Consider the following 134,325-nt stretch of genomic DNA (forward strand, 5'->3'; position numbering starts at 1 on the left):
TCATCGACCTTTGCTGGAAGAAGAGGTGCAAAACCTCGAGTTTTACGGGTGAAGAAGAAGAAGTCCAACAATGGGCGAGTCAGGAGTAGTGTTTCTCATTGTTTATAGATGATTTTAGGAAAATTTAGTAGGGGTAGTTTTATGAATGAGCTTTAAGATCGTTTTTTTTTTTCCGAATGTCGTAGATGAAATTAGACTTTGCTAGGGCTGACTTAAGCTTCGTTTACCTCACAAAAGTAGATAATTATCAAATTAAGTCTATCATAGTAAGTGGACATACCGTTGAAATGCCTAAAGGCTAGATTGGAGAATATTTAATGCACAAATAACACGTAATATATGAATTAAAAGAAGATATTAATAAATTGAATGATTATGAGTATGTTATACAAGATACTACGAACTAGAAGTATTTAAAATGTATGATGGAAAGACCATGATTATGAATCACATCTCGAAAAAAGTTGAAATCGTGAAATATATGAAAACTCGAGTAGGAAAAAGTAGACAACGAGTGATTTAATTGTGCATCATATCATTGAACTCATGATTTAATTATGAGACCTAACATAAAAGCAAGTAAAGGAACTTGGAACGAGCATACAATCATAAGCAACATGCCCTGAACAAGCATGACCATGACATCTAATGTAACGGTCCAAGCCCAAGCCCATCGCTAATAGATATTGTCCTCTTTGACTTTCCCTTTTGACCCAAGTCCACCGTTATTGTCCTCCTTGGACTTTCCCTTTTGGCCCAAGCCCATCGCTGACAGATAGATATTATCCTCATACTGTCCTCCTTGGACTTTCCCTTTTGGCCCAAGCCATTATCCTCATATTGTCTTCTTGGGCTTTCCCTTTTGGCCCAAGCCCATCGCTAAGATATTATCCTCTTTGGGTTTTCCCTTTCGGGCATCCCCTCAAGGCTTTAAAACACGGGAAGGTTTCTTTGGGCTTTCCCTTTCGGGCTTCCCCTCAAGGCTTTAAAACACGGGAAGGTTTCCACACCCTTATAAAGGGTGTTTTGTTCTCCTCTCCAACCAATATGAGACATCACATCTCACATATTGTCACATGCAACATGTCCTAAAGGGGCATCTTTATAAATGTATTTATTTATTTTTAATTTTTAGGTTTATTTTTATTAGACAGTATTCAAATTTTCAAACGGGTAAAATTTATAAGCTTTATTTTTACGAACACCCCATTTAAAACAAAATCGATATCTAACATAACCAAATATATCAACAAGTTCACAAGCAAAATACATATTTATATTAAGAGTATTGTCTGCACAACAAGGTTAAACCACACACACCCCTAGCTAATTCCCATCCCATCCCATCCCAGTCCCTTCCCTAACTACCTCGACGACGATCATATGGATCCCGATTAAGTCATCTTCAAATCAGAGATTACGTAACATCGCTACCAACCCGAAAAACCCGTCTTTCAACATATGAATCCCTTATCATTGTCTAGTCTGATTTAACATCTTGGGCTGTGCTGTAGTATGATGCTTCACTGATCTTCGCTTCTTCCTTCAACTGATAACATGAACAAAAACAATTAGAACGCACGAGTCACCGACAGCATAGTAGACTTTATATCAATCAGGAACATGAGAAAAACAGTAGCAGTAACATATATGATCCTTAAGAAAAGGCTTACCTTCTTAAGGATCTTCTTTTGGTAGCGGTATCCCTGAGGAAGTAAACAAATGAGTAACTTTTATGAGGATGATTTTACTGGAAGAACAAGTGGGCGGTAAAATTGTAAGAAGAGCAGCATTGCATAACTACCTTGTCAGTTCCGTAAATATAATCACAGTAGGTAAATACTGAAGCAAAGTTGCTATGGCTTTGTCCTCCAACATAGTGATGGTAATCATGATGGTCCGCACCACCGTAAAATGGTATGAGTTTGGTTACACTCCAGGGGAAATCGTACCTGAATATAATAATATTCAATTAATGAAACCAGGGATGATCTCTACCCTCATTATAAAAGCACAATCCCAAGGAAAAGAAACAACACTTCATTCATATTCATATTTCCCTCCTGCTACCTTTATTCCGGTTTTAAAATGCATCTTCTAAGGAGAGGTTTCCACCCCTTGTAAGGAAATCTCACAATTACACACTCTTCTAAGTAAGGTTTCATTCCCCTCTTCAATGAATGTAAGATCACAAAATTCTAGCGGTAGACTTGGACTATTACAAATGGTATCAAAGCCAGACATGGGACGGTGTATCAATGAGGACGCTAGCCTCCAAGGGGGGTGGATTGTGAGATTTCCTTATAAGGGTGTAGAAACCTCTCCTTAGAAAACGTGTTTTTAAACTATGAAGCTGACAACGATAGGTAATGGGCCGAAGTGGACAATATCTACCCACGGTGGACTTGGGCCATTACATCTATGTTCTTGTTATTGGATGTTAGTGTTCTCTTGTCGTATGTTTTCGTGGACGTGGTAGAGATAGAAATAGTGACCTTCCCATATGCTTTTACACTAAATATCAGCTTATCACTCCTCTCTATCATGTCTATAGAAAACATGGCACGGAAGAAAGCTATGAACATCTAGTTATCTCAGTCATTGTGTGAAAGAGACAAACGAAAGACACTCCAGAAAATATGAAATATTAGTACATAAAGCTATTCGTGTTCAGCCAAAGGGTTGGGGAATGTTGAGCCACAGGAAACCCGCCCAGAGGGAAGCTATGTCCTACATGACCAAAGAAAATGATTATCTGACACCGCATTTATTCCCAGCCATAAGCCTTAGCATCAATTACTTTTCATTTCTATCCCGACTGAACAATTTGGAGGTCAAATCAAAGGATTCTTATTTGAGTAAGCTTGGCCCCTTTCAAATGTCAATTTACTTTTCTTTCCCTTCATTTCTCTAAATTTACCAACAGTTTCAAAACGAGGACAGTCAACATGAAAAACCGGGCTTCGTTGAAGTCCAAGCTCATCACTAGCAAATATTGTCCGTTTTGGCCTGTTACGTATCGTTTTCAGCCTCACGGTTTTAAAACACGTCTCCTAGAGAGAGAGTTTTCCCCACCCTTATAAGAAATGTTTCGTTCCCCTCTCCAATTGATGTGGGATCTCAAAATCCACCACCTTGATGTCCCAGCGTCCTTGCTGACACATCGCCCGGTGTCGGACTCAGATAAGGAATAACCTATTCCATTGTGCCAGATGCAGTTCTCTACGGATGTCTTTCTACAAATCAGCTCCTTGTTCCTTTTCCTCCCTTTTCCCAACAATCCCAAGGCTACAAAATTTGACATTAAGTTTGAAGAACACACTTCCACAAGGGGTAAACCTGAAGCTTCACAAACAACCACAATGGAGTGTGAGATCAGGAGGATTAAGAATGGGTGTGAGCTAAAAGTTCCCTTAAAGCAAATAATGTTTGAACCAATAAGGATCAATTATGATCTTGTTCATGATCTTTGCTCGTCGATATCCTCGCAGCATTCCTCCCTTCATTTCATTGTAATTACCTACCCTATATGCAATTACACTCATAAAACCACTTTTTGTTTTTCCTTTCCTCATACATTAACTTCATTCTTCTCTAACATCTATAGTCTATGTCCATAACCTTAAAGCATAAAGAGGTAGTGGGTCCTTATTAGTTTAGTAAATAAGAATCAAGCTTCATAGGCTGGGATTCTCATAGAAGATTTATACGTTCTCTTAAGCTAAGTAAGGAATCTCACACGATCCCACATCGTTGGAGAGGAGAAAAACCTTGAGGGAAAGCCCCAAAAATGACAATATCTACTAGGAGAAAAACCTTGAGGGAAAGCCCCAAAAATGACAATATCTACTAGCGGCGGTGGCTTGGCCTTTCCCTAACTTTATGAAGAATGTGAAAGCTAAGAAAGTTGAAACTAGAAAATTCAAAGAAGGGCAAATTCAATCTTTTCAATGTATCTCAACTTCAAACTTTCATTATATCAAGTTAGTAGGAGCAATGATTCAGTATGCAATAAGTTCATGCAGTAATGATAGGATAAACATATACCTATATCTATAGATAAATATATATAATAAGAAAAAGGGCAAGGAAGATTTAAAAAAAGAAGAAAGCAATAGAGCAGATCCCAGTCCTAGTCAACAAAAGGCAAGTTCATCATCCAAGATCCTTGAGATGAAAAGTACTTTAACACAAAGGGGCATTGGCAAAGAGATAAAAGAATGCAGAAAATTTAAAGGCGGCATCATTCTGTCGCAGTCGAATAAAAGCAGAACAGAGAGATAATAGGTTTAGCATTCATACCCACTATGCGTTTCAATTGCTTCAATCTGCCTTAAAGCAATCCATAACCAGAAGGTGATCATATGACCAGGAACCATAGCCGGACCAAGAAAAGAGGGAATTCCAAGGATCAAAACCTCAGCCCAATGAGCATAAGGAGCTGCAAATCCAATTGGAGCAGTGTATTCATGATGAACTCGATGGATTTTCTCATACCCCCATTCGCAATGGAGGAATCTATGAACCCAATAATTGGTATAATCCTCCACCATGAAATAAACTACCAACTGGGAAACGATTTCCCATCCAGAAGGCAATGGCAAGCCCGTCCTGATCCCAATCATCTAATGATCCAAAACAAAGAAGAAGAATCATCGTCAATCAAAATCTCAAATAAAATAAAAATAAAATAAAAGTGGGGGAAATCGCAAAATCGAAACCCAGGATTTACATTAATGGAAGGGTATGAAACGAGCTGAAGAGGGCCAACAACAAGGAAGAACATACGCATGACATCCTTGTAGCAGCGGAAGATCTCGGCGGAGGGTAATCGAACTTTGGGCTGAATTTTGTATTTATGAATCCCAGAGACATGGAAGAGCTCGAGGAAGATGAGGGGAAGGGGAATAAGAGAGAAAATCAAGAAGAGGAAGAGAATGTTGTGGCAATAGAGGAAGTAATTGGATTTGTCATGGGAGTAATTAAACCAGAGGGTTTCGAAGTAGGTGAGATTCCGGCCGAGGGCGGCCTGGGCGGCGGAGAGGGAGTGAAAAGGCAACATCGGGTGGAGGAATCCACCGAAGCGGCGAAAAGGGGTGAGAGAGGAGAGGAAGAAGAGAGAGAGGGAGTTAAATTAATGCGGGAATTTTGAAAAGAAGAAGAGGAAGAACATGAAATGGTAGGGAGAAGGAATGTTTGGTTATATATAAATGGTATCCACCATGGCCACGCCTTCCAAAGCTTTTTCACATGCCTCTACAAACTCTCACTCTCACTATCACTCCTCTTCCTAATATTTTTCTTCATTCATACAAATTCTAATTGTTTATAAATGGTTAAATTCTTATATATTTAAAAATTCCAATGATATTAGCTCTATAATTTAAGAACACGAAGAACACGAAGAACAACCTTTAATTGAGTGTGTCCATTGCTAGGAGTGGAATATTAATTACCATGTTAGATATGAATGTGCACCATTACAGGCACTTCTTTCTATACCCATAATTTTTGTTGAATTCTAACCTAGCAATTTGTACGGTGACAGTTCCATTGTAAAATCATGTAATGTCGATACATAACTGTGTTCTGTTAGATATTAAACTTGTTTCATATACTTCTAGATACATAAATTTGTGGATATATGAGGGATCTATGATGACATATATTAGATCATTCATGTATGATAACCGATAGATTCATTATTTAATATATAGTTTATATTTTATAGAAATAGTTGAAATTTTCTTTTATGTCAATAAATTTATAATTTAAGCATTTGATTTATAAAGAGGCCGGAAAATATTTCCGTCCGAAAGGATCGTTTGAAATTTGACTCGCTAACCGATCGGCGATGGCGTTCGGCAACGTCGAGTTCTTCCGGTCATCCTAACCCACTTTCCAGTTCAGCCCTGATCTCTTTCTACTGCATCTTCACTCACAGCTGCCATCTTGCTTGGAAATGGTGTTGCTTCAATCACTCTGTTCGCCTTTAACCAAAAATCACTGGTAATATAGCCTGAGACAGCGGAAGAGGAGAGGAGTAGCATGGGGGATCTATATGTGTGGCTCGTTTCATTCTTCTTTCTCATAGCTCTTCTGATTGTCCTTATATATCAGGTAAATTTGAAACCCTATCTCGTCTGTTTTTCTCGAATTATCTTCAGTTCAAGTTGGTAAAGTAGAATCTGTTTGAATCAAAGACGGTTTATGTCAAAATTTCGTAGGCGGATACATTGCTTACCATTTCTGATCGTTAATTTGAAGTAAATGAGTATTTCGATTCACGTTTTGTTCATCTCGGAGGGATTAGTGTTTTGCACAATTATGTTCACATATTCGTCTTCGCTTGTCAATTTGGAAGTACTTTTCTAGAAAGCTTAAATCTCGACTGCACCTTGGATTAGATTTGTACTGAGTGTTCAAGCAGCGGCTGGCGATCCTTGTTTTTTGTTTGTTTACTTGTTACTACTATTATTTTCTTTGGATTTCACGTCGAATTATTAATTTTTTGCCATGCTCTCTGGTGTTCTTGTTTTAGTAATTTGAACTTTTTATTGCTTTTCCCCAATTTCTTGAAGTTTTGATCTCATTTGTTATGAGAAGGACAATTAATGTTCAAATTTATGAACATATGGTCATCTCCCCTCTGGCTTAAGGATGTGATAGATATGGATACCGTGGGTCAATACAGCATGTTGGCTGATTCTTAGTTTGAGTGTTCTAATATTGCTCGTTAGAATATCTATTGGTAGAAGCTCAATTTGAAAGAAGCTGGTAGTGAGTATGAGCTTGTATTGAAACATATTCAAAGATTTTAAATTTATATTTAGAAGTTATTCAAATCGAGTTTTCGTTTTGTAACTAAATGTATCAATTGCCTCTCTTTGAACATTTGAAGTATGAAAGATCAAAATCAACTTCTTGTTTAGTAATTTACTATCATTATCTTTTGTGTAGCTCATGTGCTTGGCGGATCTCGAGTTCGATTATATCAACCCTTATGACTCTGCTTCTCGAATTAATAAAGTGATTTTTCCGGAGTTCATATCTATGGGAGTTTTGTGCCTCTTCTATCTTTTAACGGGGCATTGGGGTATGTCAATACTTTGTGGACCCTACATATATTACAATGTGAGAATGTAAGTGTTCTCATCCCTCATCTTTTATTGAACTTATTATCTAAATCAAGTAATATCTGTTACAATGTTTATGCACAAAGTTACAAATATGCCTAGAGATAAGCGTTTTTGCATGATTTGTAATGTACTATACTGTTTAACCAAAGAAACACATGATTATGAATATATAGGCTATTTGCTTCTGATTTTGAGCATTCAGAAAAACCATAGCCTCCCATTGATTTGACAGATGTTAAATTTGATGATTGTCCTCAAAGCTAGATCTACCTTGTAGGGTTGGGCTTACTGTCAGGGCATAGCTTAGATCTAAGAAACACAAATACGGACATGCAACACAGATACAAGACAACATGAACATGGCAATACGTTGATTTCCAAAAAAAGTAGGACATAACTCGTTGGTAACATGTTAATGTTATTTTTAATTTTAAAAAAATACATTTGTGTATATTTGGACATATTATGAATATCTAATACTTTTAATGTAAATTTCTATCTTTAAACATCAAAAGAACATTTATAGATAACGATAAGATAACAATTAACAAACAATGTCAACAATATCAAGTAAGTCTCCCACACACACAAAAAAAAAAAAAAAAAAAAAAAAAAAAAAAAAGACTACAACATCAACAATATGCAATATCCAATAAGTCTTGTAAAAAAAACTACAAGGTAGAATCAAACAAAACAATCCTTCTACAGATTACATATTTTCCCCATCTTTGTCCTCTACACTGGTGGTTGACAACAACTGACAATGGTTATTGGTTGTTGTCATTGATGAGCAGCTGTGAGTTTTTTTCCCCCTTCATGGATGCAATAGTGAATTGAAGGTTTGAAGATATTGAAAAGAAACCCTAGTATTTTGAGGTTTATATTTGTGGCTTCAATTGTTGGGTATTGTGCTTTCTTTTAAATGAGCTTAAAAGACTTAAAACTTGAAAATTTGTAACATTACGTGTCTCAGTCATGTCTTTGTGTGTCCCCAGCTGTGTCCAAGTGTGTTCCCATTGTGTCAGAAAATGAAAGGAAAAAAGAATGATAGACACGCAAAACAGCGTGTTGAACATGTGTTGACATGTCCGACACTTGGCTATTTTACAATTATTGGTGCTTGATAGGCTTAGATCATATTGATACATGGTTGTAAGTAGAGTACATTTGGAGTTTGGAGAATATGCAACGGTGCTAATTAAGTAGAATACATTTTACTGGACCAAGGAATATGACTTACCCTTGATGTGTTTACAAGGTATAGGGTTGGAGCTTGCTTGGCTTCCATCTCTGAAAATGCTTGTGGTAGCGTAGAATGGTGGCAGGATTTCATTGATTGAAAAACTAATATACTATGCCTTTCAATCATTTGCTTTTAAAAACATTAAGCTTATTAATACTGTTTCAACGTATGAGTTCCATTGTTTTGTTATCTACCTTTTATATATGTTTCCGAAAGCTAAGTCAAATGGGTCATCAAACAGGGTCTTAGAAAATAAAGTTAGTGATTATAGATTTCTAGAGTTTTGGAAGGTAAGAAAGAGAGAGCTCCTATTCCCTTTTTCTTTTTCCATCATATATAGAACATGTCCTCATTGTTCTCAAAGTGCCTTTGGTCACTAAAGCCCTTGGTCCACACTTTCTACCAAAAGAATCAGGATCTTGTTGGCCAGGACATGCCTTCTCTATGGCCATAAACATTTCTGTTTCCTGGAAAATAAGGATAAAGTTTTCTTATGGACTTTAGGTCTATTAGTTTGTATCCTCAAGTATAAAACTATAAAGTATTTTTTGAACAGTTGTTTTTGTTTTTGAAATATAACTAAGAATGAAAATGTTTACTCAATTTATGTTGTTTGGAATTGGACTATGACATGACTCTGTCGGATTGAGTGGTTAAGGCACCATTCAAAGGAAGAATCCTTCTTTGGCTCAAAGTTGAAGGAAAAGTAAGCATTATGACAATTATGATATTTTGGTGATTCACCTCCCAGCTATTGCGTTCGCAGTTACCTGTATAGTTGGGTGGTCGTGTTTGCAGCTCGTTGCAGCATTTTGATAGAAATAAAAGACTTTTAAGTTATATTATAAGATAGAAGGATAAAGGAATAGGAATACAATTAACTCTCCAAGTACCTCCAAGGTACTTGGAACATCCCTCTTGAGCATTTTCAAGCCTAAATCAACTGAACTATTCCCTACCTCCATCCCTTTTCACTTCTTTTAATTGTAACTCAACTCCGTTACTAATTGAGTATAATAAATGTGGGGTGAGGATTTGAATGGTGTGAGGATTTGAACTTTTGATCTCAAAGAACTAAGGAAGCACATGTGGGGTGAGGATTTGAATGGTGTGAGGATTTGAACTTTTGATCTCAAAGAACTAAGGAAGCACTAGTACACTCTTACTATCCTAATTATAACCCTGGAAGTTACCCCAAATGGCTTTCCTAAAATTACCGTCCCCCTAAAACACACCTTGATATGATATGCATATCACTATACTCAGCAGTTTTTACTTGTGATCAGGTATCTACGAAGACAGCACCTGGTAGATGTTACAGAGATATTCAATATGCTAAACTGGGAAAAGAAGCAACGGCTTTTCAAACTAGCCTATCTAGTTTTCCTCCTCTTCCTCTCTGTATTTTGGTACTTCAAGATGGGAAAGCCTTTTCATGTTATTGTTTTGATGCCTTTTCTAATCTTAAATGCCTCTGACCGAGTTTGCCTGATTTGTGATTGCAGGATGATATATTATGCTTTGGAAGATGATGAATAAGTAGAAACAATTGTTTGCATGCAGTTGATTGTATCTTAACGGCCTGTGAGTTGAATTTCTACCCTTCAGTATCTCTTTCTGAAGCTCCCGCACTTTGCAGATTTCAAGGACATTCTCGTTGGGCTAGGAACTTCAATCTATTTTGGAGAGAGATTTAGCGCTTGACTGCCTCTAATTTGCACCTTCTCCACTTCAAATCAGGCTTGTCAATACATTCTGTTAGGTACTTTTCATGGTTGAAATAACTATGATGATTGATGTCTCCCTCTCACACACAAGCTAGCACAGACATTTTAGGCAATGGCAATTCCTATGTGACTATGAACTCGATTTATAATTATGGAGAAATTTGAGTCTAAAGGGAACAAGTGTTTAAGACTCGCATTCTTTACTTATTATTTCTTGTGATTTTTTTTTTTTTTTTTTTTTTTGGTTTTTCTCTGTAGACAAGAAAAAGAGATTGATTCTTAATGAATATGTTTCATTTTCAACTGGAAATGAACACTCTGGTACGACGTTTAGTTATCTATAACAAAAAAAGAAAAATGCTCGAGCATTTGACTTGCGAGCATTATGTTTGTCCAAGCTAGGTTGTTTAGTTGATGAAATAACATATATATTGGACAAAATTTGATTCGCGAGAATTATGTTTGTCCAAGCTATGTTGTTTAGTCGATGAAATAACATATATTGGACAAAATTTGACTCGCATATATCATCGATCAAATGGTCTTCTAGTTTTTTTTTTACAACATAACAGGGTGCTTCATCATCGTATTTAAGTTATATATCATATTTATTATCATATATCAAAAAATTAAGAAATTGAATGGAATGATTGATTTTGTTTGTTGAGATTTAATCTATGATTTCATTTTTAACTCTCTTTTCAAAAACTATATACTTCCTCTTAATTTCTTTTTAAGTTCCTAAAACTCCGATTTGGATTGTTAGCCAAATTTTAAAATTTGACAAACATTTAACAGAACAAATGTTCATAGTTGGGAAAAATCATAAGGCAAAAATGAAAAACAAGACCGTAATTTATCAAAATATGTTGATTTTCATCTGTTAAAAGATCAATCAAATCAAACCAACCTGAAATTTATCAAAATATTGAACACTTTCTTTCACTAACTCTTGCTATGGACTCCAGAAAGTTCATTCAATCCTTCCACAAGAACAGCCCAAAAACTAATTTATCAGACCTAGTTAACAACATGTTGAACTCATTTTAAAAGAAAAACAAAGCAAAAACTAGCAACCAAATTTAGTGCCCCCTCTAGGATAACCTAATGACTTTATGGTGAATAATAGAAGACCCGAAGAAAATGAGTGCAAGTCATGATGATCATCTATCTATAATATAACATTACATATTTTCTTTATGACCAAATGTAGTATGCCAAGCAATTGTTATTTAAAAATAGTCGAAGTACGAACAAACTGATTAAATATTCACAAATATCTTACGAAAACAAAATCAGTCGTTTTTAGGTTGAGAATTACTGGCAGCTCATAGTCTCCACCATTCCAGATCTTCAAGTTTGTTGAGATATATTGCACTAATACAAGTGAAACAGTTGGGACGAAAGATAAGTTTTAGAAGTAAAATCTATAACTTCCAAGTCCTTCACTACCAACACAGTGAGGGGCAGAGGGGTTCAAGTAGGTTTCTCATACGAATTCTGATCTCGAAATTCAGACATGGCGCTTCGAATCATATCAGCTACATTGGGTTGCACAAACATGTGAGTATTATCCAAAATATGGATGATAAATCTATGGGATACAGGTAAGGAAGCATTGTAGTTGATGATAAATTGTCCCATAGGTATGTCACTGCACCAAGGAAGAAAATCATTTCTATGATCTAAGAAGAAAATAAAATTTATCTCAAGAACAGAAAGAAAAAAAAAAAATCCCTAGAATCTCAGTTTAAACTCCCTCAGTAAAACTAGGATAAAGTTGTACCCAAGGATCCCCAATTCAAGATGGGAAAGAAAGGTAATATCAGTTGCATAACAAACATATATCAAGCTTTGCAAACAATTGCAAATAACAAATTTTATGAACCAAGGAATCTGCCAAGGTCATAATTCTTCAAATCCTCTTTACATTCAATGAGAAACAAAAACTCATAGCAACATTCCAATGAATCTATCCCAGTGTTTATAAGAGATCATCAAGAAAACAGGGAGAAAAGAAAAGAAATGAACAAGATCCCAAGTAATCTACAATATCACAATGACAGTTTCTAGTCAATCAAAAGCGCTGTAGTTTCCAATGCCATACTAATTCTGAAGACTCTATGTAACAGCTCATGCCCCCCGCTAGCAGATATTGTCCTCTTTGGGCTTTCCCTTTCGAGCTTCCACTCAAAGCTTTAAAATGCGTGTACTAGGGAGAGGTTTCCACACCCTTCTAAGGAATGCTTCATCCCCCTCTCTACTCAACCTGGGATCTCACAATCCACCCAAGCCCAGCGTCCTTGTTGGTACACCGCTCGGTGTCTGGCTTTGATACCATTTGTAACAGCCCAAGCCCACCGCTAGCAGATATTGTCCTCTTTGGACTTTCCCTTCTGGGCTTCCCCTCAAGGTTTTAAAACGTGTCGGTTAGAGAGAGATTTCTACACCCTTGTAAGGAATACTTCGTTCCCCTCTCTAACCGATGTTGGATCTCACACTCTATCCCAGTGTCCAAAAGAGATCATCAAGTAAAAAGGGATGAAAGAAACGTAGAACATGACTCCAAAGTAGACAACATGACAGTAAAACTTTCTAGTCATTTAAAGAAGCTTTCTCAATTCAAATGTCAAAATGATCTCAAAGACTCTGTCCCAGTGTTTCAAGAGATCATCAAAGCAAATAGGGATTAAAAAAAGAAGAAGAAGAAGCGAACATGACCCCAAGTATTAGAAGACAACTTCACAGTCTGGTCTTTCTAAGCTCTGTCATTTCAAATGTCATAGCTATCACAAAGATTAATGGACAATATCACAATGACATGGCAGTTTCTAATCTCTAAGAAGCAGTGTTATTCAAATGTCAAAACAATTCCAAAGAGAAGATGAAACAACCAACGGAAGAAAACTAGATTTCACTCAATAATCAAACAAGAGAAAGTGCAGCCCAACAAAATCGATATCTATCTTTGAAGTATTACCAGGAGATGAATAGTCCTTTAATGGCATTAACCATGATGTCAAAACGTCCACGCTCAAAAGGAAGCAGCAAGCAACGAAAACTGAAAGCCCCTACATTCCGATTTCCAAGTGATTAATCAAGAATATTGAATTCTCAGAGGCTAATCGATTCGATTGTCATCGAGGAGTGGCCCAGAAGAACAAATTTGAACTTCCATAAGGGAATAAAACAAAATGATGCTGATTTCGAAGCACGTCAAAGCAAAATTTATCCAGGAAATCGATCAAAACGTAAAATTAAGTTAGGAGAAACGAATACATAGTAGAACATCGCAAAACCCTAGATCGAGACAAGGCATCGGCGTAATCAGTGGCATGAACTTACCGGCGTGTTTGTTCTTCAGCGGAGTAGAGAAGAAGGAAGAAGAAGATCCGTACGGGAACGCTCAAAGGACTGCAACTCGAAAACTAAGTAAAAAATAAGGTAAATTAATAAAAATATACCCTTTATTATTTTAATTTAAATAAAAATAAAATGAATTTAAATAGACATTTGAAAGTGATTTTAAATATTGTTATAATTTTATTTAACCAATAAACCAAATTAAACAACAAAAACATCATTTTTATTTTTTATTAAAACCAAAAAAACATAAATAATAAATCTTTATTATTTTAATTTAATTTCAAATATAAACATTTCTCGAACAAAATTGATTAAGCAAATTGTCTCGTAACTTCTCTTCTCTCCATCGCTTGTTCACTTTAGCTATGAATTCTTCTATCCTTTTCTCCAGTTCGTCGTCATCGTCTTCTTCGTCACATCGCTCGGTTTCATCCTCATCGTCGACGTCTTCATCTTCCTCATCACATTGCTCGGTTTCATCTTCATTTAATTGCTCGCTTTCGTCGTTGTCTCTATCGTCTTTCTCATTTTGACTGTCATCTTTATATTTATCGTCACTTTCATGTTCATCATTACGAGCACAAAATTCAATATGTTGACAAGAGGTATAGTACCCGTGATACGACCCTTTTCGTATATGATAGAGAGATTGATGAGGTGGTGGCGGATGGTACGTCACAATTATAATAAGAATTATAGAGTTGAAGATTGAGAACATGAAATGTGGATTCCCAAGAAGCTTAGTACTTAGAAAAAATTGAGATGATTTTGAAGTTACCAACAAAACCACCACCGTCGCCGCCGCCGCCGCCGCCATGACAGCCACCAATCCCACCATAATTCTCATTCCCATTTTGCCATTCACTCCCCTCCTCAAACCCCTCCTATTTCTATTTATACTTCCATAAATTTATAAATTGATCCCTAATATTTTTATTATTATTATTTTGTCCTCAATCATTAAAGAAGTTTTCATTTATTAAATTATGAATATTTTTTTAAGCAACGTAGTAGTAGTATTGAGGAAACGAATTCAAGTTCATAATTATAAGATCTCACGTTCGTTTCAGAGGAGAACGAAACATTTCTTATAAGGGTGTAGAAACATTCCCTAGCAGACGTGTTTTAAAAATTTGAAGAGAAGCCCAAAAGTGAAAACCTAAAAAGACTAGTAGTGGGTTTGGGCTATTACAAATGGTAATAGAGCTAGACATCGAGTGGTGTGTCAGCGAGGATACTAGCCCCCAAGGGGTGGATCTCCAACGAGGACACTAGGTCCCCAAGGGAGTGGATTGTAAGATCCCACATCAGTTGGAGAAGCGAACGAAACATTTGTTATTAGGGTGTGAAAATCTTTCCCTCATAGACCTGTTTTATGCATCAATTGATATTGTAATAGCTTATAACTTGATACAACTTGCTATAAAAAATTGATTATCATAAAGTTTAAAATTGAAAGTTGTAAAAAATGAAATGGACGTTTTATTCACGTAGCTATACTGGAATTTGTTAAATTGCACGGTCGAAAATAGAGGGTATTTTAGGAATAAATTATTAGGAGAGTTTGGGATGGGAATGGGAGGATTTGTTATTTAAAGTAAAATAGAAGCAAAAGCAAAGGCAAAAATCCATTGTTCTTGCATTAACATAAGGGATTAAGTGTTTTATATATAATCTTGGCCTTAAAGACTTTTCCTAAACAAACAACTTTCTTTTAATACCATGTGCCTTGCCTTACAAGAAACCCCTCTTAAAACCTTCCTGTTTTTTTGTGTTAAACATCATTATCCCTTTTCGTTTTTCAATCCGACCACAGTTTTACGTCGACTCAAAACGGGGGAGGTCTTAGCTTAAGACTATATTGTCGGTGATATAATATCTTCGGTGAGTTTCGGTTCAAAGTAGAGGCAACGAAACATTCTTTATAAAGGTGTGGAAACCTCTCCCTAGTTACACGCATTTTAAAACTATGAGGCTGAAGACGATACGTAACGGGTTAAAGCAAACAGTATCTATTAGCGATGGGTTTTGGCTGTTACATATGAAGGCTTGTTTTCTTTCATAAAGTTCGGGTGGATTTTGTCTGTATTAAACGTGTCCTTGCAAAAGAGATGTTTTTAAAGATGTTTTCTTGTCTCTCATTTCTTTTTCGAATAAATCGTGGGACCTAATGGATTGAACTCAGTATGCTGCTATGAAATATATTGGTCTTGCGGTATCTACACAGGAAGCAAAACCTCTTTGGTAAATTCTTTTAGATTTAAGTAGAGTCTCGCTCGTTAAAAGGAGTTGTAGCCTCGTAACTATTAGTTTAGCGTAGCAGTCTTGGATCGGAAAAAGGCTCTAAAACCCCTACTCCTAACACCAACATTAGAGAAACGTACACGCAATAGAAAAATAACGTACAAAATTATGTGATCCCGTATATCTATAATAACCCGAATTATATTATTAAAATTGTTGATCCAACGTAAGCAAAATGGATTGGTCTATTACCTTCGTCAGGGTCGATGTCCACTATTTTTAAGGTATAAAGTTAACAAAATGTTCACGGAGTATAACACAAAAAAATGAATTTAGGACATAGGAGCTTGAAATATCAAACAAGATGAACAAGAGGACGAAGAGAGATCTTGGTACTAAAAAAATAATTAACTTACGTTCATATCAGTTGGCTGACTTCTCAAATCTAGCCCTAAAGGTGACCAAGTTTCAGCACGGAATGATGACGTTGTTGTCGTTGTCGTTGTTGTCATGTATGACTTCAGTTCAACAGGGGATATCGGAAGAGCTGAAACCGGTAACACAATGTCTTGTTTCGGTTTCTTCGATTTTTGTTCATGTTGGTTCCCAGATATAAAGCTTCCTACTACCACCTACATTTTTCAAAGTTGTTAGGTTCAAGAAATTTACAAGTTTACGGACTAAATAAACATCATGCAAAAAGTTCATCATAAAACAAGCAGATAGAAAAGGAGATATTTATACTTGAATAGAACTTGCAGCTACTAACAAACCAACAACTCCGCCACCAAAAACACGTCCATCTGAACTCGCTAAGGAGACACTCATTCCACCAGTTCGACTCCTAGCTCCTGCGTTGTCACTTGGCATGAACGATCCTGACAACGACAATATCTCGAACCGACCCTGTGAAGGAAAGAGGAGTATTTTAACCTATGACCATATTTACACTTCCTAAGAGAGTTACAAATTCATATGTTACCTCATATGTTAATGTTCCTCCAGAAAAATTCGGTTGACGAAGAGTGACGCTCGAAATCACACCATTAGCGGAGAGAATGCATATGGCCCGAGGCCCTTGTTGAGAAAATGAGAGAATCTTCATCGTTATGTCCTAAAACGACATAGTAAACATCTGATCGTTACCTCGAGAAATATAGAAAAGTAACATTGACCTTTTAAACCCTAAAAAATTAACATAATTGAGTTACCTCACCAGAATTGACAGTGATGATATGAGGTGTAAAATTACCACCAACAGAGCAAGGTACCCATTCCGCTACCAAAGCAAAAATAATCAAAGTCAATAATTAATAACATCAAAATCATTTATTTATTTATTTATTTATTTTAATTTCATTGAAATTTTATTATCAGCCCTAATTACTAAATTTTTAAAAAATATCAAATAATTTCAATAATTTTCAATTTTATATATAAATTGAGTTTAACGGGTTGATTAGTAATAAACCAAATCGCAAACAACTATTCTGGAGTATAAACTTTTCCAAATCTTTATAAGAAATGTTTCATTCTCCTCTCCAATGGATGTGGGATCTCATAATCCACCTCTTTAGGAGTTCAGTTTCCTCCTTAGAACACTACTCAGTACATAGACTAATACAATATATACTTCTTTCCTTAAGATTAGAACGTACTTTAATTTATTTTAAACCCATTTCTGCCCTACATTCAAAATTAGGTGGGTTGGACGAAAGTTTAAGGAATAATCATGAGTTTATAATCAAAGAATACTATCTACACTGGTATAAGACCATCAAAGCTACTAGAGCTTATGTTCAAAGTGGACAATATCATGTGATTGTGGAGGGTAGTGCTCATCTAACATAGTAATATACCCTAGTCATGCCTTAAATTTAGTCAGTAATTAAATCAAGTTTCATTACCTAAACTCTCGGCTTCATATTTGGTTTTGCTCAACCAACTGGCGGGCCGCACTTTCCCCCGTTTCGCAGCCGAGAAATCAATCACCGCCGCCGGTGCCACTGCCAGTGCTAGTTCCGACCCTGATATTGCCTTCCGTGACAGCGCCGCCACATTCAACTTTCCATCCGGCCCATACTTCCTCGGCCTACCCCTCTTCTTCTTCGCCGCCACAGCCGCAGAACCTACAGGACCACCACCTTCCGGTACTGGAGCCGTCGTGTCGGGTCTTGAAGGATCTGACTCAGCCGCCACCGTAACCCCATTCCCACCATCCCCTTCTCGTACCTCCATACAGAATTTTCTGTAATCAAAACAAAACCCCATTTCCTTTCCAACCTCAATTCCTCCGAACACAATAAAAAAATTAAAAATAAATTAAAAATTAAAAGAAAAGAAATTAGAAGCTCCATTAATGGAGGGATTATGATTTCACCTGAAAAAAAAAAAAAAAAAAAAAAAAAAAAAAAAAAAAAAAAAAAAAAAACACTGAGACTGTTCCACTCAAACCTCTCCTCTGTGCTTTGCTATCACAATTTATGACCAAAAACAGAGAGACCTTATTTTTAATATAAAATCGTTTTATTATTTGCAATTAATTTTTAAATAAATTATTTCTAAGAGAACCTTAACTAGTTAAATTATAGAGCGTTATTTTTAAATGAATATAGATCTGGTTCAATAATTAATTAAAAAAAAAAGAATTATATGATTAAAATAACTTTATTGTAAAAACAAAATTTAATAATTAAAATAAATTTTTAATGGTTAGGGTTTAGGGTGTAAAGTAAGATTTAAAATTTTAATAATAGTTAAATAATGAAAGAGAGAGAGAGAGAGGAAGAAATTCAATTATTGTAATATTTAAAGTATAATATAATAATTTATTTGAATTAATATATAAAATAATTAGGGTTTTGTATGGAATCAGCTGTCTTTTTGTAATAAAAAAAATTATTTATTTATTAATTATTATGACCAATATTATATAATATATTTATTTATTTACTCAAAATATTTTTTTTACTCTATGGTCTTTTTGAATATTGAAATATTTTAATTATTATTTTTGTACCCACTTGTTTCCTCCACCATCATCTTCAAATACAAAATTATAAAAAAATTTATTATAAATATATAATAATAATAATTTATTGTGTATGGAATAAATATATATAATAAATATATATATAAATACAACCATTGACCAAGTAATTGCATAAAATACTTAGAAAGCATCTTGTTTTAAAAAATTAAATTTAATATTTTAGTCCAAAAAAGGCATTAAGATAAAACAAAGGAGAGATAAGAACCAAAGAGTTATTTTATTTTATTTATTTATTTATTTAATTTTTGAAAATTTTAATATCATTAGCATATGGGTGAGAATTTCAATGCACATTTGGACCATTTTCTTTTCTTTTTTTAATTGTTTTTTTTTTCCACAACTAATAATGGCTTACATTATAATATGTATTAAACTTTTCACTTTTTTTAATCTAATTTCTTGAAAATAATAAATGAGAATAAAATATTTGTAACATAATTTATGCATTGTTATCTTGACTAACTTTTTGTCATGAATCATCCTTTAAAAATGGGTATTTTGGTAACTTCACGCAATTTAAATTCTTTTTATTTTATTAACGGCTTATTATAATTTATAATGGTTGAAATTACTTTTTTTTTTTTTTTTTGCCAATTTTGCCCCTCGTGTGAATGTTTTTAAAATGTTTAGTTATTAATAGATGGGTGTTTATTTGTATTTTCAACTTAAATAAATTAAGGGTAAAACAAAATAAAAATGAAGGCAATTTCCACATTTTTTTTTTGGATAAATTATTTTAATTTTAGGTGATTAATTTGAATTTGAATGAGCTAATTAGGAGATTTAATGTGAGTAAATTACATTTAAGTGAATTATATTAAGATAATTAATTTTAAATTTTCATATCATTTGATACACCTATGATTAATTTAAGGTTGTTCAACTCCTCAAATCAAGGTGGGAGAAGTTTTTTATTATTTTTATTTTTATTTTTATTTTTGTCAATAATTGAAAATTTTGACTTGGTCCAAGTCAAAATTAGGTATTCTACAAATAAATTTGAATTTTTTATTGTGTTCACTTACAAATGGAAATAATTAATTACTAATTACTTCGTAGAATATATCTCAATTAATAACTTCAAAATAAGTTACTAATTACGAGCCTTCGTAAAATATATCTAAAAAATAAGTTTTATTCATCTTCTGCGCTACTAAACTTTATTTAACAATTTGATCATCAATTAAGTCTCTCTCGAGCTAGTGAGAAGATAGGGTCCCATTGTTCAAGTCTCGAAATTAACCCATAACATAAATTACTCATCTATTTACCTATATATGATTGGCGTATCATAGCTCAACTTAACATGTCTTCACGTAATTCAATATCACATGGCATAACGTAACATACGTAGCTTTACTTAGCATATGGTAGAATAACAAGGCAAAACATAGCTTAGCTTTGACATATCTTTACATAACACATCATTTGGCATAACACAACATATCATAGTATAACATAGCATATCATAGCATAACATTACATATGACACGTGCAAGGGTCAAGGGCACATGTCATCATACATAACATAATTCTTCCAACCAAGTCGATAGAGGAGAGCCACTTACTTGGTTGGTCTTGGCTAGAGTCTCAAATTATTCCTCAAGTTGGCTCGAATTAAGATGTAAGGGTTAAGTGTAATTGGACTAAGACTTTTTAAGCGAAGATAGAACTAATTTAAACTTCTAAACTCTTAATCAAAGGTATGTGTCTTAATCACTAATATGTGTCTTAATCACTAATATGAATACGTTCATATAAAGTTCATCCCCGACACGAGAAACACAAGAAGACATGTAGCCTAGGCTAAAACTTTTGAGTAGAACAACAAATGTTCACCACATGATGATTTGTTTATGAAGTTTGGAATTGTTAGAAGACTTCCTACCCTTGTCTTTGTAGGTGTTTCTGGAGGCACGACCCTTTCTTCCTCCACCGCCATTGGCTGATGCTATGGCCCGTTGTCTCTGCTTGTTCAACCGTCTGTTCAGTTCTGTGTCATCACTTTCATCCCTTCCCTCACCATCACTCTCCCTCTGCAATGGAAAAAACACAAACACATACCAACTGTTACCTTTGCTCACCAAACTATTACCGAACCTACAAGGTTAGAAACAATACATCTGAATCTGGGTCATGGTCGGATAAGTCGTTCCTCTGACAATCTACACTTTCATCACAGTTCAAGGTTTCCTGTGAATTACAATTAAAAGGGAAATAGAAGTATATCAGGCTACATTTTCAACAAACAGTGCCACCCATTATATAGAGATAAATTTGTTAATAGAGATGTGAGATCCCACCTCCTATGGGGAGGAACAAAGCTGTAACGGCCCAGATCCACTGCTAGCAAATATTATCTTCTTTGGGTCTTTCATTTCGGGCTTCCCCTCAAGGCTTTAAAACGCGTCTGCTAGGGAAGGTTTCCACACCCTTACAGAGGGTGTTTCGTTCTCCTCCCCAACCAATGTGGGATAAGGGGGTGGAAACCTCTCCATATCAGATGAATTTTAAAAACCTTGAGGGGAACCCCGGAAGGAAAAGCCCAAAGATGACAATATTTGTTAAGAGTGGGTTTGAGTTGTAACAAATAGTATCAGAGCCAAACACCGAGCAATGTGTCAATGAGGAGGCTGAGCTTCGAAGGAGGTGGACACAAGGCAGTGTGCCAGTAAGGACGTTGGGCTCCGAAGGGGTGGATTAGGGGGTCTCATATCGATTGGAGAAAGGAACCAGGGCTAACGAGGACGCTGGGCTTCGAAGTGGGTGGATTCTGAGATCTCACATCAGTTGGGGAGATGAACGAAGTTTTCTTTATAAGGGTGTGGAAACCTCTCCATAGCAGACACATTTTAAAAATTTTGAGAGGAAGCTCGGAAGGGAAAGCCCAAAAAAGACAATATGTACTAGCAATGGGCTTTGGCTATTACAAATGGTATTAAAGCCAAACACTGGGCGATGTGCCAGCAAGGAGGCTAAGCCCCGAAGGTGGGTGGACACAAGGTGGTGTGCCAGCAATGATGTTGGGCCCCGAAGGGAGTGGATTAGGAGGTCCCACATCAATTGGAGAAGGGAACAAGTGCCAACGAGGATGCTGGGCTCCGAAGGGGGTGGATTGTGAGATTCCACATCGGTTGAGGAGAATTAGCAAACACATTTTAAAAACCTTGAAGGGAAAGCTCAAAGAAGACAATACCTGCTACCAATGGATCGGTTCGAATCAGAATGATGATCGTCTGACATGTGTAGATGTTGTTCCACCACATTGGTGTCCATTTCATCAAACTTGAAGCTTTCAGCTTCTTCATCGCCTGAATCTGCATCTCCCTCAATTCCACCTTCAATAAACTGCATGTCGTACAATCGCCAGTAAGTTTAGAATGAACTGGTTAACCAATGAAGTCCAAATGGTTTTCTATACCTTTTCAATGTCTTCCTGATCCTTTCGTGTGAAACCACTGGCAGCAAGCTCCTTGCCTAGACTTCCAGCACCTTTCGATATCGAACAAAAGCAAGGCCTCACACCTTCATCATTGTCGATCTCTACATCATTTTCGTCATCCACGGTCTCATGGAATGACATGTTAAACCTGTAAGAGAAAGGAACTGAAAGTCTTTGGCATATCAATAATGTGCTCCACCTCAAGATAACATGCAAACCTACTAGTCGAGTTCTAACATGTCGTTCACATACTCGATTAAACTTGCTACGATTTAATCTAAACCTCACAAATCGTGTCGCTCGTGATGCTAACCAACTCCAGTTAAGAACGGAACGTAAAAAGTTGCAACAAGAACACAGAGACCGTAACTGCACGATCTCGAAAAGCAGTATTAAATTGTTCTTTAGAATTTTCAATCTTGCATGCAAATTAGCTGAAGAGAAATTCCATGAGAAGTATGTAACATGAAAGCTTCAACTTCTTGTAACATCAAATATTCTTATTGTTTCTTACAACATCACTGACCTTTTCCTAAAGAATTTGAAGATGCATTCAACATCACGATCAAAATACCTGAAATTGAAAAACGAAACTTAAAAAGATCGTCACGTAAAGCATAAGCTAATAGAAACATGAACTTTAGGATTTATATGATACGAGAAACATTGTAACCCGAAAAATCAATATTTGCACCGCTTACATTTGTGCATTACGATGCGAGACAGAAACCATTTGTGGAAAATCGATCATTGTGACCTTCTCATCATCATCAATCTATAAAACACAAGAAAAGAAAACTTGAACTACAATTAGATATTCGTAAGTTCAAAAAACGAACGATCATGAATACCCTTTTACGAGAAACAGCGATAATTCGTTTCATGGAATGAAGATGAGAAAGAGACATCATATATTAAGTTGAGGAAAAGACATCATCTTAAGCGAGGAAAAGGGACAATAATAGAACAGTAAATAGCATTGTTTCTTAGAATACCATAATGTTGAATTCGTTGAAGTCACAATGAATGAGTCCGTGTTCCGCTAGACGAACAACAAGACCAATGATTGTTTCAAAAACCACGTCTGGATTTTGTAATTGTTTTACCTGCACACTGCAATAAACCAAGAAGGAACGAATTGGTACGAAATAGAATCATAATATTCGTTAAAGCATACGTGCTCATCAAAATCTTTCATGACCCTACTAAACCAAGAAGGAAAGACGTACAGCGGATATCCTTCAACGAGAGACATAACGACACAATGCCTATTACAGTCTACTGCATTTGGAACAGGAAAACCATGTTCTTCCAAAGCCTATTATCACCAATGAAGCCTCCATCAATATCACGATTCACTAAAATACGTAAATACAATGCCAAAACAAAATCGATACAACAGAGCACCTTCATGAATGCATATTCTTTAAACGCCGCAAGCCGAGACAAGTAAAGCCAATTATAACTACTGCGATGCCTCAAATAATCACGCTTAGATTTAACCGACCTAAAAGAAATTCTACCAAGTCTATGCAACTTCATGGCAAGCACAGTGCCATCTTCTTTTGCAACCTCAAAAATATCTATAATCAACAATAGCAACCCAGCAAATGAATAATAACAGGACAAATAAAAACAACTTTTAAAGTTCTAACTAGCTAGAAATTTACCTGACTCTTTCCCAGCACCAATTTGTCGACCTACAGCCACAAACACTCCACGGTTGACCAAAGTTTTAATTGCGAGAAAATCATAGCCAAGGTATGTAAGTCGAAACCCGTCATCTAGAAGAACACAAGAAAGATAATGAGATAGATTGTTTAAAATTTAGAATCCTCATACCATAAGTTAATAGCTACTCACATTTAGAAGAGTCGTGGTGCAATAACTTATATTTGAGTAAATTCTTCAAAACTTTGTAAGTGCCTCCATGCCTACACACACCATAGTACGACGTGACATTTACTAGAAGCAAGGGAAAGAAATATTTCTTGACAATATCAGAATTGAAGTCATACTTAAGAGAAGCTATACGTTCCACGAGTTCTGAAGGAACAATTTCATGCTGAAACAACAAAAATTACATTAGAGTAAGGTTCAAGGAACAAAATAAACTTAAAATGATGAGTTAAAGTTCCCTCTAGAGAAGAGAATATCAGTACATACATTCCGCATCCCCATCTCAACAGCCATAAGAACCCTAAAATCATCTTTCGAGAGATAGCGCAACACGTTAACGTCAAGCTTCATCTTCTAATTTGGACCAAACCCAAAACAATGCTGAATAATCAACCTATAATATCATGCACAATAGGAAGTGGGCATCAGAAGAGCATAAATAAATCAATGAAATCGAAGTTGAAACAAGAGAATCAAAATGTACACCTTCAAACTTACAAAAGGAGAAAGAAAATAACGAACGATCAGCATTTTTCATCATGTTTTTCATTTATAACATAGCATTTCAGTCAGCTCACGAATTCCCATCTCAGCACTTGGCATAGCAGCAGTAAAGTCACTTAAATGGTTTTTAAGTCCAAACAAACAAGTTACAACTTACAATCTGTGAATCCTAGTCTCAAGAACAACTAGGACTTCAATTTAATAACTTAACTTACACCAAGAACGTAGAGGAAAGCTAAGGGTTTCTAACTCGAAGGTCGTCTTTGCATCCTAATTGATTAAATCAATCTGCACCTAAGAGAGGTCCAAAGCTTAGGGGCTTCCTTAAGACTTCTAAGTCGAGACCAAAAAGGCTCTATAACGCAATGGGTATTCTGAAACTGAGTCAAAAACATTATGGGTTAACTCAAATCTCACTCAAAATCAGCCAGAAACCTTACTGGAAATAAATACTCACCTATCGGGCGTCGAAAGTCGATCGGTTCAGCTTCTAAACGAGACAAAAGCGCCGTAATATCGCGCCGGAGATGACGCCACCACACACAGACGAAGAAGGAGGCTTGTTCGCGGCTAGGTCTGGTGTGCGAGGGAGGAACCGTCCGGCACTTGCAGCGAAAACGCGACGAAGAAGGAGAAAGAAGGCCTGACGAGCAGAGAAAGAGAGTCGACGCAGCCACTCACCGAACCTGAAGCTATTCGAGCTGGAAACGCCTACCCTCGCCGGAAAGAACAAAGAAAACTGCCGCTGGGTCGCCGCCTACCATAGATGAAGGAAATGCCGAACAGGGGTGGTCTCTGGTGTGTAGTGAAGAAGAAGACGATCGAAATTGGTGATGATTGGTTAGCCGCCGGCGTGCCTGGGAAGGAAAAAAAGACAGTTGAAGACGGTGAACGGAGTAGCGGCTGAATCACGAATAGGGAAGGAGAGGAAAGTGAGAAAAAAGAACAAAAAAAATTTAAATTTAGGGTTTATATGTTTGAGGAATTTAATTAGTCCAAACATATTCTAGAACTCGAGCATGTATGATTGTTAAACGTTTGTTCGGGCATGTTAGACATTTATATACGTACGAAATACTCGGAGGAGCATGTTCTGGGGTTAAAGACTCACGTATGCCCCGAATGAAATATGAATGAACATGAGTTGTTTCACATTTCTTTCGCCATAGAACCTACATTTAGGCTCCATAGGTATGTCCGGTTGACTGAGTATTAGGGATAATTGGGGAGTAACCCCTAATCGTGAACTTTCTTAGGGTGGTTAGGATCTACTTGGTATACAAAGTTTAGTGGTCACCCACAAAGGGTCCCAGGGGTCGTATTGGGTATGCTAATGGCGAGCATCTAGTAGACAGATACTTACGGGGGCCATGCGGTTGAAGTACTTGTCTATTCATAGATCATGGCGTACCTCATACATATGAGACTTACCCGATGACCCATTACAAAGGCAATTTGACTCACACATAATTAGCACAAAGTTGATGACAAACTTTGGAAAACGAAAACATAGAGATAAGTATATCTAGAAATTATATATTATGGCCTCGAGGGGCTAAGTATACACCCCTAGAGTAGGAGCGTATAGGGGTTTAGGTACGTATGAGCCTTCGTAGCTCGAGAGATCGTCACAATGATGAAGTACAACGAGAGCTCACAAGTAAGTTGTTTACTAAGTACTTTTGTATTCATTCCCGGTTATTCTTTGTTTTTACAGACAGATGGTGGATATAACGATCGCTCTTCGACATTTCAAACCACGGTTTGCCATGCAGACTCAAGGATAAAAAGGTGATAAAAAAATTTCTTTTATAAAGCGGAAGACACAAGTGAATTTAAAATTCTAAACATACATTTAAAACCAAAATGACATAAATTTTCAAATTAAACATTCAAAATGATATTAAAAGCGACATGGGTGGAAAGGACTCGATCTAAGTGCCCCTCTTGCAGTCACACGGCTGAGCACATCCCCGCCACAGACAATAGTCTACATTTCACCTAAAAAAAAATAGGATAATTCGAAATGAGTATAAAAATACTTAGTAAACAACTTACTTGTAGGCTCTTGTCGAACTTAACCCTACACACGGAAACTTAGGCTATGTGCTCATAACTGTCCCTAGTGATAACCAAACTGTGGCTTAATGTCGGCTTAATGTATGTACCGAACTTCTTTCAAGGTGTAATTAACTCTCAGCATACCTTGTTTCAAGGAGTTCACAATCCCTCTTAGGTTCACAGCCAAGGGGTTTTTTATTTTCTCTTGGCTCTAGGTTTCACGAATGTCTTAGGAACAATAACTACATGTTACTTCACATTTTCAGGCTAGAATAGTAAACTACCTATCACTACGTCACTCGGATTGGATCAGTAAAAAAATCATGGCTCTCCCCACTACACACCACCGATATGAACTGCAATAGTATACTCTTTATGACTACTGATATCCTCTATGGGTGACAACTAAGTCATGTGTAACAAGTAACCCTAATCTTTGTTGGTTAGTTCACGAGAAGGGGTAGGGCCTTATCCGCCCTTCAAAGTACCTGGCCAACCCAAGGAGACTATGGAACTCATGAATAGATGCTAGGACCAAAATACGTGATATCAACTCATAGCCTATGCAAAACCATAATTAAATCAATGTGAGTTCACAAAATCATGCATGCGAAAGCTATAAGACAATAAATATAATTAAGTGGTAAACTATTCACATTATCTAAGTACAATTCTTACACGCATTTCTTAGAAACTGGCTCCATAGAGTTATTTCCCGTTAATACAAAATTGAACTACTTCATCACTCTTTCTACCTAACTCCACGTGACGATATGTAATTCAAGACATCAAAAAACAAGTCGATACACATTTAACCCACTAATATATGAACGAAGGTTAATGGCTTTACGAGTTTGGATTAGATTCAAAGCAAAAATAATGAAGTGGGTACGATAATGCTTGCTTTATTCATATGATTCTATCATACCCACTTCATTATTTCAGCTTTGAATCTAATCCAAACCATTGTTTTTCTCATTTTTATTCATTGATTCTTTTTTTTCTTTAAAAATTATTTATCCAAAGTAAAAAAAGTGTATTATTTGAATTAAAGTTGGAATATATTTTAGTTATAAATGGCATGTTACTTTATTATTGCAATGTTGTTCTTTATTTAAAAAGGTAATTTAACTTGAAGGTATTAATTTTTTTTTTAAATAATATAATCATTTCCTCCAAAAAAAAAAAAAAAAAAAAAAAAAAAAAAAAAAGCATAGAATAAATGCTTAAAAGATAATTTATTTATTTATTTTTTAATATTCTTACTTAATTCTCCATTCCATTTGATTCATTCCAAATACCAAGGAAAGAATATGTTCTAAATATTATTGCCATGTGTTTTTATTGTTCATAACTTTTTACCAATATATTCTATAATTATTTAGCTTTTTTATATTCTTAATTTTTGTTTCAAATACCTGAATTATTACTTATAATATATTTTTTTAATTTGTTTTTGTATATTTTTAATCGTAGTAGCTAAATTTAGATTTAATTAATTATAAAAGGTAAATTGAAAATTAAATAAATAAAAAATTTCCAATGTATTATATAATCCTACCAAATTATCTCTACTAATATTTAAACATATCACAAAACATTGGATTCCTTTTCTTTATTATTATTTTAATTTATTAAAAGCCATTTATCGAACTTAATGCATAGAATGGAATTTTATAGAATTTTTCATTTTTAATTATTTTATGAAAAAAAGAAATATTTAGTAAATTAAATGATTATATATATATATATAGAGGGGTTGAAAAATGAAAAGTCAACTAGTAGGAGTTGACATTTGATGCAAAAATGTGAATTATTAAAACTTGAGCCTGCATGAGACATGCCAAGAAGAAAGTTTCTTAGCTAAGACCTTGTGTTTTTCAATGGAATAAATAAAAATATATAATTGAATATGTTCGATCTTTTTACGTGAAGGTTAAGTTAGTTCTTTTCCCTAAGTTAGTTCTTTTCCCTGTTTAGATTTGATAATTGGCGTTGTAGGACGGGGAATGGGTCACATTGATCTCATCTGAAGGGGAGGAAGAGTAACAATGGTTGGGCCCGATCCTATGGTTATAATCAAAGGACAGCTTGAATCGCGAGGTGACTAATGGAAATGGGTCGATTAAAAGACGTTTAATTTTTTTTCAATTCCATTAATATAAAATTTGGTATTTACATGACTATGATGAAATGTGTACTAAAAAATAATGTCTTTGTGATTGTGCATCAACAAACCCAATTTACATAACATTTCATATCTTCTAAGCTTTCAAAAAATATGTTCCTAAGAAACTAAAATAAACCAAACTATCCCTAAAACCAACCTTTTCTCCTTTCTTTGTCTAAATTCTTTGTATACACAGACTCGTATAATCAGAGGAAGCAAACAATACTTCTCAATCCTTCTCTCAATGGCTTTTCTTTTGAATCGAATCGAACCGAACCCAACTCTTTCACGAGCATGATTTGATCAGTCCTAGGTTGTATAGATTCCTCCTCACCATGCTTCCAAGAGTAAACAACACGGCCCCGCCGACTCCGTGCGTCTGTTCTTCCCTCTCTATTGTTTGATGATAACTCGAAGGGAGTTCCTTCACTATCAAGTTACTCAATCCGATCCTTTGTCTAACGGACTCGATGATTTTTGGATCAGCTGCACTTCCCATTGCATCGGTCACGTAGAATGTATTTAGAACCATGTCATCTGTCGTGGAGATCTCGGCCCTCGTTACGTTTAGACCGTTCTCTCGAAATGTCCTTGTCACATCGGCTAAAAGGCCTGGCCTGTCTGTTGTGCATAGTTCTAGCTTCACACCCTGCAGTAGACAATTGTTAATCAGCTTGGTGTTGGGAAGAATGATAAGAAAGAAAACAAAATCAATATTTACCTCAGATGCTCTTCTTTGAATTGCAGCTTTTAAGCATTGGATAACTCGATGTCGTTCGGCTTCGGAGCTAATCGGGGTTCCATCACTGTGCCTAATGTAGAATTCCTGTAAAAACCGAACGGAAAACGTTACCATAAGATACAAAAACCGAACCAAAAATGGTTAGTTTGAACTCTCAAGTGTGGAGAATGACATATACCAGATATGCTCTTTCTTCTGCAGTGTTGATTGTGGCATGAAACACCACATATTCCATGTCTGTCAAGGTGAATATCACATCGAACAACAGTTTCGTTCGATCCTTGCATTGAACATACACGACCGAGTAACCTCGCTCGGTGCAGTTCTGAACCGTTACAGCGGGGGAATTGTTGGCATTCGACTTGAAGATAGGCTTCCTCTCGTAATCACGGTCAGCAAACATCATTTGATGCAGTCTCCTTTCGGGGTGTGTGACTGCCATCGATACCGAAGTCTTGGCGCTACGAATGTCATTGTCTCCCTTAAGAACACTCCTCAACCGTGCAACAATGATATCGATTTTCTGTCGGTCTTCAATGGGAGAACCTGAGTTGCAGTCCTTGACATAGATCAAGGAAGCAATCCTGCCACTGTGAGTCCAAACCTTAGCCTCCACCACATCACATTGCAGATCAGCTAGAACAGCAAACACCTCCGAAAGAAGACCAACACGGTCGGTCCCAGTGAGCTCCAACGCCGTGGTGGCGCCGTTAAACCCTTCGCTACTCCGATAATTAGTCATCCCAAGCGACTGCCAAAAAAAACAAACACCCGAGATCCAAAAATGAGTTTCCATCACAAACAAACAAGCATCAGAATGTTAACAATTTCAGCTCACAATGAAACAACACCTAATGTTCATCGTGAGAATTCAATCAATAATGAATTAATCAACTACTAATCACCTGCTCGAGGTAGCTAATTACGCTCTCATCGGTTAATTTCTCACCGTTTTTATCAGTAACATGAAACACTGCAATGAAATCAGGACAAACAGCCATAAGAAAACATTCAAAAGGCAGAAGCAACAAGCATAATAAAGCTGTTCATGTTCTTAATCTTAATTCATACCATCCATGAACCATCTTCCATCTGAAGAAACATAAGCCTTCTTGATTGAAAGGTTCAAATCAGTAAGAATCTGTACAGCCTCCAAGAGATTTCCATATCTTCTAGCACTATCAACCTTCAAATCAAAAAACAAACCCACGAAAAGAGAAGTTTCAGCCACAGAATCAAACACAATTTCGCAAGAAAACAGAGCGTTTCAATGGAGATCTTCATACCTTAACCAAAGTGGCCGTAGAGCAAGCGCCATTGTCAATAACAACTCTGAATATAGAACAAACAAATAAGCCCCAATTCGGAGAGAACGCCGGGAATCATCAGGAATCACCGAAGAAATTCGAACAAAAAACAGGGGAATTAGAGAACAAACCTGGGAGTATTCATCCGAATAACAAGCTTCTCGTATTCATCAAGACAAGAAGGCCACTCCACCTCCATCATCATCTTCAAAAACTCAAATCAACACAGCGATTTTTCAACTTGAAACCGTTGCTTAAATAGCGAGGAAGAGAAATCAAAGAAACCAAGACAGATGAGGAGGATCTAAGGCCGAGTGAAACAAAGAATCAAATGAGAAAAAACAAAGTGGCGTTCAAAAATCTCCGCGAGGGAATTGAGAAAAAAGGCATAGACAAAATCGCCAAAAACAACGTCTGTGGAAGAAACAGTGGCTGTTTCAGTTCCGAAAAAGGCCTGCAAATCCCTTTCCCCTGCGCTTCGATCTTTATATCTCCACCCGTACTCTTGGGATGAACATTTATGATTATATAATATCGTATCAAATCTTCAAAATCTTTTTTTTTTTCTTTTTTTTTTTTTCCTTTTTGGGTCTCAGTTATTTTTTTCCTTTTTGGCGAATAACTGTTTACCGTCTGCGTGGAATTGTTTTTGGAGCTGAGAAGTCGCTCCGCGAAGTGAATAATAAATGGCCTTACCCTGCCCGGATTATGCTGCCCCTGTTTTCCTTTTTTGTACTACTAATTGCTACCCCATTTTCCTGTCCATTAATTTTAAATAATTTTAAATAATTTTAAATATTTTATTTTATTTTCCGGCACAACAAAAAAAGTTTTAACCTCTAGAATTAAAACAAATAATATATTCTATTAAAAAAATATAAAAAAATATCAATTAGATATTGGTCAACAAAAATTTGGACCAACTTGACCCTTGGTGATCCGAGTGACCCGAATAAAGCTCCAACCCAACCTTCTATAATTAGGTTGGATTGTCCGGATGTTTTTTTTTTATTATTATTTAAAATACATTCATATTAATAATTAAAATTTCATAAAATTCAAATATTAGATATTAAGATATTCCACACAAATGTTAAATATTTTTAATTTGTAACTTCATTTTTTAGTTGGTGTGGTTGGCTCGACCAGAAAAATGTCAATACATGAACTAATTTAAGTTTTTCAATTTCCAAAAATTTATTCCACTCGAAAATGACAAAAATCTAGCATAACCCAAATTTTATGGTTTGAGTTGGGTAATTAGGTTGGTCGAGTTCTCGGGACACATGAACACCCATAAAATCAATTTATATATATATATATTATTTATACATTTGGTTTATTAAATTTATTTTTTTATTTATTTGAAAATACATATTTAGAAATGGGTTAACCAACAAAGTTATATTAATTTACGTAATATAGTGTTAATATAATTAAATAAAGGTTACAGGTCAATAATTAAATTTTAGTGCAAGACAACATTGATTTTTGTTGGTGGGAGTTGGACTGTCCAGCAAGGATGCCACGTAAGTTCATGACGTGTACGTTTGCTTGCAATTGACTCGATAGTATTCCCGGAGCTACCACCAAGAGAAACGGGAGTTGTTCGGTCCAGCTGGCATGTGGTCCTACTCACCTGAAAACACAATGCCTCTCCGTTTTTGCCGACCAAAATTATGCCTCCGCACGTGCCACACACTCGCATCTTCCTTTTCCTTTTTTTTAAAAAAATTATAAATTTGGTTTTAAATTTATAAATTAATAAATTTAATTAAAAATAAATTTAAAAAAACCCCTAAAAAAAATATAATCCTCGTCTCGGGGCAAGATCTCGAGTAGGACGGAGAATACAATCTTCGTCTCTAACTCCATTCAGTTAATAGAAAGAAATCTCTTCAAATAGAAATTCTCCATCCCGTTCCAAGCAAGACCTCAGTTAAATGAACACGAACATTTCTAAACAAGAATTGGATGACATTTTGCACCAACATGGGAACAACCTTTTCCCCACATGTCAATGGTTGCCCCCCAATTAGTAGAAAGAGAAGGGTAAATAAGTAAATTCAAGTCCAAAAGTCCCATAAGGGCAAAATGGTAAATGAGTGATTAAAAATAATAATTAATAGGGGGAAGTAGAAGTGACGTGGGTAGTGGAAAGCACGCTTGGGTAAGGGAACAACCCATCTCCCCGGCCTGCCTCACAACAGCTCCTAATCAATTGAAATTTATATTAATAATTAATTCCCTTTTTCTCCCAATTATGCTGTCTTAATTCTTTATTAAACCCATTATTTCAAAATTAAAAATAAAAAAAAATTATTATTGTCGTTCCATTTACGATACCCCTTACACGACCCATCATGTTTCAAATTAATTGACTTGACTATTAAACTATTGCTCGTGCGGAATGAATTATGCTTATATTTCAAGTTGACTTGACGTAGAGCTGAAGTCGAACAAATAGAACACAACACTACGAGAGCATGCAAAAAAAATTATTTTAAACAATTTACTACAGAAATATTCATTTAAAGATATTTTTATGAATTTGGTTTATTTTAAACACAAACTTTATAAATTTTTTTTAAAGATTTTGTTGTCTTAAAATTTAAGATTATTGTTATTATTAGTTAAATATTATTTAAAAAGAGGAGGCAGTGGGGCCCACAGGGGGGTTGGAGTTGTCTGAAAAATCACGTGCAAGGTATGTCAGAAATCACGTTCCTAAGTTGGCGGCTAATTTTTCCCTCCACCGCCAATGACGTGGCATCACTGCAAAAAAAAAAAACTGCCCCCTCCACCCACCAGAGTAACTGTTTACAGTTAAAAACTGTTTCAAATATATAAATAAATAAATAAAATTAACTTTTTAACCAATATTATAATATATTAACCATGGTGTATATATATTTAAAATAAATAAATAAATAAAACTATATTAGAGCTACATTTTATTATTAAAAATTGAATTAATATAATAGCTGATAAGGAACAAATAATAGGCCAAAAGAGTACACTAACTTTGTTGTCACTTTGATTTTGTGTTTTTGTTTGTGTTGTATTGTAATCATTACATTTATATATACATATATATATAATATGATTCCTTTTGTTTTTGGAAATACGGATTAGGTTAGATCGGAGAAATCTTTAGTTAGATTGGTGTCTTGAACAACCCGAACAAAGTTCACAACTTAACTCAATCCAACCGTCTATTTTTATGTTGGATTGGATTGAGCTGTCCAATTGTAGGGTTGGATCGTAACTTTATTATTGTGGTTGACCAAAAAAATGTCAACCAACGATCCTAAACTAAAAAAAAAAATCTAACTCAGCTCAATCTTTTTGACTTGGCTTGGGTTGGATAGTCGGAGTTAATCGAGTTTTCAGGTCATATAAAATATCCCTATTTATTTTATAAACAATATTCTAAAAATGAAAATCATTAAGTCGGCTAGATTCATAAATAAAAATATAAATCGGTTAAGGTTTGATTAATCGCTAGCAAATGACACATAATAAGTTAAAACAAACTTTTTGGAAGGAATATTATTTGATGGTCTAATTTTATTCTTGTATTTTTCTTTGTAACTATTTGATGGGAGTGTAGCGATTCATTTTTTTAAGATCAAAATTATATTAAAACATTATCGAATATCGACGTATATATGTTATTGAGTTAATATAATAAAGGGAACAAAGTGTTTAATCGCCAATATGAACATAGCTCAACAAAAAATAAATTATTTAAAAAAAATTATGGGACGCAATATGAAGAATAAACATTTGACGGTTGTAATTTAATGGTGTGTTGTGTGAATATTTGATATCTGAACTTTAGAAGGTTCTATTTATTAACATAACATATGTTGTGAACAAATGTGATTTTTTTAAATAATAAAAAAGAAAACAACCTGACGGTTCAAGGTTGTATTGCGAACTCTATTTAAATTGCTCAAGTCACCAATCCAACCAACTCGAACTTTCAAGTTGGTCCAACAAGTTTCTCAAATCCGACTTGTGTACGCCTCTAGATCGTAGAAAAAACAAGTTCTTTAATCATTGAAGTAACCCAAATAATCTCAATTGCCACATCGACTAATCCTATATAAATTAAACTCGATACTGGGTTGAGACAAACAGTAGGAAGCAAATGTCCTAGACCATGGTTCAAGGTTTATTTTTGAGGCCAAGTGTCCTCAACGTTAGTGCTATACGAAAACATATATTAAAAATTTAATTTTATAAAGTATTTGATGAATTGAAATAAATAATTTTTAATCCAAAATTTGATTTTCCATCATTTATAAGCTTGTTGAGTAAACGAGGTTTCCAAATGTTTTGGTTTGACATTTAAAATTATAAATAAAAAAAAAAAAAAAAAAAAAAAAAAAAAAAAAAAAAAAACTAATATTATTTTAAGGATAATAATAAAATAAAAAAAGAAAGCCTTTGGACAGTGCCAAAAGCCAAGAAACATGGAATGATCCACAGCGTTGAATACGTGGGCCCCACTTTGATTTGATTTGATTTATTTATTTATTTTAGTAATTAATATTATAATTTATCCAAATTAGGGTGTAGCCGCCCTAATTATGTCGTTTTATTTTTATCCAAATTTCCTCTAACCAACCGCACTCATTTCATTCTGCTTTTAAAACTTCCAAAACAAAACAAGCTCATTTTATTTTCCGTCCCAATTTTTAGATCTAAAATATTTAACAAATAAGGGTTAGAATTGAGTGTAAATTTATTAATAGTTTGAATTAATTTCCATTAATATTTGAAGAATATATTAGTTATAAAATATATGTAATCGGTTGATATTTTTCATATTTAATTAATATATTATAATATTTTTTATTTTATTAAGATTTAATTAATTTTTATTTTTCATTTAATTAATAATATATTTTATTTTATTCCCCGGATTTAGTTTATATTTTTCATTTGATTATTTTTAAAATTTAGTATTGGTTGGTATCTTGTAATATATTTTATTTTATTATCAAGATTTAGTTGGTATCTTGTAATATATTTTATTTTATTATCAAGATTTAGTTATTTTATATTTTTCTTATTTGTAAGTATTAGTTGATATCTTAAAATTGTGATATAACCTTCGATCCCAATTCTATTTTTTTTTTCATTCTTAGATCTATTCACACTTTTGAGTGGTAATCTACGAGTAATAGTATTTTCAGATCTATTCACACTTTTGGGTGGTAGATATTGTGTCAGTAATGTCGAGAAAATAAGATCTAGATTATCTAATGGATCAAATATCTCAAGACAATTTAATTTATTTGAGATTTGAATCCCTTCACACTGCAATATTGATTAAGTCGAATTTCAATGATTTTGAATCTGCAACTTAAATTATATAGAAATACAAAGAAACTTAGCCACAGACAAATAATTAAAAATTAAATAAAAAGTATTGAAATGAAAAATAATTCATTAATGTAGCTATGATTTGATTGAGCGTAGTTTATATCACGAATTTTGTTAAATTGAAATTTGAACAACATTCTTCACATTGTCTTTGAAGCTCGTATGGCATGATTGAATGTCTTAGTTCATATCACGAATTTTGTTAAATTAATTTATTTTCGTCGTTAAAAAGTTAATTTCTTAATAAATTATTGAATGAAAATACAATAATGACGTTTATCAATTTTAGTAGTTATTTTGCACGAATAGAGTCGAGTATAATACAATGGCTAGCGTAATAATAATAATTTTTTTTTTTTTTTGTGCAAAATGCACATAAATATTTTAAAAAATATTAAATGAAATTTATTGAAATAAAAAAGAGATGGAGGGAAGTGGTTGGGTATAAATGTGAATAAAAATTGACCATTCACCAAAAAGGGTAAATGAAAATAGAAACCAAATTATTTGACTTTTCAACCCAATATGTGCTGTGACATTGACAGCAATGACCAAACATTGGTTTGTCCTTCACATTTCTAACCTCACCATTGGGGTTCACTATCAAATCCCTACTAGGTTGAGTTATTTTATATGGTTTGTTTACAACTTACTTGAACGTTCTTGTGATGCTTTGTATATGCGAAATGCAGCAATGCACATTGTGGCATTTCCTACAGCCGTCAGTATTGCCTGAAGGGCCACCAAAACCTGCACTCAAAACACCATTTCCATGTCATTTTGGCTCCTTTTCAACAAACAAACCCCACCCAATGTCAATTTCCCTCCAACCTTATCAACTTTGAGAGGGAGGGGGTTTGGTTTTTCCGTAACCTTTCCAAGGTGAGCCGAGCCCCAAATGGGATGGACATGAGGTGGTGACGCAAGGACGCTGGCCCCGACAAAGGGGGTGGATTGAGAGTTCCCATATTGATGGGAGAAGGGAATGAATGCCAGCGAAGATGTTGGACCTTGAAAGAGGATGGATTGTAAGATCCCATATTGGTTGGAGAGGAGAACGAAACATTTTCATAAGGGTGTGAAAACCTTTCCCTAACAGACACGTTTTAAAAACATTGAGAGGAAGCCCAAAAAAGACAATATTTGCTAGCGGTGGGCTTAGACGGTTACAGAAGCTGCCTTTTTCGTTTGAAGCTTGTTGAAAAGATTGAGAAAAATCAGTTATTCACGATAATGAAAGATCCAGGATTCCTCGGGGTACACCAATAGAATCTGAATCCTATGAACCAAAACCAAAAACAAGAAATCCAATTCACCAAACTCTCTGTTGGTGGAATAGAAATCAAACATTCCCAATTCTTAGCACTATTCTCACTATCATTGAACATAATATGAAAGGGACATCCATGCCAGCTTCAATACTTGATTGAAAGTGAAAGGGAACGAGGGAACCGAAGTATTGTAGTAAACCAAAAGAAAATGATCAGTTAACAAATTTTCAAGATATAAATGGGATCTCAGAGTCCTGACTGATAACAGAACAAGCATTAAGGAGTTGATTCTCTTATGATCTCAGAGTTCAAAGTTAGAATTAAAAACCTAAAATGGTGATGGACTTGAATGATAGGCCCCCAATTAAGAACAGTACAGATATACATGTAGGAAGGGAGGCATCCTTCAGCTATTTTGCTACGGTCTGGTTTTGAGAGAGATTCGGGAGCTCTTGAACTCTCACTTGGACCATTGTATTACCCCTCTAAATATCAGTACCAGAGCAGTGTTCATATGATTCAGTTGGACTAAATTGGGCAATCTGCAGAGTTTCCTAATCGATGGTTTGTTTTAGGACTACATTTGAAAAGATTAATCAGCTAAAAAGTGATGGTCTGAATTATCCATAATGAGAATAATTGAAAGAGGCTAATATAGTAATGACAGAAAACTATTTCGGCTAGGTGGATCTTTTAGTAGTTTCAGAACTTTGACAAATCACTATCATAAAGAACTAGAATAAAACTTTGTATGCATTATCTCACATCGGTTGGAGGGGGAACAAAACATTCTTTATAAGGGTGTGGAGATCTCTCCCTAGCAGGCACGTTTTAAAAACCTTGAGGGAAAGTCTGAACGAGAAAGCCCAAAGAGAACAATATTTGATAGCGGTGGGCTTGGGCTGTTACAAATGGTATCAGAGTCGGACATCGGTCAATATGCCAGCGAGGAGGCTGAACCCTGAAGGGGGGTGGACACCAGACGGTGTGCTAGCAAGAACGCTGGCCCTGAAGGGTGGTGTATTGGGGGGTCCCACATCGATTGGAGAGGGGAATGAGTGTCCGCGAGGACGTTGGGCCCCAAAGGGGGTGGATTGTGAGATCCTATATCGGTTGAAACGGGGAACAGAGTATTCTTTATAAGGGTGTGGAAACCTCTCCCTAATAGACAAGTTTCAAAATCCTTGTAGGGAAGCCCGGAAGGAGAGGCCCAAAAAAGACAAAAATTTACTCGCGGTGGACTTGGGCGGTTAACACTATTAGTTCTTTCATTATGTCCAGCAAAATCTTGCCAAAACTGAAACTTTGTGTACCTCGAGAGACTCAGAATTGTAGAAAAAATGCCATGTGCAAGCACAAAATGCTCCACCAAGCAATGGTACCTGCTCAAGTTAAGAAAGAAAACAGTGATGCAGTTGAACCATTCAAACGAAATCTAAAAGCTTTGAAGAACTTTGAAGCTCTACGCAGCCAAATTATGACTTTGTAGGAAACAGCCCACAAACATAAGTTAATACTTCTCTAATTGAATCATTCCAAGACAATGAGGATAAACAGAATCCAATTTTACATTTATTCTCTGTTTGGTTGTGATGGTTTACTTTAATATGTTATGAAATATCAGTTCAGGATTGCTTAAGCATTATTTCTTCTTATTCTTCTCTGTCTCTTTTCAAAGAAATACAATGAACTGAGAGTGACTAAAGAAATAATAATTTATTTAGTCACTTATCTTCGCTCTCTCTTCTCCCTCTAAAGCTGTGAGATCCTACATCGGTTGAGAAGGATAACGAAACATTCTTTATAAGGGTGTGGAAACCTCTCCCTAGCAGACGCGTTTTAACAACCTTGAGAGGAAGCCTGAAAGGGAAAACCCAAAGAGGATAATATTTGCTAGAGATGGGTTTGGGTTGCTACAAATGGTATCAGAGCCCGGCACCAGGCGAGTGAGGGGAGTGGACACGAGGCGGTGTGTCAACAAGGACGCATGGCCTCAAAGGGAGTGGATGGGGGGGGAGCCAAGCACCAGCGAGGAGGCTAAGCCCCAAAGGGGAGTGGACACGAGGCGGTGTGTCAACAAGGACACATGGCCTCAAAGGGAGTGGATTGGGGGGGGGGGGGTCCCACATCGATTGGAGAGGGGAACGAGTGTCAGCGAGAATGCTGGGCCTTGAGGGGGGCGGATAGTGAGATCCCACATTGGTTGGAGATGAGAACGAAACATTCTTTATAAGGGTATGGAAACCTCTCCCTAGAAGGTTCTAAAAACATTGAGGGGAAGTCCAAACGGAAAAGCCCAAAGAAGACAATATTTGGTAGTGGTGTGCTTGGGCCGTTGCAAAAGCATTCAATTTTCTGAATTACAATATAAATAAGTGCATGGGATTCATTCAAAAACAAAGAAAGAGAAACTCCTGGCTATAAGATAGATGAGAAAGTAATTATAAACAGAGAAAAAGAACATACCATTCCCCAAGAAAGTCCCTTCCAAGACTCATTGCCAGATTTCTCTCCATATTGCCACACCAAAGCCATTGCTGTAATCCTTACAAACAACACAAGACTTGAGATCAACAAAGTATACGCCAAGCTAGCCACAAGCAGGATATGAACTGTTTGGTTTATTCATCAAATGGGTAGCTAAAATCCAGAGCTAGTTTCAGTTTGAAAATGATCATAAAGCTCATATCTCCAACCTATCATTATAATCACGAGTTCATAATATCTTGAATTCAAACTTCTAAAACTTCTATAAGCTCATTTTCTTTTCAAGTAATACTGACTTGTTCATAATATCTTGTATTCAAACTTCTAAAAGCATCAAAGGATGTTCATGAAATCATTACAAACAAGAACAAGAATCATAAATCCTCACCATTCAACAACACTGGAAACATGTATAGCCCAGGTGGGCAAGGACAGAGCATTTTGGGGTTCATTAAACTGCAGCGAAGAAGCACCCAACGACTGCAATTCCGTTGCAGCAGCAGTAGCAGCAGCCGATTCAGGTCCCAGAAGAGCAAGAGTCAAGCCCGTGCCGATCAAAACCACCATAGTTTTCGAGTCCAAAGCCAGACCGGCGCCGATAGTCCTCGGAAATCGAATTCCAGTCAGAGCTTGAGAAGAAGCGGCGAAATCCGTCGCCGACCTCGGCAACGAGGAAGAAGAAGAAGAAGAAATGGGGCATTTGGGATTTGAAAAGGAATGGAACAAGGTGGAAGTGAGTGACATGATTTGGGGTTTTTTTTCTTTGTAGAAAACGAAAATTGAGTTCCCAAATGCTAAAAGAAAGCAGAGGAAACTGATAGATTCAGTAATCAATGGAAGAATTGGTCTGAAAACAGCGAATCATCTCTTCGATTCAGCGATTCCCCTAATTCACAGTCGCTTCTGGTTTGCTTTCAGTGGAGAAGGTGAAGATTCGGGAAGAAGGTAAATGGCGATAACAATCGAATTTGTGGACCAAATTTGGGTCCAATCTCTTTTCATGTTCCCAGAATGTTTGCTTCAACAAATTGATCAATAAAGTAAATTATTTGAGGGATTTAGTTAAATTAAGTTTACGTTTATTTAATCAGAGAAAATTACAAATTTAGTTCGTCAATTTTTTATTTTTTAAGTCTTAATTTCAACTCTATAGTTGGATTAACTTTTAAAAAATTGATTATAAGAATCTAAATTAATAAAAATACTTAAAATTATAAAAAAAAAAATTACCATTAAATTTTTTAAAAAGTCTAAAAAAAATAGTATTTTATTTCGTGTATAAAAAATTTATACCTCAATTTTAAAAAAATTCATTAATACCCTCTAACTTTTTTAAAGAGTTTTTAAAAAATACATTTATGTGTTTAAAAAATATCCAAATTTGAAAAGAAATATTGACACAATTTACCTTTATATAAAAAAAAGTTTTTTTAAAAAAATCTTACTGTCAATAGATGGATGAAAACTGTCTATTGACATCTCATGAATTATATCTAAACGTTTTAATGCTACATTTTTTTAGAGAAATGTTAACGATTTTTTTAAAAAAATTGGCTTTTTTTTTTAAAGAGTATTTTAAGAACAAAATCCAAAATTTAAGGAATTTTTTTTTATTAATTTAGCCATTTGGTCTCTCTAAGTCAAAAAATACTTAAAATTTTATGGAATAAAACTCAAATTTTTATTTTTATAATTGAATAAAAGTCTCATGATATTTAAAATTGGGATCAAATTTTAATTTACTTATTTTTAATTAGCCCTCGACTGAGTACAATCAACTCTCATGGTTAAAATGTTATTAAAGAACTAAGTAGATTAGTTAAAAAGTTATTAATACACTAAAAATGGGCCAACCATAGAAATTAATTATGATATTTATAATTATAACTAAACTATAACTTAGTACAATCATCTAATGGTTAAAAAGCTATTAAATAAATAGTTAAAAAGTTATTAATACACTAGAAATAGGCATTAATATAGTAATAAATACCAAATTTGTGAAGCTCAACCAAATTAAACCTAAAAACTTTTAAATCTATAAATATTAAATAAAACCTTTAAATTTAATTGTATGGATCAAATTTATAAATTTAACCCTTTTTTTTTTTTTTTTTTTTTTTTTTTTTTTTTTAATCCTAATGTAAACATAATTTAGTTTAAATCTTTTTGAAATATGTTTGAGAAAATCTATGCTCCAATCTTTAGTATTCTCTTATTTACTATCTCATTCTTACTAAGAAACGGAAAGAAATAGAGGGGACTAAACAGGAACAATAGGGATCCACCGAAGAAGATACTTCTCCTTCCCTTTTTTTTGGAAGAAAAGGAGGATCACGACAAAATCGATGAAACGGAAGAGGTCCAAATAAATGAAAAGAAAAAAACAAATGATGAATTCCACTTTGAAAGGACACGTTGTCAAAAGACTGAAAATTCTTAATGAAAATAAAGAAAATTGCACTTTTTGAAATATGTTATAAATTTCTATGTTACCCACTTGTTTTTATATCTTAAACATTTGCTCACAAGACCATCATAAGACCATCAATGTTAGGTTTGAGTTTGAGTTAGATGTACCGAATGATTTCTACTTTCTTTCTCATAATGTTAGGTTTGAGTTTGAGTTAGATGTACCGAATGATTTCTACTTTCTTTCTCATAATCATCAAATTTTTAATGGTGTTCAATATGAGATATCCAATAGATGAAAAAGTAAGTATTACCCATTCATTTTGATTGAGAATAATATAAAGAGAATCATTCAAATCACGGATTCATCGAGAGACATCACGTAAACACAATCCCACACCTTAAGATAATTATATTAATTAAGCATAATAATTCAAACATTCATTGGTAACAACTTAATAATGCACAAATTACCATTTCAAAGATCAATGATTCAATCTTTACCTATCAACAATTGTTGAGCTAAAAAACGGTGACGACAGATTCTTTCTAAGCTTTACTATCGATACCAATTCTATCAAGCCTTCGATTTTTTTTTTTTTTTTTTTTTCTTGTTATTCAAAATTTTTCATGAGTAAGTCACCGATCTGAACATGGGCCAATTCATTAAAGCATTGGCAATTTCTTTAAAGCTTGTTAAGTTTAAATAAAAGAAAGAGTTGGAACCTCAAGTCCAAGTGTCGGATGCAATTCTAGAAAAGCTGTTTCTATAGGTTGGTTCGTCTTCAACTGCCTCCACAACGCCTGTGCAATATATAAAAATTGGCCAACTTTGTTAGCTCTGCTTTATCAAATCCTGTTCTTTGTTCTTGCTCCATATCATAACCAGAGAGAACCCCATTAAGGACATCAGCACAGTCTGCAAATTATCACCCCCAAAAAAAGAAAAAAGAAACCTGTTACTTCTTTAATGTAGGAGGAATAGTGCAGATTAAGAAACTGGAACAATCTGATCGAGGAAATATGCTTTAAAGATTTATATCCTATTTTGCTCCTAAACTTTCGTGCTAATTCTACTTTGTTTCCTAATTTTATGTTTTAGTTTATAATAAGTGAGACCCCACATCGGTTGGAGATGAGAATGAAACATTCCGTATAAGGGTGAGAAAACCTCTCCCTAATAGATGCGTTTTAAAATCTTGAGGGGAAGCCCAGAAGGCAAAGCTCAAAGAGGACAGTATCGGCTAGCAGTGGACTTGGGCTGTTTCAAATGGTATCAGAGCCAGACATCGGGCCATGTGCCAGCGAGGATGCTGGGCTCCCAAGGGAAGTGGATTGTGAGATCCCACATCGGTTGGGGAGGGGAACAAAACATTCCTTGTAAAGGTGTGAAAACCTCTCCCTAATAGAGGCATTTTAAAATCTTGACCTCCCCAACAGACACGTTTGAAAGCCCAAACAGCCTAAAAAATATGAATAGATGTCTACATGGACAAGTTTTTGAAGGCAAGTGTGTAGGTTAGATGTCAAATGTATAAATGTATATGGGTTCTTGTTAAATGATTAATAAAAAATTAACAGCATTACTTTTTATGCTAAGTTTAAGGGCTAAAATGAATGATTGAAATAGACTATTCGAAGGTTTAGTACCAAATCAGAATGAGTATCAACTAATGGAAGTGTTAAGATAAATATAGAATCTCTTTTATAATTAGTATTCGAAATAAATAACGATGAATGATCCATTATTTAAAATCATAACAAGTGTAAGGAACAGAAAGAAAATAACTCACCGAAATTGCAGGGGGCACACTAACAAGGGGATCCTGGAAAAACCTGTTTGCCAGAGCAAGGGCAAGGAGACTGCTTTGCATTCCTACAGAAGGGGAAAGTCTATCAATTTACTGCAAGCAATGTAATGTAATCTTTTGGATATTCAACTGCTGAAAAATGGTCAAACCTGTCTCATAGGATAGTGTTCTCTGCAGTGCTTTCACATCGGGTGCCCGATGAAACGCAAGACCGGTCAAGAAATAACCAGCTACAAAGGCAGATAAATGAAAAGCTACAATGAGCAGTAATATGGAAAATCCAAATGGGGACATAACAGAGTTGATGTTAATAGCTAGTGGAGCTCCAACACAACAAGCTGTCACCAATACCGAAAGTGGAGGCAAAAAAGGCCGTATGGCATCACAGATCCTTGGAAAGAACCTGAAAGGATATTATATATAAGATAATGGCAAGCTCTCAGCAGATGGGATTTTGAATATAGTTATCTGGAAATATTTCATTACCGATTCAGAAGCAACCCTGCAGCAATTGGTACAACTACAATCTGTGTAATGCTAGATATCATCCCTTTAACATCAACTGGAAGTTTCTTTCCAATGAGCAATAAAGATAAAAATGGAGTGACAAAAACAGCAGTAGCAGTGGATAATGATGTCATAACAACGCTTAAGGGAGCGAGGGCTGGATCAGTTAAAAACGTAGCGTAACTTGAGAGTTGTGCCCCACTAACACAAGAGACCAGCATGATTCCAGCACCTGATCGATTTATTGACGAGAAGGTTAGAATTCTCCAAAGTCCAAACAGTTTGGTATTGATTGAGGAAGCTCATTCTCACCTATTGCAGTAGGAAGACCACACAAAGTCACTGCGATCGTCCCAAATAGATACCCGAGAAGCGGTTTGACAAAAAATTGGCCAACATAACCAGCAAAGATAGCTGCTGGTTGCTTGAGTGCTTCAAGAAAATCCTTTTCACTGGAATTAACCCCAACTGCAAACATCAAAAATCCTAATGCAGGGGCATAGTACCTGTAAAAGCACTGACATATATCAGAAGATAGTCAAACTTCTGGTAAGAATACAAATATAGTTCAATCAACCAAGCTTACTTCAATAACCTTTATCACCTGCTAGTAAACCAAGCAAAAGATGGTGGGAAAATAAGGGCAACCAGTGTGCTAGCAAGAACCACATGAGGCAGGAGAGAATTTGACTGTTTCAGTATCTTGACAAATGTAGCTTCCTTTTGCTCAAAGATCTGGTGAATATGAAAAGAAATTCCAACAGCTACATTAGAATTAATGTTGACTTTACTCTAAGATATTGGCAATCTTTCGTTTCACAAAGTAAGTACCCATCTAACGAAGATTCTAATGCTCGTATTACAAACAATTACTTTAAAGAAAATGTTTCAGAATTCAAGTCATGTTCTAAAATCTATAATAGGTTTCTGGTATTTCAACTTGGCCAAAATTTCAAACATGTTTTTTTGAAAATTAAGAACTAGATCTCATTTGACAGACTAATTCTACTATTATCCTATTTGATACATTATTGCAAATGAGGAAATATAGATTTGAAATATGCTGACGCCGAAATACAATAAAATTTGAACTTCCTCACTTTTAAACTCCTGCAGCTAAACCAGCAACCTAGGGAGGAACTAGAAATTCGTTCTATGTTTTCTGAAATTCCACTTCCTGTTGTAATCCAATCATGATTTGAACACATTTCCACAGATGTTCTTACTTTTAAGACTCAGAATGCCAAGAAAGAGGAAGGAAAATGCTTATTGCTGACTTCCTGTTGTTTAATCGATTATTTAATTGAATGCTTTTAGACAACATGCACCTTGATGACCCAGCTTATCTGTTTCTAAAGATCACTAAAACTCTTTATTCGGATACTCCATCTTCTATTTATTCCGCACTTGTTAAGGTCCTAAATCTCAACATATTAATATAATCAAGAAAAGACAAAAGCATGAATACTGCTGAGAAAGATATTTTAATTCAACAAAAACATCACCGGAGGTGAACTGTTGGAAGAATCTTGATCCGGCTCCAAAAATTCAGAAAACTTTTCCGGAACACATCTTGAGAAAATCGAGAATCGAGAGCTCCAATCAGAAGAAACTAGACAAAATTCAACTCAACTCAATCAGCTAACAAAACTCGAATTCAGTAAAACGAGACCAATAGCAGGAAAAGGAAGTGAAAACTCACACGAAGGATTCGAACAACGAACAGAACCTCCATCAATCCGCGGCGGTAAACGAGCAAACAGCCCCAAAGTTGACTGATGACGAGAAGAGATAGAAGTAGGGAACTCCAATCGAGAGCGATGAACCCGATGAAAGCGATGAATCTGCAAATTCTCCCCAGAAATGGTAGAACTCAAATTCATTCTCATTGTGAAATTCCTATTTTTTTTCCTTTAACCGACGAGAGATCGAGCGATGAACGGGTTAGAAACTTGCGATTATGACAATTGTTTTGAAGAAAATTACGGCGAGAGTTCACAGATTTAGTAATATTGTAACTGTTAAAAACATCTCCAAAATTTTCTCCTGTTTAAAATGGAACTTATTGTGAAACTCTTCTTTCAATAATCGTTTTTTTGTAAGTTCATTAAATTATTTATAGCCAGGGGTCCACACTTCTCAATAAGACTAATCTCAACATTTTTAGGTCAAACCCTTATTTTTTAAAAAATTAATAATATTTTAACCTCGGGTATGAAATTTTAGTTATTAATACAACAGCAAATAGAGCGTTGAAGTTGGGTAGGGTTGTGAACTTTGTTCGGGTTACGAACCAACCAACATTTTTGGATTGGTCAAAGATTTTTCCAACTCAACCTAACTCAATTTGTGTACACGCCTACTTATAACTCACAATCCACACACATGCTCGTGGGTCCACTAGGTAGGTTCGTTAGCGTGATATCTAACCCTGACTGTGGGCAAGCATGTGATCATATAGTCGAAACTAACGTAAAACAAAGGAGCACAGACAACCTTGCAAATGTATGTATTTGATTATAGTCAGTGAGATGATGCCCATAGCTTCAATTCATTGCGATACGAATACACGTTTTTATGGTATTTAAAATCGTACTTGCAACATATTTTATATCACGGTATCTTGCAAATTTTATTCATGGTCATAACAGTCATGAACGGATATATATATGGAAGCAAAACGGATATATATGGAAGCATATGCACCTAATAATTCTGGGCAATGAAAATATATTAATCCATATAAAATAGTAGTTGAACTAACATGTGTGTTAGGATCACACAACAACGCACACATTCGATCTAGATGAACACAAAGAACAAAATAGAGAAAATGCAACGAGAATATTGGCTAAAAGTTTTGTATTGTTACTTACCGTGGGAGAGAATACACATTTCAAAACTCTGCCGGAGAGATATATATAGTTTAGCTTACTGTATATAGTTTTATCATATATAATCATTTACTATATATAATTATCTACCATACATAACTTTACCATATATACCTCTACCAATATAACTTTTTACTATACATCCTATTTACTATTACAATTTACTATATATGTCATTTACTAAATATAGTTTTACTATGTATAATCGTTGACTAAGTTGAAGCAGCATAACATAACAATTCTCCCACTTTAGACGGGTCTAGTCAACTAAGAATTTCATTCTCAAACGACCATGAGCATCTTTATGGTACCATACCAATTGAGACTTTGCACAACCTCAATATTCCAACATCAACACATTTTGTCAACATGTTTGTTGGATTCTTTGCACCCTCTGTCTTCTCACAACACATCAACATCTTCCACTAACCTGCAAGTGAAATGGTATTGCCCTCCGTGTTTTATCTTTAAATGATAGATCAAGTTCCTCCAACTGTATGACACTCTGATTATCTCTATGTAGAATATTTTCGTGCTGCTTCTTGCCCAATTCTTCCAGATAGTCAGTCATTCATATCGTCTCCTTTCCAGCTTCAGCTATTGCCACGTACTCAGCCTCTGTACAACACATTTTTGAAGCCTAGGCATCCCATCATCCATGGCTTGCTCCCACTTGGTTGTATCCTCCAACTGTAGGGCCTCATCAAAGGGCTCTAGTTCCCTTCATCAGCAATAGTCTCAGAAGTTTCATGAGTAATGAAGGTACATAGTACTCTGATAGTATTGGATGATCTTCTCAACACCGGTTCAAGTGTCACTTGCTCTACCGCTAGTTCCTGTGCAACAGTCTTAGAAGTTTCTTGAGTATCTACTACAACATCACTAGGTGATTTTTTCCGCAACTCAACCTCAACTCTCACTTGCTTCGTTGTCTTGGAACCTTGCTTCACATCTAATTTCTCAACAGTAGTCTCAAGAGTTTCATGAGTATCTGCTACAACATCACTAGGTAAGTTTCCCTACAACTCAAACTCAACTCCCACTTGCTTCGTTGTCTTGGACCCTTGCTCCACATCTGGTTTCTTAGCAGTAGTCTCAGGAGTTTCATGAGTATCTGCTACAACATCACTAGGTGAGTTTCCTGCAACTCAAGCTCAACTCCCACTTGCTTAGTGGTTTTGGAACCTTGCTCCATATCTGTATGGACCATTTCCAACCGTACTTTCTTCAATTCTCTGGCATCCTTGGGAAGCTAACTCGTTTCTGCTTGCTCATAACACAATTCTCACAACAACCTACATCAACAGATTTCAGACCTTCTAAAACTCTTTTCGCAGTCGCATCTTCATTCCTTTCACGCTCATATGTCCAAGTCTATTGTGCCATAAACTTGAATTTGAAGCACTCTCAGCAACACTAGCTATGTTCAGACACCCTGCAGTGGTGTATAAGGTTCCAGATTTTGTGCCACATGCTACCATCATAGCACCCTTCATAATCTTCCATGAACTCTTCCCTAACTCTGTTGCATAACCTGTGCTGTCCAACTAACCAATAGAGATCAGGTTCTTCTTAAGACCAGGAATATATCTGACATCCTTTAATGTCCACTAATTTCCTGTCAGAGTTTTTATGCAGACATCTCCTTTTCCTTTAATCTCCAAATCTTTGTTGTCGGCAAGACACACCTTCTCGAAATTCCGAAACAACTCTTTATTTGGAGACGAATGAAAAGATGCACCTGAATCCAAAATCCAGGATTCAATCGAACTGTCCACGCTGAGGATTAGAGCATCCCCAATGTCTTCTGCTGAATTTATAGAATCATCATCATCTCCAGATTTGTGATTATGCTCCCTCTTTGGTCTTGTACAATCTGTCCGAAAGAGACCTTTTTCACCACAATTCCAACACGTTATGTTTGGTCTATTTGAAGATTTTTCTCGGTTCTTTGATTTTGATCGCCCTTTGTTTGAGCCCTTCGGTTTACTTCCTCCCCGTTGGTAAACACTGAGAGCACTACCAGATGAATTTCCAATTTCTTGTTTGCGAATACTTTCGCTGAGAACTACATCTCGAATTTCATCAAACTTCACTTTATCAAATCCTCGGGAATTGCTGATTGCGGCAACAACAGTATCCCACGACTCGGGTAAAAATAACATCAAAATCAATGCTTTAATTTCATGATTGAAATTAATTTCCACCGAACTCAGTTAACTTACGATCATATTGAATTCATTTATATGATCAACAACAGAACCACCTTCAGACATTTATAGATTGAACAATCTTCGCGTCAAATACACTTTATTTATAGCCGACGGTTTTTCGTACATATTCGACAGCGCCTTCAACAGATATGACGTTGTCTTCTCCTTGATGATGTTGAATGCCACGTTTCTGGATAGCGTCAACCGGATCAGCCCTAAGGCTTGTTGATGCTTGAGCTTCCACTGCTCCGTGGTCATGGTATCCGAATTCACCCCCAACAGGGGTTTGTGAAGATCTTTCTAGTACAAATAATTTTCAATCTGCATCTTCCAGAAACCGAAACAAAGTCGAGTCACTTAGGTCAAATGAGCCAACGAGGAGATGTCGAGTCGATGAAGTCGAGCAAAAGATAATCGACTAGGTGGAGACAACCCTGAGCTATCGTCCAGTGGATGACTCGAAGAAGTTGAACAGTGTGTTGTGTGAGAAGATGACTTAGAGGGTTAAGTCATATAGACATTGGACTGGCTCAAGAAGTGGGTCACATGCTTGAGGCCTGACTGGTGTTCGTGTTTAGCTGCCTCTTGTGGTATTGGTTGGCTTGTGCCAACATATCCATCGAAAGAAATAGATTATCGCTTGAAAGAAATTAAGTTTTGTCCATGGTCGCATGCCCAGTTCCAAACCTCTCTTACTTGCTTCCCTGTTAGATTGACATTTACTATTCTTGTTGTGTCAATACTAAAGTGCATATCACCAAAATCATCTCTACACCTAGCATGACTAAAATGCCCCCAAATGTATTAGAGCGGTGTGATTAGTTGTCAATTCTTCCTACCCAAATTATATGCTATCAAAACTATGGTGGTTGCTTATTCGCTTCTAGCTTATAACATTGATTTCTTTCAAATTGTTTTCAACGTACTTCCTCGTTCATATTTTCTAAAAACATTTCTATCAAACATGATCCGAGACTCGAGCATACGTCAATATTATCCGCGAAGTCCAAACTTCACACGATTGAGTTCTCTAGGTTAAGAACAAATGTTACCCAATCGCTATCCCATTGTTGTAAGAGTGCGATCGTGACACTATGCTCACGTTAGCACATTTGTTTAAGTTTTTAAATAAAACAAAACTTGATTTTTCTTCCTAAATTTAATATATATATATTTTTTAAAATAAAAAAAGGGTTCAAATTTCTTATTGTTGTTTCTGGTGTGGAGGAAGATACCTACGCGCTCATTGGTAACAATGTATTTTCCTTTCATCAATGGTTTCTCAATTTTGTAGAAGAAATGATAAGAATAAGATTTGCATAAACAAACAAATTCTATCTTCTTCTCTGCTAATTCCAATTCATTTGTTTGATTCTTGTAAGCTTTCTTTCATATGCTCCGCTCGCCATTTTTGTACCTCCAAATGATAAGATGGCAAAGCAGGCGAATTCTGTTTTCCTCGAAGAATGGTTGAAGAGCATCAGCGGTATAAGCAGTGGTTTTAACTCCAAAATCAGTTCCTCGTCTGCTCGAGAAATTATCCAAGCATGGGCTGAGCTTAGAAGCAGTTTGGAGCATCGATTGTTTGATGATCGCCACATTCAATCTCTCAAAACGCTCGTTAACTCTCAATCGTCACTCTATGTTGCTGACCCACAAGCTAAGCTGGTTATTTCTATACTATCTTCTCCGAACTTATCTCTTCCTGATGAATCGTATCCTCTTTTCCTGAGGATTCTTTATATCTGGGTTAGAAAATCTCTCCGGCCCTCTTTAGTTCTTGTCGATTCATCCGTTGAGATTCTCTCGCAAATTTTTTCTTCCAAAATTGGATTGAGGAAGAATCCTTTGTTCATCTCGGAAGGGGTTTTGATTCTTGGTGCTAATTCGTATGTAGTTTCAGCTTCTGAAAAATCCAAATTATGCTGTTTGGAGTTGCTTTGCAGGATCTTGGAAGAAGAAGAATGGCTACTGATTGGATCAGTTGGAGGTACAGTTCCAGAATTTTTTGCTGGGATTGGTTATGCTTTATCTTCATCAGTGAATGTTCATGTTGTTAGACTGTTAGATTCTTTATTAGGAATTTGGGGTAAGATAGGTAGCCCTACTGGTAATCTTTCTACTGGGCTAATGATTTTGCACTTGATTGAATGGGTGACTTCTGGTCTGATTAGTCTTCATTCATTCAAGAAATTAGATCTTTTAAGCCAAGCTGCTTTAGAATCTTCAAAGGAAAGCTATGCTTCATTTGCTGTTGTAATGGCTGCTGCTGGAATATTGAGGGCTTTTAATTCTTACAAAGCCTTGTTGAAGAGTTCAGAAAGAGAAACAATATCAAGAATAAGGATTTCAGCCGTGGATTGCTTAGAATCTATAGCTAAGAATTTGATTTCTACTATGGAAGGATCTTCAATTACAGGCAATGACCATGGAAGGAGCCTGCTTCTATTGTGTATTTCATTGGCAGTAGCACGTTGCGGTCCTGTGGCATCTCGCCCACCTGTGCTCATTTGTGTTACTTATGCTTTGTTGACTGAAATATTTCCTTTGCAGCGTTTATATGCCAAACTTCTCGAATTCTCGCTTGGTGAGTCGGGTGTGTTGGGGCATTCTCTAGTGAAAGAGCATCTGGATAGTGTTCCGTTTAAGGAAGCAGGGGTAATCGCTGGTGTTCTTTGTAGTCGGTATGCTTCAATTGATGAAGATGACAAAAAGTTTGTAGAGAATCTTGTCTGGGATTACTGTCAAGACATCTACTCAAGGCACCGACGAGTCGGTTTGGTGCTTCGTCATAGAGAGGATGAATTACTAGAGAATATAGAAAAAATTGCAGAGTCTGCTTTCCTCATGGTTGTAGTTTTTGCATTAGCTGTCACAAAAGAAAAGTTAAATTCCAAATATACACCGGAAACACAGTTCGATGTATCAGTAAGAATACTCGATTCATTCTCTTGTATGGAATACTTTCGTCGTATTCGCATGCCCGAATATATGGATACTATCCGAGGAGTTGTTGCAAGCGTTCAGGAGAATGAGTCTGCCTGTGTCTCTTTCATTGAATCAATGCCCTCATACCAAGATCAAACACATGGGCCAGGTATTGGTTTCAAATTATTTTACTTTGCCATGAAAGTTAATTATTTGGGTTCTTATGCTAATATTGTTCTATGCTTTAAGAGGATTTGAAAATTGAAATTCATTGTTTTTTAGATAGCTCTATTGGGCAGAAATTACAATATACATGGACCGAAGATGAGGTGCAAACTGCACGTATGTTGTTTTATATACGAGTCATTCCAACGTGCATTGAGCGTGTTCCTACCCAAGTATACAGGAAGGTGGTAGCTCCAACAATGTTTTTGTATCCTGTTCTAGTAAACGTATTCTCACGAATTCCACTTTCTTTATTCTTATTTTTTCTCGTGAACTATATTTTACTTCCTATTACCAAGTCGATTAGATATATGGGACATCCAAATGCAAAAGTAGCCCGAGCTTCACACTCGGTGTTTATAGCTTTCATATCAGGGAAGGACGACGACGAAGATGGAAATAGAGTGATGTTGAAAGAGGAGCTTGTTTTCTACTACATTGAGAGATCTTTATCAGTATCACTCTCAACTTGAGACTTTTTTCTTTATTTGTTCAACAAACTTTAGCTTTATAAATTGAGTTGATGTGGAGTTTTCAACTTCTATGATTTTAGGGATATCCTGGCATTACACCATTTGAAGGTATGGCTTCAGGAGTTGCAGCTTTGGTTCGATATCTTCCTGCTGGAAGTCCATCCATTTTTTATTGTATCGACAGTTTGACTGTAAAAGCTACAAGCCTTTGCAGTGAAAACTTCATGGATGATGCTGATCTGTGGAAGACATGGCAAGGAGACTTAGAGCCTTCCAAGAAAATTTTAGACATGCTTCTACGGCTCATTTCTCTTGTTGATATACAGGTAATATACTACTTTGTATAACTTAAGATGCTTGTTCTTCCATATTTAGTGTGAGATCCCACCTCGATTGGAGATAACTTAAGATGCTTGTTCTTCCATATTTAGTGTGAGATCCCACCTCGATTGGAGAGGGGAACGAAACATTTCTTATAAGCGTGTGGAAACCTCTCCCTAGTAGACGCCTTTTAAAACCGTTAGGCTGACGGCGATACGTAACGGGCCAAAGCGGACAATATCTGCTAACAGTGGGTTTAAGCTGTTACAAATGGTATCAGAGTCAGACACCGGCGGTGTGCCAGCAAGGACGTTGGGCCTCCAGGGGGGGGGGGTGGATTGTGAGATCCCACATCGGTTGGAGAGGGGAACGAAACATTCCTTATAAGGGTGTGGAAACCTCTCCCTGGTAGACGCATTTTAAAACCGTGAGGCTGATGATGATACGTAACGGGCCAAAACGGACAATATCTGTTAGCGGTGGGCTTGAGTGGTTACATTTAGTGCCGAATTCATTTTCTATTCTTTCTCTTTGAACAACATATTAAGATATCTTGTAAATGAAATGTTAATTTCACGAAATTAATTATGCAGGCAAGATATTATTCAATTAGATTTTGGTTGACTTACTAGCAAATTTACTTATTTGATGTACTTCAATTAGTAGTCACTGATGAACTAATTACTTATATACTTGAATTTCTATCTGATTTTCTTTTGTTTGGATTTTACATCTGCCATATTTTAGGTACTCCCAAGCTTGATGACGAATTTAGCACAACTGGTCATCAAGTTACCCTCAGAAGGCCAAAACATGGTTCTTGATCAGTTATACTCCCTGGTTTCAGAAGCTGATGATGTCACACGCAAACCCTTGTTAGTCTCATGGCTACAATCATTATCTTATCTTTGTTCACGATCGAGGAGTGCCGATGCTCACTCCAACGAGAAGCAAACTGCACGGCTTTCAAATTTTTCATGGATTGTTGACCCATTGAACCGTATTCGATCCTATGCACGACTTTGAGGTATGAGTTTTTAATTCTTGGTTTGATTTTCTTCTTCCATGTTAATAATGTTAAGTTTATTGCATATGCTGTACATATAAGATTTTCCTTATGCTTTTATCCTAGTTGTGTTTATCATTTGGAAGCTGTGTATTTTTGTTTAAAGAAGCAACAAATTATGGTTGAGATGCATGTATTTTGTTTATTTGGAAGCTGTGTACTGTGTGCGAAGTTTTCATAGACATATTAGAAGGCTTAGAAGACGGATGGTGTAAAATAAATATTAGTACTATAAACCTGAAGATTCTTATTGGATGACCCAAATTACTAATTTCAAGTCCAATAATCATAACCACAAAGGGGCTCAGCAAAGCCATATTAGAAACAGAAACATTTTCTTTAGACATTTTCTTTCCAGTTCTCCTGATGGTTCTCCTGATGGTTAGAGCCACATTGGAACAGTTTAAGCCCACCGTTAGAAGATATTGTCTTCCTTGGGCTTTTCCTTTCGGGTTTCCTCTCAAAGTTTTTAAAACGCATGTACTAGGGAGAGGTTTTCACATCTTGTTCTCCTTCTCAGCTGATGTGGGATCTCACAATCCACCCCCTTTGGGGTCCAGTGTCCTCGCTAATACTTGTTCTTCTCTCCAATCGATGTGGGACCCCCCCAATCCACCCTCCTTCGGGGTCCAGCATCCTCTTTAGGCTCTGATACCATTTGTAATAGCCCAAGCCCCACTGCTAGCAGATATTGTCCTCTTTAGATTTTCTCTTTCGGGCTTTCCCTCAAGGTTTTTAAAATGCGTCTACTAGGGAGAGATTTCCACATCCTTATAAAGAATGTTTTGTTCTCCTCCTCAACCGATGTGGGATCTGACACACACAGTTTATAAAACATGTTTTATATCATGTATAATACTGACGACACAACTATTTTCAGCCCAAATGATAAGGGCATGCTGGAAAATTAAATATTCTCTTAAACGCCTCTTAGTTATACATCAACCTCTTGGAAACAGGTACCTAAACACAAAAAATGAGGAAGTTTGTGGATGGGCTACCTTTTCTGGTGTATAATTTTTGCCTTTTAACAATCTCTGGCATTCATCCAGAGGATGATCCTAAAGGGAGCCCATTTTGGGACAAGTTCGAGGCTTAATTAGTTGAATGGAATGTTCATATCTAAAGGTGGAAGGCTTAGATTTGCTCAATCTACTCCATCAAGTAAGCCTAAAGAAACAAGGACAGCTGCCCTTTACCTAAAATTCCTAAATACGATGAGTAGTTTGGTCGTTTCCTCAGGTTTAAGCTAGAAAATAGGCTGTAAATCAGAATTTTAAAGGATTACTGGCTTTGTGTTAGAATTTGAGTTCTCTCCAACCAAAAAGACTACTTGCGAGTGACTGCTGGAACTCTGAACATGATAACTAGGATTTGGGACAGATTACAATAAAGAATCTCGTTGGACTCTCTCCTTTTGGTTGCTGTTTACATTTTGTAATCCCACGGCTAGGAAGAAGCTAGCGGGTATTGTCCTCTTTAGGCTTTCCCTTTTGGGCTTCCCCTCAAGATTTGTATAATATGTGTGCTAGGAAGAGATTTCCGCACCGTTATAAAGAATGTTTTGTTCTCCTCCCCAACCAATGTGGGATCTCACAATCCACCTCCTTTCGGGGTCAGCATCCTCGTTGGAACTCATTCCCTTCTCCAATCAATGTGGGACCCCCCCAATCCACCCTCCTTCGGGGCCCAGCGTCCTTACTGGCACACTGCCTCGTATCCACCTCCTTTCGGGGCTTAGCCTCCTCATTGACATATTGCCCGGTGTCTGGCTCTGATACCATTTGTAACAGCCTAAGCCCACTGCTGCTCTCCATTTCGGGTTTCCCTTCAAGGTTTTTAAAATGTGTTTGCTAGGAAGAGGTTTCCACACTCTTATAAAGAATATTTTGACTCTCCTCCCCAACCAACGTGGGATCTCACACATTCTAAGGATGAAGCAACTACAGATTACTTTTTCCCTATTTTTCTTCTGCGGCTAGGGAGTACTCCTTCCTTTTGGATAAGTTTAATCCATGAGTAGCTTCCAGAAGCTCTTCCAGGTTGCTGGCTGGACGGTATAGAAATTTGTGGAAAACTGTGACGGTTGTTCTTATGGATTGATAAAAATCAGACAATTACAAGCTGTTGGGAGCTTAAAAATGGTCATAACTCATAACTCTGTAGTCTGTTTCCATACAATGGCATGAACTGGTGATGAGAAACTTGTGCTGGACTTCCAACTAATTGATGGAACTCCTACTGAAATATCACTATGCTACTTTTGTATTTATTCATAGTCGGTAGAACTGAAACTAGAACTAAACCCCGTCCCCGCCCGTGTTTTGATGTCGTAACTTCACTCAATCTTACTGTGTGTGTTTGCATTTATTTACGTAGGTGTTGTCACCGAACGACCAACATATTTAAAAGAGAACGGTTTCGGTCGCTAGCCGTACTAGAAGGGCCAAGCCATGACAGACAAGAACCTCTTCGACTCAATTCCAACATAATTCCTCTCATGCTATCACATCATTTACTCGATTAAGTATCGGTAGCAATCATCGATACGAGAATGATGCATTGTAGTTGTAGCTGATCTTTTGTTACCATGATATGTACAATTAATTTCATAGCATCATTTTCTTTTATTTATTTGAGTTAACAATGCTTAAGCTTTGATTTTTATTATTTTAAATTTAATAATTCAATATTTCCACGTATATTTAATTAATCTACGTGGATAAAAATCGAAATGTAATTATTCCTTCTATTTGAAGCTTTTCCATTCAATATTAAATGCAGGAACATTGAATCACATGGCTGTTCATTATTATTATTGTTATTATTATTGTTTTCATTAAATTACATGTTTTTCAACCAATAATATAAATTACTATTTTTGTTTCTGTATTTCTTCAAATATTCAAATTTAATAATTAATCTTTAATTTATAATAAGTTGTCATATATATATATGAATAATTCATATACCTATAATATTTATTCACTATTTAAAGTGCCACATAGATTTTATGTAAATCAAATATTGAAATTGATGCTTAATTAATATTAACTATAAGGTTATTGAACATAATTGAATTATTTGTTTTTTAATCTTATTAATTGTCTAATTCTATTAAGGAAAATAATAATAATAATAATTTATAACTCAATTCAGGAATAATTAGTTTTATTATTATTCTAAATAATATTTATATATTTTTTTAAAAATTAAAAATATTTATTTGTTTATTAATTATTCTGAAATAATTTTAAAATATTTAAAATAAAATAAAAATGATTTATTAAGCGAAGTGTAGTAAGCGTGAGGCCGAAGTCTTCAAAATGGAGACTATACCGACACTCTAAATTTGTCATCTCCTTAATCCAACGGCTGATATCTATCTTCCTCCTAAATCTGAATATCCACCGTCCGATCATATCACCCTCCAAAATCCACGTTCCCTTGCGTTATCAATCGTCTTCCTCAGCTTCTCTTCTTCTTCTTCTTCTTCTTCTTCTTCTTCTTCCAGATCCGATCTCGCTCTTCCTTTCTCTCTCTAAAAACCTGCAACTCTCTGGAGAGAGAAATTTGTAGCTCCTTCTCTCTTTCTTTCTCTCTTCCTCTTTGGCCATGGTGGAGGCTCAGACATGGACCACTCGCCGAATGAGCAACCCTCGCCTCGATGCCTCCGCCGCCGCGGACCAGGCTATCGATATTCCAATGACGCCGCCCAGTGACGTCCGCAACAGTGCGGCTGGTTTTCCGATCGGATCCTACCTCTCGCCGAACGTCTTGACGGTGGTAACTATACTCTCATGGTACTTCTCCAACATTGGCGTTCTTCTTCTCAACAAATATCTTCTGAGCTTCTATGGTTACCGGTACCCTATCTTCCTCACGATGCTTCATATGCTTGCCTGTGCGGCTTATAGCTATATATCGATTAATTTTCTTGAGATTGTTCCGTTGCAGCACATTCTTTCTCGTAAACAGTTTTTTAAAATCTTTGCTCTCAGCGCCATTTTCTCCTTCTCTGTTGTTTGTGGGAATACGTCTCTTCGTTACCTTCCGGTTTCGTTTAACCAAGCCATTGGTGCTACGACACCGTTTTTCACTGCCATTTTTGCCTTTTTGATTACTTGTAAGAAGGAGTCTGCTGAGGTTTATCTTGCGCTCTTGCCTGTGGTGTTTGGGATTGTTTTGGCCAGTAATAGTGAGCCCTTGTTTCATTTCTTTGGGTTTTTGGTGTGTGTTGGCTCTACGGCTGGACGGGCGTTGAAATCTGTGGTTCAGGGGATTTTGTTGACCTCAGAGGCGGAGAAACTTCACTCTATGAATTTGTTGTTGTACATGGCTCCGATGGCTGCTATGATTTTGCTACCTTTTAGCCTTTATATTGAAGGGAATGTAGCTGCCATTACTGTCGAGAAAGCTCGAGGGAATTCGTATATTGTATTCTTGTTGCTTGGCAATGCTACGGTGGCTTATTTAGTGAATTTGACCAATTTCTTGGTGACCAAGCACACCAGTGCACTCACATTGCAGGTGCTTGGGAATGCAAAGGCTGCAGTGGCGGCTGTTGTCTCTGTTTTGATCTTCAGAAACCCAGTTACGGTGATGGGCATGGCAGGATTTGCTGTGACTATCATGGGTGTGGTGCTTTACAGTGAGGCGAAGAAGAGGTCCAAAGTGACAACCCATTGAAGATAAGATAAGATCTCGATTAACTTTATGCGGATCGATCTCTATGGAAATAAGGGTGCGTCCATTTTCTTTGATTTATTGCTTTTTTGGCTGAATCTTTCGAAGTAGAGAATGGAATGTATATGATTTAGGAAGAAAAGGAAAAGCTTATTGATCTCTTCCTTTCTTCTTTGAGTTCTTCTCGATTGGAGTGGTCATCAATGGGAGTGAATTTCCTCTCCTTTTGGCCTTGCTGTATCTTTGTGTACTTTTGCTGCATCCTGGGTTTCCCAGATGATTCAAATATATAATGTTCAATTTGATTCCGTGGGGAGGGAAATAAATTTCTTCTCCCTACCTCCATTTTGTTGAAAAAAATCTCTTGAAGGGTTACCTGAAAGGTCTCTAATTATTGTCACTTAGTTAAACTTGTGTAGTTTCAGAAAGGCTCAGTCAAAGAATGCCAAGTAAAGGCAAAATAGCACACACCAAATGACATATTGTCAATATTAATTACTTTGTTGCCATTATTTCAAATGACCATCTGTTTTCTGGTTGTCTACTTTATTGTCACATGCTGTGATTCTTCACCTTTCTATTTATTTCCTTGTTTCAGGGGAAGTGACTCCTTGTAAGTGTACCTTTTTCAACCAAATTTTGTTGCGTTTATACTTAATAGATGGTTTGGACAATCAAAATCTTGAGAAATTTCCAATGAAATGCTTTGGTTCTTGGGATTTTTCTGTAGCGTAGTGATATTATTGTACTAATAGTCTTGTTTACTCTGGTTGAACCCTTATGGCTGTTATGATCAGTTGGTTCCTACAAATGCATTCAGAGTATGGATAGATTTTTAAATATCAAAAGGGTTTTGTACATAATCTGATTATTCTGTCTCTTAGAACACATACTTATGTTATTTTGAGTCGAAGAGTCACGATGAGCAACATATTAGATGTATGATGAGAGAGATGCTACAAAAGTATTTCGAATTTGTATATTGTGGTTATTAGGGACATGCTGATTTTTCAATCCACGCCGTGACGGTCTACTCAATGTCATTGTTACTCTAAAGCTTATTATTATCCATCTTGAAGTCGTATATTGTAATTAAACTTCTCTGTATAGATCTTTGTTGAGAAAAATCATGAACTTGGCTTAATCTTTGGACTGAATGATTGATTTGGATAATGTGAATGATGTATTGGACTGAATTATTTGGATTCTGCATGGTTGCTTGAGATATGGAGATCTCTTTCATTCTCATCTTCTGTCATCATTTGTTGTATCCTATGGGTGAAAATGATTCAATGCCTAACCCCTACCTTCAACCTTGAACAAACCAAATCCACTGTGACCTAACCTTGTTGCTTTGTTCTTGGATTACTTCTTGATGACTCGGGAAATTCAAATCTTCTTATTCTGATCGTTAAGCAAACTATTTTATTCGTTATTGTTAATCTTTTTATACATCCCTCTTGACCGAGCTAGATTTATTATGGTCTCCAACTTTAAAAATCTTAATTTTAGTGGTATATATATATATATATATATACATGAACTTTGACTAAATTTATGGATCAAAATGTAAATTAAATTTTAATTTACAATAAAAGATTTGATTTTGTAAATGCATTGTCTACATCAATAAAGATAAATTGACATGTGGGTTTATGCCTTTTTATTTAAACAATAATAATAATAATGAAAAAATTGTGACTTTGATAAAGAAAGATTAATGTTTTATAGCCACGCATGTTTTAATAGTATCTCCTTTTTCTAAAAATAAGAAAAGAATTAAAATTAAAATTATTTTAAATTTAAAAAAATTATATAATCGTATTTCCTTAAATTATTATGTTATCAAAATAAATAAAATTAGTGTATTATAAATTTAAGGTTGTTCTTATGTACTACCCTTTAAATTTAAAACAAATTATAATTAATGAGTGAGATTTATGGTATTATTGACCAAATAAAATAAAAAGTTTAAACATTATGATGATGTATTAAAGAACAAATTAAACATTACGTAACCTCTTTTATAATTATAATGCTTTCATTTCCACTCTCAACTTAGAATATTATATTCGTAAGAAAATTATGTTCTTATGAATTTAGAATAATAGAAAGAGACTTTTCACGTTTTCTGAGGAAATGACATTATTTAAAAATTTTATTCTAGGAAAAATTAAAATTTGGTCGTGAATTTTGATTTAGGTTCATTTCGATGCTTAGATTTTTCAAATTTAATAAAATTTGCATTTGGTAGCATATTCTTAGTCTCTCTATCTTTCGTTTTACTAATTATTAAGATAAGTTGAGGTAGTATCTGTTAAAAAAAAATATTTGGGCCCAAAAGTCCGAGTCTAAAGTTAACAAGGCCCAAGTCCAATAGTTGGACTCGAAAGCTATTAAAGTACTTGCACACGTGCCCGTAAAAAATTATATAAATATAGAAGCTCTCTCTTTCATTTAAAAAGTTCAAAAGTTGAAAGGGATGATAAGACTCGTGACCTATTGACTTCGAAAATTAGAAATCTCTTTGAATATTTGAATATCTCAAGACAGTAATTAACTCTTTAATAAGTTAATGATCGATCTCAAGAATAAGCAAATTTACATTCGAGAACAAGTCACAAAACCCTCGAGACAAATTAACGTTCGAGAATAAGTTGCAAAACCCTCAAGCTAACTTTAGTACATTTGAGAACAAGTGGAAAGCCCTCAAGATAAATGGACGCTCAAGATAAGTTGCAAAACCTTTCAGATAATTATGAATTTGAGATAAGTAATAAAACGATCAAACATTTATGCAAAATCAATTCAACAACGATTATTTTTTAAATAATCCCGACCCATCCCGACGTACTTCCTTTGTAAATTATGGCCACAAACTTAACTAAGAAACTATAATTAATGGCTTCACCACTTTTCCCACGAGATATCCATCCTAAAAGCCTCACCAAAGTATTGGTCTCAATTTGATTTAACACATCAATCCTCACTTTTTCCAAGTTCTTGTGAACAATAAGAACAACCTCATCAATACCCAAAAACAAATATAATCAACAAAACAATCTTCCCCATTCCCAAATTTCTTCAAAAAAACCAGAAAAAATGGACATAAAACAAACCCCTCCTCCCATTTTTCATGTAAACCCTCGTCTCGTTGACATACGTGAAGTACCTTCAGAGGGCGAGGAGGAGGAGGAAGGAGAAGAACACGCTCCGCCAAAAATGGCATCGGCGTTGGCTGATGCCATTGAGAAGCGGATGAAGAAACACAACAATCGGTTATGGCCACCGCAACCTCCGACACAACAACGGAGTTTCGGACGACAAATGTCGTTGGAGACGGGTTTGAATAGGGAATCGAAAGGGAAGGGCATTGAGAGAATGGCTCTCCCAAGGAGTGGGAGAAGCTTTGGAGGGTTTGATTCTACCATTGGTGAAGGGAAGAAAGGAGATTTTAGTATCTTTAGAACAAAGTCAGGTCTGAGTAAGCAGAATTCTATAATGGCATCGAGAAAAGATGATAAAAATGAAATGGAATCTCAAAGAACTTATGAAAGATCTGAAGGAATGGATGAATGTGTGAATAAAAGTGTTCCGGTTGGAAGATATTTTGCTGCTCTTAGAGGTCCTGAGCTTGATCAAGTCAAGGTATGATAAGCTTCTATCAATAACTATATTAAACTAAGATCATCTTCAAATAATCTCTTTGATTTCAGGACTCTGAGGACATTCTTCTCCCAAAAGATGAGAAATGGCCATTCCTTCTTCGGTTCCCGATCGGATGCTTTGGTATCTGCCTCGGCCTCAGCAGCCAGGCCGTGCTATGGCGGGCACTGGCGACCAGCCCCGCTACTGAGTTCCTTCACGTCTCCCTGTTCATCAACCTCGCCATTTGGCTCCTTGCCATGGCTGCTCTTTTCGCTGTTTCAACGACCTACATTCTCAAATGCATCTTCTACTTTGAAGCTGTTAAGAGAGAGTACTTCCACCCTGTTCGTGTAAACTTCTTCTTTGCTCCTTGGGTTGTTTGCATGTTCCTTGTCATCGGCGCCCCGCCAGGGTGGGCGTCGGAGCCGCTCCACCCGGCTCTCTGGTTTGTGTTCATGGGACCTTACTTCCTACTCGAGCTCAAGATTTACGGGCAGTGGCTGTCCGGGGGGAAGCGTCGTCTGTGTAAGGTGCCTGAATAATTTAAGTTTGTATGCTATGCAATATTTAATCTAGTCTAACTCTATTTAAGTTCACAATCTTTTATTCATATTTCAGGTGGCGAACCCGTCAACACACCTGTCGGTGGTCGGGAACTTCGTCGGGGCAATACTGGCAGCAAAATGTGGGTGGTTGGAGGCAGCAAAGTTCTTATGGTCAGTGGGGTTCGCACACTATCTCGTAGTGTTTGTGACATTGTATCAGAGGCTGCCGACGAGTGAGGCGCTGCCGAAGGAGCTGCACCCTGTTTACTCCATGTTCATTGCAGCGCCCTCCGCCGCCAGCATCGCTTGGCAGACCATTTATCGAGACTTTGATGGCTTGTCAAGAACTTGCTTCTTCATTGCTTTGTTTCTCTATATTTCCCTTGTTGTAAGGATCAACTTCTTCACTGGATTCAGGTTCCACTTCTCTTCCCTTCTTTTCTTCTTTGATGGCTTGTCGCCAAAAGGTCCCCGTCTCCAACCCCGTTAGCTAAAACGGGGTTGTAGCTAACGAGGAGAAACTCCTCCCCCCTCCCTCCCTCATTTTATTAGCTTACATGGAGTTTTTTTTCACCGTGTTCGAGGCGAGACTCCAGTCCCATAGGTTAAATAGATATTCTACTAGCAAGCTCTAAATTTTTTAAAATTTCAAACTAAAATGCATCCAACACTTTCTAATCTTTTGAGTTTTCCCCATTTTTTCTTGATCTATATTATCCTTAATGTTGCACAAATTCCTAACTAAATACAAAATTTTCGATTAAAATTTTGAAACTTTATTTTATAAGTGGTTGTCATGATCATTTTATAAGTTTAGTTTGCTAGGAAACGAAGGCATTTATAGAATCTACTTTTTGAAATTTCATATGTATATTATATAAAATAAGCATCCATAGAGAATTCAGAGAATGTACTTTTTGTAGTTTTCCCCCATGTGAACAGCCGCTGTCCATCAAACCCAAGAGACTGCCTTGGATCACACCATCACTGAATGAAAAACAAAATAGACATCAGAATTTGCATTACAACAGATCAATACAATTATTATACCTGAAAACATGTGAACTTTTACAGGTTTTCAGTGGCTTGGTGGTCTTACACATTTTCAATGACAACTGCTTCAGTGGCGACCATAAAGTATGCAGAGCATGTCCCTACAGTTGTAAGTAAAGGACTGGCACTTGCCCTTTCTTTCATGTCCTCTACCATGGTGTCCCTTCTCTTTGTCTCTACTCTCCTTCATGCTTTTGTTTGGAAGACATTGTTCCCCAATGACCTGGCCATTGCTATCACAAAGAGGAGACTTATAAAGGACAGGAGACCCTTCAAAAAGGCCTATGATCTAAAGCGCTGGACAAAGCAAGCTCTTACCAAGCACAACAAGGATTTTGATGCACAGAATGAACAGCTTGAGACTCCTTATACAAATGTCTCAACCAGTCAGAAGAGTTCATAAATCCACATTAATTTCCCAGAAAAGTTGTGTAACATTCATAGTACCAGTATTGTAACATTCAGACTTTGATTCATTGCAGTGTTCATAATATAGAAGACATGAGTTTCTATAATGAAAACCTCCTCAGGATCATGAGTTTCTACACTTGCTCATTGAATGAATGAACTACCAGTAATATAAATGGTTAGCAATTCAAAGAGTCTAAAGTCTAGTAAGTTTTCTATGAGGGATGCAACTGTGAAGATGAAGCTGTGTATGTATATTCTTTGTGAGTAGCGAACAATACAATTACGTAGGGGGTACACAAAGAAGCTGAAGGGGGGCAGTGATGGCTGTACATATCCGGCGAACTTGCATGTTTATTTGGATTAGGATACAAGTTGGGGGAACACATAAAGAGCTGGTTAGATAAATCATAAATCTCGAAGACACCTGTTTGACAACCTTTCCTGTACTATATGGACAGACTTTAACTGATTTCTATGAAGAAAAAATAGCTCGAGAACCTTTCCTGTACTGTTGTTCTCAACTATCATGTAATGATTACTACTTAAAGGCTGAAACCAAAATCAGATGCCCCAGCAGAAAGAAACCAATCTTTCAGAACACTACATACTTAGCGAACTCCCAGATTCCTGTATGGATAAAAAAATTGTCTTAGATAATTTAAGTGGTAAGATGATTAGCAAAACTATCACAACTGATGCATACGGCATACCTCATGGTCAACGGGCTGTTGCAGGAATCAGATATGCATCCATTATTTCCCAAATAAATCTGGTTTCCCGCAAATGGAGGCGTTTCTTTCACCAATGGAGTTATCTACAACGGAATACTAATGTTTAAGACAATATAAAAACTTCATTTCTACCAGTGAAGCCATATACTGAATCTTATTGAACCCAGAAAAGAAACCTTATATTACAGTATAAAATCGATACTGTAGGATATTGAAATGAAATTGTACAAGAGAAAAAAAAAAAAAAAAAAAAAAAAAAAAAAAAAAAAGTACAGCATTTACCTTGTATTCTGGTTGAAATAACACCGAGTTATTTTCCTTCGAGCTCTTATTCCAAAAAGATCGAGAATAAAAAAATTTAAATGTTTAGAAAATTTTGATATTTCTCAGTAATTGCAAGTAAATATGCTGATAATTTTGAAGTCATGAAAATGAATTAATACCTTCAAAGGCATGGATAGATGGGACGGAACTTTAGCCAAGGGTCCATTTTTTGAATAGAGTTGAGATGTTAGGGAAAGCTAATATAAGAAGATTAAAACAATCACATTAATCATAGAACTAATGATATAGAAATATTAAAGAAGAAAAAAAACGAACTTAACCCAGATCTACCTTCTTGAAAAGTTCTGTTGGTGGTTGTAGAATTCTCTTCTCACTATGGAATTTAAATTCCTGAATGCAGTAAGTACGTCAGCTTAGAGACCTTAAGGAATAAGAAAGGAAAGAATGTACATTAATGAAATATGGGGGGAGGGGGGGGGGGGGGGGGGGGGGGGGGAAGGATTTTACCATTGGTATTGTGGTTTCTTGCTTGCTATTTCTAAAAACACCTATTTCACCTTTACTTGAAAACATCTGCACCAAATATGCCATAAATAAGTCTAATTGCACAACATTATTATACAAAGTACCAATTAAGTAATTATCTACCTTCCTATTAAGAGGACATGCCTTGAAATTTTGCATGACATGAAACTCATCGTTCTTTTTATCATCAATGGCATTTGATCTATAGACAAGATAAATGTCAATTATTAGTATTCTGACAAAAGAACGTCAGTATTTGCACTTTAATGGGAGCAGTACAAGATTCTTTTCCATTTGCATACCTTCTAGACTCCATATTTCTGGTGACTGTAATGTCAGAATAATCATGATGAAAGGCTGAGGATGAAACAGCAGAAGTATTTTGCATGGCCCTCTCCAACGTCCTCAAATGAAATTCCTTAAGAGGCAGGGAAACAAACACAAAAGACAACATGAGGAATAGTATAAAGCTTTCCTTTAAAAACACTGGTTATAATGAATCCTCGTTGAACAAGATAGGGAAATGTCTCTCACTTGAAACTCAGGCAATTTGGGAGTGCTTTTCTTTGGGAGCGGAAGTGATGGAGCCTCTAATATCTGCGATATGAAAAAGACATGCGTCGCCAATCAGCAAAAAGGACACGACAATCCACAACCAATTGTTATTGGATAGAAGTACCAACTTTTCTGTTTAGCGGACGGGCTCTAAACCTTCGAGTAGTTGTGACCTCGTTATCTTCTTCCATCTTACTTTTTAATCTGACATCAAAGCAAAAAGTAACTGTAACCCCTATGAAGGATGGGACCAAGATTTTTCTTACTACAGTTAATTAAAGTAGTATAAATTTCAAACCTTATTCTATGTGCCCTATGTGCTGTTTCAAGGTCAGGCTGCCTAGGAATTGTAATCTTCAGCTTGGCATTCGTAGTAGATTTATCAGCAACTCCATCCTGCCAATACATCAATATATTTATATTCTTGCATATAATTCACTAAGATTTCTAGTCCACATAATGATTAGAATCCAGACTCAGTTAAAATACCTCAAAATGACTTCAAAATAGTGCGGGGAAAGAAAAAAACAAAGAGCAAACTTCTAAGATTGGAAAATCCCAGCATATATGTCCATATAAGACTGAAGAACATATGCATTAGTATGGCCAACCTACAGAACTTACAGTACAAGATAGACACCAAAATTTGGAGATACGCACTGGAATTTCTTGCAAATTTGAAATCTATGCTACATTAGTATGGTTAACCCACGTAATGATCAACAAAAATAAAAAAAACAAACACACACCTTTTTAGGAAGCTTATGGACCAAACTAGTCTGCTGCTTTATTTCATTCACCTGTAATGCAAGGTTAAAATTAGAACTCATACTAAGTTAAGTGCATAGCAGAGTAGTTCAAAAGACTCCATAATCAGCTGAGTACTCAACTGCACACTAAGGCACAACTAGCCCTTTCAAGGTGAGATAAAAAAATACATGCAAAGAGAACATGGACAAATTATCTGCTAAAATCCCTATAAAAAAGAAGAGAGAAATAATAGATATATTATTGTTCATCAACAAATTATAAATTAAAGTGAAAAAAGGAAGAGTAGGAAAGAAAGAAATTGAAGAAAAGCACTTATGAACAAAAAACGGGGAAACCCCCATAGTGATATCACTAAGACACACGATTTGCTCATTTGAGTGAAATTATCTCAATTGACTCCCGACAACACCCAAAGGTGCACAACGCCTAGAGCCAAACATGCCTTTTATAACAGTGATTTGACAATATCGAGTAAAAACATTGATGATAACCAAAAAACAAAAAGAAAGAAAGAAAGAAAAAGGGTAGAAATGTAACACTTTCCAATGGACTTGAATATCAGAAAAATAATAAGAATGATGATTCAGAAACTGCACCATAAAAAAGACCTATAATTTATGGCGATTTAGAAATTATTAATAAGCTTTAGAGGAAGTTATCTGGACAAACTGACATAATCACAGATCATAGAGACAGGGATATATTGTACAACATATGTACCTTGCGTGAGTGACCTTCATCCAGCTTTTGCTTCTTGATAGCTTGACTTTCGGTCCCAGAACTACAGACACTTGTCTCATTGTTTTTAACAAGTACTCTCTGCAACCTAAAATATATAGGATATTAATTCATTATTTGAAGAATTGATTGAACAGAATCATTACTGGCCTCCATATAAGCAAATAGGCCTTTTACGAAAATTAGCCTCACTGGCTAAACTAAGAGGGCATTGTGATAATTATGCACGCAAGAAGAATCCCAAAGAAGTTAATGTATTTTTCATGATAGTTTGTGCAACAAAAAGGTTTGTGAAATTTTACAAACGACAATATCAAATAAAAAGCAATTTTGGCTTATATACAAACAAGAAAACGAAATGGAGCAGCATCACTAGCACTCACTTGATATCAGTATGTTGAGTTTGTCTCGCTAAGTGGCTCACTGTTGGTTTCATCAGAGTGGTGCCCCTGGGTCTAGATGGCTTGACACAAGATGGGGCTTTCACTTTGGGTATGTTCAGGGATGGACGATTGTATGATTTAGATCCTGGAAAACAGAATTAAAGAGAAATAACACATTAAAAAGGAAAAAAGGTTGTGAATTCAAATACCCATTTCATCCCATTCATTACTATTTGAGAAGTGATAAATTTTGACAGAAGCAAAATGCAGTTTATGAAATCCTTTAGTAACTCAATGTCAAAGAAGAATAAACTCTCCATCTTTTAACATCACAAGTTACTTCTTCAGAGACGGACTGACCACCTGATGTAAATTGAAGTTGTTGATTGTGAATTTTTTGTACGTTTCCATCCCGTGAGTTGGTGAAGAATCCTCTAGTTGCATCTTGGCAATCTACAAGATAATCTTGTAATTTGTCAATATCAGCCCCCGACCAGAACAGTGTATCAAAACAGAAATGGATAGAAGTCGGAAGATTCTTCAACCAGAAATGTACCTCCATCATTTTCACGTACTGAACCAATTTCCTGGTTGTCATCATTATGCGAATCAATTGTGCTGTCCCGGCCTTCAGATTTTTTCGACGCATTTTCAATGGCGAAAAGACACTCTTCCCTCAAGAACAGTTTGGCTACAAACGCTGACAGAAAGAAAAGAAAATGAAAATGAAAATTCAAAGGAACAAAATGAGCACAACGAAAGCGCCACACATTATTGCAAGAAAATCAAAAGTACCAGTTCCCTTGGCACACTCCCCGTGTCATACATTTCAAGAAAATCCCAAATCCCAGTCCCCTTCACACACTCCTCACTCGACGAAAAATCAAAGAAATAAACCCACAGCATAAACAACGAAAACGGATCATCTTTAAGATTAGTACAACCAAGCAAAACAGAAATTTCAATAGCGTATTGATGCGTAAAATCCCTCTAAAAACGATCATCAAAGTCCCCAAAACCAATGACGAAACCAAAAAAACACACAAAACCTCGAGATTACTCACGAGAAGGAGGGTAGCTTTCAGCAGACTGGAACCAAAGCTCAGCTTCACAAGCCTCAACAAAACTCTCCTCTCGAGTGAAATCAAAATACCTAGCCGCATCAAACTCATACTCAATATCGACTTCATAAGCATCAAAAACAACCGGCTCAATCTCCATTTCCTCATCCATTTCCTTCCTTCTTCAGAGTTCAGTTTCACCAACACTGAGAATGTAATGGCGATCGCCCTCTTGGTCGAAAAAGAAGGAGCAGCAATGGTTATTGTCGGAAAACTCGCCGAAAAAGCCCTAAGTCCAGAAATCGAAGAAGCGATTTGCAGCAGACTGAAGAAGACGGGGAGCGTGGTTTTGTCCGTTGCCTTGTTCACTGTAGCAAAAATGTGTGAACTCGAATCAAATCAAATATTTATTAACCCAAAAAATTAAAAATTAAAAAAATAACTTTTAAATCTCTTTTTTGAAAAATAACGGAAGGATGTTATTTTAGGTTTAAAATTCAACTTTTTCTAATATTTTAAATTTTAAAAAAAAATTAATTAAATGATTAAGACATAAATGATCGATAAAATAATATCTAATTTGATTTACAGAAGCTAAAACGATAGGTAAGTGTAGACCAATCCGTACGAGAAGAGTGGAGATTCAAATCTTCATAACTCCACGTTTATTTTTCCGTCATTAAATAAATTAAAGCGGAAGCATTTAAAAACACGAAATTAATTGAGTCGTCACATAATTGGTTTTCTCAATCCTACATGTCACTTTCGTAGTCATATCTTGCTTGACCTAAAAATTATTTTGAAAAAGGCACTCCTCTGTGACGTTGCAACAACGATCGTAGACTACAGGGATCTTAACCAGATAGCTGAGTTAAGTCGACGGGTAGGATTTTCTTTAAAACGATTAATTTTTTAAATATTTAGAAATAATACTCATATTATTTACCTCAAAAAATAAAATTAAACTAGTTGGATCCAAAAAAAAAATGAATTAAAAAATAATTCATAAAACTAAATAAATTAAAAATAAAAACACATCAAATTATTATTCCGATTACACCCCTGAACAATGTGGGAAATGGCGTGGAGACAGGTTGGAAATTCAAATGTCGGGAAGGGCAAAAGGGTAATTTCGAATACGTGTCGCTTGAAAATGAGGGAACAGAAACGTGGGGGTTCGAGCTTTTCTTCTGTTTTCGGGCGGCGATATTCTTCTGTGTCGAAGACTGAAAATTTCGGCTGCTCTATTAGTTTGCCCCTGAGAATTGGAATAATTTACAAGAATGCCACCAACGGTTTTAGCCGTTTTAATAAGGGAGGAGGTTTATAGTGGGGCCCGCAAGGAAATTCAAATGGAATTCGTTGCCCAAGGGTAGTTTCGGTAATACAATGGCTTTTTTTTTTCTTTTTTTTTTTTGTCAGTCTCTTTTATGCATGTGACACGTTAATTTTGAATAATAATTTTCTAAAATTTAATATAAAGAAATTAAAACTCTTTATTGTATTTATTATTATTATTATTATGACAACACCTTGTTTTGTTTTTTTTATATGATATGGTTTTTGTATTTATTTGAAAATAATTCAAATTTTTGCCAACAAAATCTCTTTATTTTCTTTCAAACTTACAGCTTGTCCTTCTATTTTTGTGAAATTATTTTTTTTAAATGTGTTTATGATATATTATGATAATTTTCTTAATGCGTTCAAATTTATTGTTAATTTTAATAAATATATTTAATTTTATAATTTTTTACTATTATTTATTATTGAATGACTCTAAAAAAATAATTTTTAACTATTTGAAAGATAATTTTTTTAATTATAAAATATTAATTAAAAATTTGATAATCGTATAATAAGTCAAAATTGAGGTTGGTTCGAGTCAATCCAATCTAAATTTATGAATAATTTCATTCATTTAAATTTAATCTAATTCGAATAAATTAATCCAAATAAGTAATCCGTATAGTTTTTCATTTATTTAAATTTAATTCAATTCAAATAAATTAATAACTCAACCTAAATCAAATTAGTTTGGATTGGATTTATCGGCCGTTAATAACTAAATTATTAGTTTAATAATTTGTAAAGAAAATATAGATTTTAGACATTGGTATCAAATTAAAACTATTTCAAATAAAAAACGTAGTAATCATGTTTACACCATCATGTTCACGACACAGAAAAAGTTTACTAAACCCGTTTTATAAAAAGTTTTAATTTATCTTTTTTATGCTTGAACGTTTTTCAATTTAGTCTTTCATTTCTTATAAACGTTAAAATGTTCGAGCAGAGGAAAGTTTCTAATCCATCTTCCAAATTTCTAAAAATTGAATAAAAAATTTCTTCTCCTCTTGAATTAAAATGTTATTTTTGTGATAAACACGATAGGTCTGGTCCAATCAAAGTCAACCAATCATATAGCTTAACGCTATAGACAATCCACAACGTTGAATTTTTACCAATTTTGATTGTGTGGTTGAGATTTGTTTGAAAAAAGATTCATATTTTGATGTGTTATAAATGATGATAGGTTGATTGATAGGGCCCAAAATCAAATAAATAACTCATGCTTTTCACTTGGCCTTTGACCTACTTCCTCTCTCTTTTATTTCCTTTCTATTTCTTTTTTTTTTCTTTTTAATTTCATTATTTTTGTGGTCAATCCAATCCATACGTAACATCGACTTCGTGTTTTATTGAAACATAAAATGTATATATTTAATCAATTGAAAATGGAACTGAAAAGTTCCTCTTTGAAATGGGGTGAAAGTAGGTTAGAGAACTAGGTAGGGACGAGAATAGGGAATATAATTCTGTTCCTAACCTCTTTTAGCTAAGGGTTCATTCCCCATTTAAACCGAAAATCTCCGCCTTGTTTGGAGTGGGTCTCTCCAATCCTTCCTTCATTCCCTATGTAAACGAGAAATCTCTACTTCGTTTGGAGTGGTCCCCACGAGACTCCATCTATGCGAATTAAGTGGACACCTTCGATATTAATGGATATTTAAAAAAACAAACTATAACTTTGTAAAAAGTATTTTGAGTTTAGATCGTTAATATTTGTATTATTTTTTTTTATCGGACATGAGACTATGAATATACGAAGATGTAAATGGGAGGAGTGCAAAGAGTTATGAAAGATGATCCATTTGAGTACAATAAATAAAGAATCTTATTGTTCGAAAATTACAAACAAATCACGAACGAACGACCCAATCGATGATGATGTTAATCGTAACATCGAATGAAGAAAGAATACAAAAGAATCCACAGGAAAATTGAAAAAACTTCAGCTGTCCTCTCTCTGCTAAAATCCTGACTGCTACCATCATTTCTTAGATCTATTCCTATCATCCTAATCCGTTTCTTATCGACTCGAGAACTTGAACAACCTCGGCCATGCTCGGTCTCTTTGAAGGGATCTCAGATGTACAGATCAATCCCAACTTCATCACTTCAATGAGCTCGCTTTCAGCAATCCCGCGTAAGTTTCGATCGAAACAGTCAGAAGCCGAACCACTTTCCAACAACTCCCTTACATATTCACACAAAATCACTACCTGGTTTGCTCTTGGACTCTCAACTGGCTTCCTCCCTGTTACCAACTCCAGTAGAATCACTCCGAAACTATAGACATCGCATTTTTCGCTAACTCTCAAACTTTGTGCCAACTCCGGTGCGACGTAGCCTACAGCGGTATGGTATTTGGTTAAGATGTAATTGTCCATAACAGGAAGCAACTTCTCCAACCCGTAATCCGATAACTTGGCTTCGTAGTTTTCGTCTAACAGAATGTTTGTTGATTTTATGTTGAGGTGAAGAATTGGAGGCTTACAATCATGGTGAAGATAAGCAAGAGCTCTAGCTGTTCCAAGTGCAATTTGATATCTCCTAGACCAATGTAACTCTGTATTGCCAATGCCTGTGCTGGTGCCTGGATAACTCAGACCGTGTAAATTGTCGTAAAGATTGCCATTTACGACGAATTCCGATAGAATCAACTGCATTGACGAAGACCAATAGTATCCCTGAAAGGCGACTAAGTTCGGGTGTTTAATGTTTCCCAAACGTCCAATTTCTGTCTCGAACTCGTCTTGGGTTCTGATCCTCCCAAGAGTCTCCAGCTTCTTTACAGCGATGGAGATTCCGACGTCGAAACTTGTCTTGTAGACAGTGCCGATAGAGCCACCCCCTATAAGACATTCCTTGTCGAGCAGCGCTTTGGTGCCAGCCTCCCAGTCTTCGTACTTCGATGGCAAAGATTTGCTGAAAAGAACCAGCTTCCCAATTATGATACCTGAATCGGTTGAACCGAGTGGCGTGCTCTCAATGATTTCAGTGCTCCTCGCCTTCCTTGTCCGAGCCATTAGGTTCAAAATCGAGATCACGCAAACCCCGACCAGGATCACAACTGCTGCTACAATTGCAATGATTGCAGATAGACTAAGAACTTTAGGCTTCTTTGATATGGAAGTCGTGCCAGTGGCGTTATTACCAGAGCAAGGATCCAAGGGAGCACCACAAAGAAAAGGATTGTTTAAGAATGCAGATGGCCCGAAACCTTGGATCGTCTTGGCGGGAGGTATAATGCCTGAAAGGTTATTGGACGAGACATTGAAATGGTGCAGCAATGTGAGATTTTCAAGAGTAGGAGGTATCGAACCAGACAGTAGATTTCGAGATAGATCCAGAAACTGTAGTTTCGAGAGGCTCCCGAGCGTCGACGGAATGAGTCCGTTCAGATGGTTATCATGAAGATCAAGAATTTCAAGGTATGTCATGTTATAAACAGATTGAGGAATTCCCCCTTCCAATTCATTACCAGAAATATCCCTGCAGCAGAAGAAACGACATTCAAGGTACAAATCGAGTCGAATTTACACATGGGATGAACCGAAAATAATGTCGTTTAAGGTTTTTATAGAACTTACAGCTCAAGAAGAAACCTGCAACTGGTTATATCAGCAGGTATCTCACCAACAAGTTTAAGACCGTGCAAATTCAAAACCTGAAGCAGCTCGATGTTCCCGAAAATGGCTGGAACTGTCCCGGTGATCGAGTTATAACCCAACCGAACCACCAAAAGCTTGTTCAAATCTGCAAGTTCAGCAGGGATCCTCCCAACCAGCTTGTTAGATTCCAAATCCAAGATTTTAAGGCTCCTACACTTTGTAATGCTCAATGGGATCTCCCCATCTAATTCATTCCATGAAACATCAAGAACTTCCAGATTATCACTACAACCTACAACCTCTGCAATTCCCCCACTAAACATGTTATATGAGACATTAAAATAAGTGATGTTTTTGAATCCGAGAACCTCGATCGGTGGCAACCCAGTGAACGAATTGCTACTAAGATCCACAAGTTTCAAGCTCTGGCAAGCAGAGAACTGCCCTTGAACACTCCCAGTAAGTGAATTGCTTCTCACAGAAACATATTCTAATCTTTGAATGTTACAAAGTTGCAAAGGAATACTCCCACTTAGATCATTGTTTGAGAAATCAAAGCCTTCAAGGTTCAAACAGTTCATAATTGTTGAAGGAATCATACCTGAAAATCTGTTATGAGAAAACGAAACAAATCTAGTTTTGAGACAATTCTTGAACACAGCTGAAGGAATCTTCCCTGTAAAGCCATTTCTAGACAAATCTAGAAACCGAATGTTTGGCAAATCGCCAATGAACTCCGGGACCGAACCCGACAAAGCATTCGAGCTCAAGTTCAGCTTCCACAGAGTAACAATGTTGCCATATTCAATTGGAATATTGCCAGTAAATCTATTTCCATACAATGTCAAAGTCCTCAAGAACTTCAATCCGGACAAGGCAGGCGATAAAGTTCCAGCCAAGCTGGAGTTCCATAGCACAATCTTCTCCACAAAACCATCGGGATTACACAACACGCCGCTGAAGTTCAGGCAATGATCCTCGCCGGCGACCCAAGTTTTCAAGAAATCAAACGGATCCTCTGTAACAGCATCTTTGAATTGAAGCAAAATGTCCTTCTCAGTGATGGCGGAACAAAATCCGACGAGAAATGTAATCAAGAACAGAAGAGCATGAGAAGAAAAACAAAGCCGAGGAACCCTTCTCATGCTCAAGGAGATTTAGAACAATTTCTGGGCCAATCTATCTATCCATAAGGCATTTTAGGAATCCGATTTAGATCGATTTACGATCTGGGTTTTGAAGATAATAAAAAACATCCCCAACATTTCTCCTAAAACCCGTACAGAAATTGCACAAAACCCTGAAGAGATAAACAAAAACACTCAGAAACCGCATAAACAGATCAAGAACAAGAAATGCAAGAAGAACCCAGAGTTCCAATCTACTTTAATCAGATTCTGATCCAACTACACTACCAGATTCCATCAGAAAATTGTTGAAATGAAGATCCAGAAACAGAGAGAACAAGAAGAACAAAAGGGAACAGTAAAATGAAAGAAAACTTGATTTCACAGCCTTGGAATCAAAGAAAGAGACTAAAAAATGAATGAATGAAGTGAATGGAAGAACCTGTAAAGAAGAGAATTGAAGAAGGGTTGGTTGAGCATCCAATCGGAGTGGCTGAAGCACGTGCAGGAGAGAGCAATGGCGAAAACTCTCTGGCTGTCTCTCTCTCTCTCTCTCTCTCTCTCTCTCTCTCTCTCTCTCTCTCTCTCTCTCTCTCTCTCTCTCTCTCTCTCTCTCTGTCTTGTTCTTTGTTTTAGTTGAGATTAGATTGAAATGGGGAATTAAGAAATGAAACCCAGAGTGTGAATGTAGGGCCTTGGCTTTAGAAGGCAACATTTATTCCTTCTCACCAACCAAACCACCAAAACCAGGGTCGCCATTAACGCGGCTGAGAAGGAAAATGAAGGAAAAATCAATGGAAGCAAATGATTTGTCTGTACTCTCTCGATCGCTAGAGAGAGAGAGGAAAAGGGGAAAAGGGAAAAGGGAATTATATGCCATTTTGCTTACAAATTAGAATCAGTTTTTGGGAGACCAACCCAAATTTCGTTGCCTTCTTTATTGTGTACACTTAATGAACTCCAGTGGACCGAGTCCAACCCCCTTAGACCTTTCCACTTGTTTTTTCTTTTTCCTTCTTAGAACCGACCCACTCGAACTACTTAACCCAGACCACAAAATTTGGGTTGAGCAAGATTTGGTTCGAGCTAAATTTTTGAATTTTGTCAGAAATTCGAAAATAGGGTTACAATTCTACCTTACATACCTTTAAAATTAGGATGAATATTAAAAATATTTGACGTCTGTAACCCTATTACTTATAAATATTTGATATTTTAGATTTATGAAATCTTAGTCAGTAAATAAGTAAAAAAAAAATTTAAATAAATAAAAAAAAATCTCAAGCAAAACCAATCTGAAGTTGAGTTGAATTATAAACTTTATTCCGCTACTTCGGTCACAAAATAATGAGTATTTTCTACGTATATAATATTTTTCTCATTAAAAGCGTGATGGGACACATAAGTATTTTAATTTGGCATATTGACCCTTTCAAATATATATTTATTTAATAAATGGTTTTAAATTTGAAAAAAAAAACTTTAAATTCCATTATTAAAATAAAAAATCTAAAAAGTGGTCGAAATATGTCAACCTAGCCTGGAAAGAAACTATAATAATAATAATAATAATAATAATAAATTTATAATAGGTAGTTCTTTTGTCACATTGATTGGCCGTTTTATGAAATAAATTATTTTGTAATTATAATTACTTTTAGGTTAAATTATGAAATGATTAGAATTTTATTTAATGTTTTTCCTTACAAAAAAAATATCTAATAATTTTTTTAATATAATAAAACTTAGATAGATTTAGGTTAATTTAAAATTGTAAATATTTTATATACGGGAAGGGATAGTGTCCCAGTATCAGAGGGGTGTCCCATTGGGCGCGTGTCGTTCAGAGGCGCGTTGTTCAGGCAACCTTTTTTTCTTTTTAATGCTTTTTTTTAATATGTCAAATAAATAAATTTATTTATTTTTGTGAAATCCAAGTCAAATAAATAAATAAATAAATAAATAAATAAAGGGACAGGACAGACAATTGCTTACAACTTTGTTCTGTTCATTTGTTTTTCTTTTTTGTTTTTCTAAAGATTCATTAATGTGTGCTTTGACTGGTTCACTACATTGGACAAGCCCATGGGCCTTTGACCTTTGGGCTTTGGCCCATTTTTGTTATTATTCCTTTGACTTTGGGCTTTGGCCCATTCTTGTTATTATTAACTTAATTAGATATATTTTTGAATTTTCAATTTATGGTTAATATGTCTCCCAAGCTTTTAAAATATATAAGCATAAAATTGAGAATAAAACATATAAAGAACAATCTATTTCTATTTTAAAATAAAATTTTAATAATTATATCGAGAACAATAAAGGAAATAAAATAATGTACAATAGAAAATGGCAGGTGCTCGATAGCAATCTGATCCACATTAACGACAAACATGGAACGATTAAAAAAATGAAATTGCAAATATGACACATATATTAATTTATAGCTCTAAAACTTACTCCCTATAATTTCATACTTCCAATTAATCTCATACTTGTTACTATTATTTTCTATCTTCCAATTAATCTCATACTTGTTACTATTATTTTCTATCGGTTCGTGTCACCCATACCCATACACATAATCTATGCTAATCTTCGATGCATTAAGATTGTTACAATTGTTGTACTCTCGTGAAGAGGTTAATAGGTCGCACTTCATAGCATATACAAAACCAATATGATCATATAGCCATTGGGACACTGTTCATCAATGGCTACCGTACCCATATGAGTTCCCTCACCCTGAAGATAAAGAGCTATATTGAACTATGCTCAAGTTGATGCTAAAGAAACTTATCTTAAAACGAACGGTCTAAAATTCAGTATTGAAGAATTGTACAACATTGAGGAACTCATCAGCAGAAGAATGAACATATTATATACCATCATCAGCAAACAACACTAAGATTTCATATACAGCCCCCCAGCATTTGCCTAAATCCAATCCAATACTTCATTACAATTGAGATTTGAAAGCAGACAAAGTGATAAAACACAACGTACTTGTTTCATTCCGTTTGATGCTTTTGGTGTGAGTTTTGTCGTTGATTTATGATGTTTAGTGTCGGATATTTGCACTGTTCTTTGTTTCTGTGAAACCGGACAGGGATATGAAGCTGTTCCATCGATGTCACCATTGCCCAGTGGCTCTATGTGCTTGAATGAGCTACTTCACTACTGCAATAATTGCTCATCTTCTGTCTGCAATTCCTTCAGTTTCCTTTTTGCATATACAGTGAAGTAAACTGTTGTAGCTGCCGTAACGCAGAACCCAACAACGGTAAACACAATCTGAGGGGCCGACAGGAACTGCTGAGATTGTGAAGCATCTGCCAATGTCTTGATTAAAATGCCACTGCAGTAGAAAGCTCAGCTAAATAAGTTTTTGAAGTATAAATAACTGTCTCAAATATGAAAAGGCATGCGAGATCCCCACATCGGTTAGAGAGGAGAACGAAACATTCTTTATAAAGATGTGAAAACCTCTCCCTAGCAAACGCGTTTTAAAAACTTTGAGGAAAGCCCGAAAGGGAAAGCCCAAAGAGGATAATATGTGCTAGTGGTGGGCTTGAGCCGTTACAAATGGTATCAGAACTAGACACTGAGCGGTGTGCTAGCGAGGACGCTAGGCCTCGAAGGAGGTGGATTGTGAGATCCCACATCGATTGGAGAGGAGAACGAGTGCCAGCGAGGACGCTGGGCCTTGAAGGGGGTGGATTTTGAGATCCCACATTAGTTGGAGATAGGAATGAAGTATTCTTTATAAGGGAATGAAAACCTCTCCCTAGCAGACGCGTTTTGGAAGTCCAAAAAGAAAAGTCCAAAGAGGACAATATCTGCTAGCGGTGAGTTTGGGCCGTTAGAGTGAACTTAACTAATAATGAAAAAGTTGTATTGATGTGGTTTCTTGCAGCAGTGATTCCCACATGTTTAAAAGCCAGAGACATTCTAAATGTAAATTTACAAGCAAGCATTCAAGAAGCATGGAAATCACCATGTGAAAGTATGAGTAACGTTCGAGGTAGGTAGAGTTCGGTATACGTACGTGTATATTGTAACAAATATTTCTGGCACCATTCCGACCAGCGACCCCAAGATGTAAGGACCGAATCTGACGTTGGTTGCTACAGCACAATAATTATATAAAATATAAGGAAACGGAGAAATCCGAATAAGCGCTACTGCCCGAAACTGATGAACGCAGTCTCCTTCGCCTGCTAATCTTAAAACAGAAGCTCTCTTAGGATATTTTTCTAACCATCCCTGTGAAAAGGGGAAACAAAGTTTAAGTATCAAGGGATAGAAACTATGATGAACATTTAACAAATAGGATATAAAGTTAGAACAAGTACTAACTTGAATTTTATGATAGAATAAGGAGCCAATGAAATATGGAAGTGATACACCAATAGTTATTGCTGATATAATTAGCAGGAACCCAAAGCCATAACCAAAAGTCATCCCTGCCAGCCACATAGATGGTGAAGATGGTAAAAGTAATGAAGGGAACAGTGCTACCGAGGCGAAAACGAAAACTGCCAGAACCGGAGGACTAAACGTTTCAGCTTCCCAGTTTATAACCGGTATTATTTCCTGTAGCAAACGAAATACCCGTCAGGCTAAAATGAAACGTTGTACAGGTCAGTTGAATTTTTGTATAAGCTAAAACGAATGCACGTGTCTTTACGTGTATATATACAATAGCGAATGCTTGGACCGTCTTGTGTGCACCTTAACTAATATGCCTATCACTACTACATTTGGTTGACATGGAAACATGTAAGATATTAAATCGACGAATCAAGGCCCTTAGGGTTAGTAGGCCAACCCATGAGGAATGCATATGTCCTTTAATGCCTTCAAATGTAAAAAACCCCAAATATCATACACGTAACACCCCAAGACCACCGTGAGCAAATAGTCCTCTTTGGGCTTTCCCTTCCGAACCTCCCCTCAAGGTTTTCAAACGCGTCTACTAGGGAGAGGTTTACACACCCTTATAAATAATGTTTCGTTCCCCTCTACAACCGATGTGGGATCTCACAATCCACCCCCTTGGGGCCCAGCGTCCTTGCTGACAAACCAACTGGTGTCTGGCTCTGATACCATTGGTAACAGTTCAAGTTCATCGCTATCAGATATTGTCCTCTTTGGGCTTTCCCTTCCAGGCTTTCCCTCAAGGTTTTAAAATGCATATGCTAAGGAGAGGTTTCCACAACCTTACAAAAAATGTTTCATTCCCCTCTCCAACCGAAGTGGGATCTCACAATCCACCCCTTCGGGGCCCAGCATCCTCGTTGGCACTCGTTCCCCTCTCCAATCAATGTGGGATCTTACAAGACATTGTTTTAGAGTGAATTATGGAATTAATGCATTGCATGGTCATTGTTCTTTTAACAGAAAGATAACATAATCAGAAGAAAACACATGATTAGCTTTAGAATAAAGCCTGATAACGTATATTGCAAGAAGAAGACTTGAGAAACACATTGAATGCCAATGACATTACCATACAAAGAACTTTCTTAAACAGGAATTTGATCCACGTAAATTGGAACACAATTATGGACAAGTTCTAAAAAGTAAAAACCAAAACCCAGAAACAAATAAACACGACAGAACATAGACACAATCGAGTAGAACAGCAACAGCACTTATTGAGATGAACTGGTACGAATTAGTACATATTCATTAAGCAGAGACAAGGTCATTACATGAAGAGTTCAACAAAAAAAACCCAATTAAACATAAACACTAACCTTATTCATGAAAAATGGTCCAACCCATGTGAAAAAAACAGCAGCTAATGAGACCAAGAAAATGAACACCACCACCGACCGAGCCCATAGCCACAAAGACCTTCCTAGAGAACGAGGCTGAGAATCACCCCCTTCACAATCACAAGGGCTCTGCCTCAACCCAACATAGTCGCCGTTGTCATCGTCACATCCAATCCCCACCGTGATACTCTCCGCCACCATTTCTCCTTTTCCGCCGTTATCCGTCTCATAATATGTCATCGGGGGCAAAACCCAGAAGCTCAAGAACAGAAATGGAAGCAAATTTGATGGGAAATTTCAGAAAACCCTAGAAAACGAATCAGAGAAAAGAAGCGTTGTTCTAATCACCCATGAGAGAGATTCAAACAGAGAGTTGAAGAGAATCAGGGAAAAGAAATTGATGAATAAAGGGGAAAATCCGAAACTGAAAAGCAAAGAAATTCCGTGAACAAATTTGCATTCCGAAAAGAGAAGAACAAGAACGAAAGAATTAGAAAAAATGGGAAACGGATTTGGGTTTTGTTGTAGAGCAATTGAAACTACGATTACGGCAGTGGGATCACAGATGGAGGAATTTGATTGGTTGGTCTTGTCGGATTGCTCTGTCGTTGGCCTGTCGTGGTTTTACCGTCACGGTCGGTGAGGTGAAAGATTTATCACGCGTTATGAGTTGCCGGAGTACACTGCTTTACGTTGTCCACCGAGCTTAACCGTCAGCAACCCCAACTATTTTTTATTTTTTATTTATTTATTCAAAATACATAGATATTTTTTTTTAAATACAATTTAGTAATTTAAAAAATCTTATAATTGACTTATAAGATTTTTAAAACATTTATTTTCAATTTTATGTCTACCTATGAATGTAAATAATTTTTTTAAAAAATCTTTCCAATATAAAATTAAAATTAAAATAGTATAATTTATTATTTTTATAGATTAAAAATATAATAATGGTTCAAATTTATTTTATGGATGTCCATTGATAATAAAATGGATAAATTATTTTTCTTTTATTAATTTATTATTCATATTTTAATAATAAAAATTATTTAATTTTTTAGAACAAGTTTAAAATACAAAATATATTTTAAGCCAATCTTATGGTTGCAACCATGTGAATTAATAATTACAATCATTCATATCATTAACAAATTATATTAAACACAATTAATATTATATGGTACCAACATTAATTAAATTTTCATTAGGTTTATTATTCATAATTAATTATATTAAATGTTAGGTCTCGTGGTAGATAATTAATTCATTGCTTTTTTAAACAAATTAACTTGAATAAGATTATTATTATATATTTTTTTTTTAATTTTACATCAAATACTATATTATAATTTTGTTAATATATGATATTGAGACAAAATTTGATAATATGAGATTAATTAACCAATCCACTTGTGAAATTTCCACTCTACTGACAGAAGATCGGTATCTTTTTATCTACGCCATTTTTTTTCTTTTAAAGATCTATTCATATTCTTTAAGTTTAACTCAATTAAGAAATCTACACGTTCAAGACTCGATATCGAAATTCATAATTTTGACCTATTTATCTTTATCGTCATCTCTTATTACTAAGTTGAGGCCAATAAGGCTTCAACTTGTCGTCAATCAAGTCGTCGTAAATATTAACCCATCTCATAACTTTCCAACTACGACCAGACCTGTCGAAGATTTATTCCGGTTCCGAATAGTAAACAAAGGTGAAATATAGGTTCCAAACACAAAATCTTACATGAGAATGATGGATCTTAGCTTCTTTCTAGATGCCCTTATTAGACTTTGCTGGTGACAAAATCCCTGTCACTTGATTCCCATATGGTAGTCCCATCACAGGTGCATAGCTTCTTGTAGTTCTCTCCGACACCCGCGCTTCGAGCTACTACTGCTGCTGCGATGCCCGGAACTGATTTATCTTCGGTCTCATACACCGCTATCGATCGTCCGATGAGATCACACACACGCAGGTTCTGTTTCACACCAGAGAAAAACGCTTCGCCATTTTCATCGGCCTCTAATGTTCCCAGGTCGCCCAATGGCTGAAAATACATTGTGACACTATATTAATCTTTCAGAGACTCATAACCACAGAGAAATCATGTCAAGTTACTTAGTTATGGTTTGATGGTTTAGGGTAGGATTAAACTAGAGGAAAGGGAAGAGGTTTTCAAATAGGTTCAAAACCGATTTCGAAAGATTCGTGAGGTTTAACCAAATTGTAGGACTAGATTGAAACTTTTAATATGAGCCGACACTAAACTCGAGACCCGACAACTAAATTATAATATGCTCATGAACTGACCTATTGCTGGTTACAAGTTTACACTAATCATCCCAGACACTAACAAAAAAACAACAGAAGAAGCATGGTCTCTAAGAACAGGCATATGAAGTTTATGGATGAACAGGAAAGGAATGACTTCAAAAGCTATAAGTTGAAAGTTAACCTCATTACTAGGGCCAGAATCTGCAGAATCAAACACTTTCCCTGTGCTAGCAGCACCTCTAGTCAGATCACCAAATTCATTGATTGACCAACCATGTTTTCCAGGTGACAATCCACTAAAGTTGGCTTCAACCCTGGCTAGTTCCATACTTACTTGAGCCAATCGAACAACGCCAAATATATTCGGGCCTTTAAATTCGGAGACAGCAGCAGAAACTAAGAAATCTGCAAAGAGAGGGCAGTGGTTTATCAGATTAATAACTTTCTCACTCCTATTCTTTCAACGGGTCAATCAGATTCCTCTTTTAAAAAAACCCAAACAATCTAACAAAAGGAATTACAAGAGAAAGGGGAGACTTGGCGTCCAGATCCAATCCAGAACTAGGGAGAACTAAGATGGGCCCTCAACTAGTTATTAACAAAAGAAACGGATCATTAAAGAATTGTTCGAATTAAAGTGCCAAAGAGATATGTTTCATCCAAACCACACCAGTTTCCCAACACGTGCATGTTTTATCGTATTCTCTGTTAGGCCCCTTTGACATACGTACACTAGGAGGGGTAGTAAGGGACATAAGCACCAGAAAATTAGCTCGTGGGGAAGTCGGGTGGTTGGTGTGGGCATGAGGACTAGATATTAGAGGGGAGTGCTTTGGGTAGGCAGGCTTTCTTTTGTATAGAACTATGTTTGTGGAGGAGAGGTTACCAGCCTTTTCGAAATAGACTGGATGCTTCTTAGTGTTTGTCATGTTCTTCATAATTCTCTATATTCAAACTCAGCAACTTAAAAAAGTACATATTCCTCGATGCTGAGGGCATCCCCAAAGGGCGGGCGATTTGGTGATATTTCTGATTGGCTGTCACGGACTGATTTTTCTTTCTAGGTCATGCGAAGGGGGCAGTCCAAGATCCTACTCTTGCTCAGCATACGCTCTCAACGCCTTCCTACCCCAGAAGGAAATTCCTTCCCTTTTTTGGCCGGTTGTGGGCGAGGAGGGATTCGAACCCCCGACACTGTGGTTTGTAGCCATGTGCTCTACTCCCAGTTTGGCCCAATAGGCTTAGAAAATGAACCAGAGATGAAACTGTCATATTTCTCCTGAGTCAAAAATGCCTACGTTTTCGATTTGTTAATGCAGTCATCAGATAGCACCGAATGATGGTCTAGGTCATAACAAATGGATTGAAAAGGAATAGACCTATACCATTTTCAATAACCCTAGCACCCCTTTCCGGCGAATAGGTTAAACAACGTTGTCATGTACTAATCTCCGAGACTCGAGATGATTTTCTATTGAGTAGACAAATACTCAACAAAGATTTGATTACAAATGATAGCACAGAGAATTATAGGGCTAGTAAAGTGGAGGGCTATCATCTTCAAATTGATTTCCAAAAATCATATAATCACGTTGAATGTGGACGGCTAAAATCTCGAATAGCCCCATTGAATCTATTCACATGTCCTCCTCACAATGGTGTATTATGTAAGGGCATACTTCAAAAAATTTAAATCCCATCCTTTGGACTTGTTTTTCCTCAAAAGATTCAGTGAAAGTTTCATCGGATTATTGTTGCCCACCAGTCCAAAAGTCGAGATTCATCATAACACGATGGAGGATGCTCTTAGCCAGAAAGGAACCAGAAGATTTGTGGATATAGAGAGGAATTAGCAGGAGATTTGGGGTTCGGCTCACTTTTAACCCACCCCTTAAACTATTTCAACCAAGTTCTATTTTGATCTTCTTTATTGATTCAGAACAAGATCAAGTTCTGATAATTTATATTCTACATTTCGATGGCTCTCCTTTGTCCACACCTTATGTAATACCTATAAGTTCAAATGGTTTCCAGAAGCAACATATAACTTGATAAAACATTCAGAAATCTACAGAACTCAAAGAAGCTTTAATCATCTTAACAGCTAAGGGTCAGATTCAGAGTAAGAGAGAGGGCGGGTTTAATTCAACGTACCCTCAGGAACCCCTTGCCCAATTAACCGGGTTTTTCGACCTGTCTGCTCGAAAGCTTCAGTCATTGTCTTCACAGGTGTTGTACCCAGTATCCTAACCACTTGATTGCTCAAGTCCACATCAACACTCTTCACGCCTGAAACAACAGTTTAAAGTTTTGGAACTAGTATACAAAACATGAATGAGGATGCTATTGGTAGAATTAGTTTAATTACAAGCACTTTAGTGAAAAGTGTTCAATGAGAAATCATTTTAAGACTTGGTTCATACTCTAAGAAAGCACTCACAATTGGGGGGAAGTGGTTTTAGCTATGAAAATGCCCAAAAAACTCCCAAACATAGGTTAACAAGAGGTTATAAACCAACCAAAAGGTGAAACAATTATCAATTGAAACATGAAACACGAACATCAAATAAGATAAATCTTCAACTAAAACACTTACCATCAACGCCCTGTAACTTGTTCTTGACGGCATTAACGCAGCCCTCACATTTCATATCCACCATAAACTCTGTCTGTCACTCAAACACAATCAACTAAGTAAATTCCAAACATAGACTCGAATTCTCATATTAAACCATAACAAAACAACAACCCCTTGAGCAATTTAACCAACAAAGATCCTCATTAGAAAACTACACCAATATGAACCAGAAAGCTTCAAGATAATACACAAATCAGGAGAAAAAGAATTCAAAAAACTAGACTCACCAAAAGTTCGGGCAAATCAACGGTGCTCTGCATCAATCGAAAGCAATTAAGGGGCATTAGAACTGATACACGATAGAAAACAGTAAAATTAGCTATGGGTTTAAGAAATCAGAGGAAACCTGATAGGAGGAGATTGGTTCCGAAGTGGGTTTCTCCATGGGAACAGCAGAGGGGGAATAGGCAGAGATTCGGGAAAATCCAGAGGAATTTCGAGACGAATGTAAAGAGAGGGAAATGGGTTTGAAGGATTGAGGGAGATGGAAATGAGGAGAAGAAGAAGAAGGGCTGGGGAAGATGAAAGCTGCAGATAAAGCAGACGCTGTTATGGCAAGGCTAGTGGTTGTTGCTGCGGACCTTAGAAACGCCATTAAGAACGATTCTCTTTGTTCCTGATTTCTCTTTCAACATTTGTCAACGAAACGGCAAAAAACAACACACCCAATATACCAAAATCTTTTTTCTTTTGCAAAATAATAATCTTTTCAAAATTTCTATAAATTTGAGCGGTGGGAATTTTTTAAAAATGTTCTTTTTAGTATAGTTAAATTTTTTATAATTATTATTTTCATCTGTATCTTTAGAATAAAGTCTTTTTTTTTTAAATTAAAATAATAAAAGAAAACATGATTGTTGGCTAATAATAAGTAAATATCATAGTTGTCATCTAAATATAAATTAGTCTTAAAATGGCTTAAAAATAAAGAAAATTTAAGAAAATTCCTATTCAGATATATGATTTCTCACCAAAAACAAACTTTTGCTATTAGTTTAAACTTTAAAGTTCAAGGAAAGCTCACACTAGCTTATAATAGCAGAACCATGTGTGCTTGGATATCTGGTCGAAGTTCTCTAAATTTGTGGCTTTCTACCAAATGGAACACAAACTGGATACATTGTAATCACATTATGAACCATGGCAGAAGAAATGATCAGTTGATTAGTCCCGACTTTCTTGTTGTGTCGCACAGGATTCGACCGAAGACTTGTTGCAAAATGCTTAGAAACTGGTAACTGCATAAATGTAGTTCTTCAACCGAAACCAGGGGGCACATCTGGGTCTTCGTCGCTATCATCATCTATACACATTTGGTTGTGCTTTGTGTTTGAAACAAAGCCTGGTGCTGGATCGACATTATCTGCATCAGACATGTCGTTTCGACTATCGTTGTCACGTTTAATAAACTGCAGCTCCTCTCCGTGTTGTTTTTCCTTGTTTGTATGATTACCAGCAAAAGAATAACCTGAAGGTTCTATAGGATTAGTCTCAGTGTGTTCAGATTGACTGGTGGAGGCCTTCATAGAACCATTGTTGTCAGCTTCCTTCCAAACTGGTATAGCATGGTGGGTCGATGCTTCGGCGTCTTCCTTCGCTTTCGGGTTCGCTAAGTTATCGTATATTGATTGTACAGTTTCTGTGATTTCATTTTTCATGCCATCGTCTGATCTGATTATCTCCCATAAGTTATCAGAAACCTTGCTCATTATTTCATCCCTGAAGACAAGGCAAATATATTATTACCTTATTATCTCTCAGTAGATACTTTAATTTTCTTCAAAAGAAAATTTTAGTATGGACAATAAAATAAGGAAACAACAAACATAGGCATCCAAGATATTTGATCTTAACATAGATAACTTAAGTCACTCATTCACTGAGTTTTTGAAAGTTCGCTAAGTCAAGAATTCGAGAAATCATCAAACTCAAGTGAGTGTATTTCTCTATCTTTTGAAACGATTTAATCAAACAAGAAAAGAAGTAGATGCGCTTTAGAAGAAGAAGGATTTGATGATAACTCTGATGTTAGTGTTAGTAGTCAAAACGATTTAATCAACAAGAAAAGAAGTAGATGCACTTTAGAAGAAGGATTTGATGATAACTTTGATGTTAGTGTTAGTAGTAGCGATGAGGAGTTGGCTTATTTCAAGAATTGGCATCAGAAGGGTTATATGAGAGTCATGTGAAGGAGTTTGTGGACTTGAAAATAGGTTTATGATGTTGGAAATATGTGAGATCCCACATTGGTTGGGGAGGAGAATGAAGCATTCTTTATAAGGGTGTGGAAACCTCTCCCTAACAGACGCGTTTTAAAAACCTTAAGGGGAAGCCCGAAAGGAAAAGCTCAAAGAGGACAATATCGGCCAGCAATGGGCTTGAGCCGTTACAAAGTTGCTTGGTGGGAGTAGTTTTGTATGCTTTCGCTCGTCGATTGGTCGAAATATTCCTGGGCATATTGTTCTATTTTTTATATAAGAGACAGATCTATAAACCAAGAAAAAGCAACAGTCTAAGAGCCTGGCGAGAAGCTCCCTCCCACACAAAAACTAATGAAGCACAACCTCTCAATTATGGAGGATTTGAGCTAGGCTATACTCACAAAAGAATTTCCTGTTTCTAAGACACTACAAAGAAGACATAATTTGTACAACATTGCAAGAAATATATCAAAAGTATTAGACGAATCCTCAAAGATCCTCCTATTTCTTTCCTTACAAATCCCCCAAACAAGCGCCCACGCTACATTTTGTTCTTTGATATTTTATTTTTTGTCTCTTATAATATCTAGAGATTTTTGCATTTTTCTGTTTGGTTTGGGGATTTTACAGAGTTTCAAAGTAGAAATTTCTTCATGTGAGTCAATCTAGATTAGATAACCCTTTCACCTCCCCTTATAAGAAGAGTTCATATGAACTCCACAGCCTACTTTAGCTAGAGAACTCGAGAAAGTACACTATAATGACAATATGACTATGTCAAGAGAAACAATGAAGAACATGGGACAGCAGAAATTTGGTCTTACCCAACCTCGTCAAATATTGCATCAGAAAGTTGCCGAGGTTTTACATTTTCAGCTCCTGCCCGATTAAGAGCTGCCGATTGCTTCACTATTGCAACTATATTATTGCGCAATTCTTCCTACAGTTAAAAACACATTTTCTATTAAACCCCAAAATCCAACAGAACGTCAATGTTTATAGAACTTCAAAAAATACTACCATCGATTTATCTCCCTTGATACCCTGAACAAATGTGCTTAATTTGGAACAGGAAGAACGAAAGAACTAATAGCTCAAACGAATCAACAAATTCCACAACAAAGAGATACGATTAGCTAAAAATTTTGACTATAGAATTAGAACTAACAAAAATACTAAGCAGAAATCAAATGAAGAACAAAAACCTAAGAAATAGAGGAAATCAAGATGGAAATGAAATATAAAAATGAACATACATTGTCTTTCAGCTTGCGAATGATCTTGAGACGGAGCTTATCGAAGTCGCCGTCATCCTTGAGCTTTTCGATAACATCTTCACCACTAATCTTGGGCCCGACCTCCATTAACGACGACCAGCGTGCTTCTTCTCAGCTTCAAAGGTATTGTTATGCTGCCATTCTCGTTTGCCCTACACGAATAGCATTATTATTATTATTATTATTATTATTATTATTATTATTATTATTTTCGATGAATAATAATAAATAAATAAATAATTAATTAAATTATTTGCATTATTTTTTAGTACAACAAACGAATAAATAAATGATATAAACATTCGACCTCGATGAAGGCCCGACCTCTATTAATATGTTTGAAAATTCTCAATTATGTTTTTTTCTAATGTTTATGGTTAAAATTTGTTAACAAAAAAAAGTATGTCTTCTTCGACACGAACATCGTTGAGCCGATAGAAGAAGAGGTGCTTATTTCTCGATTCATCAATGTTCCTTATTACGATTGTTACTTGAACATCCTCTTGTATGTCAAGTACATAACTGATCAAACATGCCATAATAACACTTAATCTTACACAATATTGTATAGTGTTATATATAATATAAACTAACAATTTTTTTTTTTAATTAATAAGTGAGAAAAATGTTCCATTATAAAAAACTACAATGGGCACAAATCTCAACGACATATAAGATTTCACGAACTATGAGCTCTTCAAGGTGGGTGGCTCACTTATGACCTATCTTCGATTAGAATCGTCTAGCTGCTCATCCTATACAGTGACCTTAATCACCTATTATGATGATTTTAGTGGTTAATTATCCGATAATGTGTAATTATCACAAAATAATTTTATCACATGTCTGTAAAAATAGGTCTGTAACAATTTTATAATACAATTCATCATGAAAGTGCCAAAACCGAACCGAATCAAGTCGGGTTCAGAAAAATTAAACCAATCTAACTCGAAATGTTAATCCAACCCCGCCCAACCCCTATAATTCGGGATGGGTCGGTCCAGTTTGTCGGATTTGTTGGGTTGAATGTATACCCCTAGCTACACCTAGAGCAAGACAGTCACAGTCTCCCACGTGGCCAACACCAAAGCGGCACGTGGACCAGAACAAAATGCGTTCAGGTAATGAAAGATTGAGGGACACCTCAGATCCTCACGTCCAATAAAAAATAAACATGAAGCTGACGTGGCAGATTTCGTGGATTTGAAAAACCTCTGCCAAATGAAAAACACAGAAAACCGTTGCAATTTCCCTCCACACATTTTCGCATTGCCTTATCTTTCTTTCCCTCCAAATCGAGCCACAGTCTTCCAACACTCATCAAATTCCTGTTTGTTTTCTCTTCTTCTTCTTCTTCTTCTTCTCCCTTTGGCCATGGCGACCAAATTGACGTTGTCGTTAGCGTCCTTGAGTTCGCTTACTGTTCCGATTCAGAATCAGAAACCGGCAGCTTCTCTGTTTTCGTCTTCTGCAAGGTCCCAATTGATTAGGGTTTCTAGCCGGCGTGTGCTTCTTCGACGGCGGGTGCGTCTTCCACCTCCCCGGGCAACTACTGATCAACCAGGTTAGGGTTTTCTCTTCTTGTTACCACGAGTAGTGCTGAGCTTAGTGCGATTTGTTGACTGTGAAGTTTACAGGGAGTGGGGCAGAGCTAGAAAGATTAGTGTGTTGTTCGTTATATCTTTTGAAGTGCTTGTGAAAAACTTAAGTGCCCATTCAATATTTTGCAGTGTTTGGTTTAAACCTTGTAGTAGTTTGAGAAAATTTAAAAACAGATAAAAAAAATATAACTCATTCAAAATGCTTTTGAATGAAACATTTAGTTGGTTTCTTTTTTCAAAGTCACTTAAAAAACACTTTAAAAGACATTAATTCACCCAAAAAGAATGGTGTTAATATGAACTAATGAAACGGTTTTGTTCTTTGATTTTCCTAGTGTTCAATGTAAAATCTGACCCATGAAGTGCTTTTTATCAAAACTAGAAGTACTTATTTGAAAACACTTTGTTATCTGGTTTTAATTGTTCGAGAGTATTTTCTTCCTAATTAGAAGTATGTTTTTGAATGTAACATTTTAACTAATATCTGTCAAACTGAAAAATCAAAATGACTAAGGGAAAAATAAAGTGAGAAAAAATATGTAGAAAGAGTTAGTGAGCGAAAATGTATTTGCAGAAAAATGGGTGTGAAGGGGTATGTATATCGAAAATTTAGTGTGGAAAAACATGTATGATGAATGAGATTCAAGAAAAAGCATATCTAGAGAGAGATTAGTGAGAGAAAATATATATAAGGAGAAGTCACTAGGTTTTAATATAAATATTAACAAAAACGTCAAGGTCTCAATTTAATGGAATTGTTGATGGAAATATCGATATGATGTTGATGTCAATGGATGTTTCTAGAAAAAATCCTAAGTATTTAAATTAGAAAATAAGCATTTCACCCTTTTAAATAAGTAATGTTAATGTTCACATTAGTGATATGTTGTTGCTATTTTTTTATATAGAGAACTTCACTTGTAATAAAATGGAAATGTTGATGCCCTCTGTTTGTCGATATGAAACTCATGGAATGAAAATCTTGATGAAAATGTCGACCGATGAAAACTCAATACCATTGAAAGATTAAAAATTAAGTTTTATGCGAAAAGTACTTGTAAAGACCTTATATTGCTTTGTTGAAAAAAAAAATGCGTCTAAATGCTTTTTTGAAGAAAAAAGGAAAAAAAAAAAAAAAAAAAAAGAAGAAGAAGAAAAGCTTCTACACTGTAGCTAAGTGTAAATATTTGAGCTGGAAAGTGTTTTGAATGATCTAAAACCACTTTGGCTAATAGTTAAAAAGAAGTCCAACAAACTTGGAAATATTTTTTGACACAGTTTTTCTTCCTATATCTCCTTAAGTAAAGATTATCTTGTAGTTTTCAGAACCATTATTGTATGAAATGTTTATTAGTACAATTCTGTACATCTTTCTAAAAGAAAGCACGGAGAACACAATCAGATAGTTAGCATACGAGGTTTAAACATTAATTTGCCTGCAGAGCCTAATGAAATTAATCCTATGAACTAGTTATTTGCCTGATGCCTGATTCTGTAAGTTTTATGAAAAGTTTGGTGTTGCAAATAGAACATAATATTGAGAACTTCTTGGCTTTCACCCCATCTTGTTTGCCTCTAGAGAAGCTTCAGAAAGGAAATTATCATTTAATCCTTGATTTCCAGAAGTAAATCCAATATGTTGAGTCGAGTCTAAATTTCTTTCAGGTCAGGTTGGGGAAGATGATGTTGTCGATAGTAATGTCCTTCAATATTGTAGTATAGACAAAAAGGAGAAGAAGTCCATTGGAGAACTTGAGCAAGAATTTCTCCAAGCTTTACAGGTAAAAACTTTCAACATTGAATTCTGAAGCTCTTCGTCATTGTATTCTTCTAAGTTCTAATTTATGCAAGATTTGATTTTGTAAAGAGACATTAAACATCAGGATTTGAAGTTCTGTTTCAGAATTGGTCCAGTTTAAACTCAGTAAAATTCTAATGTTTTTGTTCAGTTACAGTTTTTCCATGACCAAATGCACTCTCCACTCGATTTTTTTTTTTTTTTTTTTTTTTTTAAATATGTCAGAAGCAACTTACCTTGTAAGAAAACACTTATAGAATACTTTTGGCTCAAATGTTGGACAAGAAGCACTTCTAAAGTACTTTAAGATTAGAGAATTAAGTATCAAAATCATTTGAAAAGTACTTTTTGTTAAAAGCACTTATTCTAGAGGTACTCCCTAATGCACCCTAAAATAGTTTCTCTTCATGTTGTGCAGGCATTCTATTATGAGGGTAAAGCAATTATGTCAAACGAGGAATTTGATAATCTCAAGGAAGAATTAATGTGGGAAGGCAGCAGTGTTGTAATGCTAAGTACTTACTGATCAAACAATCAAATCTCTGCGTTTATGCCTAATTCAATTGAAGATTCTTCAGATACTTACAATTTGTGATACAGGTTCTGATGAACAAAAGTTTTTGGAGGCCTCAATGGCATATGTATCTGGAAATCCAATTTTGACGGATAAAGAATTTGACGAATTGAAGATGAGACTTAAGGTCTGTTTGAATTATTTACCGTTTTATATTTGCTTGGCTTATTTAATTGCAATTTTATCTTGACTGACGCCTACGTGGTTTTGAAGTTTCGATTTGTTTTCTTCCCCAATCATATGGGTATGTGACATGAAATCATTGAAAGAGGTTGACACGCTTACAGTTTTACTTCGTTAGGTGCATGAGAGGGAGATTATAATAGTACTTGGAATATGTATCTAGTAGTTATTAGAGGTAGACAATTTTTTCAATCCACGTCCAAGAACTATTAAAATATGATTATTGAATAATTTTCTCTATGTGCCTCTTCCTTCTCTTGATGATTTCTAGTGGGTGGGATCACTTTTATTTTTGGCTTGGATTAATATAGTTGCTAGGGGACGAATATAGTTTTACTCCCAAACTATGCCCAAGGGGTCTTAGCCATATAGCCCTGTTTTTCCTGATGTGCTTTTCAAACGCGTTTCACTTCACAATAACATTCCTCTAAAGCCTCAAGAATTTGTTTGGACCATGTCTCATTTTATAGTTAGACAAAACAAATGAGACCTTAAATGAAAGATCCTTTTATGAATATACAATGGAGAAATGAGTCGTCCTGCTCATTTGAAGGAATTATGGAAGTTTAAGAATAGACTCAGATGAGACTTGGACCTTTAAGTATACTTTTTCCCTAAGAAAGCTAGATGCCACCCTTTTCTACCTCATTCTTTAATATACTTGTTATTTTGACTAAAAAAGACAACTAAAGAACAGTGAGCCTTTCTTTATGAGTCCTCATGTGCAAGCAATATCAACAACCTGGACATACTTGAAGTTTGGCTTAAATATCTAACCTTATTCCAAGCTTTATGGTAAAGTAAAAAACTACGCGAACATAATAGTGGTTTACATCAAACCAATACATAAACCTATACATAACTTGAAACTATAGGAATCCTGATTTTGAATCGTCTAGTATTAGTTTGGTGGTTTGAGATTCATTACTCGATCGTTATTCCTTCCACAAATATAGGTGCCTCATCTCTAATTTCCCTTTCCTTTATGAACTTGGGTCCCAAAGCCAAAGTGGGAATACAAGCTACTTATTATATGCATGTCCTAAACATAGGATCCCATCCTACAATTATAATGCCATGCATGTCGTTCAACACATCCACACAAACTTCCATAGTCTTAAACATGGATATGACCATAGCTACACCTTACATTTCTATAATTGTGTGTTAACTTGCTAAAGGGGACCCAAGCCTAGAGAAAAGCTACTTACATTGAATGAATTCAGGAGTGAACTTCAAAGAATTCTTTAGATCTTTACAACTGGTGCCAGGTCAACGTCTCCATGATGTGAATGGTTGAAATAGTAAAAACTGACTTAGGCAAATGATCTCCCTCTAGGGTGAGCTTTAAAGTTCAAGTTGTGTACCCGCATTAGTGCATTGTTCGTAGGAGGCATGGAGAGAATCTAAATCATTTGTTGTGGGAGTGTCAGTTTGCTAACTACTTTGGGGTCGTTGGAGGAGTTCGTTCTGGGTTAGCAGGCTTTTCATAGGCATTTTTCATAGAGATGTGCCATCTTTGATGGAGGAGGTGCTTTTGAATCCTCCCTTTTGGGTACTTTTTGTTTGCCCTTGTATTCTTTCCTTTTTTGTTTCCTCATTGAATGTTCATCTTTCTTGCCCCTCAAAAAAGTTGAGCCTTGATAAGAAAAACTATATAATCTCGCCTTTAATCACCAAAAATCCCCTAAAATTCATTGATTAAGGTGCTACTCAACAACTTGCTTTTTGCTGCGGTGACTACTATTCTACTAGTAAAGCATAATACGGAACTAATAAAGTCGTGTGATATACTTGAAATTATTGTACTTTCAGATGGAAGGGAGTGAAATTGTGGCTGAGGGACCCCGTTGCAGTCTCCGAAGTCGAAAGGTATGTGTAATTGACTAATATGGTTTCAGCCCATTTTATAATTAGGGCTGAGTTTTGGATAATGAAAATTGTTTATGTTTTGGATAATGAAAGGCATGTGTATTTGGATGCTTTTTTGGATTTCTTGAAACAATTAAAAGCTATTAATGGTTTAAAAAGAAGTACTTAATCCATATTTCTTCCAAAAATACTTGTGGAAATAACATCAGTACAATACCATTTTGGCTCTTCTAATCTAAGTCTCATTTAATTTTGGCCAATGTACTCTATAATGTTTAAATATAATTCATGTGATTTCAATAAATCTTTACATTAATCTTTGCGATTAGTTTATTGTTAACTTTCTGAAACATATATACATGATCTTTAGCCAATCTTTTTATTAAAATTAACTTCAAACTAGCGATAAAAATTAATTTTAAGATTTATTGAAAGTTTGTGATGAGAAGTACTAAGCATATTCCGTACTTGATTCCACTAGAATTAAAATGCAATCCGATGGTCATTGTTTACATATTTGATTATGAAGTAACTGCATTGATTACCGTATATCAGAGCAAAACATATTTCTCCTTAAGTTGCAAAAGTATGAACCTGTATTTAAAATTTTAAAGATCTAGAATGGCTTTGTATGAACTTGTAATGATTACCTTTCTTCTTACAGGTTTATAGTGATCTCTCTGTGGACTACTTTAGGATGTTCCTCTTGAATGTTCCAGCCACTGTAGTTGCACTGGGACTGTAAGTTTGAAACCATCTATTTCAATTTACAAGAACCTTTTAACCAATGAATGGTGTCATAACATTTTTGTTTTTAGTTTTCTTCAAAAAAGTAAATTATAATCTACATTTTTAAGATTAATTATGAGCTTAGGTTTTAGAAGTAGAAAATCAAAAGTAAATTGTTATCGAATTATGTTAAGTTTCCTTTCTGATATTGTAATTTTGGTCGTGCGCTTCGGCCCTTGTTTGTTTGCATTTTCGTGTTTAAAACTTAGACACTCATTTGTTTATGGTTACTTTTAGGTTCTTCTTCCTGGATGATATCACTGGATTTGAAATTACATACTTGTTGGAGGTAAAATTTTCATCCTTTTCCTCTACTTTTTCATGACCAAGTATTGAAGATAAAAGTATTCTGCAGCATCTCCTAAACTGCATAATTCTTGTCACACAAGGAACTGAACTCTTTTTAAGCAAGCTACAGCCATGATTATCATGATCTTTCTCCTTTCTTTGGTATATATGCATTGTTGGTCAATTCTTTTGCAAGAGAAGCTCTATAGCTAAAGAATAAGCTAGCAGAGATCTTGCTTCAAACTTTTCAGTATTTGTCTAATTCTAAACTCTCCCTGATAATCATTACTTCATGCTCTTATAACTTGAAATTTGTTCATACTGCGTTGAATGCAGCTCCCAGAGCCATTCAGTTTCATCTTCACTTGGTTTGCTGCTGTGCCATTCCTAGTTTGGTTAGCTCTTACCCTTACAAATGCAGTTGTTAGAGACTCTTTGATCTTGAAGGTAGAGTAGAGTTCATTGTTACCCATTTTTGACAATATGAACCTTGTATGACCTGCTTGAAATGGCATATGAAGCTACCTTGACTGTACAAAATCTTTTTATAGGGCCCTTGTCCAAACTGTGGAACTGAGAATGTCTCCTTCTTTGGCACCATATTGTCAGTTTCAAGCGGGGGCAAAACAAACAATCTCAAGTGCTCAAAGTATGAAGCTCATTAAATTGCTACCATTCTTAACATCTTGCATATATGCTTCTTTTTTCAATGGTTTATCTCATAATTATTCACTGTAAAAACTATATATATTCTTCAGCTGTTCAACTGAGCTGGTGTACGACTCGAAAACCCGCTTGATCACATTACCAGAAGGAAGCAACGCCTAAGTTAGAGGTACACTTTGTGATCATCTTTAATCCCCTAGAGAAATTATTGTCTTTTAACATGCATCTACATTACATTATCATTCTCTAATTTCTCTGTACCAATATCATCCCATTTGGTAACCAAATATTATCCCATCTACATTCCATTAGAGAACTTCAAGGCAAAGACTCTCATGCTACTAACTATTACTATCTACTGATAAATCTAGGATTTGTAAGCTGTAATTCCAGGAGAAACAAGACCAAAGGGATCATCATATGGAAGCTACAAGAATTCTCCATGGTTGAATATGAAGGATATTATGATGCTTAAAACCCTGCCTTGTAGAGAGAAATTTTTAGCAGTTGTGCAACATTGTATCTTGATGTACAAATTTGTGAATACTCATCATGTACACACTATACCTAGAGAAGGGTGTGATGAAGTTTCACCAATAAAATATAATTAATGTATGTAAAATCAGAAACCAAGTCGAAAGTTCCGAAACTAAATCTTTATCTTCAGTTTAAGAGAAAGGTAAAGTAATTCCCTTGTGAAATAAAGTTTCTATAAAACATAGAGATCTAAAAGTACATATTTGGGGAAATATAAGAAGAGGTTATTAAATAATGGGATTCAAACTAGAACCAGATGACAGAATCAAAGTCACCAATCAATACAATCTGTTCTTCTACCTTCACAAGACATTTGAATATAGAAATTAAAAAATGCAGAAAACATTTGATAACACTCACTCTCCAACTAAATAGTAGCATCATCACTTCCATGTAACCCAGATTTCTACATGATTGCCACGTCCAAATAATCTCCAATCTACATTTTTCAAATTCAAAAACATATGCAGAAGAAACATCAGTTTCCTCAGAAACTTACAAGAAACTCAATTCAAGAGCCCTAATGTTAATTTTTACCTGGAAATCCAGTTCACCCAATGCCTTGCTGCCATCTAATCTCCTCCCATTTCCATAAGAATGTGTTGTCCCCACCTTAAGAATGATCAAAACGTCTTCATATTAAGAAATGACATCAATTTATCTATACAAGTAGTGCATTTAGGAAGTGAACAGCTAAACATTTAGTACAATTGTATATGAGATAAATGATTAGGTAAAATTTGAAGTCTGCAGGTGACATTTTTGTTAACGATCACTCACCGGTTTTAAAACGAATCGACCACGCTTGTCGGGATAAACAAAAGCAAAAGAAAGTTTGGCATTTCTTCTTCTTGCCTCTGGAGCAACCTCCTTAACCTGAAAGCAGACAGCCATTTATCAAATACAGAACAGCAGCAGCAAGAATAGATGGAGAAACGATAGAAAAGAAACAGAACAGTGTAGGTTTTCTGCATACTAGATCAGTTAGCTCCCGGAGTGTTGCATCTTTCCATGTATAAATCTGAACCTCATCTTTGGGTTCCTTACCTCTAATTGCAAAATCCTCATCGGTGTGGTGACTTCCAACCTGCAAAAATGTAAATGAAGCATATCCTGTATACCGTCTGCAGTAAGATGTAAATACATGAACTGAACCCCACGCCAATTCTGTTATCAAAGTGAAGTTTTTTCATTACTCCTCCCAAGTGCACCAATCAAGAAAAAAAATCATGTGGAAAAAGGACCCTTCAACACAATCTTCACACAACAAAAGAAATCGAATAATGGAACGAAGTATAAGAAATGCACAATCGCTAATAAACTCAGAAGTATCATAAAAGGTAGCAGGTCGACAATGTCAAACAGATACCAAGAACCGAAAACAGGACATTTTCCGCCATGACACATTTCACAATTATCTCAGATTTTAAAAGAACAAAGATAAATCGAACAAGAAGGCTACTCAAAGAATTCAAACGCACCTTAGTAAAAACGCGAAGCAGCAAAGGGCAAGTCTTGAAATCACCATCACGGAAGGAAGCGAAAATTGCAACAAAACGAAAAGCAGATAAGTTTCAGTTGAATAACAAACAAAAATTCAAGAAACCGTGAACTTATCTCAGCGGTGTGAAGAAAAGAAAAAAAAAAAAAAACGAGAGGAAGAAGCAAGCCCTAAGAGACCTTTTCGCGGTCGACGGGTTCGAAACGAGCGCGAGGAGGAGGCGGCGGAGCTTTGGCCTGAGATGGCGGAGGGAGTGGCCGCGCAGACGGTCTCCCTTGGGGCGGAGCAGTTGCAGCTCCACTCATCTTCTCGTCTCTGCTTCTCTTGTCCATGGTCGGTGTGTTACCGAGCTTCTGATTTTTTCCGTTTTTCGGTTTAGCCATTTCTTCGCCTCATTTTGGGCTTTTGAAATGGGCTGGGCCGAATATGGGAAAAGCTAAGCCCACATATTTTTGGCCCATTTTGCAAACATTTTAGTGACAAATTTGATTTAAAGTGTAAAATTAAAATAAATAGCTGTCGTAAAAATGGTCGAATTAAATGATAATTAATATTAATTTATTTTAATTAATTGAGACATAATAAAAAAGTTGATTAGGGTTGGTTGGAGCTTCTTCCCCCTTCGTCTTTGGTTCGGTATTGAAAAAAAAGAAGGAAATTCGAAAAAATAGATTGCATTAGAAAGGATACCAGTCACAGTTATAAATCAAGCTTGAATTGACATCCCGAAAGTTGTCTCAGAAGAGTCTTTTACGACCATCATTTGTCGAGACTAGGGTTGGGGTCCGAGCTAAGGTGAACGCTTCTTCCACACACTTAGGGTTTGATATTGATAGTGGTCTAAATTAGTGAGCCAAGGGACTCTTAGTTTACTCAACGTTTTAAAATATAAATTATAATTTTCTTGAAAAAATGGGATTCAAACCCCAATTCCCAGCTTACAAATTGTTTCATGAAACATTTCAAAATTGGGACCAAATCAGGTTAGTTCATCGCATAGAAGCGATCAATTCGGAGAGTATTTCCACAAAAAAATGAAGCAATCGAAGGACCCATTTGAAGCGGCGTTTGAGGAGCAGGAGGAATCTCCACCGAACTCCCCCTCCGCTGCCGATGATCTCGAAATTCAGACCAACGTTGCTGCCACCGCCGATGCCGACGCTCTTGATTTGCACGATGGTGATGATGATCCAAAATCCGCCGCCGTCGCCGCCACAAATTCCGGTATTCCTTCTGCATCCACTACTTCTTTGTTTGTTTCGTCTTCCTCCAATGTCTCTGCCGCACCTAAAACCAAAGAAGACGACGATGAAGAAGAGGAAGAGAATGTCGAAGTGGAGCTCGCTAAATTCCCCTCGAGCGGCGATCCAGATAAGATGGCGAAGATGCAGTATGTTTTCTTGGCTCTCTCAATATTTAGGTTTAACTTTTGTTCTTACTTCATTCCTCTCTTTCAAGTTGCGCTAGCTTAGTGTCAATGTTATCGTTAACTTTGATGCTAAAAAATACTTCCTCTGTGGACTTCTTTGACGAGGTTATGATAATTTTTAGGTCAATTCTCATGCATTGTTTGTGTTCGTGAAAAGTCTGTTGAGCTTATATTTAACCGATGATATGAAATCTTGTTAAAGGGTGATAACTCGAACTGATACCGAGGAAAATCCTATCAAGGAAGGTTTAGAAAGCCTTCAAGTTTGCCAAATGGCTATGAAGATTGTAACTTTTTGAGGGGATAGCATTTACATCAAGGAAAAATGTCATAATAAAAATAGAATCTAAGAGTCTATCAGAAGAAAATGAGATTGTTTAAGCTCTAGTGTTTGGAGCCAAAGACGGTGAAACATCATACAGTTGGGAATAGCCACAGCCTGGTGTTGAGGCATTTAGAAACATGGGGCCATATTTGTTTGAAAGGGGCATTGTGAAAGATGGCCTCATGTCTCGTCACTCGGTTGTATCAGTTGATGAAATGCTGACATCAAGCACTCCAAAGGAAAATTTGTTTAGTAGGAATTTTCATTTTAAGCAATTTTATTTCAATAGACTGCATCAGTCATAAGTTCATAAGTTCTTGCAAATTGGAGAATCAATGTCCTTAGACTTATGTGGAATAAGATAGATCACTAGCAGGATCTAGATACCTAAATTATAGGAACTGCACTCGTTAGGTGCTTTCGCATCTTGTCATGATGTTTGAAATGTTTGTAGCATCTAGTCCTTTGGACAGGACAGTTGATTGATATGAATAGAGTGTGAACTAGTTCATGATTTAGTGTATCCTTTGGAATATTGATAATTTGTAAAACTTCACAAAATCCCTTTCGACCTGACCTAGCCATTGCATGTTGCTTCGTGCTCTTCCAAATTCCAGGTGTTCCCAATAAGAACAGTGCAATAGCCTTGTGGTAATTTTCTTAATCAAGAGTTCCAAAAGGTTTGCTTCTAAGATAAGCTTATTTGTTCCTCCCAATTGGATATTACTTGATCCTTAAAACACTGATGATGCATCCACATACTGAAGTTATAGATTGACTTACATGCGAATGCAATTGTATGCTAGACATGTTATTTCAAAATTACTCTTGATTAGTTAAGTAATTGTGTGGGATCCCACATCGATTGGAGAGGAGAATGAAACATTCTCTATAAGGGTGTGGAAACCTCCCCCAATAGATGCGTTTTAAAAACCTTGAGGGGAAACCCGAAAGGGAAAGCCCAAAGAGAACAATATCTGCTAGCGGTGGGCTTGGGCTATTACAAATTGTGTGCTGAAAAAATAATTAAGGGTTATAGATGGCATTCAAGATTTACAGGGAAACCTAAACTTTGGATAAAAACCTTGGGGCTATGATTTTATACCAACTCCAAGACTTAATCAGTCATCCCTAACCCTGTGTACTATGCTGAATACGCTAGGAAGTCAATTTACTGGGACGTACACACGTTGGCAATGGTGAAGATGTGGCCAGTAATCAATTATCCTTCAATACCACTCTTTCTTTTGAATTGCTCAATTGTATAAAATTATATTCAGTGCAGTTATCCACTAAGGGCCTAATTTTAAACAAAGGGATGAAAAGAAAAGACTACTCTTTGCCATCAAGCTGAAAATCATGGATTTTTATCCCATCGTTAGACCAGCTTTTTCTAAGTCAGTTGTACATTACTTGTATTGTAACAGCCTAAGCCCACCGCTAGCAGATATTGTCATCTTTGGGCTTTTCCTTTCGGTCTTCTCCTCAAGGTTTTTAAAACGCGTTTGCTAGGGAAAGGTTTCAATACCCTTATAAGGAATGATTCGTTCTCCTCTCCAACCAATGTGAGATCTCATATGTATGGTGCTGGAATATATTTAATTTTTATTTGAATTTGTGGTAGGAACTCAGTTCTGTATTCATAGATTGTGTACTTCAATTTCTTAAGCTTCTAGCATGTTTTTGTTTCTTCCAGTTTCTCTTGTACGTTCATAATTCTTCTCCTGTTAAAACATAAGACGCCGTCTGGGCTTCATCCATTATAATTGTAAGTCCTGCTTTTAAATTAGAAAAAAATGGATATTTTTTTTTATGGTTGCTCCAGAGAGTTGGTTTTAAATGACAGTATTTTTTAAGATTTTAGCGAGATCATTTTTGTTACTCGAGCTTCTCTTGGTTTTGTTATGAATGAACTTTATATACAGCATTATGAAGTCTTCACTTTGGAAAGAATCTTGTTATAACTTGTCTTAACATTTTGCCAGAGCCATTCTTTCACAATTTACAGAAGAACAGATGAGTCGTTACGAGTCCTTCCGCAGAGCTGGATTTCAGAAAGCTAATATGAAAAGGGTATGAATCTTAATATTTTCCAATAGCAAAAGACATTAGAGGTAGTAACAAAGGGTGCGAGTGGGAATGGGAATGCGTTCTTCATTCTCGACCCCACGAAACTTTAATCTATCTCATCCCCAATCTCTCAGGGTCTAAGATGATTTTGATGGATTGGCATGGTGTGGTTATTGGCTTTTTTTTCTTTTTTGCCAATCTTCTGAGACGTTAATCTTTATGAACATGAACTCAGTTCATCTTGTTTCTATTCATTTGTAAATCACAGCTATTAGCAAGCATCTCAGGAACACAGAAAATTTCTGTACCAATGACGATCGTAGTGTCTGGGATAGCAAAGATGTTCGTTGGTGAACTTGTAGAAACGGGTATGTATAAACTTCTCAGACACCCAATCCATTGTTCATGTAGGACTAGGACTGAAAAGATGCATTTCCTTTGCTTTGTTCATGTTAATAGCAATGTGAATCATAGACAAAAGAATCTGCATATTCCAAAGCGAGATCGACTCATTTCAATGCTTCGATTTTGTTTCAGCTAGAGTAGTAATGACTGAGCGGAATGATTCTGGAGCTATCAGGCCATGCCATCTCAGAGAAGCATATAGAAGACTAAAGCTTGAAGGTAAGATTCCAAGGAAGTCAGTGCCTAGACTCTTTCGCTAATCGGTCTATTCAATTTCTAGTCTTTGTATTAGGAGTTTTTGTAGGCAAAACATCTCATCATCATATATATTACTAAAGTTTCTAACATATTTTGTATAAACTTGGGTTGTTTATGTATCAAACTTCTGAAAAGGAGGAAAACTCAGGCATGGATTTAGCAGCACTTGAATTAAACTTGTACATTTTAAACATTAGAACACATTTAATAATATTATATGATGATCTGTTATGTTCATAGGTGACAATCATTTAGTTTGTTCTTCAACTAAAGGTTTTCTTGCCATTTTAAAAATGTTTATTGAACTCCTTAAACATTTTAATAAAAAAAATAGTTAGGTTGGGTTGTAACCCTAGTTTTGGATTTGACCTAACAAAAAATATGTAGAAGAAATCAGTTTATAGAGAGATTTAATCGTAGAAAGTAATTGTACTAATATGATAATGAGTTGGTACCAATATAGTTGAGCCGTTATGAATCTTCTTCAGCCATGTGAGTGCCTTGTGGATACAATTAGAGGATTTTCATCCATCCTTAAGTCGTGTCTTGCTCAGATAAGGGCAAGTGACTACATAGGTAGATGAGATTTGACAGCCATGAGGGTCGCTCCCTCCTTAATGATATTGACGTTGTGAAACCTACTAGAGAGGCACTAACTATATCCTACCAAAGAATTTGAGACACTGTCCATAACGATATTCTGAGAGCTATGAGTTGGAACTATAACGAGGTTGTGTCTCAAGAACCTATGCTATGTAGGTTGATAATGATAATTATAATGATAATGATAATGATAATGAAAGGGACTAGTAAATAGCTCATCAAGATACCTTAGAACCCTAAAATATACTTCACTAGATAGTAAGCTTCGAAGAGCCGAATCTTAAGAACCAATGAGAGCCTCAAGAGCGTCGAAAGATGAAGAACTTTGAAGTTACCAAACCGACACCCTATGTTGGGCTTGAGTGATTCCAGTTGAATGTAGATGATAGTCTAAGAGAGCCTACGACTCTGATATGAGATATTTAAGTGTCTAATAAGACACACAAATAATTTAATTTACACGAAGGACGTAGATTTAAAAACGAACTAATGACCTATAAGTAAACAATTTACTCAGTTTTATACACTCATTCATGTTACACTCCTCCGATTTAGAAGAAAGTTGGGTTGTGCGGTCCAGGTGAGGGCGTGCACTAGTTGTGGAGCTATAGGGGTCGAGATAGGTCAATGTCTTGACTTCTTCGAATTTTATGATTTCATGGAATGTCTTGATAGTGTATTTTGTGAACGTCCCCAAGTTTTTTTTTTTTTTTTTTTTTGTATGAACTTGTATTGTTTTACACCAATTTATAATTAATGTCGGTAATATATGGAACTTAATTAAATTGATTTTATTTTTTTTATGTGTAAAGCTAAAAATTTCATCTCATTCTACGTGCTACCGACCTGTATGTAACAGATGTGTATATTATATATATATATATTTCAAACATTACAACTATCATTGTTTACAAGATGGAGTTGCCTATAAGCAAATAACACAAAATTTTCAAATATATAAAACGACAACCAGCCAACCCGGCTTTTAAAACAAAAAAGCTCCGAGTTGACCATGAAGTTAAAGGGTATTTAAGTCAGATTGACTTAAATTATTCGAGCCGAAACACCTCACATAAAAACAAAATTATTCGAACCTGGCCTTCACATTGTAGTTGTCAGTCTTTACACCGTCTCATATTCAACAGTGTAAAACTATCAACCGGTACCAGTTTTTTCGAATAACTTCTCGACATCAACGGAAGTTGACGTTAGCTTTGTAGGTCGCACCAAACTTCCAATTAGAAGGAGCAACATTCCAAGCCGTGATGGTCTCTTTGGTGGTGTACGAGGTGACTATAAAAGACAGGGATTGTCCAACCAATGCGGAAAATGCTTGATATGAAGCTCCCCAATTATGGCTCATTCTAATCCACCCTGTCTTGCTTCCTTTCACCCACATCCCGGACACGTCACCTCCGCCCCCGACATTCATCACGTACGCCAAAAGCCAGTACCCATTTCCTTGGAGTGTGAACCGAATGCCATCTTTTTTTATGCATGGAACGCGACGGTACGCAACGGGGACGATCCCGGCCTTCCAGTTGGCGATCTTCATAAAAGCGGGTTTCGACATGTCAAAGTGAACCCTGGGAGGGTTGCACCAGCCACCGTTGTCGGAGGGTTTAGACCAATTGGGGGGACAGAGATTGGTGGCCGTCACCGTTGTGAACGCAACGTTAGCGTAACAAGCTTTGGATTGCATGCATTTGATTTGAAAGCAAGTTCCACAAGCGTAGCCATTGTTGAAAAGCGTTGAGCTTAAAGCCACTGTGTCGATGCCATAGCTGTTCGTGAAGAGGTTTCCATATCCACAAGCTCCTCCTAAAATGCAAATCCGTACCATCAATACAAAACATCGTTAACTATTAAATTACCGTTATTATCATGAGATATAAGTTTACATACCCATTGTTTCAGATGCTGTCTCGTCGCCATAAAAGGTGGCATGAGCAATCTTCCAAGGGCTCGGTCGAAAGTTGGCGAGCACCGGTCTAGTTGTGATCCCGGGCATCATAAGCGGCAAAACGAAAACGACGACAATGGCGACAAAGCTCGGACGAGGGAAGTAGGAAGCCATTGCTTTAGAAGAGTTTGTAACAAAGTTGTGAAATTGCTTGCCTTGAGTTCTATGTTAGTTCCTTTTTATAATGTGTCAAACCGATTGGGTTCAAAGCCAAATTATTGGCTCTTCGTGACCCGCACTCACAATCATCAGCTTAGCAACTCAAAGTCAAATAATTCTTTTTTATTTTATTTTATAATAATTATTAATTCTTTTAATTACAAAAGTCAAGTAATGTTTTAGAGTGGTTAGAAATGGGATGTACTTGTACATTTTTAAATTATTTTAATACCCGACCGGACGTACAAATTTCAAGTACGTAACAATCTTATTAAAAAAATAATATAATATAATATTTGATGATAACTAAATTAATTTATCAAGTTATCACGAGATTTTCAATGTCAATTATGTATACGTATATAAATATTTACATTTTAAAATTATTTTTTGTGGTTAGAAAATTAGTAATTCAATGTAAATAATTAAATAAATTATTTATATATATATATGTATATAGTCTCAATATTATACATATTATATTATATTAATATGTATAATATTGACTTTTATTTTTATATTTTAAAAAAAAAGTTAGAAATTGACATCAATTCCCAATTAAATAATTTTTTTTTTTCATTTGAGAATTCAGTTTTTAATGTGATCATTTAAAATAATACAATTTCTGAAAATTCTAAAATTCCTTTAATTCGGGAGAGTCAACGGTTGGATTTATTTATTTATTATTTTATTTTGATAACATTTTATTTTAAAATCGCCGACTGTGATTTAAATGTATTTGTAAAATTATTATTTTTTCAGATTACGAAATTCTTAAATCTTCTTTTTCTTTTTCATTATTTATTTATTTATTATTATTATTGAAAAAACTTCAATTTTTTTTTAAATTATTATATTTGCAAACCCATTTTTTGTTGGTCGGTTTATTTATTATTTATAATAAAGGTCTACTACGTGCTGGCAAGTATGTAAAATATGCGTCAAAATAATATATATATATATATATATATATATATATATATGATGCATGATAACATAAATATATCAACATAGATCAGCTACTTTTTTTTTTCTTCTAATTATCTTATACAATATTTATTCTCTATTTTTTTTTTTATTATTCTCTATTTTTGCTATTTTTTTTTTCGTATCCAATGAAATAGTATATGAGCGTTTACAGTTGTATCAATGAACATGACTCCTCTACCGTACATGAGAGTGTAATTCGTAATCTATAGTCGAGTCACCTTGAGTTAATGGAAAAATGATTGGTTAAAGAGTTCATTTGATCAATGGAGCTAGCTTGATACGAATGTATGCTATTCCAAATGTATGATTCTTTGTGGGACACGGATGGAATGAAAATGGTGTACGAAGAGACGTTGAAAAGGTGTGTGTGCACAAAGTAAAGAGGTCTATGTTCTAAAATTGCTTAATTAATTAATTATTTTTTAAAATAATTATTAATATTAACCATTCGATGCCAAATTCAAAATTATTAGTATAATCTTAGAGAGGATGTGGTTGACGTATGAAAGAATCTAAAAGGTCAATAATATATGAATAAGATTGAGTGACTTATCCCGATACTAACCCCATTTGTAACAATTTGTAATTATTACTAATGATTTAATCCAAATATTTAATGTGGAAAAATGGGAATAAAAGTGTACAAGTTTTTATAAAATAAGTTAATTTCTCATTATAAATAAGTTAATTGAGAAGATTAATATTTCACGAGAGACTCATTCTAATCTTGTGTGAATTATGAACTCCTGCATGTGAGAACCGTTTGACAAGTGAGAATAATTTTTGTAGACGAATTCAATGTCTACAATTTTAAAATTTTGATCAAAGGGAGAATTGAAGACATAATCGCAAGAGATGAAATCCACTCATTCCCTTTTAGAGGTAAGTTGATGAACAACTCCGTTCTGTGCTAATTTTGAGATTTGAATATTGGAATTTCACCTTCTCAATAGCACGTGAAGGACTTAGTTTATGGTTAGATCATAAACTAATTATTCATTACAAGACCATAAGGTATAAAATGTAATTACATGGCAAAATAAACGTTTAACAAGTTATAATTACAAACAAATTACGAAATATCGACTTATTTGTAATGATTATATTTATAGACACAACTTGTTTTATAATACATACGAGTGGAACTCTAAGTCGACCGTGGAGTGATTAATATTTAATGAATAAAAATTGATTAATTAAAGATTTCAATTAATTAATTTTATATTATTGAATATTAATAGTAACACTAAAACGATTCATTTAATTTTTTTAAAAAATTAAATGGTTAAATTAATTAAATATAAAAGAAAAAAAATATTTATTGTAATTAATATATTACATATTAAAATAATTAAGTATATTAAATATATTAAATAAAAAATATATTTGAAATTTGAATATTAGTTGAAAATAGATTGAGATATTTTATGATATTCAAGTATAATTTGACTAAAATATATATTAATATATTAGATGTTAAAAAATATTTATTTCTAAAAGATTCTCACAAAATACATTAAAAAAATTGTGCTAAACTAAAAGGTAACCAAATCACTAGAAAATATGATGAGTTTTGGGTATTTAAAAATATACAACTCAAGGCAAGAAAGATAATAATAGTAATGAGAGGTCAAGACTTAGCTTTTAGTTGCTTTAATGCTACACACATTAACATGCAATACAACAACGTAACGCTTTGCAAACAAACCTAGTTACATTCCTACGTGCTAAGTTTGTCCAATAGTCACCATCTCGATTTAGTTTGGAAGTGTTGAGTTATCCTTAACCTACGCATAAGGATCGATGGGCATTACTCTTTCGATGTAACGCTTTGCAAACAAACATAGCTACATTCCTACATGCTAAGTTTGTTCAATAGTCACCGCCTCGATTTAGCTCGGGAGTGTTGAGTTATCCTGAACCTACACAAAAGGATCAACGGGTGTTACCCTTCCAATGTAAGGCTTTGTGATCAAACCTAGTTACATTCCTTCGTGTTAAGTTTGTCCAATAGTCACCACCTCGATTTAACTGGTAAGTGGTTGAGTTACCCTTCCAATGTAACGCTTTGCAAACAAATCTAGTTACATTCCTACGTACTAAGTTTGTTCAATAGTCACTACCTCGCTTTATAAGTCAAGCCTTAGAGTAGAAGTTTAACTCACACTCTTGTTTAACTCGCACTCTTGAAGACGTCCAACTACGAGCAACTGTGTCCAATCAAGATGTCCGAGAGTACACACTTCTGTTTGGCACATTCATGCAAAGATAAACGATGGATTTCATGAATGTCCAGCTACTCAAGCTCACGAGTACTCTTCCTTCTCTGATTTTGTTCATATTCATAACCACTCGTTCAACGACTTCCTACACGTTGAACGACAATCGGTAAAAGTTGGGCATAAAGTTTCAATTTTCTTGTCCATGAACGTCGGGCACAAAATGGACAAGCTGAGAAGAAACATCGACATATTGTCGAAACCAGTCCTACATTGCTTGGTCGAGCTTCCATGTTGTTAACTTATTGGTGGGATGGCTGCTACAATTCTAGGAGGAAAGTCACCAATCCAGGTACTGTTTTTCAATAATCCTTGGATTCTTTCAGCTTTACTTAGTTTTGGTTGTGTGTGTTATTCATACTAACAACCGTATAATACACATAAGCTTCAGTTTTGTAGCAACAGGTGCGTATACTTAGTCTCAAGCCCAACTCACAATCGGCATAAATGCCTCAGTTCATCTACACATATATTCATCTCTGGCTCCATTATCTTCATGTCAACCAGCTCATCCTATGATTACTCGAGGGAAAGTCGTTGTTTTTAAGCCGAAAGTTAAGCCCCCTTGGAGAATACATCTCCATTGGTATGAGGCCTTAGCAAAGCCATGAGAGCTTATGCTCAAAGTGAACAATATATATCATACCATTGTGGAGATCCGTGATTCCTAACATAGGAATCATGAACCTCCATAATGGTATGATATTGTCCACTTTGCCTTTTGGTTTCCCGAAAAGGCCTCAGACTAGTGAAGATGTATTCCTTACTTATAAACTTATGATCGTCCTCTTAATAAGCCAATGTGGCACTCCCTCCCAACAATCCTCTAACACCTATGGATGCAGAGATCTCGGCCTTGATGAAGAACAGTACATAGAGCCTCGTTCCATAAATGGGTGTTTTAGACTAAGGTAAATCCAGATGGGCTCTATTCAATGTCACAAGGATTGTTAGTAGCTAAAGTTTTTCATCAGCATCCAGACATCAGTTTCTTTGATGGGTTCTTTACCTATTGGGGATTTCTACAAATGCATTCAGAACATGTTTATATGCATTCGTGACAAGATTATAAAACAATCTAAGCAGGAAGGAATACCAATCAAACAAAACAAAATGATAGTGACTCACCAGCTCTAGGAGGGGCAGAACACGACGGCGTAGTTAGTCGCGCCAGCACCAGGACAAGTAAATGTGCTGGTTGCATCATCCATGGGGTAGCTGTAAGCATCCGGACACTGATCCTTGAAAAACTTCGAATAATTTGTGGGCTTACAGCTCGTGGAAGAATTACTGCAACAATACTCATCGGTCTTGAACACTGTGCACGGATTGTTACAGCCGCCGGCCACCTTCAGCACCTTAGGGCACTGCCCGTTGATATCGGCGGCGCAACGGATGCCCCTGCTGCATCCGTTAGACGTCGGTGTGAATTCCATCGGGATATTAAACCCGTCGACGAGAGAGACGTCGAAGAAATCCAGATCGTTAAATTGGTCAAGTGCAAACTCAGCAAGAGTATTGGGGGGCGAGCCGAGGGTTACGCACTGAAGAACGCCGCCGCAATCTCCGGTCTGGCAATTTCCACGGCCAGATTTGTCGAAGGAACAGTTTGTTCTGCCCCAAATGCGACCTCCTGTCGTGCCGGAGGGTACGTCGATAACCCAAGCCTCGTTGGTTTGGAGCTGTTGGCCACCGCCTGGTATGGCGGCGGCCCAAACTGTGAAGGGGCAGTTGTTACGCAAAGTGAAAGGGATAGAACCGTCGAATTCGTGGCGATTGCAGCGGGTGGATAGAGTGCCGGTGATTGCGTGTGAGCCGAAGGGCAGAAGCGCTTCGTCAAAATTAGGGCCGATTAGGGTTTGAGCTTGGAGGAATTGATTGGTGAAAGTGAAATCGAGGAGGAGAATCGATAAAAGGAGATGTTTGTTGCGCACACACGACATCGCACCGCTGGGATTTGGGGAAGAAGACGTTGTTGAAATTGCAATCATTGAACATTGTCCCTTTTAAGATATTGTAATCCTTCTAGAAGTGTCAAGTTGATGGACAAAAGTTGACAATATCTATTAGGTAAGAGTTTGAGCTATTATAAATGGTATTAGAGCCAAACATCAAGCGGCTGTACTATCAAGAGGGTGAATTGTGAAATCTCACGTTAGTTGGATAGAACAATATTTGTTAGCGGTGCTTTAATAGGGTGGATTGGCGAGCCCAAATAGAGTGGATTATGAGATGTGAGCGCTCAAAAGAGGCGGGTGCATATGTCAGAGTCAAACAACAGTGGGATGTGCTATTAAGAGGGTGGATTGTGAGATCCCACGTTTTTTTTAAATCTTTTTAGAATATTTAAAAACTAAATTAAATTTACACGTGGCATGGATCCTCATGGGCAGAATACGACGTCGTAATTAGTCTTGCCAAGACACGTAAATTTTGTAGCCGTATCGTCGTGGGGGTAACTAAAAGCATCTGGACACCTCTCTTTGAAAAACTTCGAAAACGCTGTGGCCTCACAACTCCTTGAAGAGTTACCGCAACAATATTCACTGGTTCCGAATACGGTGCAGGGATTGTTGCAGCCGCCGGCCGCCCTCAGCTCTGTCGGGCATTGCTTGTTGATGTCGGCAGCGCAACGAACGCTCTGGCTGCATTCGTTAGACGTCGGCTTAAATTCGATTGGAATATTGAACCCTTCGACGAGGGAGACGCGGAAGAAATCCTGTTTGTTGTATTGGTTTAGTGCAAAATCAACGAGAGTATTGGGCGGTGTGCCGGAGCTTTGGCATTGGAGAACGCCGCCGCAGTCGCCGGTTTTGCAATTTCCACGCCCTGAGCTATCGAAGGAACAATTGGTTCTGCCCCAAACGCGTCCCACCGCTCCGAATGGTAATTTCAAGTTCCAAGCCTCTCCGCTGTGGAGCCGTTGGCCACCGCTTGGTATGGCGGCGGCCCAGACTGTGAAGGAGCAGTTGTTCCGCACAGTGAAAGTGGCGCCGTCGTCATTCTCAATGCAACGGCCCAAGAAACTTCCTCTGCCTGCCTGTGAGCCGAAGGGCAAAAGGGCTTGGTCAAAATCAGGGTCGATTAGGGTTTGAGCTTCAATCAACTGATGGCTGATGAGAAGAAAAGGAAAAACAAGATGGTTGTAGAGGAGAAACAACATCGCAAGAATTTCGGACAGAATCCGATCTGGAAATGCTTCCAATGAGCCTCCCCTGCGTAAGATACTCTTAACAAAATCTCCTGTGATTTATAATTGAGATCGTAGAAATAGCAACAAGATTCATAGCTAACTACTTCAAAAGCATTAATGACCTTATTTGTTATAGGGCGAATTTTCAACCCTCACCATTACATTCACATTTGTTCTTAGAATCCTATACCTTGCATATTAGAAGCAATTTCATGGAAACATCTACAGAATTGACGTTCATTTTAACCAAGATTTCAGTATCTTTTGATACTGTAATATTCAATGGAGCAACTTCTGTTGTGATTCTTGAGATTGGACCCCTTTGATAACCATTAAGAAGCTTTTAGTTTCTGTAAATTGTGTTTAGTTTCGCACTGAATGTTTTCATCTTGAATTCTTAGTTATATTCCAAAAATCTAAACTAATTTTTTTCAAAACTTTAGCTTGGATTTGGAGAACATTCATAGCCTTTTTGTGACCGAGTTGACTAGTCCATTCTATGGTTTAAATGTGTGTGGGGACTTGGGCCTTCATTATGAGGATTGCAAATTGGGTGAGGCTTGAAATCTATTATTTCCATAAGCATTCACATGCTTTGACCCAACTAACTACTAATACATCTTCAAAGTCATCAGTTTTCACAACTCATTCCAGCATAGTATCTAAATTCTGCTATCATTTCTGGGTTTTTCATTGGGTCTCTTTCTGATAGTTCAAGCTGTGGGGTCTCATTTGTTCCCTGCTTTAATTGTAAGCTTACTGAGATCCAATATCAGGTGGAGACGAGAACGAAACATTTTTTTTATAAGGATGTGGAAACCTCTCCCCTAACATACCTGTTTTAAAAATCTTGAGGACAATATCTCTACTTGCACTGGGCTTGAGTTATTACAAATGGTACCAGAGCCAGACAACGGGCGATGTGCTAGCGAGGAGGCTGAGCCCCAATGGGGTGGACACGAGGCGGTGTGCCAGCAAAGACGCTGGGCACGAAAGGGGTGGATTGGGAGGTTCCACATCGATTGTGGAGAAGAGTATCTACTGCCCAAAAAGGACAATATCTACTAGCTGGATTGTTGTTGTTAGGTCGAGTCGTTTGCTGCTTTTAAAGTTCATTGTTGGCCCTCTTGATGCTGTGTTTAAAAGTTCTTATTTATTTTATTTACACCTCTTAGTTTTCAGCTAGCCTGGACACATTATACAGTTAGAATTGTTGATGACCATTCATTTGGGTTCCATTTTTTCATTCAGAATACTGATACTAGGCTGTTTCTACAGTTTCTTGGTTATTTTTAATGTATGAGATTTGATGCCCAACTGTCAAAAAAGTATACCAGGTAGAGAAGTCTTGGACTTTTAAGGTAAGAAAAAATTGGAGGGTTAAGGAAGAAATCAATGCCCACACTTAGAGAAACCCATCCCTCTCTTTCCTTTTTTCGCCCCATGTCGCCACACGGGAGGGATTAGCTTGGCATAACTTTCAAAGGGGGTTGATGTACCTCCAAATCCAAACCCTTATTTGGGGCGAGGAGTTGGGTACTAAAAGTGGTGGTAGCTATGAGATCCTACCTCAGTTGGAGAGAAGAATAAGGATGTTGACCCTTAAGAAAGTGAATGGTGAGATATTACGTTGATTGGAGAGGGAACGAGGACGCTAGCTCCCAAATGGGTGAATTGTGAGATCCCACGTTAGTTAGAGAGGGGAACAAAACATTTCTTATAAGGGTGTGGAAACCTCTCCCTTGCAGACGCGTTTTAAAAACGTGAAGCAGACGGCGCTACGTAACAGGCTAAAGTGGACAATATCTGCTAGCGGTGGACTTAGACTGTTACAGTAGCTCTAGCCAACCCTTAGATCACAAATGCCAAAACCCTCCAATCATATGATTTCGTTCCAAATGATTGTTGCTCTTAGGAATTCGATCTAACAACCCTTTGGAAGAATAAAACATTTAGATATAAATATTTAAAACTCTAAAATGATAAAGAACCACCTTAAGAGAAAGAAATATGTTGATTACCTTGTTAATCAAACATTCCGTGAGAAGCAAAAGTTTTAAGAGTCCATGTTGAAAATACATGCCTAGATAGTTGTCGAATAGCAAGGCTCAACAACAGAAACTAAGGATGGAGCCGTCTAATACAGATGTCTTGCGTATAGTTTCTGAAAATGTGTCTAAAGGTCTTAAAGCTTTCGATATTTATTTAAATTCTTGAATTTTCAATTATGCGTCTAATAAGTTTTTACTTATTCGATATTTATAAAATTTATGGTTCTACCTAACACAGTTTTAGTGTTCTTTTATAAAATGTTTAATTTTATATTTAATAAATTAGTTAATTTTTTAAAAAAATTGAATAAGTCTATTAAATACAAAATTAAAAATTAATACACTTAATAGATATTTTTAAAATTCGAGAATATATTATATATTTTTAATGAAATTAGGATGTTGATTACAAAATTTTCTTTTTAGCTATTTTTTTTTAAAATTAAATTAAGATATTTATGAAGAATAGTCATTCAACTAATTTTCATAAATAAAAACAAAATAATTATTTAGACTAAGATTCCTTTCTAACGTCTCGAAATCAATTAATGTCGCCTTGTGCTCATGGAGAAAATTTTCCATTTAGACTTAGACAGGATAATATTGTTTTGCGTGTTAGATAAATGGGACCAAAATCATGACTATATAACTTTTTAAAATTCTTATAAAATTATTCACGAGAGTGTTAATCAATCGAACTATAGCGGAGAAAATTAAAAATTAAAAGTTTCAGAATTTGAAGAAACTTGTGATTGATGGCGGACGGCTGCAAATTGCAAAAGTTGGGATTGGTAGGCAGGCCAGGCGCAGGCTGCGGAGCTTCCAACTTGGATTATTTCATTAGCAGCTGCCCCTTTGGAGTCTCCTTCCAATGGCGGCTTACATCTTCACTTGAATCTTTATATAAAATTTTTAAAATTACCATTTAATTCATTCAAAACTTTTTAATTAATTTTAAACACGATTAACAAATTTTAGTTTTCAACGATTTGAGCTTAATATTTGTTCAAGGGGTCGGCTGCTCGACAGTGGGCGACTTTTCTTGGTGGATTTGATCCTTGGTCAACCCTATTGTTCACTACAATCCATTTTTTAAATCCCGATCTCTCCTTCCTCGCAAGTGTCGTTGTTTGTAGGTTCAAGCCACCCAATCATGTTGCTTCGCTTCTTGAAATCGCCCATTTTTGAAGCTCCAGTCAATATAATATGTTCTTTATTTAAAGGATCAGCCGATCCACACGGCCATTTGCTAATTCTGAGGCAAGTAGTCAACAATATTCATCTTCAACGCAAACCCAGATTCAGTTTTGTTCGAAATCTTTTATATGCCTTGTTTGCTTGCTTGAAGTTATTGATATCTGTTTTGTTGAGCTTGGTTTAAGATTTTGCTTTTGAGCTATCTATCTGCTGTTTCTTCTCTGTTAATGGCTGGTCGGATTTTTGAAACTTTGTCATTTGGGTCACAACATGGTCAAAGTAATCAATCTTTGCCATTTTCATCTGGAAATGCATCATTGAAGTTCTTGCTCTTGCATGGTTATTTGGATATTTCTGTCAAGTCAGCCAAGAATCTTCCCAATATGGATATGTTTCATAAGACTCTTGGGGATGTTCTTTCAAAAGTGTCTTTTAAGAGTTCTAAGAACAGTGATGGGCAAAAGGCTCCAAAAGTGACTAGTGATCCTTATGTGACTATCTCTGTATCTGGTGCTGTGATAGGAAGAACTTTTGTGATTGATAATAGTGAGAATCCTGTTTGGATGCAGCATTTTAATGTTCCTGTAGCTCATTATGGTGCTGAAGTGCACTTTGTTGTTAAAGATCATGATGTTGTGGGATCACAAATTATAGGTGTTGTTGCTATTCCTATTGAACAATTGTACTCTGGAGATGTAGTTGAGGGTACCTACCCAATCCTTAATAGTAGCAGGAAGCCCTGCAAGCCTGGGGCTGTCTTGAGTTTGTCGATTCGGTATATTCCGGCAGACCGGGCGGCCATTTTTCACGGTGGAATGTATGCATCTTCTGATCATCAGGGAGTTCCTGGCACATATTTTCCTCTTAGGAAGGGAGGTAAAGTTACATTGTACCAAGATGCTCATGTTGAGGATGGATGTCTTCCTTCAGATTTTAAGCTTCATGGTGGGGTTGAATATGAACATAGGAGCTGTTGGGACGACATCACTGAATCGATTAGCAAAGCTCGTCGTTTGATCTATATTACGGGCTGGTCTGTGTACCATAATGTTAGATTGGTTAGAGATGGAAAGGCGAAAGAATGCAGTTTAGGGGACTTACTCAAAGCTAAGTCTCAAGAAGGTGTACGAGTGTTGCTTCTTATATGGGATGATCCAACTTCGACAAGTATGTTGGGATATAAAACGGTATGTAACTGAAAAACATGTGAACTTTATATGTTTCTATTGTTCTTTATGGCTTTTACTGGACATGGATATTTCCCATGATATACTTGCTGGTTATGCACTGCAGATATCTGGTGACTAATCTTTCATGGTGTTTTTTTTTTTTTTCCTTTTTCTTTTTGGGTGAATAATCAATCCATTTTAAGGATATATGTAACGGCCCAAGCCCACCGCTATCAAATATTTTCCTCTTTGGATTTTCCCCTCAAGGTTTTTAAAACACATATGCTAGGGAGAGGTTTCTACGCCCTTATAAAGAATGTTCCGTTCTCCTCCCCAAACGATATGAGATCTCACAACCCACCCCCTTCGGGGCTCAGCATGGAGAGGTTTCCACACCCTTATAAAGAATGTTTCGTTCTCCTCCTCAAACGATATGGGATCTCACAACCCACCTCCCTTCAGGGCCTAGCATCCTCGCTGGCACTCGTTTCTTTCTCCAATCGATATGAGACCCCCAATCCAACCCCTTCGAGACCTAGCGTCCTTGATGTCTAGCTCTGATACCATTTGTAACAGCCCAAGCCCACCTTTATCATATATTGTCCTCTTTACGGTTTCCCTTTCGGGCTTCCTCTCAAGGTTTTTAAAACGCGTCTACTAGGGAGAGGCTTCTACACCTTTATAAAGAATGCTTCGTTCTACACTCCAAGCGATGTGGGATCTCATAATATAAGTTACATTTTTGTGACATGTGCAGGTTGGGATGATGAATACAAATGACGAGGAGACTCGGCGGTTCTTTAAGAACTCTTCAGTCCAAGTGGTATTGTGCCCACGATCTGGTGGAAAAGGTCATAGCTGGATTAAAAAGCAGGTTAGGAATTGTGGAATTTTACTATTCACTGCAATTGCAAGGGGAAGCTCCCTTTGTACACAATTCAATCTCCCTTTTTGCCATTTTCATATTATCAAGAAACATTCAGAACTCAATCCTTTCTCCACCATTTTTAATCATCTTTTGGTGTCTATAAATGTAATGTATAATCTTGTTCTTCTATACCCCTTGCTTCTCCTCAACAGGAAGCTGGAACCATCTATACCCACCATCAAAAGACAGTGATTGTAGATGCTGATGCTGGCCACCACAAAAGAAAAATTGTAGCTTTTGTTGGAGGTCTCGATTTATGTTTGGGTCGATATGATACTTCGAGGCATCCTCTTTTTCGGACATTGCAAACTACGCACGTAGATGACTTCCACAACCCCAATTTTACGGTAGGTGTTCGATAAAAAATGATCGATATTGTTTCCCCATTTTATCTAGTTTCTTGGTAATTTCATAATGAACAAAACACATGCACTTGCATCACTGTCATGCAATGCCAAGTTGCATACGCTTCTAAAATCAGTATATATTTCTTGGCTTGGTTCAAAGTATGATACTCTAGAATTAGTTTAGACTTTCATGTGTTTTTAGTTAATGATGCCATGAACATAATCTTTTCATGGAAATCATCTATGAACTACTCTTAACCTTTGTGCAAACAGGGACCTGCTACTGGTTGTCCAAGAGAACCATGGCATGATTTGCACTCTAAGATTGATGGTCCAGCAGCATACGACGTCCTAACGAATTTCGAGGAGCGTTGGTTGAGAGCTTCAGAGCCTCGTGGCCTTAAAAAGCTAAAAAGGTTGAATGAAGATGTATTGCTCAAAATTGAAAGAATTCCTGAAATTTTGGGAATTGCTGATGCTGCTCGTTTGTGTAACAATGATCCAGAAGGTTGGAACGTGCAGGTAGAGTTAAAAGCAATTGATCATTACAAATTTAAAAACTTTATTTCTATGATTGTTGTTTGGTATTAAGAATGTCACTGAAGCAATAAACCACTTGATGATCTTGCAGATTTTTCGATCGATCGACTCGAATTCGGTGAAAGGATTTCCTGAGGACCCGAAAGATGCTATAAGTAGGGTAAGAGAAAAACTGCAAGTACTTGATTACTTTCCAAAATTGTCTTACAGAAACTGAGCTTTTGTTTTCCATGTTGATACAGAACTTGGTATGTGGGAAGAATGTGATGATAGATATGAGTATACATTCAGCATATGTTAATGCAATTCGTGCTGCCCAACGCTTCATTTATATTGAAAATCAGTACTTCCTTGGGTCATCTTATAATTGGAGCGCTCACAAAGACTTGGGTAAGCAACTCTGAACTCTGAGATGAAGAATTTGGGGAAAAGTAAAGGTATTATAGGAGAATAAGTTCAAACCTTTGGGCACTTAGTGTAAGATCTCACATCGGTTGGAGAAGGGAACGAAACATTCCTTTTAAGGGTGTGGAAACCTCTCCCTAGTGGACGCGTTTTAAAACCTTGAGGGAAAGCCCAAAGAGGACAATATCTGTAAGTGGTGGGCTTGAGTTGTTACAAATGATATTAGAGTCAGACACTGGGCGGTGTGCCAGCGAGGATGCTGGGCCTCCAAGGGGGGTGGATTGTGAGATCTCACATCGGTTGGAGAGGGAAACGAAGCATTCCTTTTAAGGGTGTGGAAACCTCTCTCTAGTGGACGCGTTTTAAAATCTTGAGGAGAAGCCCGGAAGTTTATTGGATAGCCTTTTGGATTCTTCAATTAACAAAAAGTTTACATAATTGCAGGGGCTAATAACTTAATACCGATTGAAATTGCCCTTAAAATTGTGGAGAAAATCAAAGCTAAAGAAAGGTTTTCAGCATATGTGGTTATCCCAATGTGGCCAGAAGGTGTTCCTACAAGCACTCCGATTCAAAGAATTCTCTTTTGGCAGGTTTGCGCTTCATCTATTATTTCTTGTTAGCTTCTGAAGTCTTGTTTTGAAACTAGTTTATCTTATTTTTTATGTTCTTCTTTCTTTTTCTTAATTGTAAACCAAAACCAACACAAAAAGAAGTAAAACAAAAAGAAATAAGAAAATGAGGAGATAGATCTCCCCATGGTTGCAAAAGAACGAGCGGAAAACGCCCCAACTCTAGAAGCTATGTACTGTAAAATGTCTCAAGATTAACTTCGGGTAGCCCAACTGAGGAACAAATATGTAACAGCCCAAGCCCACCGCTAGTAGATATGGTCCTTTTTGGGCTTTCTCTTCTAAGCTTCCCTCAAGGTTTTAAAACGCGTCTGCTAGGAAGAGGTTTCCACACCCTTATAAGGAATGCTTCGTTCCCCTCCCCCACCGATGTGGGATCTCACAATTCGACCCCCTTGGGGGCCCAGCATCCTCGCTGGCACACTGTTTGGTGTCTGGCTTTGATATCGTTTGTAACAGCCCAAACCCATCGTTAGCAGATATTGTCCTCTTTGACCTTTCCCTTTCGGGTTTCCCCTCAAGGTTTTAAAACGTGTCCACCAGGGGAGAGGTTTCCACACCCTTAAAAGGAATGCTTCGTTCCCCTCTCCAATCGATGTGGGATCTCACAATCCACCCCCATAGAGGCTTAGCGTCCTAACGATTAAAACAAAACAAAACACAGTCGCCGGAGATCTCGTGTTCTCAAAAGGTAAGTGTGTGGGATTGATTGTGCTGTGTGCATCTCTTTGTAAGGGCTGTGGATGGTTGAAAACGCAAGATCTCCGGTGCCTCGCCGAAAATCTCGCATTCTTTTCCGGCGACTGCGTTTTTTTTTTATCGTTACAAAATAGATGATCCAATTTTCCCTCCGCCCACCTGTTATTGAGTTTTCTGCAAGCCATACTCTGAAGTGAAAACTTGATAATTCCAATCACAACTCTCATTATATGAATACATAGTTTTATTTACTGGTGCTTCTTTGTTTTCTTCAGAGTAGGACAATGCAAATGATGTACGAAATGATATATACAGCTTTAGTGGAGGTTGGACTTCATGAACAGTATAAGCCTGAAGACTACTTGAATTTCTTTTGCCTTGGAAACCGTGAGGTGATCAGTGAAAGAGATGGCATTGAAGCCGGAAATGGAGAAAAGAATGCTCAAGTACTTCGTTATTACCCTCCTGAGTGAAGCTTTAAATTTCTTGACTTTGACAGTATACTCCAATTGTCCATATCTTAATGTACCATTTGTTGGTTATGCAGTCACTTGTTCGTAAGAGTCGACGTTTTATGATCTATGTCCATTCTAAAGGGATGATAGTAGATGATGAGTATGTCATATTGGGATCTGCAAATATCAATCAGCGATCCCTTGAAGGTACTAGAGACACTGAAATAGCTATGGGCGCATACCAATCTCGTCATTCTTGGTCGTCAAGCAGACGCTCGAGCCCACGTGGTCAGGTATGTTTCAAAAGTTTATGATTTTCTATATAGACTCATTGCTGGCTGCAAGAATAGGGAATAAATAAATCGGCCCAAGAAAACTAAATTCAATTTTGATGTCTAAAATCTTGTCTGCTACATTTGGGAGTACTTCTCGTATGAACGAGGATGCGCGGCAAGTACTTCTGCCTCATTCTGTTCTTGAACGGGAGGTATGCTTGGCCCCTTAAATCCTTATGGTCTAAGACATCAAGCCGCATCGCCTTAAGTGGAGGTCTCACTAGGTTCTACCACAGTCAGGCCAATCAAACTCAAAATCTGAGTTTGATCCTGTCTCATAAAAAACACTAGCTATATGCTTGCGTCAACGTTAGATTCTTTTTTTGACTTCTTTCTTTGAAAGAGGAATGCATGGAACGAAGTAAAAAAAGAGAGGAGGAAAGTGATTCACCCGTGGAGTTTGTCTGTGATATTAGAGCCAGACATCGGGCGATGTGCTAGCAAGGAGGCTACTCGCTTAAGAGGGGTAGACACGAGGCGATGTGCCAGTAAGGACGCTAGGCCCCAAAGGGGGTGGATTTGGTGAGGGTCCCATATCGATTGGAGAAAGGAACGAGTGTCAGCGTTCTCGCTGGGCTCTGAAGGGGGGTGGATTGTGATATCCCATATCGGTGGGGGAGGAGAACAAAGGGGGTGGATTTGGTGAGGGTCCCATATCGATTGGAGAAAGGAACGAGTGTCAGCGAGAACGCTGGGCTCTAAAGGGGGGTGGATTGTGATATCCCATGTCGGTGGGGGAGGAGAACAAAACACCCTTTATAAGGGTGTGGAAACCTCTCCCTAGCAGACGCGTTTTAAAAACCTTAAGGGTAAGCTCGAAAGGGAAAGCTCAAAGAGAACAATATTTGCTAGTGGACTTGAGCCGTTACATTATCTCTTGAAAATGGTTTTCTTTCTCTCTTTGAAGTCTTGTTCGCGATTTCCTTTCATGTTATCCGAGCCAACAAGAGGGTAAACCCAAGCATCATTCGTTCAGAAATAGAATCATTAATGACGAGTAACGTGTCTGTTGTTGCAGGTGTATGGATATAGAATGTCATTATGGGCAGAGCACACTGGGACCATGGAGGAATGTTTCGAGAGACCAGAGAGTATTGAATGTGTAAGACGAATCAGATCATTGGGTGAGAGAAACTGGAGACAATATGTTGCTGAGGAAGTGACAGAAATGAGAAGCCATCTTCTTAAATATCCATTGCAAGTTGAGCCAACTGGTAAGGTCACTCATCTTCCTGGTTCTGAGACCTTCCCAGACCTTGGTGGTAACATATTGGGAACATTCATAGCCATCCAAGAGAACCTTACAATTTGATTCCCACTGAATATCTATTTGTTCTTAGGAAATTCTTTGTCTGTGTAATCATTGGTGTACATTATGGATTCTTACAACAACTTTGATCGGTAAATCTTTGAGTTGTTAGACCATATTGAAGGGTGATATAAAATCAATCTATTTCTGTTATTAGCGCGTTCATCATAGCAAGAACCTCTCACTTCATATTACCACTTCTCCAGAAATAATACCTACTCCCTCAACTCATTCTAAAACAAATAGAATTTTACCTATTAAGTCCTTGATATTCTCACCTTTATTCCATCCTCGTTTTCTCGTTCCAAACAGTATTATATAAAAGGCGTTCGGATTGAGGACATAGGAATGAGAATAAGGGTGGAAAAGAGGGTATAAAGTTTGGAATATAGGACATGACTCATGAGAATATATCTGTTTATATGCCTATGAGTAACAGTATTTGAGATCTACACGAGTTCATGGTTGGGGTTCAAAATAGTATAGTTGAAGGTTAATAACATAACATGTTCTGAATAAATAAAGCCAACCCATTATTGAGACAATTTTTTCTATAAAAAAGAGAAGGAAAGAACAGAAAACTACCTGTGCTGGGAACATACTGCCTTCTATCTTAGCCTGTAAATAGCTTATGAGAAGAAAAATGGTCGTTGACACTGAATATTTAGATGAAGAACAGCTTTGGCTACACTCCTCTTGTTGTTTATTGTCATTTTTATTTCAGTGGCCATTGGCAACCACACCATTGTCAAGCTTCTCGCATTCGCCATCCTTCTTAGCGTAGAATCTCCTGTACAATGAATCGACTTCGGTGAGATAGTAGGTGCCTGGTGGTAGGAGGCTGCAGTCCTTGTTTGTCGTAAAGTCCTTGGCCCCGTACCGATGCTCCATCAGCTTCATTATTTCGACAAATTTCTCTGGTACCAACTGTACGAAAATTAGATGTTCAAATCCATGGATTAATAAGGCAATCGTCTCTCTACGTCGTATTTGTATTGTCCAACACAATGCACAACCATAAAATGCTAAAGTTCTATAAATCATCAAAACGCTCTGAACCACAGATCTAGCTATTGAGTTCAATGGTGGTTTAACGATTCCCACTCGTTAATATTATCATACGTTGTATCTTTTAACGATTCCCACTCGTTAATATTATCATACGTTATAGGATACAAAATGATGATTTGGACAACATTGTTGGTCGACTTTTGTGCAGTTCATCTGAAGTTCAAACTGTCAAGACTAATCATTGTGCTAAGCCTGAATTCAAGATACATGGAGGAGCTTGATACGGCCGTTTTCAGGGTAAAAAGGACATTGTAGCATTGGCTTAAGAATGAAGTTATAACTCGACTACGCTCTATACAATTTGAAGTTCAAACTGTCAAGACTAATCATTGTGCTAAGCCTGAATTCAAGATACATGGAGGAGCTTGATACGGCCGTTTTCAGGGTAAAAAGGACATTGTAGCATTGGCTTACGAATGAAGTTATAACTCGACTACGCTCTATACAATTTCTCAGGAGATCTATTTACCGTCTACACTACAGCATAATTAGTTAGGTTTGTAGAAAACATGAGATAGAAGTAAATACCTCGTGCCTCAATTTCAACTTTTTATCTACATTCAAGACGGCTGCAACGTTGGAGAGACTAAAGGGATGTTGACCTTCATTGATTTTCAATGAGAACATCGTTGCGGTTGACCCACTGCCGTACGAGAACAATATCACCCTATTTCCTGACTGGCATAGAATCAGACCATTTAGACAGGTGAAAGTAAAGCAGCCAAATGTGTAAATTGGTAGTAGAGAAGGTGAATACCAGTGAGCTATGCTTATTGTGAAGAAGCGAAATAAATGCTGCATAGAGAGAAGCAGTATACATGTTTCCAACTTGCTTTGGTATTAAAGTGGAGGGTTGCACCTTGGAATCATAAAGTGGCTTTGCAAGTTGTTGAGTTATCTGCAAATCCATTATATTAGTTAACAAAAAGTGAAAGATAAATGACCAGCTAAAAGGATGTCTTTCAAATGTATAAGACCTTTTCAAGATCCCGACTCTGGTAACTTTCATCGTTAGACAAGGTTGAAAACGGAGCCAACTTTTCTTTAACGACTTCGTCTATTGAGCTGTAAAGAGCAGAAAAAACTTCAACATCCACTAGAACCACCAGAAACAACCAAAGAAGCATAAGAAGCATATATACCTCGCATTTCTCTTGAAGTCGTTAAAGAGCAATCGAGCAAAGCTCTTCTGCACAAGCTGCGGTACATGAAAGGAAATTGATTCATTAAGTAATCTCCTCCCTCATTCTTTTACTGGGAAAACTAACAAGTAATAAGACCAAATTCTAGCATATGTTACCTTGTTATAGGGAGAATGAAATACAAAATAGTCAGCATCAGAAATTGTAAACTGTTTGCCCTCCAGTTTCTCATACCTAATTGAAGTACAATGACGAGTAAGATAAAATACCTAGTTCGCAAGCGACGATTAATTTATTCAAAATATGAACTTACTTGTGACATAATTGTTTGTAGCAAGAATCCAGGGCCATGAGGTAACAGGTTTGAGAGAGCTTACCATCTACAACCTGCAAGCAAATCATTATAGAGATGACTCACTAGATGTAGCAAGAAACTATGTAAATTATCAAAGCCAGGTTATACAAAATGTACAATATTTTCTACAAAAGAAAGACATCTTTTAATATAATGGAAACTAGAGCAAAAAGTTGGAAATAACCAACGAATTACAATGTATTATGTTAAAGATTACCGGGTATTCGCTGGCTAGGTTAGGCTTGTAAAAATCGTAAACGTGAGACATATGACTTCCCCTCAACTTGCTTTCAAAAGCAATAGGAGCATCAGGTCCTATCAGCATGGCAATGGCAGCAGCCCCACCTGTAGGACGAGCTGATCCTTCAGCATAGACCTAACAGAATGGACAAGTAATTAATGCAGATTTTGACAGCAAATATTTCAAGAAAATTTTAGTTCAATATATTTCAATGAATAATGTCAAAAAAAAAAAAAAAACTTATCTCCCATGTTGAAAAATTATAAACCTACACCAAAACTAATTAAAATATAACAATAAGATAGACTAGATTATATCATACCGCACTGTCTGTGCACACCACAAGACCATAACGCCCATCCCAGGAGCTGCTCTCCACCCAATTGACACAGTTGAAAAGGGCAGCTGTGCCCCCATAGCATGCATTAGTTGAATCAACACCTTCAATATCGGTATTTCCATGTTTCTGCTTATATGAAATGATAAGAACATTCAGTATTGTACCATCAATAATGGCCTTAAACATAAACTTTGAACCGATATTTATATTATCAAGGGAAGGATTCCATTCAAGCTAGGCAGCAGACAAAAACAAAGATTTGCATCCTCATAAATACCAAAAGACGTAACCATCTACAAGCCAGTTCAGCTATTCATGAAAATCATTACAAGTAACTTTCAATCTGCAAACTCCATTAAAATGCTATCCACCAAAAAATACACACAATTGGGGCCAATCAACAAAATTCATCCATTAAACTATTTCAAAGCATACTTCAATGACAAACTTTTTGGCAGATCAAGACTTCAATAAAATAGAAGACACGTAAAACTTCCCACTTCTAGTTTTGTTCACCCTCACTCTTGGTGGCCCCTGGTTTTTTTTTTTTTTTTTTTTTTTCGTTTAAAAAAAAGTGCAAGAGGAATACCCAAAATTTTTACCTCAAAAATTTGCATCAGGAAAGTCTTAATTGATTTGCTTTTATCTATAACAGTCTCACTGCCAACTTCCAGCCGGCCAACTTGCTTTGGGTCAATTCTATACTTCTCAAGAAGGGAAGTGACAACTGTCAAGCTGAAAATCCAAGAATTTCGATGTTAAGAACAATCTTCAGAATACAGAACCATGTAGATTGTAGCCAATATGGTCACTACCTCATTGAGATTACATCTTCAACCTCAGAACAGAACGCCATGCAATCCTGTCCGAGCCCAATCGTGTATTTCCCCTTGCTTGCTCCATCATGAGCCTCCAAAGCTTCCTATGTTGCCAAAGCAGAAACCATATTAATTTCACTAGCAAGCATACAAGTGAAGGTACCAAATAGTGAGCTCTAGAGACGCAATTCTTCTTTGACATTACAATGATGTCAATATCTTATCAGAATTGTTTGTTGGTCAGGGACATAACATCCACGGAGACTGAATTCAAATAACTTTTCCTCTTAAAACTTGAGGCAGATCCAAGAAGTCCCAAAAAAGGGAAAAAAAACAGAGACGAAAAGAAAGTAGACCAACAGACAAAATTTAATCTAAGAGAGCTGTTAAACAACATATGCACATGTTGTGTGCTAGATATGAGCTCAAAAGCAGCCACCAAACAATTGGGTCAGGTCCCTCAGCCCAGAAATGAGCTCAAAAGCTGAAGTGGCCCAACTCACACACCACACAAACAGACATTATGTACGTACATGTGAAAATGTATAATTTAAAAAATGAATCTCCGATCGGAAACAACGAAGCAGGAAAGAGCGAAACATTTCGAAGCATTCAAAAAACCAAAAACAACACAACTCAAAAATTATAGCAAAAATTAAACAAGATTAAGAAAAACAAAACCAATTCATAGAAACAATAACGAAAAGCTACACCCAGTGTACGAATTTCTCCAAACACCACCAAAATACAATCCAAAACCAAGCGCAAAGCAAGCAGAAAGCAAAGTAAAGCTAGAAATTCAGCTGAAAGTGAGAGATCCTCACCTGCTGAACACAGGTAGGAGGGAAGTAGATATCAACAGCGAGAATTCCCACATTCTTGGCCATTTCCAGAACCTCTTTTCGGCGTTCAATTCAAATAAACCGATCCAAATCAATAAAGAACCTAAGTTTGCTACGAAGCTCTCCTTCGAATCTCGTTTTGCTGTGAAAACGAAGAAATCGAGAGAATGAAATTGAGAGAGAAGAGAGAGGAAATCCTTTGAAGTAGCAGAGGAAGATGGCAAGGCTCACATGGGGGCGAGTCTTAAATAGAATGCAGTCTACATGAGCTTCCAACCAAATATTTTGTAAAATGGAGGACGAATTTCCACTTTTGCCTCTCTTTTCTGCTTATTTACTTTCCTTGCCATTTTTGTTTTTTTTTTTTCGTTCTCTAAATTATAATTTTTTTAAATACAAGCCCTTGTTTTTAATATTTTCAACATTTTATGGATTAAGTTGTTGAATTTTTAAATTTAATAAATTTCGGTTTAAATCAACAAATTCCGGCCATCTCAATTAGAAATGAGCTCCAAATAGAGTTTGAAAACGTGTGTACGAGTTTGACAGAGTGGAGAATGATTGTGTTTTTTAGCGACAAGGTTGAGATTCTCGATAGTAGCATTCGGTAATAAGTATTTTTAACCTACTAAAAAATATAAATATTTATTTATTAATTTAAATACTTTTTAAATTTTGATAATACTAAATAATTAATTTATAAATTTGAAACATTTTCAAATTTGTATTTTTTCTTTCCTAAAAAAATACTATTATTTAATTAAATTTCGATTAAAAAAATAGCTTTAAATTAAAAAAAATGGACTAATTTTAAAATTTTATTAAAAGTAACTAAAAAAGAATAAATTAATAAAGGATATATTAGCCGTTATTATATTTAATCTCTACAAAACGAATGTTTGTAATAAATTTAAGTTTTAAATAAAAGAGATTATTATTTACTTTATTTAAATATTTCAAATTGTTTCATTGTTATACTATATAGTCTTTTGAAAAAAAATTATATAATTAATAAGGTAATAAAAAATATTGGGACATGCATTAAAATACTATTAAAATATTAAAAATTACCCTCTTTATTATTCAAGTTAGGTATTACGCCATCTATTATTAAACATTAAATAATACCATCAACCATCTTCAATTTTTCATTTCATAATTAATATATTTAGTTATTGAGTGAATAGTTTCGGTCAGCGTCCCATCAATAGTTTCCGTCACGCTTTAAGTAGATATTTTCTTTTTTGGGCTTTCTCTTATGGACTTCCTCTCAAAGTTTAAAGGTAGAGATTTTCGTACGTTTATAGGAATGTTTCGTTCTTCACTCTAACTGGTGTTGGATCTCACACCTTCATTTTTCGATGGCTTCCACTTGCTTTGAAAAGTTTACAATGAAAGTTATCAAAGATCTTCGTTAGTAATTTCATTAGACCGTTCGTCTTTTTTGATATATCCAAATAATTAACAGGTGGGTTGATCGAGTTCTTCGGATCATACGATCTTTTACACACCTCTAATATTTTTATAATGATTCAATCCGTACTTAAATTTCGGGCATAAATAATTTTTAAATCAGTTAGGAGCTGGGAGATATTGATGTGATGCAAATTAAAGAGAACTCTAACCACATTTTAGGGTTGAATCTCACCTACAAAATCTTAGGACTCGAATAATACCATTTGGTTCAATCCAACCGTCATATTTATAACAATTTATGATAGAACCGTAAAAATATTTTAGAAGTTTAAAAATATAATTTTTTTTTAAAGTTATATTTATTTATTAATTTAGCGATATAATTATAAATTTATTTATTTACAAGCTCAGTAATTTATTTATGGATAAAAGTACAAAAGCTTTTGGACAGCACATTTCTTACGTGGCAAGAAACAGAGTACACAACAGATGCACGCGCTTTCATTTATTCTCTTTAAATAATAATCTAATTTCTGACGTGGAATTTTGTTCCACGTGTGGCAATGAGAGATCACATGCCAAATAAATCTTGGGGTATTTTTAAAATGATTTTATTAAATTTTAAAAAAAATGAAAATATGTTATAATCATTAAATCCTTGATTTAAAAAAAGAAAAAAAAAAAGTACAAAACAACTAAAATCTTTGAAGATTATTAAATGATAACTTAATTCAATAGCTTACTAAAAATGATTTTCTTTTTAAGTAATTAAATTATATTCAAATTTAAATTATATATATTTTAATTTTATTTGAACCGAGTCTGACCGTTATTGACGGTCTTATATTTCTTGTCTCCATTCCCACCCTCGAACCTGCTCAAATCCTTGCCTCCCCCTCCTCAAATAAACAGTCATCCATTGCTCCTTGACTTGATACGATTCTACCACCTTGTTTACAGTAAGTTGCGAGTTGCTAAGGATAAGCAAATTGATAATCCTAAACGTCTTGGTACTTGGCCTCGTTATTGGAAGACTGAAACTTGAATTGTAGTGCATATTTAAAATTTTCCTTTTCTGACTTGATCAGCTTTAATCTAGCATCACACCCTTTGTCTTTAGATGACTCATCCTCATAAAAAGCGTCCAATCAAGATCATTATCATCTATGATGTAGACGTGTAGCTTGGTGACATGAACTTCTGGCAATGGAGTATGACCTTTTTCATGGCGGTTCAGGGTCAAAATTGAATATCATACCACTCAACTCTACTGTTCACTTCATTAGTTTGTCTGATTCCTCGGGCTTTTATAGTACATGCCTTAACGAAAAACGTATTAGGATGATTACCATATGTGCTTGACCTTTGTGCCAAAGTTATAAGAGCTAAGACGAGTTTGAAACCAAATATTTTGTTAAAAGCTTTATCAAGTACCAATCATCGACGTGTCAATTTTTTTTACGACTTTTGCACATAAGCATTAAAATTGAACAATTTTTTTTACAAAATTGCTTCCTTTTTTACCCGTATTTACTCATTTTTATTGGTTTATAATTAAACTACTTAAATTCACTCTCAATTACCTAATTTAAAGCAATAAACTTGCGTATTAGAGTTAAATAACCCTAATAAATAAGATTTTTTTTTCAAGGTTAAGTCTTTTTTAAGCTAACTCGTCGTTTAAGTCCTAAAATTGATACTTAAACGTGACTACTCATGTAATTTACCTTACAATGGGATGTAGTGATTCAATTTTATTAGATTACATTCAAGTTCTCTGTTCAATCAAATTCTTAAAATAAAATGGATATTTTCGGTTGAAAAATTTTGGAGGCCTATAATTCTTTTAAATATACATTTTTAAAAAACATTTTTCTTAACAAAATTGATTTAAAATTTAAATATTTTATTACAATCTCCCATAATTATATATACACAAAAGTTTATTTAGTTATTGTTGGTTCAAATGAAAGATTACTATAAAATTTCATTATTAAATAATATCAATTTTTAATTATTAAATATGAATTAACTTCAAAAAATTTAATTTTAAATGCTATAATCACATGCGAAGTGATCATCAATAATAAGATGGACGACAACAACGAAAAATTTAAGTGTTCTCTAACACTAAACAGAGGCGAACATACAGTCATCGATGATGAGGTAACGACGTTGGTAGTAGTTTGTCGCGACGGTGGACAACAACAGTTGCAAGTAATGGTTGCCAACATTGACAATGGATGACTGCAGCTACCGATGATAATTGCTTGCAATGATGGTTTGTTAGTACGGTTGATTGCAATTGCGGGTGGTGCAACAATGAAAATAGTAAAGGGTATTTTTGGTCATTTTCATATAACCGGGTTAGAAAAAAAGTGTTTGTCAAAATTAAATTCCAAACACTCTCACACAACAAAGTTGTTGTTTGTTTTTAGGGGACAGCTAAATTCTATATTCAAAGCAATCTAGTTGATAGAGCATGATGTGAGGAATATGGTGTCGTAAATGATCCAGCCCGCCCTCCAGCGATTCCCACTTTCTCAAACAGAACAACACGACACGTGGTGTTCATCCGATCGGCCGTGTCCCACCGGTGACGAGCACGCAAAGAGCTACATATAAATCAAAACAGGAGGATTCATCGCAAAATCTTCCCCCATTTTTAGCCGGAGCTCCAGAAATCCTTCCGCTACCCACCACCCCTTTTCGCGAATTTCTTCCATTTCCAACTCACATTTGTTCTTTCTTCGTTCTCCCAGATTTCCCCAATCTGGTTGTTTCCCGTCCGGGATGAAGCAAGTCAATTCACGGATATAGGGTTGTTGATTCTTTTTCAAAGAGAATTTCGAATGGCGTCTTCAAGGTCCCCGAATGGATCGTCCGATAATATCGTCGATAGCACTCCATTGATGGGGAATCCAAACCGGTCGTTGGAAGATGGGCATTCAGGTCGGCGATTTGTGCAGAGGCGAAGTCTGCGTCAGGCGGCTAGGTTTCTGCGGCAGGCGACTAGTCGGAGGGCGTTGCGCGAGCCGTCTATGTTGGTTCGAGAGACGGCTGCGGAGCAATTGGAGGAGCGGCAGAACGATTGGGCGTATTCTAAGCCGGTTGTTATCCTTGACATCTTGTGGAATTTCGCTTTTGTTGTTGTTGCTGCTACCGTTTTGCTTCTGAGCCGCAGGGATTCTCCTACAAAGCCTTTGAGGCTATGGATTCTGGGGTATGCGCTCCAATGCATTCTCCATATGGTGAGTGTTTGTATTGAGTATTATCGGCGCCTACAGCGACGATTCTTGGCGTTTAACTCGACGGATGAAGGAAATTCTGCGCGCGGGATTTCGGGTTTGGGGCCGAGAGGAAATTCGAGCCATTATCCATCACTGGCGCAGTTGGATGATAACGATACCAGGTTAGGTTGTCTATCTATGGCTGCACTATATACTGTTCAATAATGAGAAAGTGCTGAAAGGTTTTCTCCTGCATTTTTCTGGTTCCTTTACTTTCAATATACCCTATTACTATCTCAATTGTTGAATCAAAAAGAGCAAATCAACTCTGTTAGACGAACACGACTCTCCACACTGGTATGATATTGTCCACTTTGAGCATAAGTTCTCATAGCTTTGTTTTGGGCTTCCCCAAAAGACGACTCTCCACACTGGTATGATATTGTCCACTTTGAGCATAAGTTCTCATAGCTTTGTTTTGGGCTTCCCCAAAAGGCCTCACACCAATGACCAATGGAGAGTGTATTCTTTGATTATAAACCCATGACCATTCCCTACACCAATGACCAATGGAGAGTTCCCTACACCAATGACCAATGGAGAGTGTATTCTTTGATTATAAACCCATGACCATTCCCTACACCAATGACCAATGGAGAGTGTATTCTTTGATTATAAACCCATGACCATTCCCTAAATTAATCGATGTGGGACACTTTCATCCAACACCTCCCATCGAGCACAGTATGCCTCTCCTTA

The 134,325-nt window shown here is 36.2% G+C and overlaps 25 protein-coding genes across 36 annotated transcripts in view; 8 read left to right on the plus strand and 17 right to left on the minus strand.

The window, feature by feature from the left end:
• Nucleotides 1–1,254: 1,254 nt before the first annotated feature.
• LOC111799948 (methylsterol monooxygenase 1-2-like) lies at nucleotides 1,255–5,292 on the minus strand. The gene is made up of 5 exons (XM_087126266.1): nucleotides 4,733–5,292; nucleotides 4,303–4,625; nucleotides 1,805–1,952; nucleotides 1,674–1,706; nucleotides 1,255–1,549 (listed from the first exon to the last, which is right to left on the minus strand). The coding sequence occupies exons 1-5, from the start codon at nucleotides 5,060–5,062 to the stop codon at nucleotides 1,481–1,483; spliced, it is 903 nt and encodes a 300-aa protein (XP_086982392.1). The 5' UTR covers nucleotides 5,063–5,292; the 3' UTR covers nucleotides 1,255–1,480.
• A 465-nt stretch (nucleotides 5,293–5,757) lies between these two features.
• On the plus strand, nucleotides 5,758–10,312 carry LOC111799949 (protein cornichon homolog 4). The gene is made up of 4 exons (XM_023683484.2): nucleotides 5,758–6,120; nucleotides 6,961–7,142; nucleotides 9,669–9,791; nucleotides 9,888–10,312. The coding sequence occupies exons 1-4, from the start codon at nucleotides 6,049–6,051 to the stop codon at nucleotides 9,919–9,921; spliced, it is 411 nt and encodes a 136-aa protein (XP_023539252.1). The 5' UTR covers nucleotides 5,758–6,048; the 3' UTR covers nucleotides 9,922–10,312.
• Nucleotides 10,313–11,319: 1,007 nt separating this feature from the next.
• Nucleotides 11,320–13,557, minus strand: LOC111799950 (Nucleotide excision repair, TFIIH, subunit TTDA). Its single transcript, XM_023683485.2, has 3 exons — nucleotides 13,455–13,557; nucleotides 13,090–13,180; nucleotides 11,320–11,763 (listed from the first exon to the last, which is right to left on the minus strand). The coding sequence occupies exons 2-3, from the start codon at nucleotides 13,122–13,124 to the stop codon at nucleotides 11,586–11,588; spliced, it is 213 nt and encodes a 70-aa protein (XP_023539253.2). The 5' UTR covers nucleotides 13,125–13,180; nucleotides 13,455–13,557; the 3' UTR covers nucleotides 11,320–11,585.
• A 2,347-nt stretch (nucleotides 13,558–15,904) lies between these two features.
• Nucleotides 15,905–18,134, minus strand: LOC111800131 (AT-hook motif nuclear-localized protein 1). Its single transcript, XM_023683718.2, has 5 exons — nucleotides 17,627–18,134; nucleotides 16,931–16,998; nucleotides 16,702–16,833; nucleotides 16,464–16,625; nucleotides 15,905–16,351 (listed from the first exon to the last, which is right to left on the minus strand). The coding sequence occupies exons 1-5, from the start codon at nucleotides 17,988–17,990 to the stop codon at nucleotides 16,127–16,129; spliced, it is 951 nt and encodes a 316-aa protein (XP_023539486.2). The 5' UTR covers nucleotides 17,991–18,134; the 3' UTR covers nucleotides 15,905–16,126.
• A 2,254-nt stretch (nucleotides 18,135–20,388) lies between these two features.
• On the minus strand, nucleotides 20,389–25,570 carry LOC111801220 (serine/threonine-protein kinase rio2). 3 transcript variants are annotated; one of them, XM_087126581.1, is made up of 14 exons: nucleotides 25,074–25,570; nucleotides 24,380–24,506; nucleotides 24,232–24,278; nucleotides 24,077–24,147; nucleotides 23,884–23,997; nucleotides 23,621–23,796; nucleotides 23,443–23,531; nucleotides 23,209–23,326; nucleotides 22,915–22,988; nucleotides 22,740–22,787; nucleotides 22,193–22,361; nucleotides 22,005–22,119; nucleotides 20,893–20,966; nucleotides 20,389–20,807 (listed from the first exon to the last, which is right to left on the minus strand). In XM_087126581.1, the coding sequence occupies exons 2-14, from the start codon at nucleotides 24,461–24,463 to the stop codon at nucleotides 20,607–20,609; spliced, it is 1,380 nt and encodes a 459-aa protein (XP_086982707.1). In that variant the 5' UTR covers nucleotides 24,464–24,506; nucleotides 25,074–25,570; the 3' UTR covers nucleotides 20,389–20,606. The 3 variants fall into 3 exon arrangements, 1 of the variants encoding a protein (XP_086982707.1); XR_015422329.1 differs by having other exon boundaries at nucleotides 20,730–20,807; nucleotides 20,893–20,964; nucleotides 21,968–22,119; nucleotides 25,074–25,569; XR_015422330.1 differs by lacking the exon at nucleotides 25,074–25,570 and adding an exon at nucleotides 24,611–24,985 and having other exon boundaries at nucleotides 20,730–20,807; nucleotides 20,893–20,964; nucleotides 21,968–22,119.
• A 3,301-nt stretch (nucleotides 25,571–28,871) lies between these two features.
• On the minus strand, nucleotides 28,872–31,414 carry LOC111800489 (ACT domain-containing protein ACR8). The gene is made up of 7 exons (XM_023684204.2): nucleotides 31,028–31,414; nucleotides 30,876–30,921; nucleotides 30,661–30,775; nucleotides 30,495–30,562; nucleotides 29,768–30,340; nucleotides 29,569–29,673; nucleotides 28,872–29,496 (listed from the first exon to the last, which is right to left on the minus strand). Exons 1-7 carry the CDS (start codon nucleotides 31,099–31,101, stop codon nucleotides 29,134–29,136), a joined length of 1,344 nt encoding a protein of 447 aa, XP_023539972.2. The 5' UTR covers nucleotides 31,102–31,414; the 3' UTR covers nucleotides 28,872–29,133.
• Nucleotides 31,415–36,775: 5,361 nt separating this feature from the next.
• On the minus strand, nucleotides 36,776–41,067 carry LOC111800391 (uncharacterized). The gene is made up of 4 exons (XM_023684059.2): nucleotides 40,440–41,067; nucleotides 40,031–40,109; nucleotides 38,878–38,946; nucleotides 36,776–37,043 (listed from the first exon to the last, which is right to left on the minus strand). Exons 1-4 carry the CDS (start codon nucleotides 40,793–40,795, stop codon nucleotides 36,936–36,938), a joined length of 612 nt encoding a protein of 203 aa, XP_023539827.1. The 5' UTR covers nucleotides 40,796–41,067; the 3' UTR covers nucleotides 36,776–36,935.
• Nucleotides 41,068–42,846: 1,779 nt separating this feature from the next.
• Nucleotides 42,847–46,839, minus strand: LOC111800389 (putative sodium/metabolite cotransporter BASS6, chloroplastic). The gene is made up of 8 exons (XM_023684056.2): nucleotides 46,484–46,839; nucleotides 46,287–46,393; nucleotides 45,386–45,516; nucleotides 45,094–45,287; nucleotides 44,761–45,013; nucleotides 44,424–44,677; nucleotides 44,257–44,339; nucleotides 42,847–43,382 (listed from the first exon to the last, which is right to left on the minus strand). Exons 1-8 carry the CDS (start codon nucleotides 46,668–46,670, stop codon nucleotides 43,299–43,301), a joined length of 1,293 nt encoding a protein of 430 aa, XP_023539824.2. The 5' UTR covers nucleotides 46,671–46,839; the 3' UTR covers nucleotides 42,847–43,298.
• Nucleotides 46,840–51,080: 4,241 nt separating this feature from the next.
• On the plus strand, nucleotides 51,081–57,531 carry LOC111800037 (obscurin-like protein). 3 transcript variants are annotated; one of them, XM_023683611.2, is made up of 7 exons: nucleotides 51,081–51,137; nucleotides 51,271–52,985; nucleotides 53,099–53,249; nucleotides 53,349–53,496; nucleotides 53,595–53,840; nucleotides 54,583–54,862; nucleotides 57,281–57,531. In XM_023683611.2, exons 2-6 carry the CDS (start codon nucleotides 51,320–51,322, stop codon nucleotides 54,859–54,861), a joined length of 2,490 nt encoding a protein of 829 aa, XP_023539379.2. In that variant the 5' UTR covers nucleotides 51,081–51,137; nucleotides 51,271–51,319; the 3' UTR covers nucleotide 54,862; nucleotides 57,281–57,531. The 3 variants fall into 3 exon arrangements, 2 of the variants coding, with proteins under 2 accessions (XP_023539379.2, XP_023539380.2); XM_023683612.2 differs by having other exon boundaries at nucleotides 51,092–51,145; XR_002815950.2 differs by lacking the exons at nucleotides 51,081–51,137; nucleotides 57,281–57,531 and having other exon boundaries at nucleotides 51,152–52,985; nucleotides 53,595–53,622; nucleotides 53,729–53,840; nucleotides 54,583–54,722.
• An 867-nt stretch (nucleotides 57,532–58,398) lies between these two features.
• On the plus strand, nucleotides 58,399–59,895 carry LOC111800038 (Nucleotide-sugar transporter family protein). The gene has a single exon (XM_023683613.2). It carries the CDS (start codon nucleotides 58,517–58,519, stop codon nucleotides 59,588–59,590), a length of 1,074 nt encoding a protein of 357 aa, XP_023539381.1. The 5' UTR covers nucleotides 58,399–58,516; the 3' UTR covers nucleotides 59,591–59,895.
• A 2,525-nt stretch (nucleotides 59,896–62,420) lies between these two features.
• Nucleotides 62,421–65,335, plus strand: OZS1 (C4-dicarboxylate transporter/malic acid transport protein). Its single transcript, XM_023682892.2, is given in 6 exon segments — nucleotides 62,421–63,235; nucleotides 63,304–63,661; nucleotides 63,664–63,731; nucleotides 63,733–63,765; nucleotides 63,854–64,197; nucleotides 64,855–65,335. Coding segments are annotated over 6 exon segments (1,731 nt in total). The 5' UTR covers nucleotides 62,421–62,689; the 3' UTR covers nucleotides 65,237–65,335.
• Nucleotides 65,336–65,474: 139 nt separating this feature from the next.
• On the minus strand, nucleotides 65,475–70,659 carry LOC111799538 (protein TPX2). 4 transcript variants are annotated; one of them, XM_023682894.2, is made up of 17 exons: nucleotides 70,297–70,659; nucleotides 69,789–69,932; nucleotides 69,596–69,685; nucleotides 69,233–69,377; nucleotides 68,832–68,937; nucleotides 68,090–68,140; nucleotides 67,639–67,736; nucleotides 67,469–67,544; nucleotides 67,320–67,382; nucleotides 67,088–67,203; nucleotides 66,909–66,987; nucleotides 66,768–66,833; nucleotides 66,591–66,650; nucleotides 66,419–66,496; nucleotides 66,258–66,302; nucleotides 65,955–66,058; nucleotides 65,475–65,871 (listed from the first exon to the last, which is right to left on the minus strand). In XM_023682894.2, the coding sequence occupies exons 1-17, from the start codon at nucleotides 70,463–70,465 to the stop codon at nucleotides 65,853–65,855; spliced, it is 1,509 nt and encodes a 502-aa protein (XP_023538662.1). In that variant the 5' UTR covers nucleotides 70,466–70,659; the 3' UTR covers nucleotides 65,475–65,852. The 4 variants fall into 4 exon arrangements, with proteins under 4 accessions (XP_023538662.1, XP_086982532.1, XP_023538661.1 ...); XM_087126406.1 differs by having other exon boundaries at nucleotides 66,930–66,987; nucleotides 69,596–69,697; XM_023682893.2 differs by having other exon boundaries at nucleotides 69,596–69,697.
• Nucleotides 70,660–73,430: 2,771 nt separating this feature from the next.
• LOC111800568 (Leucine-rich repeat protein kinase family protein) lies at nucleotides 73,431–77,256 on the minus strand. Of its 2 annotated transcripts, XM_023684320.2 has the most exons (3): nucleotides 76,821–77,256; nucleotides 75,231–76,551; nucleotides 73,431–75,132 (listed from the first exon to the last, which is right to left on the minus strand). In XM_023684320.2, exons 2-3 carry the CDS (start codon nucleotides 76,394–76,396, stop codon nucleotides 73,650–73,652), a joined length of 2,649 nt encoding a protein of 882 aa, XP_023540088.2. In that variant the 5' UTR covers nucleotides 76,397–76,551; nucleotides 76,821–77,256; the 3' UTR covers nucleotides 73,431–73,649. The 2 variants fall into 2 exon arrangements, with proteins under 2 accessions (XP_023540088.2, XP_086982698.1); XM_087126572.1 differs by lacking the exon at nucleotides 76,821–77,256 and having other exon boundaries at nucleotides 75,231–76,805.
• A 1,968-nt stretch (nucleotides 77,257–79,224) lies between these two features.
• On the minus strand, nucleotides 79,225–82,761 carry LOC111801108 (uncharacterized). Its single transcript, XM_023685090.2, has 4 exons — nucleotides 82,141–82,761; nucleotides 80,738–80,974; nucleotides 80,427–80,644; nucleotides 79,225–79,736 (listed from the first exon to the last, which is right to left on the minus strand). The coding sequence occupies exons 1-4, from the start codon at nucleotides 82,399–82,401 to the stop codon at nucleotides 79,556–79,558; spliced, it is 897 nt and encodes a 298-aa protein (XP_023540858.1). The 5' UTR covers nucleotides 82,402–82,761; the 3' UTR covers nucleotides 79,225–79,555.
• Nucleotides 82,762–83,798: 1,037 nt separating this feature from the next.
• Nucleotides 83,799–87,740, minus strand: CCS (copper chaperone for SOD1). The gene is made up of 6 exons (XM_023685074.2): nucleotides 87,430–87,740; nucleotides 87,311–87,337; nucleotides 87,042–87,114; nucleotides 86,600–86,734; nucleotides 84,627–84,850; nucleotides 83,799–84,218 (listed from the first exon to the last, which is right to left on the minus strand). The coding sequence occupies exons 1-6, from the start codon at nucleotides 87,676–87,678 to the stop codon at nucleotides 83,955–83,957; spliced, it is 972 nt and encodes a 323-aa protein (XP_023540842.2). The 5' UTR covers nucleotides 87,679–87,740; the 3' UTR covers nucleotides 83,799–83,954.
• A 306-nt stretch (nucleotides 87,741–88,046) lies between these two features.
• Nucleotides 88,047–90,726, minus strand: LOC111799685 (uncharacterized). The gene is made up of 3 exons (XM_023683122.2): nucleotides 90,541–90,726; nucleotides 90,109–90,224; nucleotides 88,047–88,802 (listed from the first exon to the last, which is right to left on the minus strand). The coding sequence occupies exons 1-3, from the start codon at nucleotides 90,646–90,648 to the stop codon at nucleotides 88,340–88,342; spliced, it is 687 nt and encodes a 228-aa protein (XP_023538890.1). The 5' UTR covers nucleotides 90,649–90,726; the 3' UTR covers nucleotides 88,047–88,339.
• Nucleotides 90,727–91,901: 1,175 nt separating this feature from the next.
• On the plus strand, nucleotides 91,902–98,961 carry LOC111800497 (PGR5-like protein 1A, chloroplastic). Its single transcript, XM_023684214.2, has 11 exons — nucleotides 91,902–92,125; nucleotides 93,828–93,943; nucleotides 94,379–94,475; nucleotides 94,561–94,661; nucleotides 96,533–96,589; nucleotides 97,254–97,330; nucleotides 97,616–97,667; nucleotides 98,003–98,113; nucleotides 98,218–98,315; nucleotides 98,425–98,501; nucleotides 98,704–98,961. Exons 1-10 carry the CDS (start codon nucleotides 91,936–91,938, stop codon nucleotides 98,492–98,494), a joined length of 969 nt encoding a protein of 322 aa, XP_023539982.1. The 5' UTR covers nucleotides 91,902–91,935; the 3' UTR covers nucleotides 98,495–98,501; nucleotides 98,704–98,961.
• Nucleotides 98,962–99,071: 110 nt separating this feature from the next.
• Nucleotides 99,072–100,753, minus strand: LOC111800498 (histone deacetylase complex subunit SAP18-like). The gene is made up of 6 exons (XM_023684215.2): nucleotides 100,550–100,753; nucleotides 100,351–100,383; nucleotides 99,846–99,956; nucleotides 99,650–99,745; nucleotides 99,407–99,481; nucleotides 99,072–99,308 (listed from the first exon to the last, which is right to left on the minus strand). Exons 1-6 carry the CDS (start codon nucleotides 100,751–100,753, stop codon nucleotides 99,276–99,278), a joined length of 552 nt encoding a protein of 183 aa, XP_023539983.2. The 3' UTR covers nucleotides 99,072–99,275.
• A 272-nt stretch (nucleotides 100,754–101,025) lies between these two features.
• Nucleotides 101,026–105,092, plus strand: TAF11 (TBP-associated factor 11). Of its 2 annotated transcripts, XM_087125927.1 has the most exons (5): nucleotides 101,026–101,165; nucleotides 101,354–101,760; nucleotides 104,110–104,197; nucleotides 104,463–104,562; nucleotides 104,732–105,092. In XM_087125927.1, the coding sequence occupies exons 2-5, from the start codon at nucleotides 101,405–101,407 to the stop codon at nucleotides 104,857–104,859; spliced, it is 672 nt and encodes a 223-aa protein (XP_086982053.1). In that variant the 5' UTR covers nucleotides 101,026–101,165; nucleotides 101,354–101,404; the 3' UTR covers nucleotides 104,860–105,092. The 2 variants fall into 2 exon arrangements, with proteins under 2 accessions (XP_086982053.1, XP_023538856.2); XM_023683088.2 differs by lacking the exon at nucleotides 101,026–101,165 and having other exon boundaries at nucleotides 101,275–101,760.
• Nucleotides 105,093–106,464: 1,372 nt separating this feature from the next.
• Nucleotides 106,465–107,537, minus strand: EXPA7 (expansin A7). Its single transcript, XM_023685151.2, has 2 exons — nucleotides 107,366–107,537; nucleotides 106,465–107,281 (listed from the first exon to the last, which is right to left on the minus strand). The coding sequence occupies exons 1-2, from the start codon at nucleotides 107,535–107,537 to the stop codon at nucleotides 106,653–106,655; spliced, it is 801 nt and encodes a 266-aa protein (XP_023540919.2). The 3' UTR covers nucleotides 106,465–106,652.
• Nucleotides 107,538–109,228: 1,691 nt separating this feature from the next.
• Nucleotides 109,229–112,849, minus strand: LOC111801067 (protein P21). 3 transcript variants are annotated; one of them, XM_023685036.2, is made up of 2 exons: nucleotides 111,980–112,849; nucleotides 109,229–109,318 (listed from the first exon to the last, which is right to left on the minus strand). In XM_023685036.2, the coding sequence occupies exon 1, from the start codon at nucleotides 112,840–112,842 to the stop codon at nucleotides 111,985–111,987; it is 858 nt and encodes a 285-aa protein (XP_023540804.2). In that variant the 5' UTR covers nucleotides 112,843–112,849; the 3' UTR covers nucleotides 109,229–109,318; nucleotides 111,980–111,984. The 3 variants fall into 3 exon arrangements, with proteins under 3 accessions (XP_023540804.2, XP_023540803.2, XP_023540802.2); XM_023685035.2 differs by lacking the exon at nucleotides 109,229–109,318 and adding an exon at nucleotides 110,104–110,939; XM_023685034.2 differs by lacking the exon at nucleotides 109,229–109,318 and adding an exon at nucleotides 110,104–110,494 and having other exon boundaries at nucleotides 111,980–112,847.
• A 290-nt stretch (nucleotides 112,850–113,139) lies between these two features.
• On the minus strand, nucleotides 113,140–114,241 carry LOC111801068 (protein P21). The gene is made up of 2 exons (XM_087126303.1): nucleotides 114,235–114,241; nucleotides 113,140–114,094 (listed from the first exon to the last, which is right to left on the minus strand). Exons 1-2 carry the CDS (start codon nucleotides 114,239–114,241, stop codon nucleotides 113,235–113,237), a joined length of 867 nt encoding a protein of 288 aa, XP_086982429.1. The 3' UTR covers nucleotides 113,140–113,234.
• A 2,551-nt stretch (nucleotides 114,242–116,792) lies between these two features.
• LOC111801065 (phospholipase D beta 1) lies at nucleotides 116,793–124,264 on the plus strand. Its single transcript, XM_023685031.2, has 10 exons — nucleotides 116,793–118,479; nucleotides 119,219–119,335; nucleotides 119,542–119,736; nucleotides 120,010–120,258; nucleotides 120,368–120,436; nucleotides 120,519–120,666; nucleotides 121,126–121,274; nucleotides 122,288–122,458; nucleotides 122,560–122,760; nucleotides 123,821–124,264. Exons 1-10 carry the CDS (start codon nucleotides 117,520–117,522, stop codon nucleotides 124,112–124,114), a joined length of 2,553 nt encoding a protein of 850 aa, XP_023540799.2. The 5' UTR covers nucleotides 116,793–117,519; the 3' UTR covers nucleotides 124,115–124,264.
• A 227-nt stretch (nucleotides 124,265–124,491) lies between these two features.
• On the minus strand, nucleotides 124,492–129,170 carry LOC111801066 (hydroxymethylglutaryl-CoA synthase). The gene is made up of 12 exons (XM_023685032.2): nucleotides 128,903–129,170; nucleotides 128,076–128,182; nucleotides 127,863–127,995; nucleotides 127,243–127,386; nucleotides 126,897–127,055; nucleotides 126,638–126,711; nucleotides 126,483–126,558; nucleotides 126,325–126,380; nucleotides 126,160–126,247; nucleotides 125,940–126,080; nucleotides 125,711–125,860; nucleotides 124,492–125,038 (listed from the first exon to the last, which is right to left on the minus strand). Exons 1-12 carry the CDS (start codon nucleotides 128,963–128,965, stop codon nucleotides 124,832–124,834), a joined length of 1,398 nt encoding a protein of 465 aa, XP_023540800.2. The 5' UTR covers nucleotides 128,966–129,170; the 3' UTR covers nucleotides 124,492–124,831.
• A 3,673-nt stretch (nucleotides 129,171–132,843) lies between these two features.
• The window catches only part of LOC111801133 (E3 ubiquitin-protein ligase At1g12760), a 4,066-nt gene continuing 2,584 nt past the window's right edge, over nucleotides 132,844–134,325 (plus strand). The window contains exon 1 of the mRNA XM_023685119.2: nucleotides 132,844–133,748. Within this exon, the coding sequence (XP_023540887.2) occupies nucleotides 133,189–133,748 (560 nt within the window). The 5' untranslated portion in view covers nucleotides 132,844–133,188. The remainder of the gene's footprint in view (nucleotides 133,749–134,325) is intronic.

The sequence above is a fragment of the Cucurbita pepo genome, chromosome 8, assembly GCF_057944985.1.
Source record: "Cucurbita pepo subsp. pepo isolate OVF chromosome 8, ASM5794498v1, whole genome shotgun sequence".
Lineage (NCBI taxonomy): Eukaryota > Viridiplantae > Streptophyta > Magnoliopsida > Cucurbitales > Cucurbitaceae > Cucurbita > Cucurbita pepo.

Bases quoted from the DNA above. Each gene is read 5' to 3' on its own strand.
- LOC111799948 (XM_087126266.1), bottom strand. From the start codon at position 5,062: ATGTTGCCTTTTCACTCCCTCTCCGCCGCCCAGGCCGCCCTCGGCCGG. The intron at 4,626-4,732 runs GTAAATCCTGGG...TTGGATCATTAG, and splicing joins TTTCATACCCTTCCATTAAT to ATGATTGGGATCAGGACGGG. The intron at 1,550-1,673 runs GTAAGCCTTTTC...TCATGTTATCAG, and splicing joins AAAAGAAGATCCTTAAGAAG to TTGAAGGAAGAAGCGAAGAT.
- LOC111799949 (XM_023683484.2), top strand. From the start codon at position 6,049: ATGGGGGATCTATATGTGTGGCTCGTTTCATTCTTCTTTCTCATAGCT. The intron at 6,121-6,960 runs GTAAATTTGAAA...TCTTTTGTGTAG, and splicing joins TGATTGTCCTTATATATCAG to CTCATGTGCTTGGCGGATCT. The intron at 7,143-9,668 runs GTAAGTGTTCTC...ACTTGTGATCAG, and splicing joins ATATATTACAATGTGAGAAT to GTATCTACGAAGACAGCACC.
- LOC111799950 (XM_023683485.2), bottom strand. From the start codon at position 13,124: ATGGTTAATGCCATTAAAGGACTATTCATCTCCTG. The intron at 11,764-13,089 runs GTAATACTTCAA...TCCTTGGTGCAG, and splicing joins AAAGGACTATTCATCTCCTG to TGACATACCTATGGGACAAT.
- LOC111800131 (XM_023683718.2), bottom strand. From the start codon at position 17,990: ATGGGGTTTTGTTTTGATTACAGAAAATTCTGTATGGAGGTACGAGAA. The intron at 16,626-16,701 runs GTAACATATGAA...TTTCCTTCACAG, and splicing joins GAGGAACATTAACATATGAG to GGTCGGTTCGAGATATTGTC. The intron at 16,352-16,463 runs GTATAAATATCT...TGAAAAATGTAG, and splicing joins TAGCTGCAAGTTCTATTCAA to GTGGTAGTAGGAAGCTTTAT.
- LOC111801220 (XM_087126581.1), bottom strand. From the start codon at position 24,463: ATGAAGCTTGACGTTAACGTGTTGCGCTATCTCTCGAAAGATGATTTT. The intron at 23,327-23,442 runs GTACGTCTTTCC...GGTTTATTGCAG, and splicing joins CTCGTTGAAGGATATCCGCT to TGTGCAGGTAAAACAATTAC. The intron at 22,788-22,914 runs GTAAGCGGTGCA...TTTCAATTTCAG, and splicing joins TCGCATCGTAATGCACAAAT to GTATTTTGATCGTGATGTTG.
- LOC111800489 (XM_023684204.2), bottom strand. From the start codon at position 31,101: ATGATGATGGAGGTGGAGTGGCCTTCTTGTCTTGATGAATACGAGAAG. The intron at 30,922-31,027 runs GTTTGTTCTCTA...TTCTATATTCAG, and splicing joins ATTCGGATGAATACTCCCAG to AGTTGTTATTGACAATGGCG. The intron at 30,563-30,660 runs GTATGAATTAAG...ATTTCATTGCAG, and splicing joins TGGAAGATGGTTCATGGATG to TGTTTCATGTTACTGATAAA.
- LOC111800391 (XM_023684059.2), bottom strand. From the start codon at position 40,795: ATGTCACTCACTTCCACCTTGTTCCATTCCTTTTCAAATCCCAAATGC. The intron at 38,947-40,030 runs GTATGTTCTTTT...TAACTTGAGCAG, and splicing joins AGGGACTTTCTTGGGGAATG to GTACCATTGCTTGGTGGAGC. The intron at 37,044-38,877 runs GTACACAAAGTT...TTTTGAGTGCAG, and splicing joins ACAATTCTGAGTCTCTCGAG to GTTTTGGTGGCCCTTCAGGC.
- LOC111800389 (XM_023684056.2), bottom strand. From the start codon at position 46,670: ATGAGAATGAATTTGAGTTCTACCATTTCTGGGGAGAATTTGCAGATT. The intron at 45,517-46,286 runs GTGATGTTTTTG...CATATTCACCAG, and splicing joins CTTCCAACAGTTCACCTCCG to ATCTTTGAGCAAAAGGAAGC. The intron at 44,340-44,423 runs GTTTGACCATTT...CCCCTTCTGTAG, and splicing joins AACACTATCCTATGAGACAG to GAATGCAAAGCAGTCTCCTT.
- LOC111800037 (XM_023683611.2), top strand. From the start codon at position 51,320: ATGGCAAAGCAGGCGAATTCTGTTTTCCTCGAAGAATGGTTGAAGAGC. The intron at 53,497-53,594 runs GTATCACTCTCA...CTATGATTTTAG, and splicing joins ACATTGAGAGATCTTTATCA to GGATATCCTGGCATTACACC. The intron at 53,841-54,582 runs GTAATATACTAC...GCCATATTTTAG, and splicing joins TTTCTCTTGTTGATATACAG to GTACTCCCAAGCTTGATGAC.
- LOC111800038 (XM_023683613.2), top strand. From the start codon at position 58,517: ATGGTGGAGGCTCAGACATGGACCACTCGCCGAATGAGCAACCCTCGC.
- LOC111799538 (XM_023682893.2), bottom strand. From the start codon at position 70,465: ATGGATGAGGAAATGGAGATTGAGCCGGTTGTTTTTGATGCTTATGAA. The intron at 69,378-69,595 runs GTGGTCAGTCCG...TCTGTTTTCCAG, and splicing joins ACAACTTCAATTTACATCAG to GATCTAAATCATACAATCGT. The intron at 66,497-66,590 runs GTAGATCTGGGT...TTCTTATATTAG, and splicing joins CAACAGAACTTTTCAAGAAG to CTTTCCCTAACATCTCAACT.
- LOC111800568 (XM_023684320.2), bottom strand. From the start codon at position 76,396: ATGAGAAGGGTTCCTCGGCTTTGTTTTTCTTCTCATGCTCTTCTGTTC. The intron at 75,133-75,230 runs GTAAGTTCTATA...CTTCTGCTGCAG, and splicing joins TGCAGGTTTCTTCTTGAGCT to GGATATTTCTGGTAATGAAT.
- LOC111801108 (XM_023685090.2), bottom strand. From the start codon at position 82,401: ATGACATATTATGAGACGGATAACGGCGGAAAAGGAGAAATGGTGGCG. The intron at 80,975-82,140 runs GTTAGTGTTTAT...CGTTTGCTACAG, and splicing joins GACCATTTTTCATGAATAAG to GAAATAATACCGGTTATAAA. The intron at 79,737-80,426 runs GTACGTATACCG...TTTCTACTGCAG, and splicing joins ATATTTGTTACAATATACAC to TGGCATTTTAATCAAGACAT.
- CCS (XM_023685074.2), bottom strand. From the start codon at position 87,678: ATGGCGTTTCTAAGGTCCGCAGCAACAACCACTAGCCTTGCCATAACA. The intron at 87,115-87,310 runs GTGAGTCTAGTT...TTTGAGTGACAG, and splicing joins TTGATTTGCCCGAACTTTTG to ACAGAGTTTATGGTGGATAT. The intron at 86,735-87,041 runs GTAAGTGTTTTA...CTGTTGTTTCAG, and splicing joins CAAGTTACAGGGCGTTGATG to GCGTGAAGAGTGTTGATGTG.
- LOC111799685 (XM_023683122.2), bottom strand. From the start codon at position 90,648: ATGGAGGTCGGGCCCAAGATTAGTGGTGAAGATGTTATCGAAAAGCTC. The intron at 90,225-90,540 runs GTATGTTCATTT...TTTTAACTGTAG, and splicing joins TTCGCAAGCTGAAAGACAAT to GAAGAATTGCGCAATAATAT. The intron at 88,803-90,108 runs GTAAGACCAAAT...CCTTGTCTTCAG, and splicing joins GCAATATTTGACGAGGTTGG to GGATGAAATAATGAGCAAGG.
- LOC111800497 (XM_023684214.2), top strand. From the start codon at position 91,936: ATGGCGACCAAATTGACGTTGTCGTTAGCGTCCTTGAGTTCGCTTACT. The intron at 94,476-94,560 runs GTACTTACTGAT...TTTGTGATACAG, and splicing joins CAGCAGTGTTGTAATGCTAA to GTTCTGATGAACAAAAGTTT. The intron at 98,114-98,217 runs GTAGAGTAGAGT...ATCTTTTTATAG, and splicing joins GAGACTCTTTGATCTTGAAG to GGCCCTTGTCCAAACTGTGG.
- LOC111800498 (XM_023684215.2), bottom strand. From the start codon at position 100,753: ATGGCTAAACCGAAAAACGGAAAAAATCAGAAGCTCGGTAACACACCG. The intron at 99,957-100,350 runs GTGCGTTTGAAT...ACATTTTTGCAG, and splicing joins TGCTTCGCGTTTTTACTAAG to GTTGGAAGTCACCACACCGA. The intron at 99,746-99,845 runs GTATGCAGAAAA...GTCTGCTTTCAG, and splicing joins TCCGGGAGCTAACTGATCTA to GTTAAGGAGGTTGCTCCAGA.
- TAF11 (XM_087125927.1), top strand. From the start codon at position 101,405: ATGAAGCAATCGAAGGACCCATTTGAAGCGGCGTTTGAGGAGCAGGAG. The intron at 101,761-104,109 runs GTATGTTTTCTT...ACATTTTGCCAG, and splicing joins GATAAGATGGCGAAGATGCA to AGCCATTCTTTCACAATTTA. The intron at 104,198-104,462 runs GTATGAATCTTA...TGTAAATCACAG, and splicing joins AGAAAGCTAATATGAAAAGG to CTATTAGCAAGCATCTCAGG.
- EXPA7 (XM_023685151.2), bottom strand. From the start codon at position 107,537: ATGGCTTCCTACTTCCCTCGTCCGAGCTTTGTCGCCATTGTCGTCGTT. The intron at 107,282-107,365 runs GTATGTAAACTT...TTTGCATTTTAG, and splicing joins GACAGCATCTGAAACAATGG to GAGGAGCTTGTGGATATGGA.
- LOC111801067 (XM_023685036.2), bottom strand. From the start codon at position 112,842: ATGATTGCAATTTCAACAACGTCTTCTTCCCCAAATCCCAGCGGTGCG.
- LOC111801065 (XM_023685031.2), top strand. From the start codon at position 117,520: ATGGCTGGTCGGATTTTTGAAACTTTGTCATTTGGGTCACAACATGGT. The intron at 119,737-120,009 runs GTAGGTGTTCGA...TTGTGCAAACAG, and splicing joins TCCACAACCCCAATTTTACG to GGACCTGCTACTGGTTGTCC. The intron at 120,667-121,125 runs GTAAGCAACTCT...ACATAATTGCAG, and splicing joins GAGCGCTCACAAAGACTTGG to GGGCTAATAACTTAATACCG.
- LOC111801066 (XM_023685032.2), bottom strand. From the start codon at position 128,965: ATGGCCAAGAATGTGGGAATTCTCGCTGTTGATATCTACTTCCCTCCT. The intron at 127,996-128,075 runs GTAGTGACCATA...TTGGATTTTCAG, and splicing joins GAAGATGTAATCTCAATGAG to CTTGACAGTTGTCACTTCCC. The intron at 126,081-126,159 runs GTCTTATACATT...ATGGATTTGCAG, and splicing joins AGAGTCGGGATCTTGAAAAG to ATAACTCAACAACTTGCAAA.